General features: G+C 50.6%; 4 protein-coding genes and 1 long non-coding RNA gene across 10 annotated transcripts; 2 read left to right on the forward strand and 3 right to left on the reverse strand.

The window, feature by feature from the left end:
* Window positions 1–9,155: 9,155 nt before the first annotated feature.
* Window positions 9,156–15,203, reverse strand: LOC125629088 (uncharacterized). 4 transcript variants are annotated; one of them, XM_075122358.1, is made up of 2 exons: window positions 14,929–15,203; window positions 9,156–10,711 (listed from the first exon to the last, which is right to left on the reverse strand). In XM_075122358.1, exons 1-2 carry the CDS (start codon window positions 15,201–15,203, stop codon window positions 9,559–9,561), a joined length of 1,428 nt encoding a protein of 475 aa, XP_074978459.1. In that variant the 3' UTR covers window positions 9,156–9,558. The 4 variants fall into 4 exon arrangements, with proteins under 4 accessions (XP_074978459.1, XP_074978458.1, XP_048690322.2 ...); XM_075122357.1 differs by having other exon boundaries at window positions 9,156–10,831; XM_048834365.2 differs by having other exon boundaries at window positions 9,156–10,831; window positions 14,845–14,970.
* On the reverse strand, window positions 14,819–17,162 carry BLOC1S3 (biogenesis of lysosomal organelles complex 1 subunit 3). Its single transcript, XM_048834390.2, has 2 exons — window positions 17,032–17,162; window positions 14,819–15,852 (listed from the first exon to the last, which is right to left on the reverse strand). Exon 2 carries the CDS (start codon window positions 15,833–15,835, stop codon window positions 15,266–15,268), a length of 570 nt encoding a protein of 189 aa, XP_048690347.2. The 5' UTR covers window positions 15,836–15,852; window positions 17,032–17,162; the 3' UTR covers window positions 14,819–15,265.
* Window positions 17,116–24,133, forward strand: TRAPPC6A (trafficking protein particle complex subunit 6A). 2 transcript variants are annotated; one of them, XM_048834395.2, is made up of 6 exons: window positions 17,116–17,198; window positions 19,045–19,112; window positions 20,343–20,460; window positions 21,351–21,434; window positions 23,245–23,338; window positions 23,966–24,133. In XM_048834395.2, the coding sequence occupies exons 1-6, from the start codon at window positions 17,139–17,141 to the stop codon at window positions 23,995–23,997; spliced, it is 456 nt and encodes a 151-aa protein (XP_048690352.1). In that variant the 5' UTR covers window positions 17,116–17,138; the 3' UTR covers window positions 23,998–24,133. The 2 variants fall into 2 exon arrangements, with proteins under 2 accessions (XP_048690352.1, XP_074978464.1); XM_075122363.1 differs by lacking the exon at window positions 17,116–17,198 and adding an exon at window positions 18,211–18,255.
* Window positions 24,134–36,923: 12,790 nt separating this feature from the next.
* LOC125629100 (galectin-9-like) lies at window positions 36,924–75,510 on the reverse strand. 2 transcript variants are annotated; one of them, XM_048834388.2, is made up of 10 exons: window positions 75,109–75,510; window positions 73,359–73,447; window positions 69,088–69,286; window positions 65,296–65,415; window positions 62,362–62,409; window positions 52,969–53,013; window positions 48,152–48,181; window positions 47,448–47,536; window positions 46,717–46,882; window positions 36,924–37,552 (listed from the first exon to the last, which is right to left on the reverse strand). In XM_048834388.2, the coding sequence occupies exons 1-10, from the start codon at window positions 75,136–75,138 to the stop codon at window positions 37,409–37,411; spliced, it is 960 nt and encodes a 319-aa protein (XP_048690345.1). In that variant the 5' UTR covers window positions 75,139–75,510; the 3' UTR covers window positions 36,924–37,408. The 2 variants fall into 2 exon arrangements, with proteins under 2 accessions (XP_048690345.1, XP_074978462.1); XM_075122361.1 differs by lacking the exon at window positions 52,969–53,013.
* LOC142069841 (uncharacterized) lies at window positions 71,428–80,195 on the forward strand. Its single transcript, XR_012665808.1, has 3 exons — window positions 71,428–71,478; window positions 78,898–79,129; window positions 79,696–80,195. It is a non-coding gene; the product is annotated as an uncharacterized LOC142069841 (long non-coding RNA).
* The last annotated feature ends 61,156 nt before the right edge of the window (window positions 80,196–141,351 follow it).

Here is a 141,351-nt window from a genome sequence, read left to right on the forward strand (position 1 = left end):
GATTGAACTCACAACCCTGGGCTTAGCAGGCCAATGCTCAAACCACTGAGCTATCCCTCCTCCCTATATCTTGCAGGATATTTATCCATAAAGTGTAACGTGTAAGGTGACCTACAAAGTACTCTTTACTTGTCAAGATTCATAATAATTGGGAGTTGTATGTATAAGTAATTGTGACGGTTTCGATCACAGAAACCCCCTGGGAGCTGCCACCTGATGTGCCAAGACTCCTTCTCCTCCTGCTTTCCTGCCCTGGCAGCGTAGGTCTTCAGTGCCCTGCCTGGTTTGAACCAGACCTGCTAGCCTGCTGCAAACCCAGACCCAGGTCTGAACCACGTCCCCTAACAGCTGTAGGCTTAACTGAAAGCAACTTACAGAAGTGTTCCTGTCTTTAACACTCAGATGCCCAACTCCCAATGGGGTCCAAACCCTAAATAAATCAGTTTTATCCTGTATAAAGCTTATACGGGGTAAACTCATAAATTCTTCGCCCTCTATAACACTGATAGAGAGATATGCACAGCTGTTTGCCCTCCCAAGTATTAATACATACTCCAGGTTAATTAATAAGTAAAAAGTGATTTTATTAAATGCAGAAAGTAGGATTTAAGTGGTTCCAAGTAGTAACAGACAGAACAAAGTGAAATACCAAGCAAAAATAAAATAAAACAGGCAAGTCTAAGTCTAGTATAGTAATAAAAACTGAATACAGATAAAATCTCAGCCTTAGAGATGTTTCAATAAGTTTCTTTCACAGACTGGATGCCTTCCTAGTCTGGACACAATCCTTTCCCCGGTAAAGCCCTTGTTCCAGCTCAGGTGGTAGTTAGGGGATTTCTCATGATGGCTCCTCCCTTTGTTCTGTTCCACCCCCTTATCTAGCTTTGGCACAAGGTGGGAATCCTTTGTCTCTCTGGGTCCCCCCTGCCCCCCCAATGGAAAAGCACCAGGTTTAAGATGGATTTCAGTACCAGGTGACATGGTCATATGTCACTGTAAGACCCCAAGCCTTCATTCCTTCCAGCCTGACTCACAGGAAGGTCTGCGTGCAAACAGAGCCATCCACAGTCAATTGTCCTGGCTGATGGGAGCCATCAAGATTCCAAACCACCACACTTTGCACAATTACAATAGGCCCTCAGAGTTATATTTCATATTTCTAGTTTCAGATACAAGAGTGATACATTTATACAAATAGGATGACCACACTCAGTAGATTATAAGCTTTGTAGTGATACCTTACAAGGGACTTTTTGCATAAAACATATTTTAATTACATTATATTTACACTCATCATAAAATCATATAGAGTGCAACGTCACAGTAATATTTAAGGGATAATGTATTTATACTGGATGTGTGCTTTGTGGGCTTAGAGTAAAAAGTAAAGATTAGTCACCAGGATGTCTAAGTAATGGGCCAGTCAGGCAATGGGCAGTTGTCACTTGGCCTGTCTGGCGGATGATGCAATGCAAAGTTCAACCATTTAGCCTTGCACAATACTATGACCATGGGCAGCGTGTGAACCCATTGGGCGAGGCTAGCCCCTGGCCCTGTCTCTTCTGCCTGAGGCCTTGCCCCTCCCCCTCAGAGCCCTCCCACTGCAGCCACCAGCTCCCCTGTCCCTGTCCCCTGTCCAAAGGGAGCACTGGGCAGGCAGCACGACCCCGGAGCACCAGGTGGGTGGTACAAGCAGTGGTCTCAGCCAACCTAAATCCCAGCCACAAGCCACCCTAGCCCCAGGCGGGGCCACGCTGGGCTGTTTGGAGAGGCTTAGCCTCCCCTGGCCTATGATACTTAGAGCCCATGACTATGACCTTGAATGGGAAACCATCAGAGGCAAAGACAAACAATTGAAACCTCTTAGAGGTAAAAGAACATTAAAACAGAGCTTTGCCCTGGCTTTGAATAGAAACAAAAGACTCTTTTTCAGTATAATAGAGTGCAGGGAAAGACATTCTGTATCCATTCACTGAGGAAACCCCTTGAGGAGCCAGAGGCTTTCATAAATGCTCAGATACTGATTTGTCTGAAACCAGCCAGCTCTGCAAAAGACTGAATTTGGGGGGAAATCTACTGTATTATGTAGAAAGAAAAGGAGTACTTGTGGCACCTTAGAGACTAACCAATTTATTTGAGCATGAGCTTTTGTGAGCTACAGCTCGTTAGTCTCTAAGGTGCCACAAGTACTCCTTTTCTTTTTGCGAATACAGACTAACACGGCCGCTACTCTGAAACCTGTATTATGTAGGAAAGTTAACCACTGATAAAACACAAACGTGGGTTTACACTTATGACTTTTTGTACTGTAACAATTTGTTTCCATCACTTGCTCTTGTTTCTAGTTAAATCTTTATTCTTACTTAATAAAACAAAGTTTATCATAAGTGCTGTGTGGTTTACGGGAGCGGTGGTTTAAGATAAAACTGGTACACGGGGGCACAATGCTCCTCTGAGGTCAGAGGATCTGGAATTTCTGTGAGTAGCCAGTGTTGGGGCTGGATATCAGAGAGGAACAATTCAAAGGGTTTGAGGCACACTGATTGTTAACATGCAAGGCAAAGGAGGGGCTGGCATAGCCCAGTGAGAGTGCTTGAGTGGCCAAAGGGTTGTAGTGTCAGGGACCTGACACCAAGCGACCACTGGAGGCAGGGAGTAACAAGGTGACTCACAGTCCTGGGAACAATCATACCTTGTATCACCTGGGAGCCGCTGCATGGTTCACAACTCCTTTAGCTCACCCTTTCCTGTGTCTTTCCAAAGGCTGGATCCATAGTGGAGTGCCCTTCTTCCCCGCTTCCCCATGCAACCATATCGCCCTCCTCCAGAACCTGGACTAGGGCCCATCATTCCTGAATCGCGATATTCTTCTGCATTCAGCAAATAGCTGGGAAACTTGCCGCTAAAGCGTGTTTTATCCCTTACCTAAAGGATAATGGCCTCCTACTGCCACTAGTTACTCTGTTAGCTAAGGTAGTAGAGGTCTGCAGTGGGTCCAAAAGGACACAACCCTGCTGATGCTCCATGCAGAAGGTCAATGTGGTTCCACATGATGGAATTTTTTTTTCAATTGGCTTTTTTTAAATTTCAGGATGTTACATTTAAAATGAACACTAGACTTACAAAGTCAAGCACTCAAAATTTAGTAAATGCCGTGTGTGTGTGAGATACAATCTTTAATTGGAGGATCACATACTATATTTCCCACAAGGCCCAAAGCCACAAAGGTACTTAGGTACCTGAGCCCCAAACAGGACACAAGGCTACATTTTTTAATGGTGAGAGTAATTCACCATTGGAACAATTTACCAAGGGCTGTGGTGGATTTTCCATCACTGAACACTTTTAAGTGAAGATTGGCAGTTTTTCTAAAAGATCTGCTCTAGGAATTGTTTGGGGGACATCCTATGGGATACAGGAGGTTGGACTAGATGATCACAATGGTCACTCCTTGGCCTTGGAATCTACCATGTCCCAGTTTTGGCTCCCCTGCAATCCACAACTCCTGCTGAATCCTGTAGGCACCTGAACTCACTCAGGGTCTAAGTTTTCAGGGTCAAAGTGCCCTCTATTTCTGCCCCATGGCATGCATACTGCTGCCTCACTCTAGGCATCCCGACACCCACCTCTGCCCTAAGCCCCAGAGTGAGTCACAAACCAGGGGAAGACCAGTGTTTGGTTGTCTAAGTCACACACAGGGCCTGAGCCTGTCGGGAGGATAAGGTGGTGGTGGTGATGATGCCAGTGCCCACCTTATAATTTTTATCCCAGTGGTTAGAGCCCTCACCTGGGCTGTGGGTAGGGTTCAATTCCCCTCTCCGCCAGAGGGGTGTTACCAGATATGCCCACTACTTTGGGGTATGCTCATTTATTAGGGTTACTGTTCTGGGGGTGGGGGTTCTGTAATTCTATTAATGTGCTGCTTATGTCACTTGTCTGTTCATATGGAGCTCTACTCCTTCCTTCTGCAAGTCCCCTCCCAATGGAGCTCGCCTGCCGGACCTCGGTTCCCCAGGACTGGGTTCCTCCAGCCCTAGAACTAGAGGAGCACACATGCACACCCACGTCTGAGCGGACCAGGTCAATCAGCACTTTCAAGCTGATCCCCTTATCTGTCCCTGTACTCAATGGGCTGGGTTAAGCAGCACCTTCAAGCTGTCACCCTTATGTGCCCCTGGTCTCACTAGATTGGGCTGAGCAGCACTTTCAGCTGCCCCCCCCTTATGTGCCACAGGTTTAACACGTCCCTGTCCCACTTTCACCTCACACTTGTACCGGTCGTAACCCACTTGATGAGCAAACCCCACAGTATTTTGGGGCGCTACAGGGATCTTTAGCGGAGGTAAAAGAAGCTGCAGAGTAAATGTGGGAAGCCAAAAACACAAAAGAGTAAAGTTCAGAGGGAGAGAGAAGCAACCGGCTTAACCATAAAAGTTATTTATTGACCAATAGTGATATCTACCCAAGGACAGCCTAAACCAACATAACGTACGTTATCAAAGGTGAATACCTGAGGTAGAAAGGAAAACAGAGAGAGAAAGAAGGGGATGTCCACCACTCCCTGAAGCTTAAACTAGTCAGGGCTCCCAGGTGATGGTGGTAGCTCAGGGTCCTGAGGGCAGGAGACGGGCAGAGCCCCCAGCACGATCAGTCAGGAGATGATGGAGTCCCAGTGGAACTGATGCATAGTTTGGATCTAAGCATCAGAACCCTTATTTGGGCATAGGTAGGGGGTTTTGTAGAGAAAATACAATGGTTCAAGGGATTTGTTTATGGGTAAACTGATGATTCAAGGGTTTTCTTTAGGCTAGACAATAGGAGCTGATCACTCTTAGCTATGGGTGGTGGTTTCTTTCAGGGAGCTCACAATGCAACTAGGCTGCTTCAGTATTTTGGATATCAATCAAGGATTTATTACTAAATTGGTCTGATAATTGCTGAGCTGGGTGTGTGCAAGCATAGGTTCATTAACATCTGGAGTAGATTCCCATGATGCAGTGCATCCCTGCTTTTCTGGTCCCAGAGTTCAGTGTGGTTCTCTGTTCTTCATTCTTTATGCTAATCCCTGTCCCATCTTTCATGCAGATGAGGCTAAGGGAGTTGTCTCTGTTCTTCATTCTGTATGCTAATGGGGATGTCTTAATCTTGTCACCCTTGTCAGGAGGGGTCTAGGTATGTCTCCCATCTGCCCTTCACTGCTCTTTGCAAGTTTTTTTTTCTCTGATAGGTTATGGTTTAAGCAGAGGCTGGTGGAGGTGTGTCTTTCATGAGTCAGACAGGCTGGATACTGCACGCTGGTTCCCCAAGAACACAGAGCTGACTGGTATCGGGGGGAGAGAGGATTTGAACAGTGGTCTGCCACCTCTCAGGTGAATTTTCTAACCACTAGGGTATTCTGATGGGAAGCTGCCTCAGTCTCTCTTTTTTTGGCTCAATAACTGTTCCACAGTAATCAAAACTTAAACATTGGGCCCAAGAGACTGTTCTCTGTAGCCCAGGGGTTAGGGCATTCACCTGGGGGGAGCCAGGATTCTGTCCCTTTACTCCAGTCACTCTTTCATTTACTGAGCCACAGTGGAACAGGAGAGACTGAGGCAACCCCCCATCAAACTATCCCACAGATCAGTGGTTAGAGCTGTCTCCTGAGAGGGAAGATTTGAACAGGGCAGAAAGGGGGCTCAAACCTGAGTCTCCCACATCCCAGGGGCAGGCACTAACCCCTGGGCTAATAGAGGTAGCTCTTCTTCTGGCTGTTTTTGTGTGGAGCAAGCCAGGCCCTAACTCATTGCCACAAGAAATGCCCTGGGTACCTAAGCTGCCTGGCCAAGGTGGCAGGTTCCCATTCATGGATGGCTAAGCAGAGATAGGAGTCTCCCTGCAGACCAGACGGAGGCCCCTACCTCTCAGAGAGGAGGGGCTGAGCATACACTTGTCATCAGCATCTCCCATTGGCTAGCTTGGGTGGCTTTTGTTGTTCGTATATAGGCCTGTTTGTTAACCTGGGATAGAATTTTGGGTTTGACTTTTGATTCTCTCATAACCTTACTAATCTGTGTGTGAACAAAGACACCGGTGTGTTGCTTCTACCCAGCCAGATGGGTTTGTTAGTATAATAAGAAAAGATAAGGAATGGAGCTAAAGTGTTCCTGGACAGAGTGGGAGTAACACCAGTGGACGTTTCTTCCCCAGAGGGCCAGCAATGAACCGGTGTACATCTCACACAGGCAGGGCGGTGCCAACATCCCTCAAAGGGGTGATCTGTGCGACGTTGCCGTGATCACTCACGCCTTCCACCTTTTGACGTGCCCGGATACCACGGTGAGGAACATGACGGCATCCTGCAGAGCACTCTCTGTGAAGAACCAAATCGCCAGGACCCCCTCCAACCAAGATGTCACCACCTACCTAAGCAGCTCACTGGAAGGCGAATTTGGAAGAGAGAGGGGAGACTTTGCTTCACTCTGGACTTGTGCCCGCAACGCTACGTGACGACTGGAGAAGCATATCAGCTGCCACTGGACATGGTGCAAGGAACGCCAGGAGCTGGGAGTCCTGGTGAAGAATACAACTCACACTATCATCACTCTGAGAGCTAGAACCATGCTAAAGAAGACCCTGAAGGATGCCATCCACTGCCAATATGTGGAAAACCAAAAACAGAAACCAGACCAGGACAAGGCGTTCGAGGTGACGTGCAAGTGGGATGTCAGCAACCGCTTCCTCCCTGGGGGCAGCTTCACCCGATTTGCCAACTTGAGGTTCATCCACAGGGCCCGGATCAACTGCATCCCACTGAACGGAGCCATCCGCCACGGGAATCGGGACAAGCGACACAGGAAGTGCGGCTATGCCAACGAGACACTACCCCACCTCCTGTGTAGCTGCAAGCCCCATTCGAGAGCTTGGCAGCTGCAACACAACGCCATCCAAGATCGCCTGGCCAGAGCCATCCTGCCACCCATGGGGAAGGTTGCCATAAACTCTGCCATCCCCGGAACTGACAGCCAACTGCGACCAGACATTGTCATCACCGACGAGGACCAGAATAAGATCATGGTTCATGTCACAGTGCCATTCGAGAACAGGACCCCGGCCTTCCACGATGCCCGAGCTCGAAAGGTAGAGAAATATGCCCCTCGGGCCGAAACCTTGAGAGCTAAGGGTTACCAAGTTCAGACACACTTGCTGATCATTGGAGCCTTGGATGCATGGGACCCCAGTAATGAGTGAGTGCTGAGAGAATGCAGAATCACTCAATGCTACACTCGGCTGATGCAGCAACTCCTGGGGTTGGATGCCATCAGGTGATCGAGAGACATCTGCATAGAACACATCACTGGACATCGGCAATACCAGGTGGGATGAGCTGGAGTGCCAATGAGAAGCGTAGTCAGGAAAGTAACAAATACTTTCCTCATTGATTGTATTTTCTAAATGGACAACCAACCTAATTCTCAATTACTGAGGGACAACCTCCCCTCATTAATATATTTTGCTTTCCACAACCAAATCTCTGTACAACTTTTCATGAGTGATGTACCCATGTATTCAGATTCTAATATCTAAACTGCATTGTTAAATCTATTCACCTAAATTTGGGTTATTGCTGATTATGTACTCTATGTATCACATTACTTTAAAAAAAAACACCTAACTTTGTATTGGTGGATAATCTAAGCACTATACCCAGATGTACAGACATTCTTTTCCCAACCTATGTATTATATAATTTTTTTAACATATGAGCATACCCTGAAAGGCTGCCTGGCTCCTCTCTCAAGCCAAGGTCAAGCAACCAGTTAGGAGGGGCAAGGGGGGAGGCAAAAGAAACACTAAAAGCCAAAGAAATGCCTGTCCCTGACTGAAGCACAACCTCAGTCCCTACCCTTCCCATGGGATACAAAAGGGATGGTACCAAAGTCCCCAGATTCAGGACCCTCCGAAACGGCAACATGACCATAAATTGTAAGGGGTGGGACTAGGGGCATGCACTGACATCCTTTGTTATTGATCAGAGGATCTTTTATCTTTCTACCACCTATTTCAGATATTTTCCTTGATAGAGAATATTTTCCTCATATATTGTTGTCCCTACCTGTGACTCCAATCTTCCAGCTTTGGTGTGATCATCAGTTACCTGAAACCCATCACCAACATGTGATTAAATCCATCAAAAAGTCAATTCATTGCCTCGCTCTCTGATCCTTTGAGCCTCCTATAAATTGCATTGATTTTTTGAAAGTTGACTTGTAACTGACTTGAGTTGCAGCTGAGTTCTCAGCACTTCTGGAACTCAATCCCCAAGTGTCTCAAGATGAGCACCCTCAAAATGAACATATTAATTAGTGGCTATATGTGAAAAAGTTGGCTTTAAGTGACTTCACTCTGTGGCTGACACAAAGGTAGAAGCCAGTTCTCCAGCGTGGCATTTGATTGCTTTAGCCAGCAGACCATCCTTTCTCCTCCTGCAATCCCCAGCCTCATTCTGTACACAAATTCTACAACAAATGAAGCTTGTCATTCTCATTCACTGTGCTATTCTGATTCTTTCCCTGAGCTTTGTGCAGCCTGTGCATTTAATCTGGCAGGGATCTTGGCCTGGATCTGCAAGAGCATTTAGGTGTTGCAATGCTGAGCATCAAAGGAACACACTGTGATCCACAAAGCTTGAGTTAGGCACCCAGGCTCCACAGAGGGAGAGAGGTGCCTTGGAATGTTGTTTGAAGCTTTCCCTTCACCCCCGCTCCCCTGGTTCTTGTCACGTAGACAGAAAGCAAAAGGCCAGAACTCTGAAGTGCAGGCAATGCAATGTGTACTGGGGATAGCCATGCTTGCTGGAAACTATAACTCTGATGCCACAGAGCCTTGTTTCCCAGTGTCCCCTTCTTCCCGCTCCTTAGCGGGCATAGTTATACCTGAAATGCACACCCTCAGTCCCACCACTTACAATTTATGGTCATGTTCCGTTTTGGGGGTTGTGAGTCTGGGGTCTTTGTCCCACCTCTTTTATATCCCATGGGAGGGGTGAGGTTGTGCTATGGTCAGGGACAGGCATTTCTTTGGCCTTTTCGTGTTTTATACCTTCCCCCCCAATCCTCCCTTGCCCCTCCCGACTAGGTGCTTGACCTTGCCTTGAGATAAGAGTTGAGGCAATCTTAAAGTGTGCGCTTTTATTAAGAGAATCTTGAAATAAGAAACGGTACAGAGTTCAAGCATAGAAGTTTCTGGTTGTCAGGGGATAAGGTACAGATTATCAAGGGGTGCGAAATTCGATTTAGGAGCTGGTGGAGTAAGGATTACATAATAATCGGCAATCTCCCCAACTGGGTGTAAAAGTTTAACCGGTCAGAGTACAGATATTGAGATATGGGGGTAAGTTATCCCCATAACGGCTATGTTCAGGTGCGGAGTATAGTGAGTGCATTTGATGGTGGGGATGGGTCTCCCCTCATTTGGTGGGATTTAATGTTCAGTGGGTTTATGGTTCCAGTTCATATGGTCTAATGGGGAAAGCCTCTCAGTCTCTTTCCCACAAAAGGTGCACAATGTCGTACCGCCTCACTCCTCCTGGTACCGTCGGTGGCCGGTGATGTGCTCGATGTAGATGTCCCTGGACCATCGGATGGTGTCCGAGACCATGAGGCGCCGCATCAGCCGTGCGTAGCATCTACCGATCCCGCAGGTCCGCAGCACACGCTCGTTGCAGGGGTCCCAAGCGCCCAGGGCTCCGACGATCAGGGCGTCCAGCTGCACCTCGTAGCCCTTCGCTCTGAGGGTGTTGGCCAGAGGGGCGTATTTTTCCAGTTTCCAAGCTCGGGCTTCTCGGAAGGCCGGGGTCCTGTTCTCGAAGGGGACTGTGATGTCGACGAGGATGATCTTTTTCTGGGCCTCGTCAGTGACAACCACGTCGGGTCGCAGTGGGCTGTCAGTACCGGGGATGGCACAGTCCACAGCGACCTCCCCCACGCGCGGTGCGATGGCTTTCACCAGGCGATTCTGGATGGCATTGTGGAGCAGCTGCCAGGCTCTGGAGTGGGGCTTGCAGCTGCACAGGATGTGGGGCAGGGCCTCGTTGGAGTAGCCGCACTTCCTGCAACACTTGTCTCGGTTCCCGTGGCGGACGGCTCCATTGAGCGGGACGCAGTTGAGCCGGGCGCAGTGGATGAACCGCCAGTCGGCGAAACGGATGAAGCCACCCCCGGCGAGGAAGTGGTTGCTGGCATCCCACTTGCTGGTCAGTTCGAAGGCTTTTCCCTGTTCCGGCTTACGCTTCAGGGCTTCTATGTACAGCGAGTGGATGGCTGCCTTCAGGGTCCTCTCCAGCAGGCCCCTGGCGCTCGGGGTGACGATGGTGTTGTCCTCAGACCTGATCTGCGGCACCAGGACTCCCAGCTCCTGGCGCTCCTCGCACCACTCCCAGCAGGGGCCGATGCGCTTCCCCAGGCGGCGCGTGGCATTGCGGGCGCGGGACCACAGTGAAGCGATGTCGCCCCCGTCTCGGCCAAATTCGCCATCCAGGGAACCGCTCAGGAAGCTGGCGGTGTCTTGGTTGGAGAGGGCTCTACTGATCCGCTTTTGTGTTGCGTCATGGAAGGCTTTTGCTGTGATGCTCCTTACCATGGCGTCAGGACACATCAGCAGGCGGAAGGCGTGGGTGATCACCGCGATGTCACACAGGTCATCCATGCAGGGGACATTGGCACCGCCATGCCTGTGGGTGATATAGACCAGCTCATTGCTGGCTCTCTGGGGAAGGAATAACCACTTCTTCACCAGCTGCCGGATGATCTTGTCTGCCTTGTTGAGGGGTACCTTTGCCATGGCGGATCCCCTTAGGACGAACGAGATTCAGGGGATCAGGAAGGTGTTCAGGGCCCAGTAACACTTTAACTGTTCTAACCTGTTCCCATTATACTAACAAACCCAACTGGCTAGGCAGAAGCAACATACACAGAGTCTTTGTCCTTTGTTTGCACACATTAGTATAAGATATAAGAATATCAAAAATCAACCGGGCAAACAAGACCCAAAATTATATCTCGGGCAAAGTTACAGGCCTGAATCCTACATTGTCACTAAGACTCCTAATGCTCTCTCCCTCCTGACTTGGCTATTTCCAGGCTGCACTGTTCCCTGCCTACACTGTGAATTCCCCAGCAAAGTCAGACCGCCTAAGCACCTCTGGTCTGCTTTTCCCCTCGGAGCTATAAATGATGCAATTGCCAGAGTTATGCTACAACACAGTCCTTTCTAAGCAAGTATACCTCTTCTTAAGGTAAAAGTGTTACAGAGAAATATTAAAATCTGAACTCCACTAAGGGCTCCAGCCAGTAAACAGTGTTTCAAACCCAACCCCCACCCTCCACCAGCCTGGGGTTTTTCTGTGGTAACAAGTTCATAACAGCTGTTAGCTCAGAACAAGCAACCCCAGGAACCTGAGTCACTCTTTTATCCAGTTTGGGCTGCTGAACTTGTCCTCATGTAATGTGTGATCAGCAGACAATGCGTTTCTCCTCGGGGTGCAGTTTCAGAAGGATGGAACCAGAGGTGGGTAATTTGCATTCCCATTCTCCCACATATTTCTGAGGAAAGCCACTCACTAGAAGTTTAATCTTGTCTGGCCCATTGTTTTAAATGTGTCCCCTGAGGCTCATAACGCTTCCCACAGTTTTCTTTAGACCTGCCTCCCCCTCACAGAAGTTACACACAACGCTCAGTGGTTTGAGCATTGGCTTGCTAAACCCAGCCTTGTGAGTTCAAACCTTGAGGGGGTCATTTAGGGATCTCGGGCAAAAATTGGGGATTGGTCCTGCTTTGAACAGGGGGGTTGGACTAGATGACCTCCTGAGGTCCCTTCCAACCCTGATATTCTATGAACACAAACATTTGCATTTTTAATACAATGAATTCCTAAAATACTTAAACTTAATTCAACAAGGTTTGTCCAGCATATTGCAGGTAATTGCCTCCTCTGTCACAGTCAAGAGCAGGCTTTAACACTGCCCACACTTCTGAATGCCATATTGTAAGGCAAGTGATGCTCTTCGGATTTGACACCTTGGACCAAGTCCTTACAGAGGACCCTCGGAGAGGCGCTAATTTGTTTCTCAAACGTCATGGCCTGAGATTATTATCCCGGACAAGACAACAGCAGCATTTTGAAAAAAATCTGACTGAAAGTGTCCCAAGTTCAGCGCCCAAACAAAATGAGCGAACCCTTCGCAATTCTCTGTGTGTCAGTTCCTCACTTGTGAGTCAGGCACAGTAAATATCTCCCAGGGTCTTGTGAAGAGAAATAATTTAAAGCAGCACTCAAATGCTCAATGATGGGTACCAGAGAAGAGCCCATGAGGAAATGAGTAAGTCGATGTTTAGTGTTTGGCTAATGAGCAGTAAATACGGAAAAGACCACTCACTGAACCATATGCCTGCATAAAATACTGAACAATTACCCATTCAACTAGCACCACCCAGCCAGTCCCCTGATGGAGGGAGAAGTACTGTGGAAAAATACTATGTGAGTACATAGTTAAAGATGGGAATCAAAATACATATGTACAAGGAGACAGAAACAACCTTAATACTGGTATATCCTAACTTTTGAGTGCTTGACTTTGTCAGATGAACATTCTTTTAATGTAGTTTTTGTATGTAATCATAGACACAAAAGATACATTTTACCTCAGTACTTGCCACCTACTTAACCCTGGTGACACGTTAACTGCAATAATAACTGGAGGGTCACACCTTGTTACTTACATAGGCAGACGTGTACACCCAGCTGGGCCCCTTGGCCCCAGAAACTCATCTCCCCAGTGCAAAGGTGTCAACTTAAGTCAGGGGCGCAGCTGGCTGGAGCTGGGGGCAAGGGTCTGCTGGGTAGGGTGCTGGCCAGACTGCAGGGGCAAGAGGCTTCTGGCAGCTTGATTTCCACTAAAACCAGGCCCACAGTGTGCTCATTTGGTGCTGCAAGCAGAGGAATCCCTATGGTTCCCTAAATCTAACCTCACCTTGATGTCACTGCCTCATCCCTGTATTGAGTGATGCTCCCCTGCCACAAGCCTGGGGGAAGTAACTGCCTCACCCATGTGTCCAGAGCCTACAGAATCAAACCGTTTAGATCGGCAGAAATCAGGCTTTTCCAGTTTCCTGATTTTCATCAAAATCAACTGGATTCTGCCACTGATACTTAGAACATTCTCTGAAATTCCAGAGGGAACTGGAGGCCGTCTTCAAAAGTTATCACGCTGCAGCCAAGCTGAGTGCAAGGGCTCCCTTTACTAAGCCAATTAGCTCCTATGTAGGCAGAAGAAAAGGGAATCTTAAGAAGGGATCTAAAGGACAAGCTGGGACGGGGGTTGTTTTTAAACAGACTAGTTAAGGGAAAGTGTTCCCTGCATAAGGAGTGGTGTGGAAGATAGGGCAAAGGAGGAGAGGTGAACAGAAGGGGAAGGAGATTTGAGGCTGAGACTCCTGAGGAGACGGGGACCAAAATCAGTAAGTTACAAAAGCAGAGGAACAGGCAAGGACTAAGTGGGGGGAAGTGGGAGGCTAAAGGTGAGCACAAGAAGCTTGAATCTCATGCAGACAAGTGGTGAGAGCCAGCAGAGGGATTCAAGCGGGTTCGAGATGGTTAAAGTAATAGGCCAGGATGACTAAGGCACCTAGGCATCACACTACACTCATACAAGGAACTAATAATTCAAAACTCCGCTGCTAAGATTAAGGTTTGTGGTCTGGATGCAGAAATCAGTGGATGCAGTTCTCTGATCTGCATGACACAGGCCAGACTAGATGATCATAATGGTCACATCTTGCCTTATAATTGATGAATGAACAGCCAGGAGAACAATGTGGGTTTCAGGGATGCCATGGAGGGGATTATAGGAGCCAAGTTAGGAGATGGTGAGGGCCCAGAGGAGAGAGTGAACAGGATGGACAGAGATTAAAGTCAAGCTGTTACAGAGGAAGCTGCAGCATGATTTAGTCACTACCTGGGTGTGTGAGGTGTGGGAAAAGTTACAGATGACACCCAGGTAGCAGGCCTGATGGTGGTGTTCTGAACAGTGACAGACAAAGGGAAAGAGGAGACTTTGGTTGCTAGGGCCCAAATCCTCAAAGGTATTTAGGGTCCTAATTTCCATTGCAATCAATGGAAGTTAAGGAGTCTGAATACCACTGGGGATCTAGGCCTAGGAGAGCAGCAAGACATCCAGGAGGAAGATACACAGGACTGTAAGGCACCTCCTGGGTCATCACGTCCAGTCCTCTGGTATTGCAGGCTACCACGTCACATAATCAAGTGAAGCCTCTCTGTCAGGAAATTGAACCCTGTCTCCCGGATAACAGGCAGGGAGACTCACCACTATGCTAAAGGAAGGCATGACCAAGGAGGATACAGAGACAGATGGTGATGTAGGACTGGACAAGTAGGGCTGAGTCATCAGCGTAAAGATGGTCATTGAAGCCAGGTGAGTGGAGGAGATGACAAAGAAACGGTGTAGAGGGAAAAGACGAGAAGGCCAAGGACACCGCCCTGTGTGACCCCTCCTAGAAGTAGGCGAGAGAGAAGAAAATGGCAGAACTCGAGCTGACAGGGTATTTGTCAGCACATCTGGGTCTGTATTAGTTTCCCAAATGATAAAACACCAGGGAACAGGCTGAGAAACCTTTCATTGAGAAATCACTGCTTTAAATTCCGTACTGGGGAAGGATGACTAGAAATGACCATCTGACAACTGCTCTATGTTAGGGGACATATCCACATGACAGTTAGTCCCCTTAGTAGTTTTGCTGACCAGAAAAAAGAACCCCCAGATTCCATTTTTAGAGCTTTTTACTTACATCAGCTACAGGACAGGCACTGTCCTTGGCCTTCAGACACGTGCTGGACATACAACTCTGAAAGTGTTACCCTAAAGCACAAACCTTACAGAGCATCCACTGCACTTATTTCTTGGGATTAGCTCCAGCCACATGATAATGTTAACAGCAGTTCTATTAAGCAGCAGTTGCATGAGACCGTTGTGAATGTTGGGAGCAGTGTTTCCTGAGATCTTGGTCATTAATTCGCTTGGGACTAGCTGGGTAGTATTGTCATCATCAAAACTACAAAGACCCTTCAGGGCTAAAGCAGCTCCATTTGATATTCCACATCCCCTCATTCTGACAAGCCAGTGCCCATCAGTAACCAACCAGCCCATCACTCCAAGCTGCCAACAGAACAGAGTAGCTCAAGTCCCCTAGTTCCAAGAGAAGGGATAGGTTATGCAAGAGGCAGCTCCATCTGGATATCAGGCAGCAGGTTGCAGCTGGTGACGATGTCCATCTTGTCAGCCACAGCTTGCAAGTCATCCAGAACGAGGCGGATATTGTGCGAGGCATTGATGATGGCGCTCTGTGAGTTGCTAAGCTGTGCAGTGATGGTGCTGAGTTCCTTGGTGGCCATTTGATACACGTGCTTGATGGTGCTGCTGACATCGTAGTACAAGCGGGCATTGCTCTCAATCAGCTTCTGCTGCAGCAAGGTGCTATAGCGCCCCTCATGCTGGATACGAAGGGCAGGTTTCTCTTCTATTCCCATAGAAGCCCTTGGCTCCTCCTTCCTGATGACAATCAGGGGAGGCAGGTCCAGGTCAACTAGCTTAGACTTGACTTTGTGCTCACTTGGGCTCCCTTCTTCTTCGTCATCTGTCTCAGATGCTTCCCCGAGGACTTTCACACCAGAGAGGCTGGGGAAGGAGGCCTGAGGAACGGACGACAGATAAACTTCTTCATCTGAATCAGTCTCAGATGCTTCCCCTTGAACCACTGCTTTGTACTGGGGCGCTGCCATCCTTGGGCTTCAGCCACCTAAAGAAACAAAAGCAGCTCAGTCACAGCAACAGAGGGGAAACTGTGACAATGGAGAAGAGCCTGGGACAGCTCAGAAGGTGGATGGGTCCCAGGAGCCCGGAAGAAGCTGGCAAGTGGTTGTGAAGTTCCAGGAGGGAGCAGCTATGTGGGCCGTTAGCTGAAGTGCTACATGCCAGCAACAACCAGCCCAACAACCGCTGGATGGCAGGTACCCAGCCAGGAGAGAGGCGGTGAATGACCCCAAGTGGGGGGCAACACAGTAACAAAATAGAGACCACCAGTCCATGGCATGACGGACATCACTACAGGGCAGAATATGGCCATGGGCAAAGTCCCGGAAGCCCGTCATTCATTTCTCAGGGAGACACCCTCCCTCACTTCCCATAGACATCCCTTCCACCTCTCCCCCAAAGCCTCTTCCCCAGCCCCTCTGCCAGAAAGCACCCTGCTCCCCTACAGTGCCCTACCCCAACCCTCCAACCCACCCCCCTACTCCTCCACCCCTACTCTTAGAGCACCCCCACACTTCTCTCCACATCCAGAGCACCCCTCCCGCAAGAGCATCCCCACTCCCCCACCCCTCCCCAGAGCACCCCCACTCACCCCAACCCTCCCCCAGAGCACCCCTCACTCCCCTCCCCCCAAGCGCCCCCACTCCCCCCAACCCTCCCCCCAGAACGCCCCCACTCCCCTCCCCAGAGCGCCCCCACTCACCCCAACTCCCCTCCCCAGAGCGCCCCCCACTCACCCCAACTCTCCCCCCAGAGCGCCCCCCACTCCCCTCCCCCCGAGCGCCCCCCACTCCACCCCCCACTCCCCTCCCCCCGAGCGCCCCCACTCCACCCCCCACTCCCCTCCCCCCGAGCGCCCCCACTCACCCCAACTCTCCCCCCAAAGCACCCCCACTCCCCTCCCCAGAGCGCCCCCACTCACCCCAACCCTCCCCCCGAGCACCCTACTCCCCTCCCCCCGAGCACCCCCACTCCCCTCCCCCCGAGCGCCCCCACTCACCCCAACCCTCCCCCCAGAGCGGCCCCGACTCCCCTCCCCAGAGCGCCCCCACTGACCCCCAGGGCTCATCCCACCCATCCCGCTAGAGCGCCCGTGCTCACCCCACACTCCCCCCAAAGTCCCTCTAACAGCCCCCACACTCCGAGCCACCAGCCCAGCCCCCACCCGCTTCTCTTCGCTAGGCGCCGTCGCGGAGGCGGAACAGCGCGGACGGAGTCCAGGTCACATGATCAGTCACGTGGTGTCCAATCCCGGAAGTCGCGACTGCGGCTATGGCTGACTCGCTGCTGTTCCAGATGCTGCACATGGAGATGGCGCATGCGCTGTGTGGGGTGAGGGGAGGGAGGTGAGAGGGAACGGAGCTGGGGACGTGGCTCCGTGTCGGGCGCGAGCCGCTGCGCTGCGGGCGGGTGCGCTCCCGAGGGGCGGGGCTCCGTGCAGTGGCGGCGGGGCTCGGTGCCGGAGGCTGGGTGCAGTGGAGGGTGGGGCTGGGTGCAGTGAGGGCGGGGCTCGGTGCCGGAGGCTGGGTGCAGTGTGGGCGGGGCTCGGTGCCGGAGGCGGGGTGCAATGGAGGCGGGGCTCGGTGCCGGAGGCGGGGTGCAATGGAGGCGGGGCTCGGTGCCGGAGGCTGGGTGCAATGGAGGCGGGGCTCGGTGCCGGAGGCTGGGTGCAATGGAGGCGGGGCTCGGTGCCGGAGGCTGGGTGCAGTGGAGGCGGGGCTCGGTTCCGGAGGCTGGGTGCAGTGAGGGCGGGGCTCGGTGCCAGAGGCTGGGTGCAGTGCAGGGTGGGGCTGGGTGCAGTGAGGGCGGGGCTCGGTGCCAGAGGCTGGGTGCAGTGCAGGGTGGGGCTGGGTGCAGTGAGGGCGGGGCTCGGTGCCGGAGGCTGGGTGCAGTGCGGGCGGGGCTCGGTGCAATGGAGGCGGGGTGCAATGGAGGCGGGGCTCGGTGCCGGAGGCTGGGTGCAATGGAGGCGGGGCTCGGTGCCGGAGGCTGGGTGCAATGGAGGCGGGGCTCGGTGCCGGAGGCTGGGTGCAGTGGAGGCGGGGCTCGGTTCCGGAGGCTGGGCGCAGTGAGGGCGGGGCTCGGTGCCAGAGGCTGGGTGCAGTGCAGGGTGGGGCTGGGTGCAGTGAGGGCGGGGCTCGGTGCCAGAGGCTGGGTGCAGTGCAGGGTGGGGCTGGGTGCAGTGAGGGCGGGGCTCGGTGCCGGAGGCTGGGTGCAGTGCGGGCGGGGCTCGGTGCAATGGAGGCGGGGTGCAATGGAGGCGGGGCTCGGTGCCAGAGGCTGGGTGCAATGGAGGCGGGGCTCGGTGCCAGAGGCTGGGTGCAATGGAGGCGGGGCTCGGTGCCGGAGGCTGGGTGCAATGGAGGCGGGGCTCGGTGCCGGAGGCTGGGTGCAGTGAGGGCGGGGCTCGGTGCCAGAGGCTGGGTGCAGTGAGGGCGGGGCTCGGTGCCGGAGGCTGGGTGCAGTGCGGGCGGGGCTCGGTGCAATGGAGGCGGGGCGCAATGGAGGCGGGGCTCGGTGCTGGAGGCTGGGTGCAGTGCGGGCAGGGCTCACTGCCGGAGGCTGGGTGCAGTGAGGGTGGGGCTCTGTGCTGGAGGCTGGGTGCAGTGAGGGTGGGGCTCTGTGCCGGAGGTTGGGTGCAGTGAGGGCGGGGCTCTGTGCCAGAGGATGGGTGCAGGGCAGGGCTCTGTGCAGTGGCGGTGGGGCTCTGTGCCAGAGGTCCGGTGCAGTGCGGGGCGGGGCTCTGTGCCAGAGGCTCTGTGCCAGAGGATGGATGCAGTGAGGGGCGGGGCTCTGTGCAATGGGGCGGGGCTCTGTGCCAGGGGTGGGTGCAGTGAAGGGGGTGGGGCTCCGTGCCAAAGGCTGCGTGCAGTAGTCCGGCCTGTGCTGTATGGGAGGTCACACTACATGATCACATTCACAGTGGTCCCTTCTGGCCTTGGAATCGATGAAACTTCAGAGTGAGCAGCAGGTTCCCCCTACCCCACCCCACCATACCCCACTCTTCAGCGTCAACTTCACAGTGCTCCATCTTGCCCTGCTGCTCCCAGCTCAGAGACCTTCTCCCACACTTCTGAAGCCATGGAGGGGCTGCTAGGCCAGGCTAATCCCAGTGCCAGACGAATGGCTCACGTGCTCTGGCCTCATTCTGAGCCTTTTCATCTGTGGTGTTTGACAGGAACAGGAGAAAGGTCTCGGTGCGCTGGAGGGAGTGGGTTTCCGAGTGGGCCAAGGACTCTCGGAGAGGTGAGTGCAGAGTACCAGAGCACAGTCGGGGTGGGGTGGGAGATTCCTGGAGTGACAGTGGAGGAGGAAGCTTAACAGTTCGGCAGGAGCAACTCCCAGTACAAAGTGATGCCTGTGAACTGGGAGTGAATCAGAGTCTGAAATAGAGCCCGATGAGCACCAAGGAGGGAAGGCCTCAGGAGGGGCTGGGGACATGATAGGGGTCCTGAAGCTGGATTCATTTCTAATTTTGGCACTGTTTGCTCTGGGTTCCCCTTGCTTGTGCTGTCTGCCCTCCTGCAGTTCCTCCTGCCCACTGGGCAGCAGAGTAAGGTAGTGAGTCTGTTGGCTTAACTGATGGATGTTTTGGATGTTGGGCTAGGCTGGGGTGGCTGATTCCCTGGGGGATGTGTCCTAAAACCATGAGAGAGAGAGCACAAAGGAAGCACATATGTGATTTAAGAGCCTAAAGCTCATTGACTCAAATAGACGCAGAAAGTGAATGATATTTAGGCTCCTAAGTGACTTAGTTGTTTCTGAAAACGTTTAGCCCTTCTGTTTCCATGCTGTTGATCCGTTAAGTGGAAAGCACTTCCAAATGCAGGAGTGGCTTCAATCCCCCTTGCACGTGCTGAAGGGGCTCCCAGCTCCCTTCCTAGGCAGGGCTCCAAGCCCAGGCCTGAGTAAATCCAACTTCCCTTCCCATTTAGTGCTCAATCTCTTTTGACAAGATACAAGGAAAACAGGAAATGATGCAGCTAGAGCATCCATGGTTCTCAAATGATGGTTCTCAAAGCCGGTCCACCGCTTGTTCAGGGAAAGCCCCTGGCAGGCCGGACCGGTTTGTTTACCTGCCGCGTCCTCAGGTTCGCCTGATCGTGGCTCCCACTGGCCGCAGTTCACCGCTCCAGGCCAATGGGGGCTGCAGGAAGGGCGGCCAGCACATCCCTCCGCCCGCGCCGCTTCCCACAGCCCCCGTTGGCCTGGAGTGGCAAACCGTGATCGGTCAAACCTGCGGACGCGGCAGGTAAACAAACCGGCCCGGCCTGCCAGGGGCTTTCCCTGCACAAGCGGCAGACCGGCTTTGAGAACCACTGAGCTAGAGCCCCTGGGCAGTCTGCCAATTATCCTGTCAGCATTGCTTTGAGAGGTGACTCAGCTCCGGGTTTTCTCTAGTCCTGCTGCCTGATACTGTAGGACCCATTCAAAGAGACAATTAGCAGACTCAGCGATTTCCCCCTTCTGCTGAAGGTTGACAAAGGAGACTCCGTCATTCAAGGATGAGCTGGACGTCCTGAAATTCCTCTGCAAGGATCTGTGGATAACTGTCTTCAAGAAGCAGGTGGATAATCTGCGCACCAACCATCAGGTAAGAGCTGCGATGCTTTCCCCTGCTCCCAGGAAGACTGGATGCTCTCCCACAGTTTTGTCTTGGGCTTTGCAGGCTGCTCCCTAGGTGTCTCAGTGTCCCTGCTGCAGGATGCAGAGGGGTGAGGAGAAGCATTAATTCTCCCCAAAGTTGTTCTTGCACCTTAGCTTATTCCAAGAGGAGGGTGGAAAGAACAAGGCTGCTGCCTCAGTTAGTATCAAGAGGCCTGAGCAAACATTTGAGTCTGGCATTGTGGCTGAGGGGTGCGTGGCACACGCACAGCCTTATTTCCAGGAGAACAGAGCTCCTGAGCTGGGGACCCTGCACTAAGAATGCCCAGCCCTGGAGTTCCACCCTATTGTCCCCATTGTCCTGGGGAGAGAGGTGCTCACTGAAGTTGGCAGGTCCTAGCCCATTATAGCTCAGAGATTAATACAAGGACCATGAAGTGGATCCAGAACTGGATCAGAGTGTTCTGGAAGTCCTGTGCCTGTCCCTACTCTGGAACTGACCTGACTTAGATGCCGAGGTGCCATTTGCAGATCAGGGGTCCCTCTGAAGGCTGCCTCTGAGACAGCGAGTGCACTGATGAAGGGGCAGCTGGAGTACTCCCCCCACAGAGCAGCACTGGGATCATTTAGTGGAAGGAAGTGCTCTTCCTGCTGTGCTAGGATCGGGGGCTTGGCATTGGGTGAGCCTGTGGCAGTAGTGATGGATTTCTAGGCAATTGCTGATGGTCTCATGTGCTGTGCAGGGGGTATCCTGGTACCTGCTGTTCACACAGTCTGACTCTTGGTTTCATTTCTAATGGGCATAGTATTTGCGGCTCTGAGACCCAGCCATCTTGACTTATTTTGACTCCCAAACCCACAGAAATCTCATTCTGACAGGGAACCTACATGCTGCAAGACAATAACTTCCTCCTCCTAAGCCAGCTGTCCAATGGGAAGCAGTACCTGGAGGAGGCACCCAAGGTAAGCACAACAAGGGGACATCCTCCAGTAGAACCATCTCCTCCGGGTGCTTTAATCTCCTCCTTGTTTGTCGGGACCACAGGAAAGGTTGCACTGTGACCTCGGTCATCACGGCTAAAACCCTCTTCAGTGTTCAGATCCCCGATATAAAACCCAACAGATTACATTCCTCCAAAGCAGTCATGGACATGCTGTATGTTGGCTCTTGCCAGGCTTTGAAAGCTGTCTAGCAAGCCAAGCTGGAAGCTGAATCCGAACCAGGTAGTCCTTGTGGCTCCTTTTCTCCTGTGACTGACTGCCCCCCTCAAGCTCAGATAGCCCATATTAGGTTGTAAGATCTTTGGGGCAGGAACCAGACCTTTCTACCTCATCTGGGGGGCCTCAGCATACCTTTGATGTTCTAAAATAATAAACACAGCTGCATGGACTGTGACCTGGCCTGCTTTCCTGCGCTCTGGGTTCCAGGCCCTCTGGTGAAGTCCGTCACTCTTGTGCTTTGGACTTGGAGCTGGTGTAACTCTTGAAAGCCCATATAAGAGCTAATGGGATACTTGGATGCGTTAATGGCATGGGTGGTGTGTGAACCGCCCATGGGGCAGGCTAGCCTCCAGCCACTCTCCTTCTGCCTGAGGCCCTGCCCCTCCCCCGCCAGAGCCTAGAGCACCCCCACCACGGCCGCTGGCCCCCTAGCCCCAGGTCCCCTGAGCGCCCCCAATCCAGGAATGCTAAACAGGCAGCGCCCAGCCCCAGAGCACCAGGCGGACGGCCCCAGTGGCCCCCAGCCCTGAAGCGCCAAGCGGGCGGCCCCAGCGGCCCCCAGCTCCAGTGTGCCAGGCGGTGCAAGCACCGGCCCCAGTCGCCCCGAGTCCCAGCCATAGGCTGGCCCCCCCGAGCCACGGAGGAAGAGCGGGAACTGGAAGCAGGCAGGAGGGGGGCAAAGCATGGGCAGGGCCACGTTGGGCTGTTTGGGGAGGCTCAACCTCCTCTGGCCTGTGACACCCGCCGCCCATGATTAATGGGAGTAGTGAGTAGGAGCAGGAGGGTGATTTTCCCTCCGTAGAACGTTGATGAGACTGGTACTGAGATACTACATCCACTTCTGGGGTCCACATTTTAAAAAGGATGTTGGAAAAATTGGAGCGGGTGCAGAGAAGAGCTACCAGAATGACTGGTGAGAAACTAAAGAGTTCAGTCTCTTTAGTTTATCCAAAAGACAGTTACAGTTATGATTTACAAGTGCCTATGTGTGGAAGAGATTTCTGGCTTTTTAATCTAGCCAAGTGAGTTAGAACAAGTTCCGGTGACTGGAAGCTGAAATTAGATAAACTCAGAGTAGGAATAAGGCACAAATTTTTAACAGTCAGAGTAACCACTGGGAGAATTCTCCTAAGGGTGGTGCGGATTCTCCACCACTTGGAGTCTTTAAATTAAAATGGGACATCTTACAAAGAGACTCTGTTCTCAGCCATATGTTACGAGTTTGATGCAGGAATCAGTGGGGGAGATTATTTGGCCTGTGTTATGTAAGAGATCCGAGCAGATGATCTTAACTGTTATTTCTTGTCTTAAAACGTATGCATGAAATCCTGGGCCCGCTGAAGTCCCCCACTGAGTTGGGCAAGCCAGGATTTCACCAGAGGACTCCATGACTGTGATGATAATTCCCTATTGGTAGCCACTGGAGCAGTCTGCACGTAGAGAGAGTCACTCCCAGTGTAGCTAGTGAGTCCTAGCTCGATCCCCCTCTACCTAGGGCAAGTATTGCTGCTCCCCAAGGGGAGAACTGACCGGCTCTCTGCCTTTCCTGTAGTTTCTCGCCTTTACATGTGGCCTTGTGAAAGGAGCTCTCTCCAACCTGGGCTTTGACAGCACTGTGACGGCCGAGGTGCCGGGGATGCCCTCCAGTAAGTAGTTAGCCTCTGCGTGGGGAGAGGGAGCTGAGATCCAGTAGGCTGGGAGCAGGCTGCCAGCAAGCAGGGAACCTTAATCTATACTGGATATACCCCTCCCCCATCCCTGCTCTAGGGAAGAAGGGGGCCTGGGGAGCCTTGGGTCACAGTGTGACGTGCTGGGGCTTGCTCAGATGTTCCAGCCAGCTGATGTCTGTTCTGTGGCCCTGAATGGAACAAGGGAGACAGAAGGTTTGAGTCCAGTTCTTGGCAACGGGGTAGCCCATGACACAAAGCTGTCGTCACCATGTGGAGGAAGGTGCCCTGCTGCCACCTGTGTAGTACAGAATGGTGTGCCGGGGTGGGGGGGGAGGCCAACCTTCTCCCTGCCCAGTATTCACTTCAGAAAGGGACCCCTCCTAGCTGGCGCTCAGTGAGGGCCATGTGTCCAGGGAAAGAGAGGCCCAGGGAGTCGGATTTGGGCTCTTGGTTCAGTATTTGGTGGGGTTGCATGGATGAAGCCAGGACAGTGATTTCCCATGAGATCTCAGCCATGAGATCTCTCTAACCCAGCCCCATGCCATGGCAGCAGTTCCCTTTTTCTGTGTGTGTGGCACGCTCAGTGCTTTCTCTTTCTGCCAGGTAAATTTCAAGTGGTGATTCAGAAATCCTGACCTGGTGCTGGCAGCTGGGAATGGGTGGACGAGAGACAGTGGAGCAGCCTGCAGCCCTGTTTCAGTGGAGCTGGTTTTCTGCTTTCTGGGTACCAGGACGTCGTAGGTTTGCAATAAAGTGTTTTTGATTTCCATTCATCTATGCTGAACTCCCGTGTAACCAGCCAGCTTCCATCAGGTGTGGGGATGGCCTGACAGCCTAATGCTGGTATTCCAGTGCTACCACACAGAAGTGAATGAGCTCGAGCTGGTGGGGCGTGAAGAATATCCCTCCCTGTCGGAGGTGCAGTCGCAGAAAAGTGGTGGCAGTGACCTGAGGTTTTGGGAGTGATTCTCAGGTCTCTGGATGAGCAGGGATCCTCTTCTCTCCAGGAGGACAAATGGGTGGGCTCCGATGGGAGGTGGAACCATTTGTTCCTTTGTGATAGTGGGAGTGGCCCCATGATTGAATCATAGAATCATAGAATATAAGGGTTGGAAGGGACCCCAGAAGGTCATCTAGTCCAACCCCCTGCTCGAAGCAGGACCAATTCCCAGTTAAATCATTGGGGGTTTGGCTCTTGGGGGTTTGGCTCTTCCAGCCTGTGAGTTCTTGCTGGCCTTTGATTCTTGCTGCTTGCAGCCTGTGGAAGGGAGAGGGGCACAGAAAAATAGAGGATGCTCAGCATCCACCAGAGCTGTTTGGCGGTGCCACGGATCAGTTGTTTGGGGGAGGACGGAGAGCAGTAGGCAGGCGGGGGCCTCGGGGAAGGGATTGGAGTGGAGACAGGAAGGGCTGGAGTGGGGGCAGGGCCTCAGGGAAGGGGGCAGAGCGGGGGTGGGAAGAGGCAGAGCAAGGAGGGGGCCTAAGGGGAAGGGCCGGAGTGGGGGTGGGACCTCGGGGCAGACTGGGGGCTAAAGTAGCCCCGGGGGAAAATAAGTCAGTGCCTATGCCCCAGGCCCAGCAACCAGTGCTCCAATGCCCGTGGAGTCTGGCATGCAGGGACTGCAGCACCACCGTAGCGAGAGTGAAAGGCAGCCCTAAGTACCCTTGTCAGACGTCAGTGGCGGCCCTGGGCTCTCCCACTGCTCTTGTAGGGGAAATACCTTATGCGTGTTCTCTCTGGAGCTCTCTGCTGGGACAGCTTGTCAGCATCTGCAGGCCCTGAATGGTGGAGGTCAGTGTGGGTGCACAGTGGTCACCGGCAGACACAGGCCACTCTGGGCTACAGCCCCAGATAATTCCCTGTCCTCGTCGCTGCCTCTTGCCTGATTCCTCCACTGACACAACCTAGCCTCAGAGATGCCATGCTTCCAGTGAGGTACTGTGACGGAGTGGGGAGTATTGACCTGGGACTGTTGGGGGATATCAGGGTGTGACTTCACTTGTGGGATGATACATGAGCATGGGACCTGAGCCCAGGAGGGGGATGGGGCCAGGTGACACCTTCTGCCCTGGAAACTGGACAAAGGCTGGAGGAGGGGCCAGGGTGTGTGGCTGGAGGAGACTGCTGGAGGGGGTTTCAATTTGGAGCTGGCTGGGGAAACGGAGGGAGACCCAGGACAGGGGTCTAGGCTCCCTGCCACCCAAGATGGACCTGACTGAGGGGTCCTGTTGTCTGTACCTACAAGCTCTGTTTTGGACTGTGTTCCTGTCGTCTAATAAACCTTCTGTTTTACTGGCTGGCTGAGAGTTATGGTGAATCACGCCGGGGGGGGGGGGATGGTGCAGGGCCCTGACTCCCCCCCCACTCCGTGACAGGTACGTAGTGTGAACAGTAACGAATCCACAGAGACGCAAGAGGCAGCGGAGCAGAAGAGAGAGACTATCAGGAGCCCATGCAGGGCAGCCACACAAAGGGCTTGTTAATAGAACGGTTGTGCTGTGTAGGGCTGCTCAGAGCACAGCATTGCTCTGCGCCCCCTTTGCTGTCTCTGAGCTCCATGCTCACTCCTCCAGGCTCCTTCTCTTGCTTTCCCTACCCATCAGAATCCAGGCCGTGAGGTCTGATGAAAGCCCCAGCTTGGCACACTTTCCTAAGAGCCATTTGCACCCAGAAATGGTGATCTGAGAGGGTTTGAGCTTTCTGTAAATCCTGGATGTATTGCAGTATTGGTCTAATGAATCCCTAACAGCAATTTAAGTCCCTCACAGGACTCGGCCACTCGGAAACTTTTTGCATCTTTAGCGTGGCCCAGTAGCATCTGTCAGAGCTTCCCAAAGCAGGTTTGACCTCCAAATAATGGCAGGAAACGAAGAAGTCAGCAGTTACTTATCGTGGCTCCAAAGTGTCAAAAAGGGGCCTGAGCCCATGTGTGAGCGATTATACCCCATAACATTCCACATCTCCTGTTCACGAGCTGAAAACTTCGTTAACACAGAGCTACAGTTGCCTGTGGCTCATTCATGCCCTTCCAGAACACTGAGTCCAGCTGCACTCAAACTTCTGAAAACCAGGAAATACAAAGTAAAGATCCAACCCTAATTTGGATCTTTTTTTGGTGAGATTACAAGACTGATGGATAAAGATAACAGTGTTGCTTTAGTACACTTAGACTTCTGTAAGGCATTTGATGGGGTACCACTGTGACATTCTATACCTTGGAGGAGCTTCCTGTAACCCCATATTCCTCATTTACATATAATCATGATATTGCATATCAAGCATGCCATGTAAGGTATCAGAGGAGAGGTTATGATCTGCTGAAAATCATTTCTCTATCCATATATGTGTATCATTCATGCATATGAAGTTATGAGAATTGTGTTGTACGGTGGTCACTGAGACATGCTGGAAGTTGGGGAATCAGCCAGATATTAGCTCCCCAGAGGCAACGTCAGTTGACCTAACTACATCGCTCAGGGCTTTGAAAAATGTCACACCCTGTGTGAACTCCTACTTAGGTCAGTGGAAGAATTCTTGAAAGGCGGTAGCTATTTCGGTAGTTATAGAATTCGTCCGTGATGGAAAAAACCCTTCTATCTCTGTGATAAATGTCCACAGCTGTGCTGTTGTAATGCTTGTAGTGTAGGTACAGTATTCCCTAATTGTAAATGTGGAAACACACCCATTCCCGTGGGTTACCTCAAGGTTATGTTCTAGGCCCTACACTGTTTAACATTTTTATTAATGACTGGGAAGAAAACATAAAATCATCATTCATAAAGTTTGCAGGCAACACAAAATTGAGGGAGTGGTAAATAATGAAGAGGACAGCTCACTGAGACAGAGCGATCTGGATTGCTTGGTAAGCTGGGCGCAAGCAAACGATGTGTGTTTTAATATGGCTCAATGTAAATGTATACTGTGACGTTCCCCTCTGGTGTTATCTGGACCGGTGATCTCCTAGGCTACTCCAATCCTTGACTCTGGGAGCCAGCCTGACCCTGCTCTGCTGTGAGAACCCCCACTCCAGGGCTTTTCACACACAGCCTCTGGCATGTAAGCTGCTCCCAGCTACTTGCAACCAAATGACACTAGCCAATATCTCCGGTCCCAGACACAACCCTGGGAACCTCTGTCTTGCAGGGTCCAGTTATGCCCGCTGGACGCTGCACGTTTATTTAAGTTTGTCAATTTAACAAAGAAATTGATATGTACCGGGCTTGTTATCCCAAGGGGAGTCTCTGACACACTTCAGACCAAACGCACTGCTTCAGGTAGAATAAACAAAACCGATTTATTAGCGCTAAAGATAGATTTTAAGTGAATATAAGTCAAAGCATAACAAGTCAGATTTGGTCAAATGAAATAAAAGCAGAATGCTTTCTAAGATGATCTTAACACTTTCAGTGTCCTTAAAAACTTAGATGCTTCTCACCACAGGTTGGCTGGTTACTTTTCAGTCAGGCTCTCCCCTTTTATCCACATTTCAGGCGGTTGGTGGTGGTGGTATCTGTAGATGTAGGTGGAAGAAAGAGAGCATGATAAAATGTCTCTCCCTTTTATCATGTCCTTTCTTTCCTCTTGGCTTTTCCCCCCACCCCCTTCAGAGTCAGGTGGGCATTACCTCATCGCAGTCCCAAACTGCCCAAAGGAAGGGGGTGACTCCCTCGAGGGTCTAACACAGGGGTCTCAAACATGGGGCCTGCGGGGTTATTTCCTGCGGCCCACCAAGCTCCCTGCGCCCGCCCCCCGGAGTTATTTCCTGCGGCCTGCCAGGCTCCCCTCCCCCTGTTCCCCCTCCCCTCAGCGCGCTGTGTCCCCGCTCCTCTGCCTACCTGCAGGTGATTCCCGTCGCCAAACAGCTGTTTGGCGGTGCTTAGCACTTTCCAGGAGGGAGTGGGGAGGAGCAGGGAGCCGCGTGCTCGGGGGAGGAGGCAGGGAAGAGGTGGGGTGGGGATTTGGGGAAGGGGTTGGAATGGGGGCGGGGAAGGGGTGGGAAGAGGCGGGTCAGGGGTGGGGCCACATGGAAGGGGTGGAGTGGGGGGCGGGGGCAGCGCAGCGGGGGCGGGGGCGGGGGCAGTGATGCGGCCCTCAGGCCAACGTACTAGTTCTCATGTGGCCCTCATGGTGATTCGAGTTTGAGATCCCTGGTCTAACAGATTCTTTTCTTGCTGCCTGAGCCAGTGTCCATTGTTCCTGTGAGGCTGGGCTCCATTTGTCCCTGACGAGGTGTGAACTGCTTTCCTGTTCTTGGAGAGTTTTTGCATGGGCTTGCTTTAAGCCATGGGGATACATTTTCAGCCTCATAACTATATACATGAAATTATAACCTATAACCTCACTATAACATTACATTACTATAACACCCCCATAACAACCATGCGCAGTGTATCATGAGCCTTCCAAAGACACCCAGCATGACAAACTTTGCATTGGATCCCACACAATCATTTTATAAAGATGAACATAGGGGGTGTAGGGTGTGACCCCGAGGTACAGAGCATCACATATACATCTAGGAACAAAGAATGTCGGCCATACTTACATGATCGGGGACTCTACCCTGGGAAGCAGTGACTCTGAAAAAGATTTGTGGGTGGTGGCAGATAATCAGCTGAACATGAGCCACCAATGGGGCGCTCTGCCCAAAAGGGCTAACGCAATTCTTGGATGCATAAACCAGGGAATCTTGAGTAGGAGGAGAGAGGTAATTTTGTCTCTGTATTTCACACTGGTGCAACCGCTCCTGGAATCCTGTGTCCAGTTCTAGTGAGCACAGTTCACAAAGGACGTTGATAAATTGACAGGTTTCAGAGGAACAGCCGTGTTAGTCTGTATTCGCAAAAAGAAAAGGAGTACTTGTGGCACCTTAGAGACTAACCAATTTATTTGAGCATGAGCTTTCGTGAGCTACAGCTCACTTCATCAGATGTTTACCGTGGAAACTGCAGCAGACTTTATATACACACAGAGAATATGAAACAATACCTCCTCCCACCCCACTGTCCTGCTGGTAATAGCTTATCTAAAGTGATCAACAGGTGGGCCATTTCCAGCACAAATCCAGGTTTTCTCACCCTCCACCCCCCACACAAATTCACTCTCCTGCTGGTGCTAGCCCATCCAAAGTGACAACTCTTTACATAATCAAGTCGGGCTATTTCCTGCATAGATCAAGGTTTTCTCACATCCCCCCCACCCCCATACACACACAAACTCACTCTCCTGCTGGTAATAGCTCATCTAAACTGACCACTCTCCAAGTTTAAATCCAAGTTAAACTAGAACATCTGGGGGGGGGGGGTAGGAAAAAACAAGAAGAAACAGGCTACCTTGCATAATGACTTAGCCACTCCCAGTCTCTATTTAAGCCTAAATTAATAGTATCCAATTTGCAAATGAATTCCAATTCAGCAGTTTCTCGCTGGAGTCTGGATTTGAAGTTTTTTTGTTTTAAGATAGCGACCTTCATGTCTGTGATTGCGTGACCAGAGAGATTGAAGTGTTCTCCGACTGGTTTATGAATGTTATAATTCTTGACATCTGATTTGTGTCCATTTATTCTTTTACGTAGAGACTGTCCAGTTTGACCAATGTACATGGCAGAGGGGCATTGCTGGCACATGATGGCATATATCACATTGGTGGATGTGCAGGTGAACGAGCCTCTGATAGTGTGGCTGATGTTATTAGGCCCTGTGATGGTGTCCCCTGAATAGATATGTGGGCACAATTGGCAACGGGCTTTGTTGCAAGGATAAGTTCCTGGGTTAGTGGTTCTGTTGTGTGGTATGTGGTTGTTGGTGAGTATTTGCTTCAGGTTGCGGGGCTGTCTGTAGGCAAGGACTGGCCTGTCTCCCAAGACTTGTGAGAGTGTTGGGTCATCCTTTAGGATAGGTTGTAGATCCTTAATAATGCGTTGGAGGGGTTTTAGTTGGGGGCTGAAGGTGACCGCTAGTGGCGTTCTGTTGTTTTCTTTGTTAGGCCTGTCCTGTAGTAGGTAACTTCTGGGAACTCTTCTGGCTCTATCAGTCTGTTTCTTTACTTCTGCAGGTGGGTATTGTAGTTGTAAGAAAGCTTGACAGAGATCTTGTAGGTGTTTGTCTCTGTCTGAGGGGTTGGAGCAAATGCGGTTGTATCGCAGAGCTTGGCTGTAGACGATGGATCGTGTGGTGTGGTCAGGGTGAAAGCTGGAGGCATGCAGGTAGGAATAGCGGTCAGTAGGTTTCCGGTATAGGGTGGTGTTTATGTGACCATTGTTTATTAGCACTGTAGTGTCCAGGAAGTGGATCTCTTGTGTGGACTGGACCAGGCTGAGGTTGGTGGTGGGATGGAAATTGTTGAAATCGTGGTGGAATTCCTCAAGGGCTTCTTTTCCATGGGTCCAGATGATGAAGATGTCATCAATATAGCGCAAGTAGAGTAGGGGCTTTAGGGGACGAGAGCTGAGGAAGCGTTGTTCTAAATCAGCCATAAAAATGTTGGCATACTGTGGGGCCATGCGGGTACCCATAGCAGTGCCGCTGATCTGAAGGTATACATTGTCCCCAAATGTGAAATAGTTATGGGTAAGGACAAAGTCACAAAGTTCAGCCACCAGGTTAGCCGTGACATTATCGGGGATAGTGTTTTTGACGGCTTGTAGTCCATCTTTGTGTGGAATGTTGGTGTAGAGGGCTTCTACATCCATAGTGGCCAGGATGGTGTTATCAGGAAGATCACCGATGGATTGAAGTTTCCTCAGGAAGTCAGTGGTGTCTCGAAGGTAGCTGGGAGTGCTGGTAGCGTAGGGCCTGAGGAGGGAGTCTACATAGCCAGACAATCCTGCTGTCAGGGTGCCAATGCCTGAGATGATGGGGCGCCCAGGATTTCCAGGTTTATGGATCTTGGGTAGTAGATAGAATATCCCAGGTCGGGGTTCCAGGGGTGTGTCTGTGCGGATTTGATCTTGTGCTTTTTCAGGAAGTTTCTTGAGCAAATGCTGTAGTTGCTTTTGGTAACTCTCAGTGGGATCATAGGGTAATAGCCCTACTTGATTATGTAAAGAGTTGTCACTTTGGATGGGCTAGCACCAGCAGGAGAGTGAATTTGTATGGGGGGTGGAGGGTGAGAAAACCTGGATTTGTGCTGGAAATGGCCCACCTGTTGATCACTTTAGATAAGCTATTACCAGCAGGACAGTGGGGTGGGAGGAGGTATTGTTTCATATTCTCTGTGTGTATATAAAGTCTGCTGCAGTTTCCACGGTAAACATCTGATGAAGTGAGCTGTAGCTCACGAAAGCTCATGCTCAAATAAATTGGTTAGTCTCTAAGGTGCCACAAGTACTCCTTTTCTTTTTGTTGATAAATTGGGGAGTGACCATGCTCGTAGAGGTAACTGGAGACAGGCAGACTTTGCATAGTGCAACGGTGCTAATACTCTTGCTGTGGGGTAGGCTGGGTGTTCCTCCCCCTCCTTTTAAAGAATACTTCCAATGTTATCCGACTTCTCAGTGTGTTGGTGCTGTCAGGGTCAGGAGAGTGAACCCTGCCACGGCTTCATCCCATGGAAATTACAAGAAGTTGGAGGTTGGGGGAGAAGCCTGGTGTGTGTCTCTTCTCAAGGTTCCCTCCCATCCCCTACCGCATATAGTTCCCCCACCCACTTTGCTTGTCGTGGCTCCCGGGGCCATGGGCAGTGGGTATCAAAGGCAGGGGAAGGCTGGGTCTCCTCAAACTGCCTGCATGGCTCTGCCCACACTCCACCCCTAGGCCCCCTCCTGCTTCCCACCACAGCGCTTCTTCTTTGCCATGTGGCCAAGCCCCTGGCCAGCGGCACCAGAACCAGGGGGCAGGGGGCCATAGCCCTCCTGCTTTTTGAAAGTGGATGGGCCACTGAATGCATCCAATGATGTGAGCTGTAGCTCACGAAAGCTTATGCTCAAATAAATTGGTTAGTCTCTAAGGTGCCACAAGTCCTCCTTTTCTTTTTGCGAATACAGACTAACACACCTGCTACTCTGGGGCCTGACCCATCCACCTTTTGCTGAGGTGGACCCCACCCCCTTCCCTTCCTCTTCCCCCCAAGGCCCCACCCCCCGGACAGGCCAGCATGGAGCCCAGCTGGGAAGCCCGAGCAGCTGTGGGGAACTGCAGTGGACCCTCCGGTTGCCTGGGGTGGGGAGAGAGTTTGAGAGCAGGCCCCCCCCCCCGTGTCCCCGCCCGCCCAGAGGGTCTGTGATTCCACATCGGCTCCCCACTGCTGCCTGGCACCCGCACAGCTCTCCCCAACCTGGCTCCAGCCGGGGTGGGAGGGCCTCAGAGCCATGGAGCATGCAGGGAGCCTGGAGGCCGGGGGCTGCTCAGGCCCCTTGCACCGCAGGCAGGTGGAGGGTACGCCGCAGCTCCCTACAGCTGGCCAGCCAGCTCTTATCATGGCCAGACTGTGCTCCGTGGCTCCCTCCCACAGCCGGAGCTGGGTCGGGGAGAGCTGCGCGGGCAGCTGTGGGGAGCCTTGGTCCCTCCACCTGCCCTGAGCAGGGGATCTGGGACACGGTCAGGGGGCTGCTTTCGCCTCCACCTCAGGCGGGGGCCCCCAGCCCCCCACTTTTGGGAGGGCTCTGGTGCCCTGGTCCCAGGCTGGGGCAAGTGGGGGCCGGCCTGCAGCCAGGGACTCTGGGCGGCTGGAGCGGGTGCTCGCTCCGCCTTCCCGCCTGGTGCTCGGGGGCTGGGGTCCGTGGCACCCACCCACCTGGAGCTCCGGGCCTGGGGTCCGTGCTGGGCCCGGGGTCTGTGCTCAGCTGCCTACCTGCCCGGTGCTCTGGGCCTGGGAGGGGGCTGCACTGCCCGCCTGCCTGGTGCTCCAGGGTGGAGTGGGGGGCTCTGGGCTTTGGTGGGGTCGGGAGGGGCGAGGTCCTGGTCAGAAGGGGCGGGCCAGTCAGGGGCTAGCCTCCCCAAGCCCATGGTTCACCCGCCATCCAGGCCCCTGGCTCTTTCCGCTATTCTCTGTGCTGACTTCTGCCCCACCCAGGGTCATTCCCGGCAGCTGCCCCCTTCCCATGCTGCACCTAGAGGTGATGGGGATGACTGCAGGGGCCTCTTTCCCTTTTTTAAAGAATTCCCATCTGCATTGCATTCACATCCGCTCTCTTCTGCCCTCACAGGTTACACCCTGGGCTGGGGTAGGGCTCCGCTGGTCTCTCCGATCCCCTGTTTAGTGCTGTCACTGACTAGTTTTCACACTTCATGTCCTAGGCACCCCACCCTGTGCTGTGGTGTTGCTTTTCCACTCCCCACCCCACCACTGCCTCCCCACTGTGAGTTCAGTGTTTGTTTCCCCCACACTTCCCCTTCCTCCTAACATCTTAGCTGCTTCTCCTGCTCTTCTCCCCCCCCCCCCCCCCCCCCCAGCACTGAGATCAGTGCTGTCTGCCAGCTTCTACTGTCAAGGGCCCCGCTCTCAACCCGTTTCCATGATACAGTTGCACAATGCTTTTTGGAATCACAATGAGGTTTATCACTCTGTGGGACGCTGTGTTACCCGGCTTCTGTGTCTCCTTCCCTGTCTCAGTTTAATCAAGTCTGTGCTACGCCGGCAGTCCTCTGGAAGTGCCGGTTTTCTGCAGTTTTCCTGCCCACGCATGCCGTTTCTTTGATGAAGTGCTGTTTCTGTGCTGGTTTCCCGCCGTGGGATAACCGGTGAGTCGTGAGGCTAATCTGTGTTTGCTGGAAGGTTTGTTGGTGTATGCTGGGTGATATGCAGTCCTCTGTCTCCATTGTGACTGTCTTTTTGGGGACTGTTTAGTACAGTGGTTCTTAATCCCTGGGCAGCATCATGCCTCCCAGTGAGCACTCAGCTGCAGCTCAGCTGTGTGTTAAAAAAATTCAAAGTTTCCCGCTCCGGGGTCCAGAAGGAGGCAGGGCTGGCTGAGGGGGAGATGGTGCCATGCAGCCCAGCTGGAACGCTTTTGCCAGCAGGGAAGGTGAAGCAGCCCCCTGGGGCAGGAGACGAGCTCAGCAGTCCAACGCAGGTGGCCCTGCTGGGCAAGTGGGTCCTGAGGGAGTCCAGCCTGGGCAGGCCCTGCACCTGCTCCAGCTTAGCTGATTGTGCCGCTCCTGAGGGGCCAGAGCAATCCCTGGCCATGCTGCCAGCTCAGCCCAGCGGACACAGTCACCTCCCAGTGGGGCCGCTGAGTGTGTCCGGGGGGAAGGGTGCGGGAGAGTGGGTCTCTGAGAGGGTTTGTGGGGGGGGCTCTGGGCAGGAGGGGTTTGTGGGAGGTGCTGGGCAGTTGTGGTGGTGGGGCTGTGTGGGGGCTCTGGGCAGTCGGGGGGCTGTGGGAAGGGGGGCGCTGGGCATATGGGTCTGTGGGGACTCTTAGCGGGGGCACTGGCCATAGGGGACTGCAGTCGGGGGGGTGTCTCTAGGCAGGGGAGTACTGGACATAGGGAGTCAGGGAGCGCTGGGTGGGGGGGTCGGTGTGGTGCTTGGCATGGACCTGCCCCCGAGGAGAAGGGGCAGGCTGGCAGCGCAGGGCTGGGCAGACCAATGTGTGTCTGGCGCAGCGGTCCTCAACCTGCGTCCCACAATGGTAAACAGGTTGAGAACCACTGGTTTAGTGTCTGCGTGGCTGGAGGTACAGCTGCAAGGGATGATATTCCATATCACACTTCATTTCTCAGTGCAGAGCTGATTTAAAGACTTGTATCAGTGACCAGTTCTCTTCACTAGTTACCACTCTCCCAGTCTTTGTGTCATCTACAAGCTTCACCAGTGATGTTTTTATGTTTTCTTCCAGGTCATTGATAAAAACATAAATCACATAGGGCCAAGAACCAATCCTTGCAGGACCCCATTAGAAGCACACCCACTCGATGATTCCCCTATGACGAGACCTATATGTTAACCAGTTTTTAATCCATGTAATGTGTGCTGTGTTAATTTTATTAGAGAGACAAGATGGCTGAGGTAATATCTTTTTTTTGGATCAATTTCTGCTGGTGGGAGACAAGTTTTCAACTGTACACAGAGCTCTTCTTCAGGTCTGGGAACGGTACTCAGAGTGTCACTGTCACGGACTCACAGGACTTGTGCTCTTTCTCGGTTCCATAGGGTCCCTGGGAGGAGCCCCCCTTCAGAGTGACAGCCCTTCTCGGGGGTCCTTTAGCACACCTGTTTCTGGTTGTGGGCCACTCAGGGAGTCCACTCGCTCTGGACCCTGGGGCCTCTATGCCCAGAGGGAATAATGCAACCATGATCTCTAGCCTGCAGTGGCTCTCAGCCAGTGTAAAACAGGAGGGTTTATTGAGCATCTGAACCCAGCACAGGAAACTCTGCGGGCCCTCGGGCCTAGCTACCCTCAGCACAGTACATCTAGGTCTCTCCTGCATCCCGGGGGCCTCTGGCTGCTCTCTCTCCCCAGTCCAGCTGCTCCCTCCTTCCAGCCAACCATCCTATATTATCTCCTGCAACTGCTCCTCTGCTGTCCTTTGTCTTGGTCCCAGGTAAACAGATCACCTGGGCCTCCTCTCCTCCATCTTTTGTTTCCCCCTGGCTGGAACCAGCAAGTCAGGTCTGCAGGGTCCTCTCTCCTCAGCCCTTTGTCCTCCCAGTGGCCAGAACTGGCTGACTGCCAAGCTGGGATGGGCCACCTGGTCACTACGGTCCCCCATCTCCAGGCAGTTTTCCGGGGTCCCAACTGCCAGGCGAGGTCACACCTGGTCCCCTGCAACAAAAACTCCCTCTCCCACCACCTCATTACCCATGCAGCACACAGGGACACTGAGATCCACACAGTATTCATGCAAAACTCTTAAAAAAATTTCCCATTTTGTCATAGTCACAGCTAAATACAAGATGGAATAGATTGTTTAGCATAAGTGGGTAGCGCATATTTCAAAGGTGAAGTAGCCTCTCAGTACCTGTGCAGTCATTGGGAGGGGAACGCTTGGTGGGGAGGAGGGTTGGGGATTACACGTTGCTGTAATAAGCCATAAATTCAGTGTCTCTATTCAGTCCATGATTTTTAGTATCTAGCGAAGTTCTGAATTTAAGCTCCCAGGCTCGTCTTTTGACGGTGTTGTGCAGGTTTCCTTGGAGGAAGAGGACTGAGAGGTCAGCTGTGGCGTGATCGCTTGGTGAAAAGTGCCCACCCATGGGTGATACGGTGTTTTGTCAGGCTTTCAAACAACCCCCCACCCTCTCCAAACTCATCATCAGACAGGGTTGATTCAGGCCCTGGAACTCTAATCCAGTGGTTCTCAGCCAGGGGGGCACACACCCCTGGGGGTACGCAGAGGTCTTCCAGGGGGTACTCAAATCATCTAGATCAGCGTTTCTCAACCGGAAGGTCATGACACCAGGGGAGGTTACTGGGTGGGTGTAGGGAGTTCGCAAGTGCAGGGCTGGCATTAGGGGGTGGCAAGCAGGGTAACTGCCTGGGGCCCCATGCCATAGGGGGCCCCATGCCATAGGGGGCCCCATAAAGCTAAGTTACATGCTTTAGCCACGCCGCATGGGGCTCAGCCTTCAGACAAGGCTCACAAGTGAAAAACAGGCTCAAGTATCACAATGACATGTAAGTACGATATTGATATTCCAGTTGATTTATTTTATAATTATATGGTAAACATGAGGAAGTAAGCACCTTATCAGTAATAGTGTGCTGTGACACTTTGGTATTTTTATCTCTGATTTGTAAGCAAGTCGTTTCTAAGCGAGATAAAACTTGTGATATGCAAAGATAAATCAAACCCTGCTGAAAGGGGTATAGTAGTCTGGAAAGGTTGAGAACCACTGCTGTAATCTACAGTATCAGAAATGTATATAGACAAAAAAAGAGGCAATGAGAGAAGCCCTTCCCTCCCCCAAGCCCCGGAGTAAGACTTCCAAGTTTCTGTATGATGTGAGATTTGGTGGCTGAGATCTCCAGGCTCACCAGTGGAGCTGTTGAATGAAGATGATGAGAGGGCTGTGGAAAATGGAGGGCTGTGGAGTGGAGGGGAAGATGAGACTCAGCCCAGTGGATTGAGTCAAATAGTGAGAACTTAGTGGCCCAGGTGGGCCCATCAGTACTGCACGTAGGAGAGTGACACATCCCCCGCTATCTCTAGCTGGTCCACCTGGTTGGCAGGGATGCGGTGGACATAGTCAAACACATGCAGCCCATTCACCGAGACCTGGTAGCAGTTCCTCGTGTTCATTATCTCCATCTGGAAGAGAGAGAAGATTTACATTTGTGTGCCCTGACACCCAAGGATACAAGAACAACTGTTACACGGATAACACAAGGCCCAGGGGAGCCATCAGTTCATCATGCAGCACATTAGCCAAGAAGATAAAGTTGAAGCCAAGAAAACCTTCTCCTGACCTGCGTGTTTCAAAACCACAAATGTAACATTTTCTAACAGAGCTCCTGAAATAAACAGCAGCTGGCTTATCTCCAAGTTCACCCCTTGTATTACATGATCACAGAGTGTTTATTTCAAGCTCTTTTGATAGGGAACACAGTATGGCTAAGATAGCAACTCAAGCTCCACTTCCTCAGAAGTATCTTTAAAAGATTTGTTTTCAGCAGAAAGCTTACCTGCTTGGGAAAGGAGACGAATGGGGAGAGCAGATCAAAGTATATAAAATCATATTTTTAAAACCCACATTAAAAGAACATGAAGGTTGCAAATTCAAGCACTCAAAAATTAGGTGATGTAGGGATTAATATTGCCCAGCAACCTTAATTCATCTGCCTTGTGTGTGAGCATTATGGTACAGTCTTTAATTACATAAAATCATAGCGATGTAGGACTGGAAGGGACCTCAATAGGTCATCTAGTCCAGTCCCCTGCACTGAGATGGGATTGAGGATTATCTAGACTAGTGGTTCTCAACCCATGGCCTGCAGGCCACTTGCGGCCCAATCAGCACACAGCTGTGGCCCATGTGACATCCTCAGGACCATACATGTAGTATATATATTGCGTGGATGCAGCCCACATAACACATAGAGAGCAGCATATGTGGCCCACAATGGTAAATAGGTTGAGAATCACTGAACTAGACCTGGATAGGTGTTAGTCTCACCTGTTCTTAAAAACTTTCAATTGACACAGATTCCACAACCTCCTTAGGCAATTTATTCCAGTGCCTAACTACCCTGACAGTTAGGAAGTTTTTCCTAATATCCAACCTAAATCTTCCTTTCTGCAATTTAAGCCCATTACTTCTTATCCTGTCATCAGAGGTTAAGGGGAACAATTTACCATCATTCTCTTTATAACAACTTTTTATGTACTAGAAGACTGTTACCATGTCCCTGCTCAGTTTTCTCCAGACTAAACAAACTCAATTTTTTCAATGTTTCCTCATAGGTCATGTTTTCTAGACCTTTAATCATTTTTGTGGCTCTTCTCTGGATTTTGTTCACATCTTTCCTGAAGTGTGGTGCCCAGAACTGGACACAATACTCCAACTGAAGTTTTATCAGGGCTGAGTGGAATAATTACTTGTCATGTCTTCCTTATAACATCCCGGAATGATATTTGGCTTTTTTTTTTCCTTCCCATCAGTGTTACATTGTCGACTCATATGTAGTTTGTGATTCATTATAACCTCCAGATCCTTTTCTGCAGTACTCCTTCTTAGGCAGTTATTGCCCATTCTGTATTTGTGCAATTGATTATTTCTTCCAAAGTGCAGTACTTTGCATTTATCCGTATTGAATTTCATCCTATTTATTTCACACCATTTATCCAGATTGTCAAGAGCATTTTGAATTCTAATCCTCTCCTCCAAAGCACTTACAAACCCTCCCAGCTTGGAATCATCTGCAAACTTTATAAGTGTGTCTCTATGCCATTATCCAAATCATTTATGAAGATATTGAATAGAATCAGACCTAGGTCAGATCCTGTGGGACCCCACTTTATATGCCCTTCCAGCTTGATTGTGGACCATTGATCAGTATTCCCCGAGTACACTTTTCAAACCAGTTGTGCACCCACCTTATAATATGTTCATCTAGGCTATATTTCTCTTTGTTTATGAGGCCATGTGAGACAATATCAAAAGCCTTACTAAAATCAAGATATATCACATCTACCACTTGCCCCCATTCACAAGGCTTGTTACCCTGTCAAAGAAGGATGTTAGGTCGGTTTGACATGATTTGTTCTTGACGAATGCATGTTGACTGTTATTTATCACCTTATTATCTTCTAGGTTCTTACAAATTGATTGTTTTATTATTTGCTCCATTATCTTTCTGGGTATGGAACTTAGGCTGACTGGTCTATAATAACCTGGGTTGTCCTTATTTTCCTTTTTATAGCTAAGTACTGTATTTGTCCTTTTCCAAATCTCTGGGATCTCTCCCATCCTCCATGAGTTTTCAAAGATAATTGCTAATGGCTCAGATCTCTTCAGCCAGTTCCTAAAGTATTCTATGAATTATTTTGTCAGGCCCTGCTGACTTGAAGACATCTAACTTGACTAAGTAATTCTTAACGTGTTCTTTCCCTATTTTAGCCTCAGATCCTACCCCATTTACACTGATGTTCACTAGTCGTCCAATCACTGCTAACATTTTTGTTGAATACTGAAACAAAAAAGGCAAGTAATACTTCAGCCATTGCTGTGTTTTCTATTGTTATCTTTCCGTCCTCATTGAGTAATGGGCCTACTCTGTCCTTGGTCTTCCTCTTGCTTCTTGTGTATTTGTAAAATGTTTTCTTGTTACTCTTTATGTACCTAGCTAGTTTAATCTCATTTTGTGCCTTGGCCTTTCCAATTCTGTCCCTACATACTTGTGTTTGTTTTTGCTTGTTTGTTTATATCCATCCTTTGTAATTTGACCTAGTTTACACTTTTGTATGACTCTTTTTTGAGTTTTGGTCGTTGAAGAACTCCTGGTTAAGCCAGGGTGGCCTCTTGCCATACTTCCTATCTTTCCTATGCATTAGGATAGTTTGCTCTTGTGCCCTTGATAATGTCTCTTTTAAAAAGTGCCAACTCTTTTTCCCCTTAGAATTGCTTCCCATTGATCTTACCTACCAACTCCCTGAGTTTGCTAAAGTCTGCCTTTTTGAAGTCCATTGTCTGTATTCTGCTTTTTTCCCCTACTACCATTCCTTAGAATCAGGAACTCTTTATCATTTCATGATCACTTTCACCGATCTGCCTTCCACCTTCAAACGCTCAACCAATTCCTCCCTGTTTGTCAGAATCAAATCTAGACCAGCCTCTCCCCTAGTCACTTTCTCCATCTTCTGTAATAAAAAGTGCATTTCAAGAACTTGTTGGATGATCTGTGCCCTGCTGTATTATTTTCCCAACAAATGTCCTGTTAGTTGAGGTCTCCCATCACCACCAAGTCCTGGGCTTTGCATGATTTTGTGAGCTGTTTAAAAAAACCCTCATTCATCTCATCTTCCTGGTTAGGTGGCCTATCGTAGGCCTGTACCATGACTGCACCCTTGTTTTTTACCCCTTTTTATCCTTACCCAGCGGCTTTCAGCAGGTCTTTCTCCCACTTCTATCTCCACCTCAGTTAGAGTGTAGACATCTTTGATATGCAAGGCAACGCCTCCCCGCTTTTTTCCCTGCCTGTCATTGCTGAACAAGCTGAACTCTTCTATACCAATGTTCCAGGCATGTGAATTATCCCGCCAAGTATCTGTGATGCCAGTTATGTTGCAATTGAGATTATTCATTGGTATTTCTCGTTCTTCCTGCTTATTCCCCATACTTCTTACATTAGTATACAGACATCTAAGATGTTCATCGGGTTTCTCCTCTATATTCCCTCTTCTCTTCATTGTCCCTGCTGTGATTGCCCTTGTATAAGTAGGGGCATAGCGAGCAGATCGAGGGACGTGATCGTTCCCCTCTATTCGACATTGGTGAGGCCTCATCTGGAGTACTGTGTCCAGTTTTGGACCCCACACTTCAAGAAGGATGTGGATAAATTGGAGAGAGTCCAGCGAAGGGCAACAAAAATGATTAGGGGTCTGGAACACATGAGTTATGAGGAGAGGCTGAGGGAGCTGGGATTGTTTAACCTGCAGAAGAGAAGAATAAAGGGGGATTTGATAGCTGCTTTCAACTACCTGAAAGGGGGTTCCAAAGAGGATGGCTCTAGACTGTTCTCAATGGTAGCAGATGACAGAACGAGGAGTAATGGTCTGAAGTTGCAGTGGGGGAGGTTTAGATTGGATATTAGGAAAAACTTTTTCACTAAGAGGGTGGTGAAATACTGGAATGCATTACCTAGGGAGGTGGTAGAATCTCCTTCCTTAGAGGTTTTTAAGGTCAGGCTTGACAAAGCCCTGGCTGGGATGATTTAACTGGGATTTGGTCCTGCTTCGAGCAGGGGGTTGGACTAGATGACCTTCTGGGGTCCCTTCCAACCCTTATATTCTATGATTCTATGTCCCATAGTCTGACCCTTCACCCAAGTCTCCATGTTTTGGACTTACATGTGAGCTTTTGTCACCTGCCCCCATCAGACCTAGTTTAAAGCCGGCCTCAGTAAGTCAGCCAGTGTGTATCCGAAGATACTCTTCCCCTTCCTTGACAGATGGACCCCATCTCTGCTCAGCAGTCCTGCTCTTTGGAACAGCATCCCGTGGTCGAGGAAGTTGAAGCCCTCCTGGCAACATCATCCACGCAGCCCAGCATTCACCTCCAGAATGTGTCTGTCACTGCCTGGGCCCCTACCCTTGACTAAAAGGATCAATGAGAACATACCTGCCCCCTGCCCCAATTCCTTCTGCCTCACTTCCAGAGCCCTGTAGTCCACTGCTGACCTGCTCAGGGTCATACCTTGCAGTAAATCATTAGTGCCACATGGATGAGCAACACAGAGTAGTAGTCAGAGGGCCAGATGATCCTCGGCAATCCCTCTGTAACATCTCTGACACAGGCACCTGGCAGGCAGTACACCTCCCAGGATGCCAGGTCAAGACTGCAGATGGATGCCTCCGTCCCCCTTAAGAGGGAGTCACTGACCACCACCGCCACCCTTTGTTTCCTCTTGGGAGTGGTGGCTGTGATCCTGCTAGCCTCAGGAGTATATGGCTTCTCCTCCATCCATCATCCCTCATTGCTAGGGCAGCATACCCATTTTTTGATCTCTGTAGATGGTGTGTTGGGAGCAAGGGTGGAGCACTGCCTGCCATCAGAAGTAACCAGTAGCTGGATTCCTCCCTGTAAAGAAGCCGTTTCCTCCTCCCCTGGTGGTGCTAATGCAGTCCTCTCCAGCTGGATTGCTTCCTCAGCCTTGGAGGTCTCCATATGCATGTTTTCAATGAATTCCTTGTATGCACGGCTGCTCCTCAGCCTAGCCACCTCCTCCTGAAACTCTCCCACCTGCTTTCTGAGAGAGTCTCTCAGTAGGCATCTCTCACACTGGACGGTCCCCCAGTCTGGCTTTCTGTGATGGGCAAATGCAGGCCACAGCCTCTGAAAATCCGCACCAGGCCTGTGTAGAGGCATCTGTGGTTGGGTTCTGTCTGGACACAGGTGCGAGTGGAGGAGCCAGGGGCAGTGTGGGCATTGGTGCTATGGCCTTTCTGAATCATGCTGAGATGAATCAGGCTTGTGTAGTAAAGGTGGCTATTGTTTGCAGGACCCCGGCCTCATTCAGTGCACAGGATGGACGGTGTGTTGGGATGAATCAGGCTTGTGTAGTAAAGGTGGCTATTGTTTGCAGGACCCCGACCTCATTCAGTGCACAGGATGGACGGTGTGTTGGGATGAATCAGGTTTGTGTAGTAAAGGTGGCTATTGTTTGCAGGACCCCGGTCTCATTTGCTGCAGAAGTTAGAAGATATGTGGTGAATGAGGCAGGGTAATTGCAGGCAGAGGAAAGGATTTCCCATGGTTAGGGCAGTTGAATGCTGCCAGAGTTCCTGTGTGAGTCACTTAAATGAAAATATTCACTGGGGGGGGCAGTCATTGTGTGTTTCTCATTTTCTGGGTTCCCAACTTGAGATCATGGAGCCTGATTTGCAGAAGGGCTGAGCGTTTGTAACTGCAAGGGACATCAGTGGGAGTTACAATTGAGCATATGAGGTATTATACAAACGCTGAACACTCTGAGAAATCAGGACGCAGGTATCTCAAGTTAGGTGCCCCAAATCACTCTTGACAATACTGACTCTTTGTGCCTCGGTTCCCCATTTGTAAAAAGTGGATAATACTGTCTCACACCTGACAGAGGTGTCACTAATCTTTGTGTTGCCCTCAGATGTCACAGTAGTGAGTGTCATTGAAAAGCCCATGAGGAAATGGAATAATTCTATATGCCGTACAATGTTTAAGTGGGGTGTGGCAAATAAGGCAGGAGCCAATCGTTGAATGAGGAGGATAAAAAAGTCTTCAAATGTTGCCTCACTCCCTGAGCACAGTTCATCCTGTGCACTGAATGAGGCAGAGATCCTTTTGAAAAAATAGTCGTTAGTCGGTGTACTTGGCATTAAAGGCTGTACTGTGATGCACACCCACAAGGGGGCAGAGTTAAGGTTGCCTGGGGAATCTTACCTCTTGCATTTCTTAATTTTTGAGTGCTTGCAACTTTAACGCTCTTTTAATCTAGATACTTTTTAAATGTAACTTTTTGGTTTTTGCAAAAGCAAACAGCAAAACCTGAAACTTCATTACATGGAGCTGTATTGGTCCCCACGTGGGTCCTCAGTAGGGTTGGGACCTTTGGGCCCACAGCACAGACTGCAACTCCTCAAGCTGAGTAACTGGTAGCAAACAGTAGAAGGCTGTTATATGGACTGGTCACTAGATGGGGATGAGACACACTTTGCCTGTGCATTTCACAGCAATGTGTTGACCGTACAGGAATGGTGAGATTTTCAATCCTGATTTGTGTGCTCTGGTGCAGCAGTTCTCAACCAGCAGTCCAGGGGCCCCCAGGGTGGCTGTGAGCAGGTTTTGGGGGGGGGCTGCCAAGCAGGGCCAATGTTAGACTTGTTGCGGCCCAGGGCAGAAAGCTCAACCCCTGCTGTGTGGGGCTGAAGCCCAGGGCTTCCAGCCCTGCCACCGCTGAAGCCGAAGCCTGAGTAACTTGTTTTTGTGGGGATCCCTGTGGCATTTAGTGGGCGCTGGAACATTTTAAATAGTGGGGGTGCTGTCCACTCTCCCCCCCTCCCCAGAGCTGAGGCAAAGCCCCAGGCACGGGGAGGCAGCTGAGACACCGGGTATGTTGAGTGACAGCTGGGACCCCAGGAGTGCTGCAGCACCCCCCCCCCCGCCTTCGCACCCATTATTCCCGTACCTATGGTGGCTTGGGGCCCTGGGCAACTGCCCTACTTGCTCCCCCCTAATGCTGGCCCTGGCTTTTATATGCAGAAAACCAGTCGTTGTGGCACTGGTGGGTCGTGGAGTGTTTGTAGCATGTTGTGGCGGTGGGGTGGGGGGAGGGGACGGGTCCTCAGAAAGGAAAAGGTTGAGGACCCCTGCTCTAGAGGACACAGACACATCTGCTCTTGTGCTGCCTTTCTTGAGTCCTGTCCCTCTTGGCTTCTATCTGCCACTACACCACTTTAAAGGATGTGCTCTAGTTAAAGAGGAATTTTTGGGGGGGTAGTTCTCTAGCCCATGTTATACAGAAGGTCAGACTGGATGCTCACAGTTGTCCCTTCTGGCCTTGGAAGCTATCATAGAATCATAGGACTGGAAGGGACCTCGAGAGGTCACCTAGTCCAGAGCCCTGCACTCATGGCAGGACTATGTATTATCATCCCTGACAGGTGTTTGTCTAACTTGCTCTTAAAAATTTCCAATGATGGAGATTTCACAATCTCCCTAGGCAATTTATTCCAGTGGTTAACCACCCTGACAGTTAGGAATTTTATCTTAATGTCCAACCTAAACCTCCCTTGCTGCAATTTAAGCTCATTACTTCTTGTCCCAGCCTCAGAGATTAAGAAGAACAATTTTTCTTCCTCCTTGTAACACCCTTTTATATACTTGAAAACTGCTATCAGATCCCCTCTCAGCCTTCTCTTCTCCAGACTAAACAAACCCAATTTTTTCAATCTTCCTTCATAGGTCATGTTTTCTAGACCTTTAATCATTTTTGTTGCTCTTCTCTGGACTTTCTCCAATTTGTCCACATCTTTCCTGAAATGTGGCGCCCAAAACTGGACACAATACTCCAGTTGACACCGGCCGCTCCTTGGCATTTCCTGTTGGCTGGTTTAGGCAGCTGCCACTCAGCCCGCTGGCTTTTGTGGATCCCAGTCTTAGGCACCTAACTTTCCCCTGGCACTGTACGGGGAGCTGAATGCCCAGCTTGAGGCTGTGGATTCTTCTAGACAGCAGGGAACCTAAAAGTTGGGCTCAGCAGTGCAGTGCCTAAGTCCCCTTAGTCTCTAAGGTGCCCCTAGTATTCCTTTTCTTTTTGCGAATACAGACTAACACGGCTGCTACTCTGAAATAAGTCCCCTTTGTGGGTCTTGCCCTAGAGCTTCTCAGCAAAGTGGTCACAAGGATTCTTGAGCATGAGCAAAACAACCTATTTCTTCCAAGCTTCATTCTTGGAAATGGCTGAACTGTTTCTACTGAAACTTACCAAAAAAATCAGTCTGAAGCTCATACCTGGCTGGGGAAATTTCATCCTGAATTTCAGGCTAAGTTATAAGCAACTGAAAACAGGTTCTTGTAATGGAAAGTGTCAAGCAACCTTAATAATAAGTAAAGGAGGACTTGTGGCACCTTAGAGACTAACAAATTTATTTCAGCATAAGCTTTCATGAGTTCCAGCTCACTTCATCGGATGCTATAAAAATGAATGATCCAGAGCCAGAGCACAGGATCTTATCCCTGTCTCTTACAAGAATAGGGGGCTATTCCATGAAATTAAAGGAAATACTTTTTCACATTAGGCACAGTTAGACTGTAGGGCTCACTGCCACAGGCTTTCATTGAGGCCAAGAAATTAACAAGATTCCACACACACACAAATATAAAAATCTGGCATTCTACTAGTTAATTCTAACAGTTTTGACAGGGATAGAACACCTCATGCTGAGCCAATCTCTAATTAGTAGGCACTTGGCCATGTGAAAAACAACCAACTAATGGATCTTGACTGTTTCTGTATCTGTACAATTGCAATATGGGTGAACTTTAAATTCTCACACTCTGTCGGTGGCAAGACCCCCAAAGGGGAAAGGAAGATGGGAAAATATTTTGTTGGTCATGATGCAGTCTCAGCATGAAATGTCTCTGAAGGATTTAGTTCCACAGGGGCCTGTGGCTCTGTGGATTCCCAGTGGGCCTGATTCCCGACTGCACAGCACCCCAGCTGAAGCATGAAGCTGAGAACATGTTCCCGAGCGTGCCTCAGACAGCCGCCTTTGGGGCTCACCTGGAAAGCCTGTCCTGGCGCAAAAGGCAGGGTAGCACTGTGCCTCTCCTCTGAGCCCCACGTGCCATGCGTTTGAGTGTTCCTAACCAGCACCCTATCCTTCAGCCGTGGGTTGATGTGCAGGGCGATGTTGCCGGTCATGCTGTTTTTCAGATTGACATGAAAGCTATGAGGAGGGAGAAAGGGTTTGTTCAGAGCTTTTCACGACAAGGGCTCAGGGAGAAATGTACCAGGATGGTGCACACTGGAGAGTGGGACAGACCCATGTCCTGTAGCCAGGGCCACCTTCAACCCCCCCCCCAACCCCCCACCCCTCTCTGGGCATTGGAGCCCACACAACTTTGACCAGGAGTCCCTATGCCCAGCTCCTGGCAATTCCCCCCCCACCCCCACCCCAGACTTTCCCATCTGCCTTCAGCATCTTGTGACCAGACCACTCTGCTTGTGGAGAAGGAATATTAGGAAGGGGGATTGCATCCAGCTGGGCCTGGTGCTTAGCGTTTGCATCACAAATGAAGACAAAGGGTTTTGTTTGTCACATGCTGAGTGCAGCAACCCACCCCTTCCCCCCCATTTCTAAAGCATTCTTGCTTGGTGAGTCTCTCACCCATCCCACCTCTATCCCAGGCTGTAACCTATCAGCTGTGTTTGTGTGATGGTGGGTGAAAACCAGTCCATTCACATGGTCCCAAAGTCCCCATGTTCCCCTCCAGGCTGCATCAGAAACCTACCGGTTTGCATGGAAAGGCACGTTCCCCACAATGGTGATCTTGCGGGCCTGGGCGATATTCCCTGGGATGGCCACTTGGAATGGGACGACCTGAAAAGAATGCCCAAAATCTCATAGGCCACAGTCCTTTCCCACAGCACCCAAGTGTGGGGAGCCAGGGGAGGCTGTCATAACCACAGATTGGGGTTAAAGGCCTCGGGTAGGGGATGGAGTGGCTCAGGGGGAGGGGGCACCTCCATTCCTGCCAGGCCCTGGAAGGACAGCGCCGCTGGAGGGGGGTTGTTACTGGCTCTGTTGGTCAAGGATTGGTTGTGTCCCGACCAGCTTAGCTCTGCCACACCAGGCTCAGCGAGGTGCAGCCCCTACACAGCTGCCCTGGGGCAGAGGGCTAAGCAAGCAGCTGCCCCCACCTCGGGGCTGTGCTCCTGCTCCTGCCTTCCGTATGGAGCAGCTGATTCAGTCCCCATGTGCTTGCACAGACCCCGTTCCTCTGGTGCCACACCTGTGCAGGCCAGGCCAGCAGCACTCGCTGGGCAGCCCAGCGGCCTTTAGCTCCTATCGTCGTGAGCAACTGAGATGGGGGTTGAGGCTCTGGGCCAAGGCAGGAGTGATTCTGGGGGGCGGCTCCTGCTGAGATAAGCCGAAAAATCCTGACCCCGACCCGGCTCTCACTAGTTCCTTCTCGCTGTTTGGCTGGGTACTCACAGGGTTGGTCACAGTCACAGGAGTGTTGTGCTGAGGAGAGAAGTCACGAAGGCAGTCAGAACAGTCCCTCATACATCACCGTGTAACACCCCCCCAGTGCTGACTGGGGAGCGCCAGTGGCTAAGCCCCTGGCAGGAGGCTCTGGTGTGGGGACTGCACCAGGCCTTCCCTGTTCTTTGACAGGCCGTTGGCAAGGGCACTAGGCACAAACCTACCCGGCCTGTGTTTCCTCCTATCTCTCTGCAGGGCGCAGGGAATGCCATGTGGGTTCCTCCTTAAAATAAAGGCCACAGAGCTCTTTTCTCCCCAGAAGGGAGTCAGTGTCTGCTGCTCAGGACTCATGAGCACCCCTACAATAACAACCCAGCGCTCTTGTCCTGAGCAGCCCGGGCATTCCCGCTGCCAGTGGGCATGGGAGTCAGGGCAAGGCAGACCAGTGACCCACGAGGACTACATCAGGCAGCTGTGAATGCCAGCTGCCATCTCCGTGGAGCTGGCCACAGCTGGCTCCCAGTATGTGCCTCTGGGCCCTTGGGTGAACCCCCGCCCAGCTCTCAGCATTGTCACCATTCCCAGAAATGCTCTCAGTAGCATTCAGCTTGTGAACTTTACAGTCGGGCACACTTCTCGCCTATGCTCGCTGCATCCAGTCTGCACTCTAGGTCATCTCCTGAGCATAGCTTCCCCTGGGCCCTGAACTCACCTTTGACAGGAGCTTCCCCAGCCTCTGTAGCAGCTTTGACTAAGAACAACCCATAAAACCTGCCACCTTCCTTGCCAGCAATAATGCCTTGAAGGAGCCCAAAATCAGGAAAGCAAGGAAACAAACAGCAATTTACAGGCACGTTTGTGAGAGATCAAATGCAATGGAGAAGATGGATAAAAAAGAAACCTTAGAAGAGCCCAGCTTCTCCTGCTCCCCAGGGACTGAAACTGCCCCCAGATCTGCTGGGAATCATAGTGCCTCCAGGACGGGGCATCCCAGGCAGCCAACATGCCCTTTCTCCTGCCAGTATGACCCACCTCTGCCAGGGAGGGGTCATCACTCCTGATCAGAGAGGCGTTCAGCATCTGTGGCCCATTTGAGTCTTTGACTCTCTGTCAAGGGACTGTGGTGAGGGGGCACCTGCCACCAGGAACTGAACTGAGACCCATCAAACTCATTGCACTGCTGGGAGCTTGAGGAGGAGCTATTCTTCTTTCAAGAGGTTTGGAATGGAGCAAGATGCCGGGCCGTGGGTTTGGCATGAACAATAAAAGGGAAAGAGCAGACCTGAAGGTCAAGGGGTGATGGAATGGCAGGTAAGGGCAGCCTGGGGAAGGGAAGGAGTGTGCTTGGTGCCCTGGAGCTAGCTGGGGGCAGATGCAGCCAGGCAGGGGGCTGAGACATCCCAGGAAGGAAGCCTGGTGACCCCACTGCAATAAAAGCCAGGAGAGGAAACCCACTGCGGATAAAAGAAAGCACAAGACCAATAATGGAAGTGGTGGGCAGGAAGCGCGTTAAATAACTAGCAGCTCCTCCTCCTCTGTGTACCCAAGAGGAAAGTGTGCCTTGTGGGGAGTTGCACAGAAATAACAACTGGGCTGATCCACCGCAAAGTATCAACTAATCAGTGGAGCTGTGACAGCTGGGGATTTCACCGACAGACCAGGCAGCAGGGAACATCAGGAATACCAATGCCACCATCCCAGCACTGGGCTAAAACAGACCCACAGAACAAGTTACAGGTTGGGAGTGAATAAAAACTGCCTGGCAGAGAACAGGCAGCAAAGAGAAGACAGGGATCAGTATTCCATGAGCTTAATACTGATGTGTAGGAGAGGCAAATTCCCTCTGGATTCACAGGCACAGATAAGCACAAATGAGAGATCCAGCGTGAACTGTGCAGCATAGATGGGGCTCAGTGAATCTAGATCTCCCACCTGAGGGACAGAATAATCACAGTGCTTATAATTTGGGAGAGGGCAGCCGTGCAGAGAGAGAGAGAGAGACCTGGGGTTTAAACTGAGACACCTACTAAAATGCAACCGTGACACCTTTACAATGGATCGAAGGAAGCACACTTTTACCCAGCAGCTAATCAGTGTGTGGAATTCACCGCTGCAGGACAGCACAGAAATCAGAGAGGAAAGAGTTGCATGCTGGGTCCTTCTGGACGGTCTAGGAACACAGGGCTGGAAGCGGCTGCCTGGGTCATGGAGTCCAGTCCCTGCTTTCACAGGCAACCCCATCATCTAATCCCACTTATGTATTTATCAAGCTCCATCTTAAAACCAGCTAGGTTTCTTGCCCCCATGACTACTTTGGAGGGCTGGTCCAGAACCTCCCTCCTCTGATGGGTAGCCGATTCAAGGGCTTAGGCTGGTCCTGTTTTAATTAGCTCAGACAATGGCCCTTTCCCTGGGAAACTTTCACAGTTTAGTAAAATTCATTATTCCAAAACACTTCCTGCTATTTACCCCACTTTCATTTGCTCAGTTTCATTCCCTTACTCCTGAGTCTACCCCCTTTGCGCCCCCCTAAACTAGTCCTCTTTCTCCCTGGTGTCTGTACCCTTCACACCTGTCCTATGACTCACCATGCGATCCATCTACGTGGACTGTTCACTCCAGGCTAGAGCCACAAAGGACAGTACTGCCTAACTGCTTCTTTAAGTGCTCAACCCTTACAGAAAGGTGCAGTGGGTGAGTGGTTAAGGTGCTTGGCTACACCCCTGAAGGGAACGGTGCCCTCCTGTTCACCCACCTGTTCAAGGGGTACCTGATCCATCAGGTTAGGGCAGTCAAAGGTGGTCAGATGTGATCTGGCCACATCACTCCTTTGTGTATCATTGGCCACGAAACTGCCCTGTCATTGGAGTGGGTAATGCTCGCTCAGGTAGAGGTACCCGCACTAGCTCTGAGCGAGCTTGGTGTCACCCAGCCTGTATCACCTGTGGGCTTGCTTCAGTAGGAGTGCGCGGAGCGTGCCTAGCCCCCCCAAAAGATGGCCGGGACTGTGCTCCAGTCCTAAAAAACGGTGCTGGAAGGGAGGGTGCGGCAGGTGGTGGCAGCGGCCGCAGCAGGGGGACCCCTCGCTGCTCAGCTCAGCTGCTATCAACAGGGAAGGAGTGATGCTAGGGTGATGGAATACCCTGCCCAGCAGTCCCTTGCAGGAGAGGGCTGAGCACCACCCAGTCTGCTAGGCTGCCAGGGCAGGGCAGAGGCCAGGTGCCAGGAACAAGCAGGTTCCAGGCTTGGTTCCTTGCTACTGGGGGTCAGTGCTGCTCAGGGGCTCCTGGCGGGCTTGGGGGTGTCTCTCCGAGGCAGCTGGCTCCAGGCTGGGGAAGGGCAAGTCAATCACATGCTCTGGTGCCCGCCCCAGTGCCAAGACCAGCCACTTCAATGATAAATCCCCATCGCCCCATATAAGCTTGGCAAAACAAGTGGGTCCCGCTGGCAGCTGAGGGGTTGGCTCTGCACAGGTATTGCCCGTCTGGCTGAATGACTGTGAGAGAGAACAATAGGCTCACAGACTGACGGACAACCAGTCCTCCCGGCCTCTGTGGGTCAAGTGACAGGACTGGAACGCTGGGCCAGCTCCCCAGAAGAGCACGGGACCAGCGTTCCTGTACGACTTGAGCGCTGGCTGGACGGTGTGTCCTGTTATGCTCCAGCGGGGAGCTGCGTGTGTCAGTGGAACTCGAGTTAGGGGCACCGCTGGCGTGATATCCTGATTTTGCAGTGGAGACAAGCCCTTCGTCTCTAGCTATCTTTACACCTTGCCTGTGTTTGGGGCAGAGGCAGAGAGTAGAACAGAAGCAGGTGATGGGACTAAATGATACTGATGTCTCTCCTGTCATGGAACAGTCTGGAAAATAAATGCCATGTGATCTCCCACAGCAACATCTCAACAAAAAAAGAACTGACTTTACGACTACCTAAAGTGCTGGACGGACATCAGCAGCCGGGGACCTAACTGCAGGAGGGATGGGATGAAACTGAGCAAAGGAGCGTTCCGGTTGAATAGCAGCCAATCTTTGCTAGCCTACTGAACCGCTCCCAAGGAAAGGAGGCCCGATTCAATGGTAGCTTGCTTTTGTGACTTATAAAAGAGGCTCAGGACACCCCTCCGCTACGGTAGAACCCCAGTGCCACTCGTGGCAATCTTTCTTCTGCCAGAGGAATGACAAGACAGTGCAGCCTTCCAGCCACTTACCAGCCAGAACATTATTTCCCTTGCCCCAATTACCTTCAATGTGCAACCTCTTAAAAATCCTGTTCTTCTCCTCTCCATTGAATTCCCCCTTTCACACACTGGCAGAGTGGGCAGACTTAGGGTCTGGCTACACGGCAGCTGGAGGTGTAATTTCCAGCTTGGATGGATGCGCACGCAGGCTAGCTGGCGTTAGCATGCTAAAAATAGCAGTGTAGCTAGCTGCAGCCATGCAGGGGTCAGCATGAGCTAACTACCAGAGTACAGTCCTATCTGAGACCCCGGGCTACCCCATGACACCACCTGTGCCACCATGGCTCCATGGCTGCGTTTAGCATGTTAGCATGAGTTTGTCCACCCAAACCAGAAAGTACACCACCAGCTGCTGTGTCAATGTCCCCTGTGACACACATTTGCTGGATTTGCTCAAGCCAGGCATTGCTTCCCCCAGACACCCACTGAGAACGAGGGACATTGCTGGGTCTTTGGATAGCTGGCTCCTAAGAGAACTCACTGCCCTTCCACTGACTTTCAAACGGCCCTGGAGAGAGCTGCTCTCAGCGTTTCACTAGAGAGCAGAGAATGAGGTCACAGACACACTGCATTGGGCTGTGCCCCATACCAAGGCAGCTGACACCTGTCCTGGGAAGTTCTTCCCTTTCTTCCCCTGCAAAGACAGAAGACAGATTTCACAATTCAGTCTCTCAGGCACTTCAGCTTGTTATTTTATTCCCACTCTCACCTTTACCTGAGTGTGGGCCCTGCTCCATGAACACACTCGGGGGAACCTGGGACCCTTATTGGTTCAGCTGTCTCTGTAGCCGTGAGGCTGATGCTTCCAGCTGTTTCTTCTCCAGAATCAAACAGGTCTTTTCCATCTTTAATTTCTGAGATCCCACCACTCTTGATTTTGACCCAATAGAGTCAGAGAGGTTCTCAGCACCTCTTGGTTTGTGTTTCTTTGCTCTTTCACAATGCCTTTTATCTTACTCCGAGCATATTGCCTCCTGCACATCCAACCCCTGAGTAACAAATGGGGATAGATCTAAGGTCATTTCCTTATCTTTCTTTTCCATTCATTGCTTTATCCTGTTCTGTTCCGCCCAGTGTTCTTCCCTGGGTTGCATTCTCTAGTCTGTGCTATACAGGAGATCAGACTAGATAATACTCGTAATGGTCCCTTATGGCCTTAAAAATTTGTGAAACTATGAATCTTCCCAATTTTGCTCTGCAGAAATGCAGAGTTTGTCTTCCCTTCAGCTGTCCTCCCTCAGGGCTGAAATGGAATTCAGCCTAACCAGAGTTTGATACAGGTTAAGCAAAATGTTTTTGAAAAACAAGAACTGGCCCAGATCTTTAGAAAAATAATGAACCATCCTGGAGGCTCCATTAATGAATGTTCCCCTATGAAGGTGTCCCTGGTGTCACCTAAATCACTCCCTGCCTGATTCTCTTTGATAGGTCTTGATGTATATAGCAGCTTATCATCTTGGATTGGACTGTTGGGCCATCTAGTCTGACATCCTGCCCCTAGCCAGGGGCCAGTACATGTTGCTACAGAGCAAGGCAAAAATCCTCAACTATGCACTTAGCCAAGTGTAAAATGCTCCACATGGACCTTCCTGATGCCTGCAAATAATCAGATCAACCTTTGCTCTGAAACATGAGATGTACTTATCCCCAGCAGATGCAATCAACATTGTTAGTACAAGAAGACAATAATGTCTAATGGTTAAAGCAGGGCTGGGCGGAGTAGAGGCATAGCACGCAGAAGTAGCTAGCTCCAGAAATGGCTTACATGTGAAATCCATGTAGCATGCTGCACTGTTTGAACCAATGGGGCTCCAGCCAAATTGAACCCTGAGCAATGTTGTACAGAAAGGAGCCCAGAAATGACCAGTGCACTGTGGGATATGAGTGGGAGGACTGAAGGAATATAGGTAATGCAAGATGGCACTTAATAGAAAAATAATAAGTTAGTTAGGTTAGTAACTAGTTATAATTAGCTTTGCTGTTGTTAGGCCAATTCAAGTTGTTTTTGTGAGGTTAAAGAAGGTTGCTTTTGTGTTCGTTTAAACCATACAAAACCAGTTTAAGCTGGCTAAAACCACTAGAAGGAAGTCAACGAATGGCTACGCAGGTGGTGTCGGAGAGAAGGCTTTGGATTCTTTGACCATGGGATGGTGTTCCAATAAGGAGGAGTGCTGGGCAGAGACGGGCTCCACCTAACGAAGAGAGGGAAGAGCATCTTCGCAAGCAGGCTGGCTAACCTAGTGAGGAGGGCTTTAAACTAGGTTCACCGGGGGAAGGAGACCAAAGCCCTGAGGTAAGTAGGGAAGTGGGATACCGGGAGGAAGCACGAGCAGGAGCGCGTGAGAGGGGAGGGCTCCTGCCTCATACTGAGAAAGAGTATGGGGATCAGCGGGTTATCTCAAGTGCCTATTCACAAATGCATGAAGCCTGGGAAACAAGCAGGGAGAACTGGAAGTCCTGGCAAAGACAAGGAATTATGATGTGATTGGAATAACAGAGACTTGGTGGGATAACTCACATGACTAGAGTACTGTTATGGATGGATATAAGCTGTTCAGAAAGGACAGGCAGGGCAGAAAAGGTGGGGGAGTTGCACTGTATGTAAGGGAGCAGTATGACTGCTCAGAGCTCAAGTATGAAACTGCAGAAAAACCTGAGAGTCTCTGGATTAAGTTTAGAAGTGTGAGCAACAAGGGTGATGTCATGGTGGGAGTCTACTATAGACCACTGGACCAGGGGGATGAGGTGGACGAGGCTTTCTTCCGGCAACTCACAGAAGTTACTAGATCGCAGGCCCTGGTTCTCATGGGAGACTTCAATCACCCTGATATCTGCTGGGAGAGCAATACAGCGGTGCACAGACAATCCAGGAAGTTTTTGGAAAATGTAGGGGACAATTTCCTGCTGCAAGTGCTGGAGGAACCAACTAGGGGCAGAGCTGCTCTTGACCTGCTGCTCACAAACCGGGAAGAATTAGTAAGGGAAGCAAAAGTGGATGGGAACCTGGGAGGCAGTGACCATGAGATGGTCGAGTTCAGGATCCTAACACAAGGACGAAAGGAGAGCAGCAGAATACAGACCCTGGACTTCAGAAAAGCAGACTTTGACTCCCTCAGGGAACTGATGGGCAGGATCCCCTGGGAGGATAACATGAGGGGGAAAGGAGTCCAGGAGAGCTGGCTGTATTTTAAAGAATCCTTATTGGGGTTACAGGGACAAACCATCCTGATGTGTAGAAAGAATAGTAAATATGGCAGGCGACCAGCTTGGCTTAACAGTGAAATCCTTGCTGATCTTAAATACAAAAAAGAAGCTTACAAGAAGTGGAAGATTGGACAAATGACCAGGGATGAGTATAAAAATATTGCTCGGGCATCCAGGAGTGAAATCAGGAAGGCCAAATCACACCTGGAGGTGCATCTAGCAAGAGATGTTAAGAGTAACAAGAAGGGTTTCTTCAGGTATGTTAGCAACAAGAAGAAAGTCAAGGAAAGTGTGGGCCCCTTACTGAATGAGGGAGGCAACCGAGTGACAGAGGATGTGGAAAAAGCTAAAGTACTCAATGCTTTTTTTGCCTCTGTCTTCACGAACAAGGTCAGCTCCCAGACTACTGCACTGGGCAGCACAGCATGGGGAGGAGGTGACCAGCCCTCTGTGGAGAAAGAAGTAGTTCGGGACTATTTAGAAAAGTTGGACGAGCACAAGTCCATGGGGCCGAATGCGTTGCACCAAGAGTGCTAAAGGAGTTGGCGGATGTGATTGCAGAGCCATTGGTCAGTATCTTTGAAAACTCATGGCGATTGGGGAAAGTCCTGGACAACTGGACAGCGGAGGGCAACAAAAATGATTAGGGGACTGGAACACATGACTTTTGAGGAGAGGCTGAGGGAACTTGGGATGTTTAGTTGTAGCCAGCCAGCCAGCCCCCCCCCCCCTCCCCTCAGACCAGCATTGCTGGAAACACAGGAGGAAGCCGGAACAGGGCACTTAACATATATTCCAGCACAGCCTTTGAAGCTGTGAAAAGCACAGGTGTGCTGCTACAATGTGCCTCTGGGAACATATACAACGATTAAGCTCACAGCAGGCAGAGGCCCTGTGACAGACATGGCTCTTAGCCCCGATTAAGTAGCGTGATGCACACACACCAACATCCTAGGTGGGAAAATATTTACCCTGATAAAAGAAATGTCCAGTAGTCGAAACTTATTGTTTCTCTCCCTTGCAAGTGTAAACTACTCTTGCGAGAGCTGGCGTCACCCAGACAGACCAGCCTCAATTTGGCATAAGAAAGGAGAAAGAGAATAAAGGAGTACAGAGGTATAAGTAGGGGACCTACAGCACCATGATTTTTGAGTGCTTTTCACTATCTATCTGCTGGTCAGATAAGTGACAGCCTCCCAAGGCTTCTGCAGCTAAGAGGGTCCCTAAGCCTTGTCCCTTATTCGTCTTTCCGCGGAATTGAGTGACCGATCCTGGCTTGGCACCGCTGGAATCGAGAGATCCAAGGAGGGTAAGAAGCACCCACACCTGATCTCCTATCTTTAGTGAACACATATTTTGAAATAGAGCTCTATACTTTTCTTTCTTTGGGATTGTGGCTTCAGTTTTGTAACTTGTTTGTGTGTGTAACATCTCTACATTTAAATAAGTAGGCACTAGCAATTTTGTAACCACATGATTAGAATCTAGCTTAATAAATTTTGGTAACCATTTGTGCATAAGCCTGACTTGTTTTCTCTGGTTTACTGTAAAGCAGCCAACACAATTAAAGAACCTCAGCCGTTTTGGCTCTAAAGCCTGGCCATTAGGTGAGAGTACTAAGAGCCTAGCGTTGAGTTGTGCCGCCTCCACGGGGCAAACTCTTGGGGCACCTGTCAGTCAATCCTGGCTGCCCGCTGCGAAGGAGCTCTGAGCTCTAGCAGTTAAAGTCACGGGTGTGGAGAGGCTCTTAGTGCTGCCATTGGGGCACCTGTCAGTCAGTATTGACTGCCCGCTGCGAAGGAGCTCTGAGCTCTAGCAGTTAAAGTCACGGGTGGTTAGGACCTTGGGGCATCCGTCAGCCTAGCCCGGGCTGCCCGCTGCGAAGGGACAGTGCGTCCTAGCGGTTAAAGTCACGGATGGTATAAACAGGCATAGCTGGCACCTCACCAAACATCCTTGGCCGTTGGCTAACATTAGTCTACGAAAGAGAAGAATGAGGGGGGATTTGATAGCTGCTTTCAACTATCTGAAAGGGGGTTCCAGAGAGGATGGTTCTAGACTGTTCTCAGTGGTAGCAGATGACAGAACAAGGAGTAATGGTCTCAAGTTGCAGTGGGGGAGGTTTAGATTGGATATTAGGAAAAACTTTTTCACTAGGAGGGTGGTGAAACACTGGAATGTGTTACCTAGGGAGGTGGTGGAATCTCCTTCCTTAGAAGTTTTTAAGGTCAGGCTTGACAAAGCCCTGGCTGGGATGATTTAATTGGGGATTGGTCCTGCTTTGAGCAGGGGGTTGGACTAGATGACCTCCTGAGGTCCCTTCCAACCCTGATATTCTATGATTCTAAGGCTTGTAACCACTGCAAGAGAATGTGTCTGAGACAAGTGGAACATTGACTGATGCAAGCAAGTGCAGCAAGCATGTAGGTATAGAACATAAAGGGGGGATTTAGATAAGTTTTAGCTTAGAAGACCCGTCGGACACCCAAGACCATGGGATGCCTGGATGATGCAGTGGTCCCCCTTCTAGCTCTCCTGTAAGTAACAGGTGTGGTAAACCCAGGACAAACAGCTACAAAAGGGGGGTAGTAATTAGTCCCAGGGGTTTAAAAGGCCCTTCCCTATCCATTGAGGAGAGAGAACCAGGGGGCAATAAGGCTCAGCTGGAAAAGGGGTTGCTAGGGAACCAATTAGGTTCAGCTGACTCCAACTACTTGGGACCTTTTTAAACCCTCCCCTGGGTGGTAGGAGGGGCAGAGTGAAGGAGTGAGAGGAGTGGGGAAGCTGCCAGTAGGCTGCTTGCAGCAAGACACCAAACCTTCCCAATAGAGAGGCTGCACTCGCTCCCCAGGGGGAAGGAAAACAAGCACAAGGGACTGACTGAGGAGAGGAGTAGCCGGACCCTGGGCCACCTCTAAGGATTCGCCTTGCCCCAAACCTGAGTCTCCAAGGCTAAAAAGGACTGAGCCTACTGAGTATTTTGCCACACGGGCCATTGTTTATAGGATCAGGGAAGCATCATTGTAGTGGGGGTTTCCGGTTACACTGGGTACAGGGTATGGGAAATATTCTTAAAACCAAAAATTAGATCCAAAAATGTCAAGAAGGATCATGAGCAATGACCGTACCTCTCCAGCACGGGATGCGTGCACCCTGCCACACAACCCATGGCACTAACACCAATAGACACGTAGCCGATTACACGTCAAAGCAACTTGTTTAGTCAGAGAAACATCACTTGGGGTCCACTGGTGAGGGGGCAAGAAGTGATTTTCCCTGCAGGACACACCCTCTCTGCTGTAGACAGAGCCTAACAAACCAAACCAGCTCAGCCTGTGTCTACGCTCTGGACCTTACAGCGGCACTGCTGTGAGGCCTCCCATGTAGCGGCTCTGTGCAGGTGAGAGAGAGCTCTCCCACCGGCATAATTAACCCACCCCTAACGAGCAGCGATCGCTATGTTGGCAGGAGACTCTCTCCCGCTGACATAGCCCTGTGCACCCTGGCACTTCTGTCAGTGAAACTTTTGTGGGTCGGGGCAGAGGTGAAAGTAAGCCGGTCCGGTCCAGTCTGGCGTACCGGTAAGAAAGTGGCCGCCAGTACACAGCCAACCCATACCAGCAGGGCCGCTGATGGTGGGGAGGTCACAAAAGGTACAGCTGCCCTGGGGCCCGGCGATTTAAAGGGGCCCGGGAATCCCAGCAGCAGCCGGAGCCCCGGGCCCTTTAAATCGCCACTTGGAGCTGCAGGGTTCCTGGCTGCCGCTATCCTGGGGCTCCGGCAGCAATTTAAAGGGCCCGGGGCTCCGGGCTGCTGCTGCTGCTATCATGCCAGCAGCTGGAGCCCTTGGCCCTTTAAATTGCCAGCGCAGCCCCGGGCAGCGTGGTCCGGGCTGCGCTGAAGGGCCCCCAGCCCTGCCCCTTCTGCCTGAGGCCCCGCCCCTTCCTGGGGCCCAGAGCCGCCCCCCCCACCCCCCACCTTGTCCAGGACCCCGGCCACCCTGCAAGTCCTTTAAATTACTTTCACCCCTGGTCAGGGGTGTGTTTCTTTTCACACCCCTGACCCACAAAATTTTTACGGACAACAGCGCTAGTGTAGACATAGCCTTAGTATCCTCAACAGACCTCACCAGCTTGCTGTCAGCTTCTTCCTCCAGCCATTAACTTGTTGATTTACCCAAAACAAGAACAGAAGTGGGCAAGAGCTCCAGGACATTTATGGAAACAGCATATTTGAAGCATATGCTAGAGAATATTTGCAAAAGCAAATTCGGTATTTGCATTTACAAGTGATCACAACACAACCCTAATTCTAGGGGTTACATTCATCCAGACAGGGAACAGAAACAAGAGCATGTGACTGATGTATCCTGAATTCCAAATGAAAAAACAGGGCTGTCCCTACCCATACGCAAAGTACGCAGCTGCGTAGGGCACCAGGAAATTTAGGGCACCAAATTTCCTGGTGCGCTACGCAGCTGCATGCTGCTCCAACCCCTGCTCCGCCTCTTCCCCCGGCCCCTGCCCCTGCCCCTGCTCTGCCCCAGCCCCACCTCTTCCTGCCCCTACTCCACCCTAGCCCAGTCCGCTAAGGACTGCAGCAGGTCAGGCCTGCACTCATTGGCGGCGGGAAGTGCAGCCACCCAGTCCCAGCTGCACCACCGGTGAGTTCTGTTCCTCCCTGCCCCCCAAGCCTCCCCCGTGGAGGCCTGGGGTCCCATCCCCACCCCCCTTTGGGGGGGGGGGGCTGTGTAGGGCCCCAGAATGGCTAGGGATGGCCCTGGAAACAAACAGCTCACATATGAGCTGTAGACCAAGGATTACTCAGTGAATCATTTCAAAATTAAATGAGAGAAAAAAATCTCAGGATGATCATAAACAAAGAGGGGCAAAATTCAGTGAATAAAGTCACAGTCAGCCCAGCATGTATCCAGAGCTCGGACACATTAACTGAAGCATGTTGAATGTTTGTTTAAGGTGCATCCTTTTTCCAAAATACTCATAAGCCACTGGAGCTATGTGTGTGTCAACCAAAGCAGAGGTACCGAGTATTAAACGGTCTGATCAAAACCCCTTTCTTCTCTCGAATGCTCCGCTCTCATTCTCTTGGCTCTAATGCAGCCAATATTTCACTCATGTTCCAGGCATCACAGAGTCTTTCAGCCTGGACAGGTCCTGACTTTCTAATGGGAAAAACAAGTGAATTCTCTCTGATCCCCCCAGCCTTCCTTATTCATCAGACGGATGCACCAAAGCACACATGTTCAGTGCCTCTTCCCTTTGCTGGGCATTTTAGCCTCTCTCCTCTTTGAGGAGCAGCCGATCACTGTGACTGTGACAACTTCTGTCTCACATGACTAGATTCAAATCCCAACAAGACTTTGCCCTTCAGTGAGTATCAAATTTCAAATTTCCTTCATCTCCTATCGTGCATTTTAGCCAAAGCCCTTGGGAGCCACCAGGTCACCTGGCTCACTTTTTCCAGTGGACGTTAGCATGCCAGAGACAGATTATTTTCCCTCATGGAAGACAGACTGGTTTCATGCCATTGATCATAGATATCCAGATCCAAGGTAGAACTATTCTCTCCTTGTTCATCTGTTTCTATTTCTTCACAGGCCAGATCCACAGCTCTACAGGGTCTGCTTCAGAATTGTGACAGACAAGGAACATCAGCAACTCAGTCATTCTCCCTTGTACAAGGAGGAGGCTCACAACTCCGCAGTTCCTTTGCTTCTGTCTGAAGCACAGCAACCCTGCAACTCCCAGCCGCTAGGACCCAGATAGGAACATACCTGTAGGAATACAGGGACTGCAATGCCAGAGCAGACCTGTGGCCATCTAGTCTGTATCCTAACCCTACCAGTTAGTGGTTAGCTTATGCCCCAAAGCAGGAGGGTTTGCGTCTCATATTTTTTATTCTCTCTAACACGGTGTTGGGGTGAAATGCTAGTTCCATTTAAGTCACTGGGATTTTTGCCACAGACTTCAGTCCAACCAGAATTTAATCCTGAATGTTCTCATCATCCATATAAGTGTCCCGTCTTTGTCTAAATCTCTTGGTGATATCATGTGGCAATGAGTTCCACAAGTCAATTGTATTGTATAAAAAGTATTATGAGATACGTCTGACACAGTCTTAGAGTGAAGAAGACTAAAAGAATGTGACTGCATTAACAGTATAATTTTTATGCCCTCAGTCAGCTGAAATGAAACACCAAGTTTGTGTGGGACACAGGGAAATTTGAGACTAAGCTCAGTGGCATATAACAGTAGGCAGGTGCAAATGAGCGGAAGGAGAGAGAGTTCTATGATAGCAGCTGTCCAACCTCAGGAGCAGCTGCTCTTTATATGGTCACAGTGCCTGTAGACCCTGGTCAGTGTCTCTGCTCTTGCACACAGGACCCTCTGATAGCTCCATCTGTTCCCAGTGATTTGCTGAACTCGGATTTCACAAATTGCTCCCAAGTTTAAATCTGCAAGCCCATGACTGCTCGAGCCACAGGCCACTGGCTACTACACCACCCAGGCATTGGGATTCTTCAGATCTGGGATTTGGAACCATGCAGGGTTTTCTTCATGGCCCCCTCCATGCAGGAGTCCTTGAAGCATAGTGTGAATACCCCAAACCTCTGCCGCCTCACCTGGCACTTTTGTATAATATGCCAGGAATTATATTACCCTACTGGGTCTTCCTTCCTACCCTGCCCCCTCACATCTCAGGGTCTTGTCAAAGTCTCTGAATGATCGATGTGTATCATCTGTAGCAAAATACTCACTCTGGGAGCTGGAGCCCTGAAGACTGGCTGGGCAAACACATTGGGGATCTGCAAGGACAGAGAGGCCAGGTAAGCACAGCAACTGTGATGTGAGCTTCAGCAGCTAAAACTCCCCTGCCTGCATGATGTCACCAGAATTAAACAGCCCCTTCGCTTCGTGACAAAGCAGAAGCTGGACCGCTCGCCCCACCAAGGCCCAGACAAAGCCCCAAAATGAGGGGCCCGGACAAATGATTCCTGCAAGGAACTGGACCTTCAGGTGTCTACCCTTCAGAAAGGATGTTGAAAAGCGAGGTCTTAGGGTGTCACTCTGATGAGCTGTGTAGCTGCTCCATTCTGATAGGGTTGAGGGGTCTCAGCAGCAAGATGCTTCCCAACCAGGTGACTGGGGCATTCGTAGAGCACCCAAAAGTGTGCTTAGTTCAGGTATAAAGCAAGGCCCTGCCCTAAGGAGCCTGCAGCCTACACAGAGGCAGTGCAGCAGGGGTGGAGGAAGACAAAACACTCCTCACTTTTCTGGCTTCTTTAGTCTGGTAGCCCTTGCCCAGGAGAGGAAGTCTTGGGCAGTGGGAGGCAAACCCTGTTTGAATGTCATACGCAGGGGGACCGTTGGACCCAGTCCACTACTCCCATGCTGATTCAAGCAGGGGGACATGTCGGGTATTGCGCAGGCTACCATGGCCAGAGACAGAAGCATTTTGACCCCTGATGTCTGCTGGAGCTTTTCCAGCTCACTTTTCTAGGATGATTGAGCATCTCCTCTTTAGATCCACACCCCCCCCCCCAAGTTAGCTGAACATGGGACTGTGAGAGTTGTACTCACACTGCTGCAGTGAATTCCACAAGCAGGGGCTGCCTGCCCTTGCAGCCCCTAAACCCAAAGAAGTATGTTAAGGTAAACCATAGAATCATAGAAGATTAGGGTTAGAACAAACGTCAGGAGGTCATCTAGTCCAACCCCCTGCTCAAAGCAGGACCAACCCCAATTAAATCATCCCAGCCAGGGCTTTGTCAAGCCCGGCCTTAAAAACCTCTACGGATGGAGATTCCACCACCCCAGATTTCTCCATAGGTAACCCATTCCAGTGCTTCACCACCCTCCTAGTGAAATTGATTTCCTAATATCCAACCTAGACCTCCCCCACTCCAACTTGTGACCATTGCTCCTTGTTCTGTCATCTGCCTCCACTGAGAACAGCCGAGCTCCATCTTCTTTGGAACCCCCCTTCAGGTAGTTGAAGGCTGCTATCAAATCCCCCCTCACTCTTCTCTTCTGCAGACTAAATAACTCAGTTCCCTCAGCCTCTCCTCATAAGTCATGTGTCCCAGCCCCCTAATAATTTTCGCTGCCTTCCACTGGACTCTCTCCAATTTCTCTACATCCTTTCTATAGTGGGGGCCCAAAACTGGACGCAATATTCCAGATGTGACCTCATCAGTGCCGAATAGAGGGGAATAATCACTTCCCTCGATCTGCTGGCAATGCTCCTACTAATGCAGCCCAATATGCCGTTAGCCTTCTTGGCAACAAGGGCACACTGCTGACTCATATACAACTTCTCATCCACTGTAATCCCCAGGTCCTTTTCTGCAGAACTGTTGCCTAGCCAGTCGGCCCCCAGCCTGTAGCGGTGCATTGGATTCTTCCGTCCTAAGTGCAGGACTCTGCACTTGTCCTTGTTGAACCTCATCAGATTTCTTTTGGCCCAATCCTCCAATTTGTCTAGGTCACTCTGGACCCTATCCCTACCCTCCAGCCTGTCTACCTCTCCCCCCAGCTTAGTGTCATCCGCAAACTTGCTGAGGGTGAAATCCATCCCATCATCCAGATCATTAAGGAAGATGTTGAACAAAACCAGCCCCAGAACTGATCCCTGGGGCACTCCACTTGATACTGGCTGCCAAGTAGGGATTGCACGTGGGGTTTAATGGTACTAGAGACAGGGCAGGGCAGTAACGGGGAGTCAAGGCAGGCAAAGAGCTGCAGGCCTAGATACTGAGAATCTGTGATGTAGCAGTAGTTGGCACAACACCTGAACAGATCCTTCTCCCCAGCTGGACCTTCCCTTCTGGCTTCCCAATCTTGAGTACCACTCCACACTGCAGGGAGCTTTTTCCCAGCATGCCTTTCTGGGGCTCGCCCTTTTAAATTTGACGGCTGCTGCTCTAAAGTGGCCATCTTGCAACTGGCAGTTGCTGGCTCCGTCTCCCTCTCCCTCTCTCCTCCAGCTGTTAAATCTATGATTGCTGAGGAGCTGGGATACTCGCCTTGCATGCAGCGCAGGCAACTCCCTGCCCCGTTGGGCACTGGCCCCCCGAGTGGCCAGTCACTGTGGGCCTGGACATGGGAGGCACCATTGGAGGACAAGACATTAGTCACACCCAAGTTCCTGAATGGTGTCTCCTGCTGGGTGCAGTAGTGGGGGGTCCCATGGAACAACACCCCCAGTTCCTCTGGCTTTCCTTGCCCTGCATCAACACATGCCTCCCTATATTTCAAGTGCTAAAGTGAGACACAGCGCCGCTCTGGCCCGTCTGCCCCTCTGGAGATGGAGATGCCAGGTTTGATTGGTGTTGTGACCTAATGCACGGGTCACTCAGGTATGGCCTGGCCAGCCATAGACAGAGAGGCGGCCAGGCCAAACCTGAGTGGGCTGTGACCCTGTGCATTGAGAATCAATGCCGCTCTGTTTGGGGGCCCCTCTCAAACAAGGGACCTGTGGCAAACTGCCCCTTTCTCCCCTCTCCTCTCACAGGTGGCCCTGAATGTGAAAAATGTTCTCCTTTAACCAGGATGGAGGTTTGGGGGGTCAAGCAGGACAGTCCAGCGAAACTCGGGGCAGTTGAGAGGTCCGTTAATACAATGTCCCTTGCCACTGGGCAGCCGGCCTGAGCAGTGGAACTGGTGTTAACAAGGCCAGAGCAGATACTCACGCTGGGATTTGTGAAGTTGATGCAGTTCACAGTCACGTTCCCTTTGATCTCCAGGGTCTGGACAGTATGAAGGGAAAGGCGGTGTCTGTACTCCAGGAAGTGCTGACCATTCACAGAGACCTAGGGAAAGGGCAGAGGGAGGGATGGGTGAGGGCTGTGCTAGGAGGAGTGAGAAGATGAGGGTATCCGCAGTGGGAGAGTCTTTACTCTAGCTAAGATCACGTCAGGGCTGCAGTATCGCCAACCCCAGTGTTCACAAATTATGAGTTACACCTCATCAAATCTTGAGATTGTCTTAAATATAAAGAATTATGGACTCTGTCTATTTGCCTTCTGGGTTTCTGGTCTTTTGGGATCACATTTTCAACTTTTCTCCACAGCCATGAGAGCTGGAAACTTGCTGGGTTTTGTTGTTTTTTTTAATGAAAGCTGAGAATCTGATGTAATCACATGACTCCAGGAGTAGGGGCTTTAAGAAAAACACCCAATATTGCAAGAATGTGGGGCTTCCCTGCTCTCACTTGCTCACAGCTTCTTGAAAATGTCTCCTCTGGGGCTGAAACCTCCTCGGCTGCACTCAGCCCAAGGGGGAATGTCTCTTCTGGGGCTGAAATCTCCCCTGCTACACCCAGCCCAAGGGGAAACATTTTGGAAAATTTCAGCAAAGTCTATTCAATGACTTTTAGTTTGGCTGAAAAAATGTCCAGCACCATAAAAGCTGAACTCTGCTGTCCACTGGTGTCTGGGCCTGTCTGAGCAGGAGCCTCCAAGTGACTGCAGTCTCTGCATGAAAGTTAACCAGGCTCTGTGCATCCCCATTTGACACAAGCGGAAACATCCTTTGCTGACACTGAGCCAGATTCTGTTGCCCACTTAGTGATACCAGGGTAATCTGAGGTAACTCCACTGACTCGTAGAGCTTGACTCCACTTTCCACCACCTCGGTGTAAACTGGAAGTAACACCAAAGAGGCTGCAGAGATTACACTAGTGCAAAAGGAGAATGAGGCCATGGATGTAGGTCTTGTCTACACAAGGAAATTATACCAATTGAACTACATCGGTTTAGAAACTGATTTAGATCAACCAGTGCAATCCCCAGTGTCAGTTCAAAAGTGCCTTGTCATGGAAGTGTTGGTCCTGACTCCACAGTTCAGCTGGAATTGCATTTTGCACTTAAATCAGGGATTTGTTTTATATGAAAAATACAGCACATGCTCCTCAAACTTACAGCACTCCCTCACGGGGCACTGAATGGATTGCCTGAAGATTTACAAGTACATCTCTATTAATTAGTTTGTGAGTTAAAATTAATTAAAAATTGGATCCTTTAAGAAATTTAGTACCCAGTGTCTCTTTGTCCAGAATGATCTCGATAACCTCCCAGATCAATGAAACTTCAAACTTTACATATAGTTAACATTACTAGACCTCTTGTACATAGGCTATATTTGAAGAAATTACATTGTTCTTTAGCTAAGTGATATTTTTTTTATTTAATCGTTATGGTTATATAGGCTGCAAATAGGCTCAAATCAACAATTCAGGTAACTCAGGTAGGGTCATTATGACCTTAGCAGTAACTCAATCTATCCCCTCCCTTCCTCTGATTTGCCTACAACAATTCGATTGGCACATGTGCCATGAGTTCTCATGGGTAGATTACTGGGCCCAGCTGCCACAGGCTCCCCTTTTTAAAGGCTCTGGGCTGCTCCTAGTTTGGGAATCAGGGTGTAAAAGGCTCCCCATGGTGCTGCTGCCTCAGATCCACTGCGCACTGAGGCCTGGTCTGCACTTAACATTTAGCTGGACGTAGCTTCGGCCCTCAGGGGTATGCAAAACCCATCCCCCAAGCACTGTAGCCCCAGTGCCACCCACCCGTCCCAGCAGAAGCCGCTGTGTGTCAGGGGAAGCCCCAGCACCCAGACCCCCGCTGTGGCGCTGGGACTGGAGGAGCTCTCACTCCCCGCTGCGCCCCGGGGCCGTGGCATGGGGACAGAGCTTCTCTGGTCTTGGGGCTGCAGTGGGGAGGGGGGAGGGCAGGGGTTTGCAGTGGGGTGGGTGGATCCTGGGGGAACAAGGGTGGGCCTCAGGAAAGGGGCAGAAAGGGATGGGGCAGTGGGCGGGGCTGCAGGCGAAAGGGGTGCGGAGGGGCCACCCGACTAGCTCCGGCTCAAGGTCCCAGGCAATCTTAATTTGCCTCTGCTTCTGGAGCACCTCCCTAAGCCCCCCGGTTCTTCCAGCATGCTCAGAGTCAGCCAGTGCCCCTGGAAGCCCCCATCCCCCCGCAGGTAACGTGGGGTGGGAAGGGGGCATAGGGAGGAGACATGAGGGGAGGTCATGTGTCCTCCCCATTAGTTGGTGCCCCCCCTCTGGGGTGAGGAGGCTGAGCTGGGACAGGCCTCAGGGCGGAGTGGAGTGGGGGGCCGGGGTCCAGGCACTGGTACCCTCCCTACTTCTAGGGAGCTTCCAGTGCTCACACCCAGCTTCTCCAAATGCAGGAGTCGCGCGCGGCCCATGTGGAGCTGGGACCCTCCCCTAAGAGGCCAGCCACCTTGTGACAGTGCCTTTGGAAATCTCCCCCTTGTAACAGAGGAAGACTTAGCCGCACCCTCTGCAAGGCTGCGGAGACAGACCTCAGTGAGAGCCCTTCCTGCAAGTCTCTCCCCTCCCTGCCAAACACGGTATCAGCTGAACTCCATCAATGCTTAGGGCCTGATCCTGTCTCCCTTTCACATCCCTCTGCGGCATCTCGAGGCCAGTCACAAAGCAGTGTGAACCCAGGGGCGGTGAGGTGTATGGGCCCATGGTGCCCGTGCTCCACCAATATGAGAGCATAGAGGCCTGGCTCCCCCGAAGTTTGGATCCGGGTCTCTCCCCCTGCCCCACCTGCCGCCCCCACGCACCTCCCCCGAAGCATCCCGCCCTGGCCCCGCCTGCCGCCCCTGGGCAATTTAAAAGGGCCTGGGGCCCCCACCGCCACCGCCAGCAGCGCAATGGGGCTAAGGTGGCTTCCTGCCCACCCGCTCCGCTTCCGGAAGTGCTCGGAAGTGGCCGGCACAACCCTGCAGCCCCTGGGGGGCTGGGGTGTCTCCGAGCACGGCCACCATCCCAAGCTACAGCCAATGGGAGCTGCAGGGGTGGTGCCTGCAGGCACCGGTGCATGGAGACCCCGCCTGGGAGCTGCTGCTGGAGGAGAGTGCAGGTCGCTTCCGGGAGCCGCCTGAGGTAAGCGCTGCACCCCTCACCCTCTCCCGCAACCCGACCCCGTGCCCCAGAACTCAAACTCCCTCCCAGAGCTCGACCCCCGAAGCCCCCTTCCTGTACCCCAACTCCCTGCCCAACCCAGATCCCGCACTCAAACTCCCTCCCAGAACTAGCCCCCAGCACCCCCTCCTGTACACCACCCCCTGCCCCAGCCCGCACCCCGCACCCAAACTCCTCCCAGAGTCCGATCCCCGCACCCCCTCCTTCACCCCTGCCCCAGCCCAGAGCCCACACCCAAACTCCCTCCCAGAGCCTTAGGCACCACCAAAAATGATACAAACTTGCCTCCCCTGCAAGTACAGGCACCAGCAAGGCACCCCAGAAGCACAGACTGGTCTGTACTGGCCTCCCCTCAAGGCCACAGACTGGTACTCGCCGATGTGTCCTGTCCCAGCAAGGGGACCTGCTTCCCCTCCATCACCCCTGCAGAGCTAGTGGCCCTTGATGGGCTGTGGTGCAGTGCCTGGCAGCTGCCAGCAGCAGAGTATCCACCCCGGCTGCCGTCCTGCCAGGGCCGTGTGCTCACCTGATAGCAGTGGCCCTTGACGTTGATGATCACTTCGAAGTAGATGCCTGCCTGGAAGGGCATGTGGTAGGTCCTTTCCTCTGGCCCCCAGCAGCCGTTCTGCTCGGTGTTGCACACAACCACTGGGCGGCCCTCGTTGAAACGCGGATTAAAATGGAAGGCGATGTCCCCGTTCCCGCACCGCAGGTTCACCACAAAACTGAAACAGAACAAGATGGTGTGACCGGGGCTGCCTGTGCCAGGACGGGGGGTGACATTGCACCCCATATTCTTCACAGTGATATGATTGTGATATGATTATGACATAATCATAATGTATTTTATGCAAGATAATCATGTCTGATGTCATTGAAAAGGTTATGATTTGCTGAATAGGATTATCCTATTTGTATGCATGTGTATCACTTTTGTACCTGAAGTGATGAATATTGACTATGTATCTGTACTTCAAATGTAGTTACACCTGGGTAACTCCCACTAGCCAAGATGCTTTCATTCTAGATAGTGAGTGGGGAAGGGCCCATTCAGGGCAACACGCCATTAGGATAAAACAGTAGGCCTTAGGGGAAGCTTTTCTCCCACCTCGGGAGCCTTCCTGAGAACTACAGACAGCCTCTGAATAATGGCTGCTATGACTCTACAAGGACATGTGATGAGACCACATGTCTCTAGACTCCATCTCCAGATGCCAGTGTTTTTCCATAGACTAGTCTGGGAACCAAGCTTTGGGAACAAAGAATTCCGTCCATACGCAAAAGCTATATAAGGCAGGGAGTGACATCATCAGGTGTTCTTCACTCCCCACACAAGAAGACTCCTGGAAACACTTCAGGAACAAAGACTGAATTGGGGGAAGTGCTGGACCCAGGCTAGTGGGATTTTTAGCCTGTGACTGAAATACCTGGAGGTTCCAATCTGTAAAGCAAGTGCAGCTTGCCCCTTAAGAATCTGCAGCCTGCTTGTATCATCTCTTAGGATGAGAATCTGCTAATTTATATCCAATCTATTCAGTATATTAAGTTTCGTTTGCTTTTTTTACTTATTTGCTAGGTAACCTGCTTTCATCAGTTTGCTATCACTTATAATAACTACAAAAGAAATATTTTAAGTGAATACGTTTATTTTTGCTTTATTTAAACCACTGTGTGGAAATCATAACTGAGGGGCAAAAGGCTTTTGCATATTTCTCTCCACATTGAGGAAGGGGGAGAATTTTATGAGCTTATGCTGTACAGTTCCATGTGCAGTGCAAGATGATATAATTTTGGGTCTATACTCCAGAGGGGGGGTGTGCTGAAGGAGCTGGGAGTAGCTTTCCCAGACAGGGGCCAGTCAGAGAGCCTGCATGTAACTGCAGCTGGGTGTATCCCTACCTGTGTGTATGATGGTGAAAGTGCAGGCTGGAAGGCTTTGTAGCTTGTCACTGTAGTTCAGTGTAAAAGGGAGCCCAGGCTGGTGGGTCAGGGGGCTCAGTGGTACCCCAGTTCCAGGTGGCACCCTGGGGGGAACCCATCATAGGGGGAATGGGGAGAATAGGCACTGACTGTGGAGGTGGGCTGCCCCTGGCAGGGAGGGAGCATAGGGGCTTCCCATACCAGGGGGCAGGGAAGGGGCTTCCTGAGCCAGGTGTGGGGGGCTGCTCTTGACAGGGAGTGGGCATGGGGGCTGTCCACACCAGAAATGGGGGGCTGCCTGCGCAAAGGGTAGGGGGTAGGGGGGCTGCCCTCCATTGTTGGGGACGGGACTATGGTGGGACAGAGGGATCATGGGGCAATGCGGGTGGGGTAGAGAAGGGGCCATGTGGGGCAGGTAGGCTTGGGATAGGGCTATGGACAGAGGGACAATGGGGGCAATGGATGGGGCCTTTCTTCAGGGAAGTGTGCAGAGGAAAGTGTCACAGGGGCAGCCCTCGCCTTGTGGGGGGAGCAACTGAGGGTGTGGATGGCACCACATTGTGGAGGGGGCAGGGTGGATGGGGCTGTGGGAGAGGCACTGCCTCGGGTGAGGCGAGGGAGGAAGGATGGCAGTCATGGGACAGCCCTACCTAGAGGGGAGGGGGAATAAGGCCTGTGGGGGCAGCCCTGCCTCGAGGAGGGAGAAAGGGGCAAGGAGCCCTTGGGGGCAGCCCTGTCTCAATGGGGAGAGGGAATGTCATAAATATAAAGGGAAAGGTAAACACCTTTAAAATCCCTCCTGGCCAGAGGGAAAACCCTTTCACCTGTAAAGGGTTAAGAAGCTAAGATAACCTCGCTGGCACCTGACCAAAATGACCAATGAGGAGACAAGATACTTTCAAAAGCTTGGGGGAGGGAGAAACAAAGCCTCTCTCTCTCTGTCTGTCGGTGTGATGCTTTTGCCGGGGACAGAACAGGAATGGAGTCTTAGAACTTAGTAAGTAATCTAACTCAATATGCGTTAGATTCTGATTCCTTTAAATGGCTGAGAAAATAAGCTGAATGGAATGTAAATTCCTGTTTTTGTGTCTTTTTGTAACTGAAGGTTTTGCCTAGAGGGATTCTGTATGTTTTGAATCTAATTACCCTGTAAGGTATTTACCATCCTGATTTTACAGAGGTGATTCTTTTTACTTTTTCTTCTATTAAAATTCTTCTTTTAAGAACCTGATCACTATTAAAAATTAGTTCCTTATTTCTAGCCTGGATTTGTCTCACTTCACCTTGCAACCACTGGACCTCATTCTGCCTCGGTGAGATTAAAGATATCTTTGCCCTCTGTGCGCCGTGATCGTCACCTGTTTGCTTTCTCTGGGAGAAACTCAATAGACTGAGCTCCTTTAGTCCTGCCCTGTGCGGCAGCTTGTCCAGCCCTTGGAGCGTTATTCTCATTCTTTTCTGAACTTTCCCTTTCTGTCAACATTGGCACTGGTGAGAGGAATACTGGAGACTGCGCCTCGTTCAGATTGCCACATAGTAAAAAGGATGGTGTAAATAGGAGAAAGTGCAGAAAAGAGACACAAAAATGATTTAAGGGCTGGAGAAAATGCCTGTCAAGAAGAGACTTAAGGAGCTCAATCTCTCTGTCTTATCATAAAGAGGATCAAAAGGTGACTTGGTGACAGTGCACAAGTGTAACCCACACGCCTTGTGTGTGGTGTTCTGTCCCATCTAGTGGCACTGAGAGAGAGAGAGAGAGAGAGAGTTTGCTCTACAGCCTTAGCTAACAGCCAGTTGGCTTTTGGCTCCAGAGGTTCCCGGTTCAATTCTGCCCACTGACGAACAGGGTCTGTTGGCGTTGCACAAGCACCTTCACAAGGAGAAAATACTGGCTACTAGAGGGCTCTTTGACCTAGTGGAGAAAGGCCAAACAAGAACCAGTGGCTGGAAGCTGAAGCCAGACTAATGTAAAATTAGAAATTACAGTCAAATGTTTACCAGGGAGGCTGATTAACCATCGGAACAAACTCCCGGGAAGTGGTGGATTCTCATCTCTTGATGTCTTCAGACCCAGACTGGCTGCCTTTCAGGAATGTGCTTTAGCAAATGCAAATGATTGGGCTCAATGCAGGGGTAACTGGGTGAAATGTGATGGCCTGTACTACACATGAGGTCAGACTAGATGATCTAATGGTCCCTTCTGGCCTTAAAGTCCTGAAACTGTGAGTCAACCTGTTTGAAGTGTGGACACCAAGCTTGTCGTGGTACCCAGTGATGGTCTCATCAATGCCATATAGGGGTGACAGCACCTCCTTACTTCATCTTCCCCTATTCATACCTCCAAGGAACACCTTCACCCTCTCAGCTGCTGCATTGCTCTGGAAGCTGGGTTTCACAGTTACCTGTAGTCCTTTTCAGAGAGCTGGGGCAGTGGGAGTAGAAACCATGGTGGAGGAGTGAGAGGTGAGGAGTTTGTTGAGAGGCAGGTGATTCAGGGGAGGCGGTTTAGTATGGGGAATAGAGTCATGGTCTGTGCAGCTAAGCGGCAGGGAAAGGAGCCAGGAAGAGAGAGGAGAACAGGGAGAGAGAGGGGCCAGTGGAGGGGGTGAACTTAACAGCAGCCAGGAGGAGCCTGGTGGAGAAGCCGTGCTGGTGAAGGATGACAGTAAGGACAGCTCAGAGTTAGTGGCGCGGTGAAGGAGGGGAGGGGGACTTGGTGAGTGAGGGGGGGAGGGGGACTTGGTGAGTGAGGAGGGAGGGGTAGTAGAGAGCTGTTGAGTGCTGATTGCACAAGGGCCTGGTTGAGCTGAGTCCAGATGGAGTGCTGGTGGGGGAAGCGGGTGAAATGCAGCACAGGATGGGGTAAATAGCACCAACCTTTTCACGAAGGTTTGGACTATTCCTTGGATTAACACCATCTTCCCTTCACACAGGCCTCCAAAGATGGGTCCAGAATAGGGGACGCTCTGGAAGAAACCACCCCACAGTTTTAAGGGCAGCAGAGGAACCATACACTGCCCTGCACATACACTGCACATACACGTACACCTACACTGCCCAGTGGGGTAGTAATTTTCACAGGGCCCTACTGCAGGTGTTCTGCTGTGTCTCCCAGTATTGGGACATTGTGGCTGGGGAGCTTCTCTCTATCAGGGCCCTTACTGGGTGACCAGATCATAGAATCATAGAAGATTAGGGTTGGAAGAGACCTCAGGAGGTCATCTAGTCCAACCCCCTGCTCAAAGCTGGACCAACACCAAGTAAATTATCCCAGCCAGGGCTCTGTCAAGCCTGACCTTAAAAACCTCTACGGATGGAGATTCCACTACCTCCCTAGAAAGGAAAGGATTACTTGCGGCACCTTGGAGACTAACAAATTTATTTGAGCATAAGCTTTCGTGAGCTACAGCTCACTTCATTGGATGCATTCAGTGGTTACCTCCCCAGGTAACCCCTTCCAGTGCTTCACCACCCTCCTAGTGAAATAGTGTTTCCTAGTATCCAACCTGGACCTCCCCCACTGCAACTTGAGACCACTGCTCCTTGTTCTGTCATCTGCCACCACTGAGAATAGCCAAGCTCCATCCTCTTTGGAAACCCCCTTCAGGTAGTTGAAGGCTGCTATCAAATCCCCCCTCACTCTTCTCTTCTGCAAACTATATAACCCCAGTTCCCTCAGCTTCTCCTTGTAAGTCACGTGCTCCAGCCCCATAATCATTTTTATTGCCCTCCGCTGGACTCTCTCCAAGTTGTCCACATCCCTTCTCTAGTGGGGGGACCAAAACTGGACACAACACTCCAAGTGTGGCCTCACCAGTGCCGAATAGAGGGGAACGATCACGTCCCTCGATCTGCTCACTATGCCCCTACTTATACATCCCAAAATGCCATTGGCCTTCTTGGCAACGAGGGCACACTGCTGACTCATATCCAGCTTCTCGTCCACTGTCACCCCCAGGTCCTTTTCTGCAGAACTGCTGCTTCGCCAGTCGGTCCCCAGCCTGTACGGTGCCTGGGATTCTTCCTTCCTAAGTTCAGGACTCTGCACTTGTCCTTGTTGAACCTCATCAGATTTCTTTTGGCCCAATCCTCCAATTTGTCTAGGTCACTCTGGACCCTATCCCTACCCTCCAGCGTATCTACCTCTCCCCCCAGCTTAGCGTCAGCTGCGAACTTGCCGAGGGTGAAATCCATCCCATCATCCAGATCATTAATAAAGATGTTGAACAAAACCAGCCCCAGGACTGACCCCTGTGGCACTCTGCTTGATACCGGCTGCCAACTAGACGTTGAGCTGTTGATCGCTACCCGTTGAGCCCAACAATCTAGCCAGTTTTCCGTCTACCTGATAGAAATATATCCCGATATTATCTGGCCCATCCCGATATTATGTCCAGATAATATGTCCAGAAATATGTCCAGATATTTTCTGGACCATCCCGATATTAGGGGCTTTGTCTTATATACGACCCAATTATCCCCCCCGCCCAGGACCCTATTGCCCCTTCCCCGTCCGTCCCGATTTTTCACACTTGCTGTCTGGTCACCTTAGCCCTGACAGATGTCTCCTGAAGAGAGAAGACAGTGTGCATCTCCAGGTGTTCAGCTCCCACCCAGCCTGACTCACCGGGTTGAGAATAGGCTGCTGGAAAGCCATGCTGAGCTTTTCCAATGCTGCTGCTGCTGCTCGTGGTAGCCCCCGGTGGCTCTCTGTGACTCTTTAGGTTTCGTTTCCGAGCTGCAAGCACAGACTGTGGGCGGGTTATCTTTCTCCTGCCACCAGGTGTGCTTTGATTAAGGGTTTCAGAGTAGCAGGCGTGTTAGTCTGTATCCGCAAAAAGAAAAGGAGGACTTGTGGCACCTTAGAGACTAACCAATTTATTTGATCCTAAGCTTTCGTGAGCTACAGCTCACTTCATCGGATGCATCATGGTTCTCTATGGCAGGGTCTCTGGCGTTGCCATCCCAGGGCCACAATCAGTGCCGATGACTTGAGGAACTGGCAAGAAAGGGGAAGTAAAATGCAGCTGCCATGGGGTGAGAGTCCAGGAGCATTGCCACCTGCTCGCACACCCTGCTTCCTGTCTCTGCCACCAGTTCCCCTTTCAAGTGCAGCTGTTGTCAGTTCCCACCAGGCTCTCAGACAGTTACTTGGCTGCTTTTGAGCTGGGTAAGAGACTTTCCACTTTTAAAGACACCAGTGTCTTTCGCGCCTGTTGAATCCAGACCTACCTGGCTAACCCTGATCCACGGACACCACTCTGTGCTCTCTGGTTGGCGTGACTCCAGTGCTCAGGGACATGGCAGTGGTGTCTTGACACAACCCTGGCAGTAGCCTGTGGACTGTAAGGCCTGCTCACCCAGACGGGGTTTGTTCGGGGAATGAGATTGGAAGGATGGAAAGAGTTAATGCCCTTTGGCCTGACCCGTCTCTTCCTTTAGCGTGGAGCTGGGGCTCAGCCTGGCTCTGGACCTGCAGAGATTCTCTCTTGTGGCCACAATCCTGAGGCTAGGTTTCAGGACTTTCTGAGACCTTCTCTGCAGCTGAGAAGTGTTGTGTGCTGGCCCCATGGTCCCCTAGCCAGCAATGAACACATGCTTCTAAGGGCACACCTCCCAACGTATCAAGTGGCGAATGCAGGATGCAGTGGAGTCACCCACTGAAAGTCAAGTGCTTCCTAGGCAGGGTGGCCACTGACCTCAGCACAGGGGAAACCGGGGAGATCCCTGTGGAGCTGCCCATCTCTGTGCAGCCATCCCTGCTGCAGCCGCTGGCCCCAGGACCTTACCCACCCAGCCCATGCCACACTCTGCCCCAGCCTTCCAGCCTAGTCCACCCAGGGGCAGTGTCACTCCCCCACCCCCCTGAGTGCCCCACGCTGGCCCCTGCCAGCCCTGTGCAATGTATGGTTCCCCGGTGACCTTGAACATTGTGGGGTGGGTTCTCCCAGAATGTCCTTGAGCTCAGCAATGCAACTGAGCATGCCCAAGGGCATTGAGATTGCCCAAGAGGGGCTAAGTCCAAGCTCTACCCTGCCAATGGTACCTACTGGGTGCAATGTGCATACAGCTGTAGGGTTTTGGGGGGGCTCTCAGGAGGACAGGTCCACAAGACTCCAAGGACCATCAGATAAGCTTAAAATCAGGAGATGTGATCTATAATTCATTGGGGTTCTGATTTCTGAGCCTTGGGCATCATGGTTTCAAGTTACCTAGGCAAACAGGAGAGCTAAAACTTTTACTCTTTGGAATGAAAGCTGAGATTCTCAGGTGTTAACATGACTCTAGGAGCTGGAGCTTTTGGAAAAACTAAACATTGTCCCCCCAAATATCCCCACCTCCCCTAGGGGTTCTACTCACACGTCTCCCACTCCCACCAAGTTCCCCACTCCAGTCCCCCCTCCCCAAGTTCCCCTCTCCCAGTCACCCCCAAGACTCTCCTCTCACGTCCCTCCTCCCCCCAACTTTCCCTGTCTTGTCCCTTCTCCCCCTTCACTATGGGTTCTCATCTCATCCCCCCTTATCCCCTATCTTCCAACATCTTCCCCCTACCCGCACAGGTCCCTCTCTAGGATTTTTCCTCCAGCCCATAGCTGAGGACAGTACAGCACTGCATCTCCCTTCTTGTGACCCCCCCAGCTCAGCGATGCAGCACCCCAGACAGCTGTCAATCTGTGATGTCATGTTCCTCAGGGAGCTATCACCTGGTCATCAGCTGTAGACCTGGGCCAAGTATTATATGTTCTGCTTGAGACTGTCTCCCAGGAGCCTGGGGCAGCCTGGGGCAGGGTCCCAAACTGGCTGCTCAGATTGGTTTTGAATAAATCCATCGCCAGCCGTGCCCCAACCTCACCTGTGTTACCGAGACCCAGCTGGATACGTGGGCTGGCCCTGCACTGGCTCAGCTCTGGGTGGCAGGCTACCTGGAACAGCAGGCACCCTAGCAAGGGAGGGACTGTGCTTTGACCTCAGGTGCAGGGAATGGTGGAGTCAGGTCAGTGTGTCCACCTCCCTTGTGAGACCTGGGATAAAATGACTCTGGGGATCTACTGATGTGCAGGGTGCTCCCCCACCCCTGCTCCCCTGCCTGAGCTGACTGAGCCATGGTCAGTCCTGGCACTGGAGTTGCCAAGATGAGTTGTGTGGGTTAAGTCTGAGAGCTGTGCAGTTGATGATGCTCACGTTGGCTTGGGGCCCTCTGATATCAGCAGTATTATTCCAGGGCAGTGGTTCCCAAACTGGAGTTCGTGAACCCTTGGGGGTTCGCGAAATGTATCAGGGGGTTCTCAGAAAAAAATTCTGTAATGGCGGACAGAGCTATCCCTAGGGACCCCAGGCGCCGGGGCTGGTAGCCCAAGCCCCGGGGCTGGTAGCCCAAGCCCCTTGGGGACTGGGGGCCGGCAGCTTGAGCCACGTGACCATTACTTCCTGGCAGAACAAGTTTAAGCTTTGTTGTAGTCGTGCGCTGTTTGCCTGGACTGCTCAAGACCCGAATGCTTGTGGGAGGAACTCTTTATTTGAGTTGGATTCTTAAATACCTTCATACTGTTTCACGTCTGGTACTCCTTGACGAAACATGTAGGAGGCTTAATCAAAGTGATATGAGCTACAAAAGTGAAATCTTGGAAGAGTGTTGCTGTTTTCATAATGTAATAAAATTAATAATGTAATGATAAATAATAATGTAATAATAAATAGTGTGTAATAAGCATGTCATAAATTAACAAATTATTTCCAAGATCACTGTCTCTATAATTTACACTCAGGTAAGGGAGAAAATCCCTGGAAATATTCATTTTCAGGACGGGGTTGGCAAGATTTGATATTTTTATGAAAGGGGTTCACGAGTTGTTAAAGTTTGGGAACCACTGTTCCAGGGAGTTTCTGGCTTGGCTCACGCCACCTTGTATCTGATCTTCAGTGCTGGGTACAGAAGGCTTAGCAACCACACATCTCTTCACTGCAAGCCTGTTTCAATGGTCACCCCTGGGAGCCCGCTGGTGGACAAAGTATCCAAATCTTACTCCATGCATCAGTGGCTTAGGCCTTGGCTACACTTACAGATGTACAGCGCCGTGAGTTAAACCCGCCTTCGTACAGCTGAGTAGGGAAAGCGCTGCAGTCTGTCCACACTGACAGCTGACAGCGCACTGTGGTGGCCACATTTGCAGCATTTGCAGCTGCATTTGGAGCGGTGCATTGTGGGCAGCTAGCCCAGCATTCAAGTGGCTGCAACGTGCTTTTCAAATGAGGGTGGGGTGGAGCGTGACAGAGAGCGTGTGGGGGGGAGAGAGTGGGTTTTTGGGGTGCTGAGAATGTGTCAGCACGCTGTCTTGTAAGTACAGACCCCCCTCACTCCCCCACCTCTCTCTCACTCACTGAAAGCAAATGGCAGCTGTTTCTTTTTTCCTCATAGATGAGTTAAGCAGCCGCTCGCTAAACGGACCTCAACCGCCTTCCCCGCTGCCTCTCTCTTCAAGCAAACATTAGCTGTCGGCACTCCAAACGGACCCCCCCTGCCTGCCTCTCGCTCATTCAAAGCCAGCAGTGGCTGTGTTTGGTTTTTTGATAAGCAGCCCCCGAAACGGAGCTTTGAAATGGCACTTCCGCGTCCGGAGTTCACAACAAAACAAGAGAGGACGCTTCAGGTAAAAGGCTTATGGGGTGTTTCCGGAGGTCAGTCAGTGCGTAATCACGTTACTCCCCGTTTACACTGGAGCTGGAGCGTCTCAGCCAATGCGCAGCAGCTGTTGATCCTCTGGGGGAGGTGGAGTCCAGCAGCGCCGTAGCCGCGGAGACACAGCGCTGTACATGCCTTGCCAGTGTGGACGGGGAGTGAGGTACAGCGCTCTGGGTGGCTTTATTGCGCTGTAACTCGCAAGTGTAGCCTCTTCCCCTGACAGTCCCCTCCCGCACCCCTGGTCAACTTGGTACCTGTAGCAGATAAGAGCAGGAGGCTGGGACACTAGGGGAAAGTGCCCTAGGGAACTCCCCAGTGCTGGATTAGAGAGAGATGGGGAGGGGGCGGAATGAAGAGGTAACAAAGACACATCTTTAATGAGAAGTAAACAAGAGCAGAGGATGCAGGAATTCCAGCTCAGTAACAGGAATTGTCAGGTGCTGACACACCCAAGCAGGGATCAGTGGTAGGAGGGGCATATGGGGTGTGCTACAATCCCATGACTTCCTCTAACTTGGATTACCTTTGCCTCAGGCCCCATCACCAGACTTTCGAGGAGACAAGGCAAGATGCCTGTCCCTTCTCCACTGTGAACCTGTTGGCAAGGGATCAAGAGCTACACCCAGCAGTTGGGGACTTCCGGGAGTGACACATATTTCTCCTAAGCTGCCCACGCCCATCTTCTGCTGAACAACTATACACTCGGGCCCCCGTGCCAGTGAGCGCTAGGTGGCAAGTGGGTGGTGGTGTTTGAAGGGGCAGCCTATCATGAATCCAATTCACTGCAGTGTTGATCCCTGGGCCGTGTCTGGGCTGCAGTTTAATACAGCTAAATGCAGATGTATACAACTAGGAACAAAGAATGCAGGCCACACGTACAGGATTGGGGACTCTCTCCTGGGAAGCAGCGACTCTGAAAAAAATTTGGGGGTCATGGTGGAGAATCAGCCGAACATGAGCTTCCCAGTGCGACACTGTGGCCAAAATGGCTATTGTGATCCTTGGCTGAATAAACAGGGGACTCTCGAGTAGGAGCAGAGAGGTGATTTTACTTTTGTATTTGGCACTGGTGCGACTGCTACTGTGATTCTGTATCCAGTTCTGGTGCCCACAGTTCACAAGGGATGTTGATAAACTGGAGAGGGTTCAGAGAAGAGCAACAAGAATGATTAAATGATTAGAAAATCTGCCTTATGGTGATAGACTCAAGGTGATCAACCTATTTAGTTCAACAAAGAGATGGGTAAGGGGTGATTGGTAAGGGGTGACTTGATCACAGTCTGTAAGTACCTACCAGGGGAACAAATGTTTAATAACAGGCTCTTCAAGCTAGCAGAGAAAGGTCTAAAATTATCCAATAGCTGGAAGTTGAAGGAAGACAAGTTCAGACTGGAAATAAGGTGTGAACGTTTAACAGTGAGAATAATTAACCATTGCGACAATTCCCAGGTTATAGTGGATTCTCCATCACAGGCCATTTTTCAACAAAGATGGGATGTTTTTTCTAAAAGATCTGCCCTAGGAATGATTTTGGTCAGTTCTCTGGCCTGTGCTAGTCAGGGCAGTCTAGAGTAGCACAATGGTCCCTTCTGGCCTTGCAGTTTATGAATCTCCTCGGTTGCGAATACTCCCAGGGTGAGCTCAGCAGGTTTCAGCTGGAAATCCAGCTTGGCATTTCTGACCGTGACAAGCTCTCCGTCTGCTCTGTGGCTACACTAGCAGGGCCTGTGGCAGCCTGCTCACCCTGTGGGCACCGGCTGAGAGCAGGAAGGGCAACCATCATTACCCTTCTACTCCAGATTCACCCACTCTCCCTCCGGGAGCATCCGGATGTGCACGGAGTTAGCTTCACTCAGCCACCTGAAGAACAGCCCCTCCGGGCTGCGGAAAGTCAGGGGGGAGAGCTTGGATCCGCTACTGGTGGGAATTGCTAGTGCACCCCTCTGCGCCCCCCCACCCCAATCCTCTCGCCAAGGCTCACTCCTGCTTTAAGGTGGAAGGCTGCTTTAAGGTGGAAGGTCTAGGTGCTACCATACTACACCTCATAAATAATAATAATAAGAAGAATGGAGACACTGGTATGGGGGGATGGGCAGCATACAGAACCCCGGCAGGAGTTTGGAGAGGGGGCCCCTGGAATGGAGCCAAAAAGGGGAATGGGGGCCATGGAGAGTAAGGGGGGAATGAGGGGACACATGGAGCCTCTGTCCCCAGAGAGGGAGAATAAGGGAGAAGGAGGGGCCAGTGGAGGGGGTGAGAATGCGGGACAGTGGTATGGGAGAAGGATATGGGGGACACAGAGCCCATGGCATAGTGAGGAAAGGAAGAAGAGGGGACCCAAGCATGGGGGGGTGAGGAACAGGGGGACACAGAGCCCCTGGCGTGGTGGGGAAGTGGAGACCTTGGGATGAGGATGAGGGAGGGGAAACCCAGAGCCCCTGGCATGGTGGGAAAGGGGAGACCGTGGGATGAGGAAGGGGGGCACACAGAGCCCCTCCCATAAGAGGGGGGCCTGGGGAGCTCAGGGAGTCCCTAGAATCATAGGTGCTGGAACTAAGAGTGTTGGGGGTGCTGCAGCACCCCCTGTCTTGAAGTGGTTTCCCTTATATTCTGGGGTTACAGTTTGGTTTAGTGGCTCTCTGGACCCCCACTACAAAAATAGTTCCAGCCCCCCTGCCTAGAGAAAGACAAATGGGAGGGTAACACACAGAGCTTGTGGCGAGGAAAGGGAGGAACGCAACAAGCCCCGGTGAGTGCAATGCATTTGGCCTGCAGATGTACCAGTGTGTGCAGCCCTCTGATACCGATAGAACTTTCACAGTATAATTATAGGAGTATAGTTTTGCCTCTGAATTTCCCAGTGTAGACAAGCCCTAAGTCTCACTGGAAGTCAATGGGATTTAGGTGCCTCCGTCACATAAGCAGTTCTGAAATCGTTATCCAGCGTCATGTAAGCACCCCTCCCATTGCTCTTCATTTCAGGGACTCCCTGTTATAGAGGCCACAGGGCAGATCCTCCTCAATCTTTCCATCCCTGTCCCTGCGCACATGACACATCCCAGCACAGGGAGGCTGGCTAGCCACTTTGAAACACACAGGGGGAGAGGTTTTAGAATCATCCTCACATAGTATAAATTGATGCTTTCAGAACAGCTGAGGTAGTTAATGTCCCTGTCTTTGGATGCTGGTGTTGTCCTCGTCTCCTGTATAGTTAGGCAGAATTCAATACTAAAATGCACTTGTCACTAAAGGCTCAGTCCTGCACCCACTGAAGCCAGTGGCAAAATTCCCATTGACTTCTAAGGGGCGGGATTAGAGTTGCCAACTTTGTAATGCTGTATTTAAAAACTGGACACTCTGGAAACTCTGGCCACTGCCCCCGAAGCCCTGCCCCTGCCCTGCCTCTTTCCCTCAGGCTTTGCCCCCGTCCACTCCTCTTCCCCCTTCCCATCGCTCACTGCTTTTCCCCTCCCGGGTCACGAGGGACTTGCCTGCTGGGAGTTGTAGCCCCCCCCGACGCAGGTAGGAGGCAGTCCCGGCTGAGTAGGGGCTGAAGCAGGTGATGACCCGGTGCCTCCTTTGCCTGCAGTAACCGAATTTTGAGTGTCTGGTCAGTAGATCTGACCAGACGCTGTCAGGTCCCCTTTTCGACCTGACTTTCAGGTCGAAAACTGGGCACCCGGTCACCCAGGATCAGGCTTTAAGGTAAGACAGTTACTCACCTTTGTAACTGTTGTTCTTCGAGATGTGTTGCTCATGTCCATTCCAATTAGGTGTGTGCGCGCTGCGTGCACAATCGTCGGAAGATTTTTACCCCAGCAACACTCGGTGGGTCAGCTGAGGTTCCCCCCAGAGTGGCGCCTTCAAGGCACCGGATATATGCCCCAGCCGACCCAGCGCCCCCTCAATTCCTTCTTGCTGGCTACTCCGACAGAGGGGAAGGAGGGCGGGTTTGGAATGGATATGAGCAACACATCTCGAAGAACAACAGTTACAAAGGTGAGTAACCGTCTTTTCTTCTTCGAGTGCTTGCTCATATCGATTCCAATTAGGTGACTCCCAAGTCTTACCTAGGTGGTGGGGTCGGAGTGAGATGTCGCGGAGTGAAGGACCACGGAACCAAATGCAGCATCACCCCTGGACTCCTGAATTATTGCATAGTGGGCGGCGAAGGTATGCACCGATGACCAAGTCGCTGCCCTACATATCTCCTGTATGGGTACGTGTGCCAGGAAAGCAGAAGATGAAGCCTGAGCCCACGTGGAGTGGGCAGTAAGGTGCATAGTTGGGACACCAGCCAAGTCATAGCATGCACAGATGCATGATATGATCCAGGACGTGATGTGCTGGGAGGAGACTGGAAGGTCCTTCATCAGGTCTGCCACAGCAACAAACACCTGCGACGTTTTCCTGAAAGTTTTCGTTCGCTCGATGTAGAAGGCGAGGGCCCTGTGAATGTCCAGGGAGTGCAGCTGTTGTTCCCATTGAGAGGCATGTTGCTTCGGGTAGAAGACGGGGAGGAAGATGTCCTGGTTGAGATGGAAGGCAGACACCACCTTAGGAAGGAAGGCCGGGTGGGGTTGCAGCTGTACCTTGTCATTATGGAACACCGTATACGGCGGTTCCGATGTGAGTGCCCTGAGCTCAGACACGCCTCGCCGAAGTGATAGCTACGAGGAAGGCTGTCTTCCAAGAAAGGTACAGGAGCGAGCAGGTGGTCATCGGAAAGTGTGGGCCCTTTACTGAAAGAGGGAGGCAACCTAGTGACAGAGGATGTGGAAAAAGCTAATGTACTCAATGCTTTTTTTGCCTCAGTCTTCATGAACAAGGTCAGCTCCCAGACTACTGCACTGGGCAGCACAGCATGGGGAGGAGGTGACCTGCTCTCTGTGGAGAAAGAAGTGGTTCGGGACTATTTAGAAAAGCTGGACAAGCACAAGTCCATGGGGCTGGATGCGCTGCATCCGAGAGTGCTAAAGGAGTTGGCGGATGTGATTGCAGAGCCATTGGTCAGTATCTTTGAAAACTCATGGTGATTGGGGGAAGTCCTGGACAACTGGAAAAAGGCTAATGTGGTGCCCATCTTTAAAAAAGGGAAGAAGGAGGGTCCTGGGAACTACAGGCCAGTCAGCCTCACCTCAGTCCCTGGAAAAATCGTGGAGCAGGTCCTCAAGGAATCAATTCTGAAGCACTTAGAGGAGAGGAAAGTGATCCGCAAAGTCAGCATGGATTCACCAAGGGCAAGTCATGGCTGACTAATCTAATTGCCTTCTCTGACGAGATAACTGGCTCTGTGGATGAGGGGAAAGCAGTGGATGTGTTGTTCCTTGACTTTAGCGAAGCTTTTGACACTGTCTCCCACAGTATTCTTGCCAGCAAGTTAAAGAAGTATGGGCTGGATGAATGGACTATAAGGTGGATAGAAAGTTGGGCTAGATTGTCGGGCTCAACGGGTAGGGCTCAATGGCTCCATGTCTGAAATTCTATGATTCTATGATATAAGGTCTCCAGCATGGAGGGCAGCCTTAGCTCGACTGCAGTGTGCACCTGGGAGCTAACATGCACCGGACTTGACGGCCCTTGTGACACCGGAGTCGACGGTGCAGGAGCCGTTACTTGTCCTGTGCGCTCCAGCAATGGACGCGGCTCCAGCTGTGGTGCGGGAAGCGTCAGTGGCTGTCGAACCGACAAAGAAGGAGGAGTCGGCACCTGCTTGGGCTGCTTCTTCTTCTGGCCCAGACACAGGGACCAGCGCCGGGGTGGTGGAGGTGCCGGGGGGGCCTGACGCTGCGAGTCTTTAGCAGAGTCCGAACGCGGTGCTGGTCCAGTTGGTGCCGCAGGGGCACTCTGCACTGAAGACAATGCCGAGTCCCGGTGCGTGGAGGAAGGGCCCGGGCTAAGTGCCGCCTCCATAAGGAGCTGCTTGAGTCTAAAGTCCCGCTACTTTTTGGTCCTGGGCTTGAGGGCTTTGCAAATGCGGCACTTGTCGGGATTCCCCCAGACACCTTAGGCAAGAGTCGTGGGGGTCTCCCGTTGGCATCGGCTTCAGGCAAGCCGAGCAAGGTTTGAAGCCCGGAAACCCTGGCATAGGCCCCTGTACCAGCATGGGGGAGAGGGGAGAAGACCCCACTCCACCCTACTAATTACACTAATCTAACTACACTAAATATTAACAACTACTAACAACTATAAACAACTAATTACAACTATTAACAGGTACTAAGAGAGAAAGCTAGGGAGAGTGGAGATCAGCTACGCTGTGCTCCACAGTTCCAACGACCGTCACGGATGGTAAGAAGGAACTGAGGGGGCACTGGGTCAGCTGGGGCATATATCCGACACCATGAAGGCGCCACTCCAGGGGGCTCCTCAGCCGACCCACCGAGTGTTGTTGGGGTAAAATTCTTCCGACAATCATTCACGCGGCACGCACACACCTAATTGGAATCGATATGAGCAAGCACTCAAAGAAGAACTGTAATAGTTTTACCTGTGCCTATGAATTTTTAAATTCTGCAGTTATAACATTGGGCTCGTCAGTCTGCTGTGCACTAGAACAGAGAACAAAGTCATAGGGTTCATTCATAGGTTTAGGGAAAGCGTGGCACACACGGGCCTGCAGGAACTAATTGTCTCTCCAGTCAACCACAAGAATGACAATTACATTTAAGAGGCTTGTTTCCTCAGGACTTGGAGAAGCAGTCATATCAAATATCTAGGTGTAGCCCTAGAAAAGCTGACTTCCTGAGAGCAGATCCAGAACATAAACAAAGCTGTCAAGAACAATCAGAGAGCATTAAAGATAACAGGAGGCAAGTTTGTCCTCTCTTTTGAGCAATCAAGGATGTTCTAGGCCCTGTCCACCTGGGCAAAGATGTTAGTCTTTTCAATGGCGTTAACTCAGCGGAGTGAGCTGAACTCAACTGAAACACCCCCTTTAGGACCTCATCTTCACTAGGAAAATGATGTCTTTTCAACACGTTTTAAAACTCAGGTATTTTAAAACCCAGGTGTCACTAGTCAGGGCTGGTTGAACCTCTGTCCCTCTTTGCAAAAAGAATGAGGAGAACTTGTGGCACCTTAGAGACTAACAAATTTATTTGGGCATAAGCTTTTGTGGGCTAAAACCACTTCATCAGATGCATGGAGTGGAAGATACAGTAGCGAACATGGTAGAGTTCTGTGGTGACCTAGAATCCTACTTTTGACATCTCCAACTCAAGGAATATTTCCAACACACCTCTGACCCCACAGAATCCTTCCTACCAACACTACAAAAAGAAGGATTGCGCGTGGACTCCTTCGGAAGGTCAAAACAACAGACTGGACTTCTACATAGATTGCTTCCATCGACGTGCACAGGCTGAAATTGTGGAAAAGCAGCATCACTTGCCCCATAACCTCAACCGTGCAGACCACAACGCCATCCACAGCCTCAGGAACAACTCTGACATCATAATCAAAAAGGCTGACAAAGGAGGTGCTGTCATCATCATGAATAGGTCGGAATATGAACGAGAGGCTGCTAGACATCTCTCTAACACCACATTCTACAAGCCATTACCCTCTGATCCCACTGAGGGTTACCAAAAGAAGCTACACCATCAAGAAACTCCCTGAAAAAGCACAGGAACAAATCCACACAGACACACCCCTGGAACCCCGACCTGGGGTATTCTATCTGCTACTCAAGATCCATAAACCTGGAAATCCTTGACGCCCCATCATCTCAGGTATTGGCACCCTGACAGCAGGATTGTCTGGCTACGTAGACTCTCTCCTCAGGCCCTACGCTACCAGCACTCCTAGCTATCTTCAAGACACCACTGACTTCCTGAGGAAACTACAATCCATTGGTGATCTTCCAGAAAACACCATCCTAGCCACTATGTATGTAGAAGCTCTCTATGCAGACTCCAATGAGAAACTGCAGAACTGGAATTAATTTGCAAACTGGACACCTGGACAAATTAGGCTTGAATAAAGACTGGGAGTGGCTGGGTCATTACACAAACTGAAAACTATTTCCCCATGTTAAGTTTTCTCCTACTGTTACTCACACCTTCTTGTCAACTAGTTGAAATGGGCCATCCTGATTATCACTACAAAAGTTTTTTTTCTCCCGCTGATAATAGCCCACCTTAAGTGATTAGTCTCTTACCCGCATGACCCTACAGTATGCCAACATTTTTATGGCTGACTTAGAACAATGCTTCCTTAGCTCTCGTCCCCTAACGCCCCTACTCTACTTGCGCTACATTGATGAGATCTTCATCATGTGGACCCATGGAAAAGAAGCCCTTGAGGAATTCCACCATGATTTCAACAATTTCCATCCCACTATCAACCTCTGCCTGGACCAATGCACACAAGCGGTCCACTTCCTGGACACTGCAGTGCTAATAAGCGATGGTCACATAAACACCACCCTATACCGGAAACCTACTGACCGCTATACTTACCTACATGCCTCCAGCTTCCATCCAGGACGCATCACATGATCCATTGTCTACAGCCAAGCTCTAAGATACAACCGCATTTGCTCCAATCCCTCAAACAGAGACAAACACCTACAGGATCTCTACCAAGCGTTCTTAAAATTACAGTACCCACCTGCTGAAGTGAAGAAACAGATTGACAGAGCCAAAAGAGTACCCAGAAGTCACCTACTACAGGACAGGTCCAACAAAGAAAGTAACAGAATGCCACTAGCCATCACCTTCGACCCCCAACTAAAACCTCTCCAACGCATCATCAAGGATCTACAACCTATCCTGAAGGACGACCCATCAGTCTCACAGATCTTGGAAGACAGGCCAATCCTTGCTTACAGACAGCCCCCCCAACCTGAAGCAAATACTCATCAGCAACCATACACCACACAACAAAAACACCAATCCAGGAACCTATCCTTGCAACAAAGCCTGTTGCCAACTCTGTCCACATATCTATTCAGGGGACACCGTCATAGGACCTAATCACATCAGCCATGCCATCAGGGGCTCATTCACCTGCACATCTACCAATGTGATATATGCCATCATATGCTAGCAATGCCCCTCTGCTAGCACATGATGGCATATATCACACTGGTAGTGATAATCAGGATCACTACAAACTTTTGTAGTGATAATCAGGATGGCCCATTTCAAACCGTTGACAAGAAGGTGTGAGTAACAGTAGGGGAAAACTTAGCATGGGGAAATAGTTTTCAGTTTGTGTAATGACCCAGCCACTCCCAGTGTCTATTCAAGCCTAATTTAATGGTATCCAGTTTGCAAATTAATTCCAGTTCAGCAGTTTCTCCTTGGAGTCTGTTTTTGAAGTGTTTTTTTGAAGAATTGCCACTTTTAGGTCTGTTACTGAGTGACCAGAGAGATTGAAGTGTTCTCCTACTGGTTTTTGAATGTTATAATACCTGATGTCAGATTTGTGTCCATTTATTCTTTTGCGTAGAGACTGTCCGGTTTGGCTAATGTACATGGCAGAGGGCATTGCTGGCACATGATGGCATATATCATATTGGGAGATGTGCAGGTGAATGAGCCCCTGATGGCATGGCTGATGTGGTTAGGTACTATGAGAGTGTCCCTTGGATAGATATGCGGACAGAGTTGGCACTGGGGTTTGTTGCAGGGTTTGGTTCCTGGGTTAGTGTTTTTGTTGTGTGGTGTGTAGTTGCTGGTGAGTATTTGCTTCAGGTTGGGGGGCTGTCTGTAAATGAGGACTGGCCTGTCTCCCAAGGTCTGTGAGAGTGAGGGATCGTAGGGCCATGCGGGTACCCATAGCAGTCCTGCTGACTTGAAGATATAAATTGTCCCCAAATCTGAAACAGTTTTGGGTGAGGACAAAGTCATGAAGTTCAGCCACCAGATTTGCCGTGACATTATCTGGTACTGTTCCTGATGGCTTGTAGTCCATCTTTATGTGGAATGTTGGTGTAGAGAGCTTCTACATCCATAGTGGCTAGGATGGTGTTTTCTGGAAGATCACCAAAGAAAGTAACAGAACGTCACTAGCCGTCACTTACAGCCCCCAACTAAAACCTCTCCAGCACATCATCAAGGATCTACGCCCTATCCTGAAGGACGATCCCTCACTCTCACAGACCTTGGGAGACAGGCCAATCCTCGCTTACAGACAGCCCCCCCAACCTGAAGCAAATAATTTCCCCCTGCTGATACTCACACCTTCTTGTCAACTGTTTGAAATGGGCCACCTTGTTTCCATTGGCATCATTATCACTACAAAAGTGATTTCCACCCCTTCTTGTCAACTGTTGAGAATAGCCCACTTCCACCTTAATTGAATTGGCTCATTAGCACTGACCCCGCCCCCCCTGCCACTCCCCATCTTTTCATATGCTGAAAAGATCCTTCATCTTTTTCATATTTATACCTTCCTACTGTATGTTCCACTCCATTCATCTGATGAAGTGGGGTTTTAGCCCATGAAAGCTTGTGCCCAAATAAATTTGTTGGTCTCTAAGGTGCCACAAGGACTCCTCATTGTTTTTATTGATACAGACTAACACGGCTACCACTCTGAAACCTGTCAATACATATAGGCAGTAACCTCGCAATGGCCAGACCAGCACATCATTTTCATAAATCATTACAGGCAGTCAGGAGTGCTGGAACAATTTGTATAGTGGGGGTGATGAGAGCCATTGAACCAGACTGTTAACCTTGTGTACAATGAAGTCCAATTCACGCCAGGGGGTCCTGCAGCACGCCCAGCACCCGTAGTTCCAGCACCTATGCAGGCAATGCAAATCCACACCGCGACAATTTGTATTTTCACTAGTGTTAGCAGGCAGGGATCAACTCCAGGGTTGGCCCTTCACTTCTTTCTTCCTCGTGAAGACAAGGCCAGACCTACCATGAAATGACTAAAGGTGTGAATTCAAAATGATTTAAGTTATTTTGATTCCAGTTTGCATGTAGACAAGCCCAAGCCCTTAGAAAAAGTTTTAATTAACACACTGTCACCACTTAGCACACCTAGTGTAGACAAAGAGTCATATGTACAAATGTGTTAAGGCACCTAAGGCCAGCTTACGTTTTTAAATGCTACTCTCTTTGTCTATGCCTGGTGCTTAGTGGAATTGAGCAACAGGTTCCTTGTGTGGCTGTCCTTCAATACCATGATGACAAGGTGTTCATTAACTCATTTTCCAACACCTCATTTTCCCAGCATAGACAGCGCCAGTGAGGGCAGTGACCAGCCTTGTCCTGGAGGAAATCAGCTTTGATTTGACTGAATTATTGGCCTATACAAATCACATGTAGAGCATACAGACTAGATGCTTTTGCTAAATTTGTAACGTGCACCCTGGAAGAGCTGTGCTGTGTTTGTGTCCCTGCTAAGGAGCTGATCCTGCAAAACACCCGCTACTGTCTGTTGCACTCACTAACATAAGTAGTCCCCGTGAAGTTGGTGGAGTTACTCACAGTAGATAGCACTGGGCCCTAAAGGCTAGATCCACAAAGTGATTCAGGTCTTGTCTACAGTGGGAATTAATTCAGATTAAGATAGGATGTGAATTTAAAGAGGAACAGCTATTCCTGATTAATTCTTTCTGTGGATGTTCTTATTCCTGCATAAGAGTGCCTTACAACAAATTAGTTTAATCCACTTCCACTTCTTATGCTGGAGTAAGAAAGTCCACAGAGGAGGATGGGTTTCAGAGTGGTAACCGTGTTAGTCTGTATCCGCAAAAAGAACGAGGAGTACTTGTGGCACCTTAGAGACTAACAAATTTATTTGGGCATAAGATTTCGTGGGCTAAAACCCACTTCATCAGATTCATAGAGTGGAACATACAGTAGGAAGATATGTGTGTGTATATATATATATACACACACACACAGAGAACATGAAAAGATGGGGGTTACCATACCAACTCTAAGAGACCAATCAATTACGGTGAGCTATTATCAGCAGGGAAAAAAAACTTTTGTAGTGATAATCCGGATGGCCCATTTCAAACCGTTGACAAGAAGGTGTGAGTAATAGTAGGGGAAAACTTAGCATGGGGAAATAGTTTTCAGTTTGTGTAATGACCCAGCCACTCCCAGTGTCTATTCAAGCCTAATTTAATGGTATCCAGTTTGCAAATTAATTCCAGTTCAGCAGTTTCTCCCTGGAGTCTGTTTTTGAAGTGTTTTTTTTTGAAGAATTGCCACTTTTAGGTCTGTTACTGAGTGAACAGAGAGATTGAAGTGTTCTCCTACTGGTTTTTGAATGTTATGATTCCTGATGTCAGATTTGTGTCCATTTATTTTTTTGCGTAGAGACTGTTCGGTATGCCAATGTACATGGCAGAGAGGCATTGCTGGCACATGATGGCATATATCACATTGGTAGATGTGAAGGTGAACGAGCCCCTGATGGCGTGGCTGATGTGATTAGGTCCTATGATGGTGTCCCTTGAATAGATATGCAGACAGAGTTGGCACTGGGGTTTGTTGCAGGGTTCCTGGGTTGGTGTTTTTGTTGTGTGATGTGTGATTGCTGGTGAGTATTAGCTTCAGGTTGGGGGACTGTCTGTAAGCAAGGACTGGCCTGTCTTCCAAGATCTGTGAGAGTGAGGGATCGTCCTTCAGGATAGGTTGTAGATCCTTGATGATGCATTGGAGAGGTTTTAGTTGGGGGCTGAAAGTGATGGCTAGTGGCGTTCTGTTACTTTTTTTTGTTGGGCCTGTCCTGTAGTAGGGGACTTCTGGGTACTCTTCAGGCTCTATCAATCTGTTTCTTCACTTCAGCAGCTGGGTATTGTAGTTTTAAGAGCACTTGATGGAGATCTTGTAGGTGTTTGTTCTGTCTGAGGGATTGGAGCAAATGCGGTTGTATCTTAGAGCTTGGCTGTAGACAATGGATCGTGTGATGTGTCCTGGATGGAAGCTGGAGGCATGTAGGCAAGTATAGCCGTCAGTAGGTTTAGGAGGAGTTAATCAGAAAACAGCTATTTTGGAATAATTCTTCACGTAGGCAAGCCCTCCTGCCTAGTGGAATCTTCAGTTCTGAGTTCAGCACGAAGGCTTGAGCCACTAAGGCATTTAGGCACCTAAATCCAACATGTAGGTTTACCACTAACATTCTCAAGACCACTACTCAGCTGCCACTGAACCCTGCAGATGCCCGAGATTCCCTTAGGCAAAGCAGCCTACGTCCTTTTGTCTCCTCCCAGCTAACAAGCTCCTCAGAGCCCTAGCTTATACCTACACCTCAGAGGGATTCTCGTACGAGGTGTTGTTCCACATCTCTCTCCAGTGGAGCTTGATCCGGTAGATGTTGTCAGAGCATAGCTACTGGATTGGGCCTCACAAGTCGGGAACTTTTGGGGTGCAGGAGAGGGGCTGTGTAAAAAGCCTGGTGATTGGGACACTCAGCTGGGATGTGGGAGACTCAGAGTCAAACCCTGCTCCAATGAATATTTTATTTATACAAAGCAGAACAGCTCCCACAGGAGATGGAGTGAGATACACCCCAGGGCCCAGAGGACTCAGCTGTGATCAGGCTGTCATCTCCCAGGTGAGTGCCTTAATCCCTGGGCTATTGGGTATTCTAGGGACAAGCACACACACAAGCCAAAGCCTGAAAAATTTCTAGCCTGCTTCCCTTTGGTTGTCTTTTGTGTGGGCCTTCATCCAGTAGCCATTCTCACAGCTCACCTACCAGACTGGGCCCCCAGGCAAGACAGGCGGGGGAATGGCTCGTTGGACAATCCCACAGGGGCTTTGGCTTGTGCTAGGGCTTCAAGCAGCTTGTTGGCTGTGCAGCCCTGTCAGGGCTTGAGGGGTTCAGCGCGTGCCCACCAGCGAGAACTCCAGCACCTTCGGGGCGAGGCAGCAATTGAGCAATGGTTTTGTCAGCAGCAAAGATGCCACCATTCTGAGTTGCTGCGGGGTGCTCGACTCCTGCTCTGGCCCCCACCCTGCCTCTTCCCACCCCCTTTCGCCCCCTCCCCGAGCGCGCCCCCTCCTCTCTGTCCCACAACTCCCCCCCCCCCGCCCATCACCTCCTGCACACCGCTGAACAGCGGCAGGTGGGAGATGCAGGGGTTGGGGGTAGAGGGAGGAGCTGATTGGGGGCTCTGCCCCTAAAGAGGCAGTTAGGTGGCGAAGTTCCTTTGTGCATCTTGCCTTCAGCGTTTCACCCCTTGCAGTCTGTCTGTTTCTCTAGCACCGCGGCACTAGCTCAGTGCTGCGTGAGCACACACACAGATCTGTTCTTCTCTTTGGCCCCCCTGCATGCAGGAATTATTTGGTGTTGTCAGGTGCGGTTAGCATAGAAGTGAGTTCTGCATGTTGTTTTGTAGGCACTGAGAGTTGTGGTCATTCGGATCGCCTCTGGGATCAGAGGCTGAGCAAACTCTTTGTCCTGCACACCTGAGCCTCACTCATGAGGATGGCAGTCCCATTGTTTCAGTGGCATGCAGCTGTCGTGGGAGACCCTGGTCATCCATGGCAAAGTGGTACTCCAACTTGTGTGGGAAAATCCCCTGCAGGGCTTTGAAGATGAGACCCTTGAAATGGGTTTGGTATTGGGGTGGTGTTCCCAGCTGTGGAAATCCTATGTTCCTTCTGCCACGCCTTCAGACCTCTGAGTCCTGGAAACTGAAGGTCCTTATTATGGTCCCCTCTCTCCTTTTTTAATATGTCTAAGAAATTAAATGATAAATATTCTGTTCCAGCAATGTCAAGGATGCATGGTTAAGCACCCAAAATGCTGCAGAGGTGGGTACAAGTGCAACCTTAACTCTGCCCCCTTCTGGATCTGTAGCATTATAATTCAGTCTTTATACATGATTCCAAGCTGTTTCTCAAATACTATAACTGCCCAAAACAAATCAACCAGCCTTCCCCAGCCCCTCTGAGCCCACCTGGCCTACACCAGACAGCTCTCAGCTTGCTCTGCTGGCCCATACCCCTCTTGCTCCACCCTTGCCCCTCTCAGCTCATCCAACCCTGCCCCTCTTGGGTTTGCCATTGTGCACCTTCTAATCTCTGGAGTCAGACACACTCATCCCTTGCTGGGGCTTTCTATCAAACATGTTATGTAGAGCTCTCCCAGTTGAATAATATTAATACATGAATTTACAAGCTACCTACTACCCTTGCCAAAGCCCCAAGGCTCCTTACCAACGAAAACATGTTAAATACATTGAAAAATATGGAAATGCTCTCTAAAAGCTTAGCAAATAAAATTAATTGAAGGCTGAGAGGCCTAGAAAATGGGAGGAGGGATGGGAGAGTGGGAGAGGAAGGGAATGATAATAAATAGCTCGCATGGATAATAATTATACCATGCAAAGCTGGAGGCAAGGTGACAGCTCATGCAGAGGCTACACTGAACCCTTGCAACTGACAGCTGGAAAACAGTCTGGCTCACCTGTGTGTAAGTATTGTTAAAATAGATATTAGCTTTCTATAAAATGTATTAAGTGCTTAGACTTTATGAAATGCTTGTAGGATGCTGCATGTATTGAGCTCACTTACAGAAGCTGTAGCCCATGATATGAAGTTATATTGAGTGTTTGCATTGTAATCCTCTGTACCTGAGGAACTCACCAAACAGGAAAGAAGAATTAACAAGGGTAAAGTGCTGATCCTGCACACCAGAAGGCCAACTGAAACCAAATAAGCCTTTGTGAAACAGAGGACAAAGACGTTGTTGATTGCCGTCCCACACACACACACACACAGGGGCAGCAGGTTTGCAGAATTTTGGTGGTGCTTAAGGCTCTGGGAGGGAATTTGGGTGCGGGGAGGAGGTCTGGGGTGCAGGCCCTGGGCTGGGGCAGGGGATTGGGGTGAAGGGTGGTTGGGGTCTGGGAGGGGATGAGGGGTGCAGGCTCTGGGACTGAGTTTGGGTGTGGGGTGGGGGTGCAGGCTCTGGGAGGGAGCTTGGGGATGAGAGGGGGTGCAGGCTCTGGGAGGGAGCTTGGTGGCCAAAGGCGGGGGCTGCAGGTTCTGGGAGGGAGCTTGGGTGCCAGAGGGCAGTGCTTACCTGAAGCTCCTACGCAGGGCTGGCCGGGAGTCTCCATGTGCTGCTACCCCCAGGCACTGCCCCTGCAGCTTCCCATTGGCCACAGGGGCGCTTGGAGGCGGGACACAGACCCACCCCACCCAGGGGCTGCAGGGAGGGGCCAGCAGCCACGTGGAGCAAGCGCGCAGGAAGCCGCTCAGCTCCGCTGTCGGTGGTGAATGGGGGCCCTGGGCTGTTTTAAATGGCTCGGGGGACACACAGGGTGGAAGGCGGGGCCAAGGGAGAGACCTGTGCTGGAGCCGGGCACCACGGGCCCATAGAGCACACCGCCCATGCACACACCCCTCACCGTGAAGAGGAGGCAGGCACCAATGCTTGTTCCATCAGTTTGAAGGGAATATGAATGCCTGACCAGGAGGAACTGTATCACTATGCTGTTTATAATTCAGAGAGGGCAATATTTCTAAGCATAAGCAAGGGATCCCCAATCTGCTTAAAAAGACCTATACAGCTTTCATATACAGCAGCTACTATCTTAAGCCAGTGTATCTTAAGCCAGTAACTCATTTGTGCATGTACGTTTCCCTGCTTTAAACTTGTAAATAACTCCCATTTTTTTTTCCTAGTTAATAAATCTTTACTTCATTTAATATAAGATTCGTGACAAGTGTTGGTTTGAGATCTACACTTGACCCGGGGTAAGTGACTGGTCCTTTGGGACTGGGAATAACCTGAATGTTGTTAAGCAGAGGGGTAGCCATGTTTGCCGCTTTTACAGATCCAGACTAAGAGTCCTGTGGCACCTTACAGACTAACAGACGTATTGGAGCATAAGCTTTTGTGGGTGAATAGCTCTCTGATTGATCCAAATGTAACTTCTATTGCTGGACAAAGATCTACTACTGTTAAACAATGCCATCCAGGCATCTGCTACAATGACCCAAGTGGTTTCAACAGTAGACTTAGAGAGAGAGAATGGCAATAGTCTTCTCTGGATGTAGTAGCAAAAGTAATCCACCAGCCTCGCTACTTAGATCCACCCCATCTTGGTAGATACTTTCCAAAGCCAGTAATAACGGCTGGAGTAATTTTAAGACAACAGCCAAGGATTGCTCATGAGAAAGTCAGCGGGTTTTCCCGGGTTGGACTAATTTGAACTTCAGTCCCAGTGTATCTTCTATATTTTCCAAGATACTCAGCCTTTTTGGACTCTTGCTGAAAAAATATAAAGACGACATTAAATTTGTAGCTTTTTAAATGTCTTTTGAAGATTCTGCAGCTCATACTAGTGCTAGTTGGAGTAGATGGCCTCTGCAGTGTGTATAGGAGAAATTAGGGTTGCACTTTTCTCTGAGCAAAGCTTGTACTCCACCATGTCTTCCAGAGAAGTTTGCAGCTCCATCAAATGCACAAGCAGCCATCTGTTTGGGGGTCCAATTGACAAGCATTTAACTCTTCTAAGATATGGGTTGTCACAGATGCATCGGATGTGTCTTCTATAACTTGAACATCTAGAAATGCATCTACCGGCCTACCACCGACATCAAGATAACGTATACAATGACTTAATACTTGATGCCCATTTGCTCGGTGCATTCATCAGCCATGTATGCAAATGTTTTGAATGTGGTGAGAGCATTCTTCACTTTTTCAACTGTTGAACCGCATGCTTCTAGCCAGTCAGTTGAGTTTCTTGCAGAAAGATAGTGAGCATTTGCTGGTCTTGTTCGAAACCAGTGTTCAACTTCAGGATGATCAAGTGACCATGCACTTAACATTGGCCTCCAGTTTGTAGTATCTCTTGCTTAAATAGAAAGTAGGATGCCACAGCCACGTTTGTTCACATGAACTATATTGTGTCTCCAGCATTCTTAACAGCCTCACTAAGTACTTATAAAATTGGCTTTGAAAGGGGACTTATAAGGCTTTCTGCATGTTGATGCACTCCAGAGGCATGGTGTTTTGCTGCCTTTTCACGTAGTTTGTCAGCATTGACTTTGCTGATCGGTCTGACAAACCAAACTTCTCCACCTTTACCAATTATAGCATTGGAAAGCTTTCCTTCTTCATAAGCTTTTTAGCAAGCAGTGCACCAGTAGCCATCTTTTGTAACTTCAATAAATGGGAACACTTTGACCGACAAACATCGGGAACTGCCTTTAGGTTTTGGAGACACTGTTTCTTCAGTAGGTAGCTGTATTTGAGCTCGGGCTGGCTGGATGTAGATACACCACTTGACCCGTCAGATGACATGTTGATATGTTCTTCACCTTGTTTAGTTTTTGGGGTCTTTGAGTGGAAAAATTGTTGTATTATTTTTTGTCTTTTCATTTTCACTTTGACCTGCAACATATAAAAGAGATATGAATAAATTAAATGTTTTGTTAGTATAATGCAAATTTAACATAAGGATAATGCAAAATACACCAAAACACATAACAGGTCTAGATTTCTAAAAAAATATAATTTTAAAAAAAGTGTATTTAATTTAAATTGACTTTTGAAAAGTAAGCCATCATGGGATAAGAGGGAAGTCCTCTCGTGGATCAGTAACTGGTTAAAAGATGGGAAACAAAGGGTAGGAATAAATTATCAGTTTTCAGAATTGAGAGAGAGAAATTGTGGTATCCCTGAGGGGTCGGTACTGGGACCATTACTGTTCAACATATTCATAAATGATCTGGAAAAATGGGTAAACAGTGAGGTGGCAAAATCTGCAGATGATACAAAATTACTCAAGATAGTTAAGTCCAAAGCAGACTGCGAAGAGTTACAAAGGGATCTCACAAAACCAGGTGACTGGGCAACAAAATGGCAGATGAAATTCAATGTTGATAAATGCAAAGTAATGCACATTGGAAAACAATCTCAACTGATGGGGTCTAAATTAGCCGTTAACACTCTAGAAAGAGATGTTGGAGTCATTGTGGATGGTTCCCTGAAAATATCCACTCAATGTGCAGTGGCAGTCAACAAAGCAAACAGAATGTTGGGAATCATTAAGACAGGCATAGATAATAAGACGGAAAATATCATATTGCCTCTATATAAATCCATGGTACATGCACACCTTGAATACTCTGTGCAGATCTGGTCACCTCATCCCAAAAAAGATATTTTGGAATTGGAAAAGGTACAGAGATGGGCAACTAAAATGATTAGGGGTCTGTAACAGGAGGAGAGATTAAAATGGGAATTTTCATCTTAGAAAAGAAATGACTAAGGGGGGGGGATATGATAGAGGTCTATAAAATCTTGACTGGTGTGAAGAAAGTGAATAAGGAAATGTTATTTAATCCTTCACATAACACAAGAACTAGCAGTCACCCAATGACATTAATAGGCAGCAGGTTTTAAAAAAAACAAAAGGAAGTACTGCTTCACACAACATAAAGTCAATCCGTGGAACTCTTTGCCAGGAGGTGCTGTGAAGACCAAAACTATAACAGGATTAAAAAAAGAACTCGATAAATTCCTGGAGAATAGGTCCATCAATGGCTATTAGCTAGGATGGGGAGGGATGCAATACCATGCTCGGAGTGTCCCTAGCCTGTTTGCCAAAAGGTGGGAATGGGCAACAGGGGATGGATCGCTTGATGATTACCTGTTCTGTCATACCCTCTGAAGCACCTGGCCTTGACCTCTCACAGATCTTGGGAGACAGGCCAGTCCTCGCTTACAGACAGCCCATGAACCTGAAGCAAATACTCACCAGCAACCACATGCCACACAACAAAGACACCAACCCAGCAACCTATCCTTGCAACAAAGCGCTCTGCCAACTCTGTCCACATTTCTATTCAAGGGACACCATCATAGGACCTAATCACATCAGCCATGCCATCAGGGGCTTGTTCACCTGCACATCTACCAGTGTGATATATGCCATCATGTGCCAGCAATGCCCCTCTGCCATGTACATTGGCAAACCAGACCGTCTCTATGCAAAAGAATAAATGGACACAAATTTGACATCAGGAATCATAACATTCAAAAACCTGTAGGAGAACACTTCAGTCTCTCTGGTCACTCAGAAACAGACCTAAAAGTGGCAATTCTTCAACAAAAAAACATCAAAAAACAGACTCCAACGAGAAACTGCTGAACAGGAACTAATTTGCATATTGGATACCATTAAATTAGGCTTGAATAAAGACTGGGACAGGCTGGGTCATTACACAAACTGAAGTCTATTTCCCCATGTTAATTTTCCCCTACTGTTCCTCACACCTTCTTGTCCAACTGTTTGAAATAGGCCATCCTGATTATCACTACAAAATTTTTTTTCCTCTTGCTGATAATAGCTCACCTTAATTAATTAATTAGCCTCTTAGAGTTGGTATGGCAACCCCATCTTTTCATGTTCTCTGTATATCTCTCAATCTACCTAATGTATGTTCCACTCCATGCATCCAATGAAGTGGGTTTTAGCCCACAAAAGCTTATGCCCAAATAAATTTATTAGTCTCTAAGGTGCCCCAAGGACTCCTTGTTCTTTTTACATTTATGTAAGTTTCCATTCCCAGTCACAAATCTAGCATTCTGGAGCAAACTCACTAAAATATAGTCCAATAAACTCATGTTTATTTAACGTGCCCCTCACTTTTCCCTCCATGTCACTCCACTCACCAGTGTTGTCCTTAGTCAGTGGAGACTCAGAGTTCAGAGGTACTTTCGCATGAGTACACCTCCCAGGTGGGGGGCAAGAAGGCACATTGCTCATTCCTCCAGCTGCTCATGGTTCACTCTGGCCACTGTTGTTCATTGTGCCACCGTTCACTCCATCGCTCTGTTGCCAGTGGCTCTGCACCATCACCTTCTGCTGCCCCCTACCCCTGTGACCTCTGCGAGTTGGTCTCTTCAGGTTCCACCCAGCTCTCAGTGATTTCAGCTGAGCTCTCAGTGGGGGAACCTCGCAGCTAGTGCAGTCTGGGCCGTCTCTTCCACAGCAACACTCTCCCCACAGCAGGACTAAGTGCTTAGACCTGATTATCAGTGATTTCAGTTGTAGTGAAAAGAATGAGGAGTACTTGTGGCACCTTAGAGACTAACAAATATATTTGAGCATAAGCTTTCCGTGGGCTAAAACCCACTTCATCGGATGCATGGAGTGGTCACTTAACAAAACAAAAGACTCTCTATGGATCCTAATCAGCTCTGTCTTTAAACAGTAGAGAGGGGCAGGTCAAATAGTACTTGTGTCTCAGACAGATTATGAAGCAAAACACCTGTCCCCACCCTTTCTCTTGATGCCCTCAATTAGCACAGGCTAAGTACAGTTCTACTGCCCTTTACTCATACAATAAGAACAACAACATTTCATTCCCCACCCCCCACCTCCGCATTCAAGAGATTTGTAACCCAACCCCAGCCAAAATCTATCACTTGAGCAACACAGCTCTGTTTGCTGGATACCTGGGTAGATTAGGTGTGAATGTAAATACAATCTGGTCCTGAAGCTTTTCCCCCCCTGCCTCTAGCTCATCACTAGCTGTCAGGGACAGCTCATTTTGACTTTGCTTACAAATCATCATTTGAAATGATTAGGTTGGCCAACATCACCGAAATGAATGCACTGACATTGTCATAAAAAACAACAGCTGTATAAGGAAGCTGGTCTATGGTCATACTTGTCAAATCTATTATACTTTTTCAGATACATGTATTTTATCATACACTTTATAGGCTTTTAAAGTGTGTATTAATATTTCAATTTCATTTCAAATTTCCAAACAGTCACTAAATTGGCATGTAACTAGTTCACAAAACTGGGTGGGGGGTGTTGGGGAAATTCGGGGGTGTGTGTAGGGAAATCACTGCTCCCAGGACATACTTCTCAGGCAGGAAATGGAATGACAGCCTCAAAACATAGCAGGACTTTTGTGGTTGTTTGAATCTTTTTCCCTGCTAGCGTGTTTCTGGACAAGCTCCCACAGGCACAGCTACCATGACCAATGATTTGGGAGAGAAATTGGGAATTAGGAAGCAGAAAGAGTCCTGTAACAAAGGATGCCTCCCCCTCCACTCCTGTGAGCAGCGGGAGGGCTCCTCTGCTCCTCCTCTCTCCCTCTCTGCAACACCTTCCCTGGGCAGGGAGCAAGGGCACTAGAATGCAGCTGCCCTCCCAGCCTGAGAGAGGGGGGTGAAGAACCCCAGGAGGAGCAGAGGTAAGGTTGGGGATGGGGGCAACAGAACTGATATAGGGGCAGGATTGATCTGGGGGCAGGATGGATCCTAGGGGGACAGAACTGATTTGGAGATTGGCAGGGCAGAATTAATTGAGGCAGGGGTAGGATTGCCAGGTGTTGGGTTTTCGACCGGAACACCCAGTTGAAAAGGGACCCTGGCGGCTCCGGTCAGCATAGGGTTGCCAACTTTGTAGTCGCACAAAACCAAACACCCTAGCCTCTCCCCTTCCCTTCCCTAAGGCCCTGCCCGCACTCACTACATTCCCCTCCCTTGGTGGCTCGCTCTCCCCCACCCTCATTCACCTTCACTGGGCTAGGGGAGGGGTTGGGGTGCAGAAGGGGGTAAGGACTCCAGCTGGGGATGAGGGGTTTGGGGTGCAGGAGGGGGCTCCAGGCTGAGGGGTGGGGCTGAGGGATTTGGAGTGTGGGAGGAGGCTGCGGGTTGAGACAGGCGATTGGGGTGTGGGAGGGGGTGAGGGCTCTGGGGTGGGGCCCAGGATGAGGGGTTCAGGGTGTGGGAGAGAGCTCTGGACTGGAGCAGTGGGTTGGGGTGCAGGGCGGGTGAAGGCTCTGGGTTGGGGCTGGAGATGAGGAGTTTGGGGTGCAGAAGGGTGCTGTGGGTTTTGGAGGTGCTCAGGGCTGGGGCAGGGTGTTGGGGCTCAGGGTTGGGGCGTGGGCTTACTTTGGGCGGCTCCTGGTCAGTGGCACAGTGCGAGGGCTAAGGCAGGCTGGCTGCCTGTCCTGGCACTGCGCTGTACACGCCCCAGAAACAACCAGCAGGTCTGGGTCCTAGGCGGGGGGCCAAGAGGCTCCAGGTGCCGTTCTTGCCTGCAGGCACTGCCCTTCCGGCTCCCATTGGCTGGTTCCTGGCCAATGGAAGTGCGGAGCAGGTGCTCGGTGTGGGGGCAGCGCACGGAGCCTCGTGGCCCCCACACCTAGGAGCTGGACCTGCTGGCCTTTTCCGGGGTGCAGCATGGTGCCAGCCAGGACAGGTAGGGACTAGCCTGCCTTAGCACTAAAGCACTGCTGACTGGACTTTTAACGGCCTGGTCGGTGGTACTGACCGGAGCCACCAGGGTCCCTTTTCGACTAGGTGTTCTGGTTGAAAACCGGACACCTGGTCACCCTATGTCAGCACCACTGACTGGGCTGCTAAAAATCTGGTTGGCTGTGACGGGGCTAAGGCAGACTCTGTGCCCGGCTCTGCATGGCTCCTGGGAAGCAGTGTCATGTCTGGCTCCTAGGCAGAGGGCTAGCCAGGGGGGCTCCATATGCTGCTCCCACCTGCAGGCACTGCCCCGAGTGCCGGCTCCGCAGCTCCCGTTGGCCAGGAATCCACAGTGGGTGTGAATTGGGGGTGCTGCAGCCAATAGGAGCTGCGGAGCTGGCATTTGGGGTGGTGCCTGTGGGCAGGGGCAGCATGCGGAGCCCCTCTGGCTGCAGCTCCGCTTAGGAGCTGGACATGCCGCAGCTTCCCGGGAGCTGTGCAGACTTCCTCCATCCCTGGGAAGTGCCAGGTCAGTCCTGGTGGAGCTGCTGAGGGGCCACCTGAGGTCAGCACCTCCTGGAGTCCCCGCGAACTGCACCAGCCAGGGCTGCCCAGAGCCCGCATCCTGCCCCCCCCCCTGCACCCCAACCCCCTGCTCCAGCCCAGAGCCCCCTCCCCCACTCCCTCAGCCCTGCCCCCCCAGCCTGGAGCCCCCTCCTGCATCCCAAACCCCTCATCCCCGGCCCCACCCCAGAGCCCACGTCCCCAGCTGGAGCCCTCTCCCCCTCCCACACCCAAACCCTCTGCCCCAGCCTGGAGCCCCCTCCCTCACCCTGAACCTCTCATTTCTGGCCCCATCCTGGAGCCCACACCCCCAGCCCGGAGCCTGTACCTCCTCCCACACTCCAACCCCCTGCACCCCAGCCTGCACCCCTAACCCCCTACCATACTCACAGCCCCAAACACCCTCCTGCTCTTCCTAGCAGCCACCCCAGCTAAGTGGCCCTGCTCCCCACAAGTGGCCGGCAGCTGCTTGGGAAGGAGGGGTCAGGTGGAGATGCTCCGAATTTGTGGCTCCCTTCCCCAGTCGTCCTTACCTGGGAGCCTCCACTTCAGCCCCTCTGAGCTCTCTGGCATATATCTACACTGCAATTAAACACCCTGCTGGCCTGGCTTAGCAGACTGGGGCTGTAACATTACTGTGCAGACATTTGGAGTCTCTGAGTCCCTCCCCCCACCAGGGGTCTCAGAGCTTGGGGTTCAGCTAACTCATGCACAGCCCCACAGTGAGCAGCAGACAGGGGCCAGCCAGCTTTAATTGCTGTGTAGATACACCCCCCCACCCAGCAAGTGGGACACAGCAGCTGCTAGCCTCGGTGGCTGTGCAGGCCAGTCCCTCCCTGCAGGAGGTGCATGTAGCTTAGTGTGGTTTTGGGGTGTGTCTCTGTCAATGCATCAAGGGGCAGTGCACTGGGGCTGGTCCAGTGCACTGGCCACGGCAACCCACCCAGTCAGTGGGGCACATCAGGAGCCACGCCAGCAGCCAGACATCGCTGCGTGCAGAGCCTGGCGCTTCACACTGGTGGGTGCCCACCGGGGTCTGCAAAAAGTACGAGGGTCATATGGTGTGGTGGTGTCTATACACAGGCAACACAAAGGGGGCCTGGCAACAGGGAATGCATCGCTTCACTAGGACTGATGTTCCTGAAACAGAAGAGCTAGTCCCACCCTGGCTACGGTAATTGCCTTCACACCCCTATACAGACCCTTTATGTTTCAAATGAAGGACAACTTGGAAATTATAGGTTTCAGAGGAACAGCCGTGTTAGTCTGTATTCGCAAAAAGAAAAGGAGTACTTGTGGCACCTTAGAGACTAACCAATTTATTTGAGCATGAGCTTTCGTGAGCTACAGCTGATGAAGTGAGCTGTAGCTCACGAAAGCTCATGCTCAAATAAATTGGTTAGTCTCTAAGGTGCCACAAGTACTCCTTTTCTTTTTGGAAATTATAGTTTATTTTTAAGGGCACCACCCCAATGTTTTATTTGTGACACATATTCATATACAAATGACACCTTGCATTACAGTGTACAATCCTTTGCACGATTAGTGGTGTATACAAGACAATATTTATTGATTGGATGTGGAACCGAATTGGGCACCGAATGACGGACAGGTGGTCAGGCTGTGTGTGGCATTGTAACATATTTCCTCTCCACCTGCTTTGGGACAAATCTGGGACACAATACAGGTGAAAAAACTTACAACAAAGAACACTAGCAAATCTATTGGTTAGCAGGATAGTAAAATAGGGAGGGGTCAGTTTCTGCAGCATGAATTACATTTTATGCAATGTCATCTTCTTAACATTGAAGAGCTATAATGAATTCATACATAACATCAATGCAATATTAAGGTTATAATTTAGCGTAAGTGTCAGGAAATGTTAACATTAAGATTCCATAACATTAATTTGTCCACATTGCATATATTGTCTATTAAAGCATACATTTAAACAATTTAGTCATAAAACATGGAACAGCATAATGTTTTCCCTCTGCTATCCAGGTCATTGTCAGGTAGGGAAGGAATCAATCAGTGGCTGCAGCACGACTGGATCCCCTACCTGGACAGTTGAGTGAAGGCAAGAAAAATCACACTCCTGCAATAGTCTCTTTAGTCTCGCTCACTGCGAGTGAGTGGAACTCTTTTGGGAGGCAATTCATTTAACAGTAGTGTCTAAAATCTCTCCCTTGTGAGGTGAAGGGCATTTGAATCACACATTCCATCTCCCACATTCAAACTGTTGCAGCTCCTGGCACCCGTTTGGGCCTTGCAATGAAAATGAGCAAGTGAGTGAGGGTGGGGGAGAGCGAGCGAGGGACAGAGGGGGGATGGAGTGAGTGGAGGCGGGGCCTCGGGGAACAGGTGGGGAAGGAGGCAGGGCAAAGGTGTTCAGTATTCTGCAATTAGAAAGTTGGCAACCCTAGGCTGATGTGGGGTGAGGGGTAACTGAAGTGGGGGCCAAAATCACCTACCAAATACTTTTGGGAGTGTGGGCAACACTGAGTGTCTCACACATACTGGGGGAGTGTCTCTCACACACTGGGGGGAGTTCAACAATCAAAAGACAGACCAAAAAACACAATGTAATCTTTCCATAAAAAAGCTCATGATTCAGGGGTAAATCTTGTGATTTTGGGGGGGTCTGACTCATGATTTTTGAACCTTTGCTTTGGCCAACCGGTTATATGAACTAGGATTTATCTATTCAACACAGGCAGCTTGCTTCCAAGTGCATGATTTGTCCTAAGGCAATAGCTTGATCTTGTTGGTGTCTCCTAAGAACATAAGAATAGCCATACTGGGTCAGACCAATGGTACAGCTAGCCCAGTATCCCATCTTCCAACAGTGGCCGGTGGCAGATGCTTAAGAGGGAATGTACAGAACAGGACAATTTATCGAGTGATCCATCCCTTGTCATCCAGTCCCAGCTTCTGGCAGTCAGAGGTTTAGGGATACCTGGAGCTTGAGGTTGCATCCCTGACTATCTTGTCTAATAGCCATTGATGGATTCTGTCTTCCAGGAACATATCTGATTCTTTTTTAACCCAGTTATACTTTTGGCCTTCACAACGTTCCCCTGGCAACAACTTTCACAGGTTGACTGAGTGGTGTGTTAAGAAGTACTTCCTTCTGTTTGTTTTAAACCTGCTGTCCATTCATTTCATTGGGTGACTCCGGTTCTTGTGTTATATGAAGGAATAGATAACACTTCCTTATTCACTTTCTCCACACCAGTCATGATTTTACAGATCTCTATCATATCTCCTCTTAGTCACCTCTTTTCTAAGACAAACAGTCCCTGTCTTTTTAATCTCTCCTTCTATGGAAGCTGTTCCATACACCGAATCATTTTTGTTGCCCTTTTCCAAGTCAAATATACCTTTTTTGAGATGGGGCAACCAGAACTGCACTCAGTATTCAAGGTCTGGGTGTACCATTGATTTATACGGTGGCATGATGATATTTTCTGTCCAATTATCTAACCCTTTCTTAATTATTCCCAGCATTTAGTTTGCTTTTTTGACTGCTGCTGCACACTGAACAGATGTTTTCAGAGAACTATCCATGATGACTCCAAGATCACTTTCTTGAGTGGTAACAGCTAACTGAAACCCCATCATCTTGTATGTATAGTTGGGATGTTTTCCAATGTGCATCATTTTGCACTTATCAACATTGAATTTCATCTGCCATTTTGTTGCCCAGTCACCCTGTTTTGTGAGATCCCTTTGTAACTCTTCACAGTCTGCTTTGGACTTAACTACCTTGAGTAGTTTTATATCATCTACAGATGTTGCCACCTAACTCTTTATCCCCCTTTCCAGATTGTTTATGAATATGTTGAATAGCACTGGTCCCAGTATAGATCCTTGGGGGATCTCACTATTTGCACTTTAGTCTCCCATAGTCCAGGTGAGGGTCCAGCTATCACACTGTAGAGTCATGTTCACTCTCTTGCCCTGCTCCAATGACTATCCATTGCTGTTCAGAATGGCAATTCACATTAATTTGGACTAGACTTTTTTTTTTTTTTTTTGACTTTTCAATTCACCAAAATATTTCAAACTATGTTGGTTTTGGTTCAACCTACAACAATTTATTTTTCTTGACTTTTTGGAATTAACAGTGGACTGAAAAAGCCTGCAGTATCTTTGGGAAACCATAGTATATAAAGTTTACAAATGGTTTATGTGTATCACTGTGGGCCAAAGAGTGTATGCAATTCCAGTGTGGGAGGGTTACCACATCTCCTCCAGGAACTCAGAACAATGGGTTGATTAAGGCCAGCTGCTGAAACTGTAAACAATCCTATTGCAGTCCTGCCTTCCTGGGTGATTTGCATATATTGGGTCAATTTAGGTGTTCAGAGACCAACAGACAAAGGAAGTACTTTCAGGATGAAAAGGCTGAGTTTAAACTGACACAAGGTCTTCTTTTGATTCAGCAAAGGGGCAGAACTTTCTGTCCAAGAGTGGGGCCCAGCCCCTCAAGGAGGGTTGGAAAAACTTTGGCTTACTATGGCCCCATAAGACTGATGGGAATATTTATTGTTTTTTGTATGTTTTTGCTGTAATGGTTTTACCCTAAGGATAACTGTATTTTGCTTTGTGAAGGCTGGTTGGTAACTGGTGTACACTGTTGTAGCCCTTGGAGAAAGGTTACTCACAGGTGCTGGGCCCCAGTCAGACCTGTTGGGAAAATCACAGTGAGATGAAGAGGGGCCTCCAAGCCTAAACCCATGCTCCTGCGGGAGAGAGATGCAGGTCTCTGCCCAAGAGAGGTGAGGTCTGGGAAGCCCAAAACCTTTAAGTGGGTGCCCTCAAGGAAGATCCCAGCACTGGTAGTCCCTCCATGGGTAGCGGCTCTCTGTCCCCTTCGGTCTCCATAGTCAACTAGGGTCCCACAGCGTATTCAGGGCACTTGCCCTGAGCGGTTTGGAGCTCCAGAGGCTTTCTGGGAGGAGCCTGCAGCATATGTCTGCTTGGTTGCCTGAACAATTTGTATGGCGGGGGGGGGGGGGGGTGCTGAGAGCCATTGAACCAAACTGTAAACCTTGGATATGACGGAAACCTCTTCAACCCGGGGGGTGTTGGAGCACCCCTAGTTCCAGCACCTGTGATGTCTGCGGTCCTCCTCAGCCAGCCGAGACTGAGTGGAGCTGCTTCCTTTTATATGCTCCCTCCACCTGGAACATGCCCAGCAAGGGTGAGGGAGGGTGGCCTCTTGGGCCTAAAGAAATTGGTTAACCCCCACCTGACCAGTGCGGGGTTGGTACACCTGAACACACCATGTTATAAGGTAATATTTAAGTGTTTGCTCTGTAACTATAAAAATATTCGCTCGGACTGTAAACCCCCACAGTCAGGGGAGAAACATTAGCAAATGTGAAATACTTGTTCACCACAAGAGGTGTCATCTCCTGCCTAAACAGACCCCAATGGGAGACTGCTGAATTGGAATTAACTTAGGCTTGAATAAAGACTGGGAGTGGGTGGGTTATTACACAAAGTAAAACTATTTCCCCATGTTTATCCCCCCCCACTGTTCCTCAGACGTTCTTGTCAACTGCTGGAAATGGCCCACCTTGATCATCAGTACAAAAGTCCCCCCCCCCCCGCCCCTCGGCTCTCCTGCTGGTAATAGCTCACCTTACCTGATCACTCTCGTTACAGTGTGTATGGTAATACCCATTGTTTCACATTCTTTGTGTATATAAATCTCCCCATTGTATTTTCCACTGAATGCATCCGATGACGTGAGCTGTAGCTCACGAAAGCTTATGCTCAAATAAATTGGTTAGTCTCTAAGGTGCCACAAGTCCTCCTTTTCTTTTTGCAGATGCAGACTAACACAGCTGCTACTCTGAAACCTGTGGAAGATCAGTGGACAAAAGACATGTCGATTGCTTCCCCCACGCCCATGGAAGAGATATGTACAAGCCCTCACACTGTCACAACTTGAACACTGGGAGAAGGGAATAAAAATCCCTGTCAAGAAAATGCTGCTTTGAATTTGGAAAGGGCAATATTCCTGAGCATAAGTGATCCCCAAGCTGCTTGGCTTGGCTTAGCCCAGCCCAAAAGGACATATAGAGCTTGATTATTATTGCAGCAGCTATTGCCTTTTGGAACCGAAGACGCTCTCATTTGTGTGTGTCTGTTGACCGGCTTTAACCTCGTGAATAGCTCTCATATCTTTTTCTTAGTTAATCAATCAATCTTGAGTTAGTGTTATCAGATTGGCTATAAAAAGCATGGTCTTTGGTTTGAGATCTGAGGTACACTTTGACCTGGGGTAAGTGACTTGCCCTTTGGGACTGGGAGTGTAAGCATTCAGACTCACCCAGCAGCACCTCCTGCTGGTCATCCTTCGGAATTAGGTCTTTTCCAGCATCGAGCACCCTCTGCAGGCCAGGGATCCACCACACCTCTGGCCTCCCTGTCCCTCACAGACCCTGATGCCCCCTTCTCTGGGGTTCTGCCCCCTTGGCAGTACCCCCACCCTCTGGGTCTCCCCTTCCTGGGGAACCCCCCAACCCACTATCCCAACCTTGCCTCAGTCTGGGCTACTACCAGTCATCACCAAGCCTCTGCTCCCTGGGGCAGACTGCAGTGTAAAGGCCACTCATCATAAGCAAGGGGGTTCGGACCTGCTGCCGACCAGGCCCTACAACCTGGGGAGTTGCCACCCTGGAGCTCCCCGCTCAGCCTGCTCCTTCCCCAGCACAGCATCACCTTAGTACCCTGTCAGGCAGGCAGACCCTGCTGGCTCACAGCCTTCTTATACAGAACTTTATACAAAACTTCTTATACAGCCTTCTTATTCACCCCTTCTATTTTAGGAGCAGGGTAGCCACCCCGCTACAGGGAGTAACCTGAATGTTGTTATCATTTTTGGTGTAAAGGAGCATCTATCATAGAATCATAGAATATCAGGGTTGGAAGGGACCTCAGGAGGTCATCTAGTCCAATCCCCTGCTCAAAGCAGGACCGATCCCGGACTAAATCATCCCAGCCAGGGCTTTGTCAAGCCTGACCTTAAAAACTTCTAAGGAAGGAGATTCCACCACCTCCCTAGGTAACGCATTCCAGTGTTTCACCACCCTCCTAGTGAAAAAGTTTTTCCTAATATCCAACCTAAACCTCCCCCACTGCAACTTGAGACCATTACTCCTTGTTCTGTCATCTGCTACCACTGAGAACAGTCTAGAGCCATCCTCTTTGGAACCCCTATCACAAAGGCAGCCTTGCCTGGGTGGCAAGATAGACCAGAGTGCCCAAGGGGGCTGTCTGTGACTCCCGGGTAAGGCTGTTATAGTGCTTTGGGAGTTCATGCTTGTTACTTGGTTAGTGAAATCTAATTCTACACCATACCACCAGTTTGAGGTTTGTGCCCTGTTCCTTGTCAGTCTGCCCTGAGGTTATCACTCACACTCATGAGCTACTCTAGACAACTGAAAAACAATCAGCTGGTTGAGATATGCAGAGAAAGGCAGCTCAGCACTGAGGAACAGATAAAGGCTCAGATAGTGACCTGCCATACTCTGAGGAACAGAAAAGGAATGAAGGTCCAGGATCACAGGGAACATCCAGCCCAGAGTTCAGAGAGCACAGCAGGTGGGGGAAATCGTGGAGACACCCCCATAGACGGGTGCAGGGGAGAGGCTGACAGACACAGCAACTGTGCTCCATTCAGCTCACATGCACCACTGCAGCAGAGGTCTGGACAAATCTCCAGCCAGAGCAAGAGAAGCTACATCTGGAGAGGGACAAATTGATTGCAGACTGGGAGAAGCAGCACCAACATGAGCAGGTAGAAAAGAACCAGGTGCATCAGTGTCAGCTTGAGAGTGCCCCAGCAGAACCTACTCCAGTAGGTAGAATCAGACCTCATATACCTGTCCTGGAGGGTGGCGTAGACTCCAAAGAGTTTCCTCACTTTAGGGAAGGGGATGGCATGAGTGTGTTTCGAAATGCTTTTCAAATGGGATGTCAATTGAACAAAGTGGGGCAGCAAGACATACACAGTCCGAGGGGATCTAGAGGGAAGCACCCAGGCCATGGCCTGGCCACTTTTATGCAGCTACAAGTTGCCTTAGGGCTTGTTCAAATACTATCCTACCGAGAACAGTGACCAGAAGTTGCCCCAGCACTGCATCTAATATTGTCATGATACGACTACTGTTCCCATGGTGCTGTGGGCCCTGCAGTAACAGACGTTACTAGATCACAGGCCCTGGTTCTCACGGGAGACTTCAATCACCCTGATATCTGCTGGGAGAGCAATATAGCGGTGCACAGACAATCCAGGAAGTTTTTGGAAAATGTAGGGGACAATTTCCTGGTGCAAGTGCTGGAGGAACCAACTAGGGGCAGAGCTCTTCTTGACCTGCTGCTCACAAACTGGGAAGAATTAGCAGGGGAAGCAAAAGTGGATGGAAACCTGGGAGGCAGTGACCATGAGATGGTCGAGTTCAGGATCCTGACACAGGGAAGAAAGGAGAGCAGCAGAATACAGACCCTGGACTTCAGAAAAGCAGACTTTGACAATCTCAGGGATCTGATGGGCAGGATCCCCTGGGAGAATAACATGAGGGGGAAACCTCCTTATTGAGGTTACAGGGACAAACCATCCCGATGTGTAGAAAGGATAGTAAATATGGCAGGCGACCAGCTTGGCTTAACAGTGAAATCCTTGCTGATCTTAAACAGAAAAAAGAAGCTTACAAGAAGTGGAAGATTGGACAAATGACCAGAGAAGAGTATAAAAATGTTGCTTGGGCATGCAGAAGTGAAATCAGGAAGGCCAAATCACACCTGGAGGTGCAGCTAGCAAGAGATGTTAAGAGTAACAAGAAGGGTTTCTTCAGGTATGTTAGCAACAAGAAGAAAGCCAAGGAAAGTGTGGGCCCCTTACTAAATGAGGGAGGCAATCTAGTGACAGAAGATGTGGAAAAAGCTGATGTACTCAATGCTTTTTTTGCCTCTGTCTTCACGAACAAGGTCAGCTCCCGGACTCCTGCACTGGCAGCACAGCATGGGGAGGAGGTGACCAGCCCTCTGTGAAGAAAGAAGTGGTTTGGGACTATTTAGAAAAGCTGGACGTGCACAAGTCCATGGGGCCGGATGCGCAGCATCCGAGAGTGCTAAAGGAGTTGGCGGATGTGATTGCAGAGCCATTGGCCAGTATCTTTGAAAACTCATAGCGATCGGGGGAAGTCCTGGTCGACTGGAAAAAGGCTAATGTAGTGCCCATCTTTAAAAAGGGGAAGAAGGAGGATCCTGGGAACTACAGGCCAGTCAGCCTCACCTCAGACCCTGGAAAAATCATGGAGCAGGTCCTCAAGGAATCAATTCTGAAGCACTTAGAGGAGAGGAAAGTGATCCGCAAAGTCAGCATGGATTCACCAAGGGCAAGTCATACCTGACTAATCTAATTGCCTTCTCTGATGAGATGACTGGCTCTGTGGATGAGGGGAAAGCAGTGGACATGTTGTTCCTTGACTTTAGCAAAGCTTTTGACACGGTCTCCCACAGTATTCTTGCCAGGAAGTTAAAGTATGGGCTGGATGAATAGATGAAAAGGTAGATAGAAAGTTGGCTAGATTTTCGGGCTCAAAGGGTAGTGATCAATGGCTCCATGTCTGGTTGGCAGCCGGTATCAAGTGGAGTGCCCCAAGGGTCGGTCCTGGGGCCGGTTTTCTTCAATATCTCCATTAATGATCTGGAGGATGGTGTGGATTGCACCCTCAGCAAGTTTGCAGATGACACTAAACTGGGAGGAGAGGTAGATATGCTGGAGGGTAGGGATAGGATACAGACGGCCCTAGACAAATTACAGGATTGGGCCAAAAGAAATCTGATGATGTTCAACAAGGACAAGTGTGGAATCCTGCACTTAGGATGGAAGAATCCCATGCACCACTACAGACTAGGGACCAAATGGCTCGGCAGCAGTTCTGCGGAAAAGGACCTAGGGGTTACAGTGGACAAGAAGCTGGATATGAGTCAACAGCGTGCCGTTGTTGCCAAGAAGGCCAATGGCATTTTGGGATGTATAAGTAGGGGCATTGCCAGCAGATGGAGGGACGTGATCATTCCCCTCTATTTGACATTGTTGAGGCCTCATCTGGAGTACTGTGTCCAGTTTTGGGCCCCACCCTACAAGAAGGATGTGGAAAAATTGGAAAGAGTCCAGCAGAGGTCAACAAAAGTGATGAGGGGACTGGAACACATGACTTATGAGGAGAGGCTGAGGGAAATGGGATTGTTTAGTCTACGGAAGAGAAGAATGAGGGGGGATTTGATAGCTGCTTTCAACTACCTGAAAGGGGGTTCCAAAGAAGATGGATCTAGACCATTCTCAGTGGTAGCTGATGACAGAACAAGGAGTAATGGTCTCAAGTTGCTGTGGGGGAGGTTTAGGTTGGATATTAGGAGAAACTTTTTCACTAGGAAGGTGGTGAAACACTGGAATGCATTACCTAGGGAGGTGGTGGAATCTCCTTCCTTAGAAGTTTTTAAGGTCAGGCTTGACAAACCCTGGCTGGGATGATTTAGTTGGGGATTGGTCTTGCTTTGAGCAGGGGGTTGGACTAGATGACCTCCTGAAGTCCCTTCCAACCCTGATATTCTATGATTCTATGATTCTATGGTCCCAGTGACTTGTTACAGTTAATTTTCTCAATTAATTCCAAAACCTCCTCTAGTGACACTTCAATCTGTGACAATTCCTCAGATTTGTCACCTACAAAAGACAGCTCAGGTTTGGGAATCTCCCTAACATCCTCAGCCATGAAGACTGAAACAAAGAATTCATTTAGTTTCTCTGCAATGACTTTATCGTCTTTAAGTGCTCCTTTTGTATCTCGATCGTCCAGGGGCCCCACTGGTTGTTTAGCAGGCTTCCTGCTTCTGATGTACTTAAAAAACATTTTGTTATTACCTTTTGAGTTTTTGGCTAGCTGTTCTTCAAACTCCTTTTTGGCTTTTCTGATTACATGTTTACATTAATTAGGCAGTGTTTATGCTCCTTTATGTCCCCATGCCACAGAAGGGGGGGTGACATGTTTTCCTTTAACCTTTCCCATTTTTTCCTTATTTTTTTAAATTAGTTGCTCTTTAATAAATTGTATTTGCTTTGAACTGTATGTAATGATCAGTGGGTCAGGGAAGCATCCAGTGCAGAGAGAGCACCCCCGAGTGGGGACACCCTAGCCCCTGCCCTAAGTAACCACAACAAGGTTGGGGGTCGAGCCCCCCAAGGATCCTGGGCCCAGCCTTGTGGGGATTACGAGGACTCTGCCACACAGGAGAGTGGAAGGGGAGCCCTTGAGGTCAGGCAGGCCTCTGAGTAAAGGAAGTGGGAGTTAGGACGCAGATCCTTTCGCTTGCCCACTTCACCGTGGTAGTGTATAAACCAGGAAAGTTCCCCATAATAGCGGAACCATTCCCCCGCTTTCACCTCACCCATCTTGTCTCTCTAAGGGCCCTTGAGATACAACCGTAGCTGGGAAATGCATAGGCTCCCACTTCCTCTCTATCTGGGAGGTGCTCGACCCCCTCTCCCCCCACCTCAGGCCCTCCCCCACTCCGCCTCTTCCCCCAAACCCCTATCCCCGCCCCGTCTCTTTCCGCCCCTGCCTCTTCCCACCCTGTCCTCCAAGCGTGCCCCATCCCCGCTCCACCCCCTCCCTCCCAGTGCCTCCTGCACGCTGTGGAACAGCTGTTCCGTGGAGTGCAGGAGGCCCTGGAAGGGAAGGGGAGGAGTTGATCAGAGTGGCCAATGGCAGATGGGAGGTGCTTGGGGGGAGCTGGTAGCTGGCTGCCGGTGGGTGCTAAGCACCCACTAATTTTTTTCCGTGGGTGCTCCAGGCCTGGAGCACCCATGGAGTCAGCACCCATGGGGAAATAGACTGACAATTCTGTGGATAGTTGGCCTGGGTTTGATAAAAAATTCAAGGAGAGTGGCACAAAGGTAACCTCCAACCAGGACCTCCCCAGGACAGAGAATGGGCTAAACTTAGACCTGTGTGAGGAGCCAAACCCCAATCGGTGCCCAAAAAAGGAACCTGAGGATATGAAATGCTCTGATTTCCACAAGAATGGTCATAAGGTGAAACACTGTCCAGTGCTGTGGACAGCAGAATGAGTGGTAACCTCCAGCAGTTCCATATGGCAGTGAGCCCACTGATAATGGAACCAGATCCAGCCCTGATGGTCCAATTAGTAACCTGACCATGTCAGACCCAAAAGGGAAATTAACAAAACTTTGTTTCCTGATGGAGGTGGATGGGGTAAGGTTCAGGGTTGGAGGGACACTGGGGACCAAGCAAGTCTGGTGTGCCCAGAGGTGGTGGACCCCTTGAGAATGATCTGTGATAGAGTCCTTTCCAAATCCCGGTGGCTCAGATCCATCTGAAATGGGGTGAAAATCAAGGGCCTAAGGATGTGGCAGTGTACAGCTACCGGTAGAGTGCTGTGGGGGAATGATTTAATTCTGGCCCCAGGCTCCTGGTGTGGTTACTTGGAGCCGAAAGCAGCAGCCCTGGGGGCTGCCAGACAATGTGGGTGCATGCCCTGGGGCTGAGCAGAGTCCTGCTGATGAACTGACCTGGGAGTGGATCCAAAACAACGGTGCTGGAACTGGGGGGGGGGGGGGCGCATGGCTCCCCACTTTCTAACATGGCTCCCCACAAACCTCCGGCAGGAGTGGAGCGACGCCAGCAGGGACTGCGCTTTGAGGCAGCAGAGCTGACAATAATGATCCGCTCCCCTGCCACGAAGCGGAGCCGGCGCTGCTCTGTGCCTGCCCAAGGCTTGCAGTTGGGGGTAGCAATGCCACCCCCTGCCCCCGAAACTACACCCATGTTAAAGAGGGGGGAGCATGGCCCCCTGCCCTCCCCCTGGTTCCCGTGCCAGTGGCCCTCCCACTTCTACAAAGGCTCCAGCACCCTTGGTCCTAGGGAGAAGCCTGAGCCTAGCCTCCAGCTCCTTGTGTGCAACTGAAGCAGGAACAATTGAATGACCCCCTCCAGAGAAAAAACTAGGGCAAGAGCTGTCTCCTCTGGCAGCCTCCAGACAGCCCCCTGACAGCAGGGCGCCTGGAAGTGTTTCTCTGGAGTCCAGGGCTACTTTACAGACAGTGGATGCCCCCCCAGCAATGTTGAGCCATGGGGAATATGGAGACAGTTGCGGGGTCTATAAAAGTACCATCCTAGGCCACTCAGCCTGGCCTATGATATACCCGTCTCAGGACACATGGAAATACAGTTCACTAAACAGCACTTACTCCAGAATTTCTACTGGGCTAGGGTTTTTGAGGAAGTGCAAAAATATTGCAAGTCCTGTGACCCCTGCCAGAGGTTGTGGATTGGCTTGGGCAAGGGTCAAGCTGCCTTGATCTTCCTTCTCATCATAGAGGAACCCTTTCAGAGGGTTGCTGTGGACCTTGTGGGGCTCCTTAGCAAATTTACTTGTATGGGGAAAACGTATATTCTGGTGGTAGTAGATTATACCACCCACTAGCCAGAAACAGCAGCTCTGTTCTCCATACAGACAAATAAGGTGGCTGATGCCTTGCTAGAATTATTCAGCTGTGTGGGTTTCCCCTGTGAACTTTTGATTGATCAGGGGGCAAATTTAAGTCTGCCCTGCATGAAGATTTATAGAAATGTGAGGTTCACCGCTTCCAATCGTCTCCCTACAACTCCCAGTCTAACAAGCTGTTTGAGAGATTTAACAAAACCCTTAGAATTATGTTGAAAACTTTTTTTGACCAACACCCTGGTGACTGGGATAAATGCTTCCCTCACCTGCTGTTCCCCCGGACTCCACAGGCTTTTCCCATTTGGAAGTGCTCTCTGGGAGGAGGGTACAGAGGCCCCCTAGACTTAATGAGGGTGGGTTAGAAAGGTATGGCCTCTCACAAGTGGGAGTCCGTGGTGGAGTATGTGTTGGCCTTCCCAGAATAACTCACTGAGCTCTTGCGCGTTGCCCAGGAGAATCTAGTTAAAGGTCAGGAGAGACAGAAAGTCGGGTATGACCGAACCATGCATACTCAGACACATGGGAGAGGGGACCAAGTTATGGTGCTTATTCCAGTATGGCAAAATAAACTCCAGGCTGCCTGGGAAGGGCCCTTTAATATCTTTAAGTGGCTCAATGAGGTAAACTGTGTGACTGAGCTGTCTAATCACTCCCACTGGCACCAAGTGTATCATGGGAATGTGATGAAACCATATTATGACAGAGAGTCTGGTTCCTGGCTGTGTGTTCGCACTGGGAGGAAGAGGAGCGAGAAGATCATAGAACCATAGGGTTAGAAGGGACGGCAATGGTCATCTAGTCTAACCCCTTGCTAAGATGCAGGATTTGTTGTGTCTAAACCATCTGAGACAGATAGCTGTCCAGCCTCCTTTTGAAAACCTACAGTGAAGAAGCTTCCACAACCTCCAGAGGTTGTCCTACAGTTAGGAAGTTTTTCCTGAGATTTAATCTAAATCTGCTATGTCCTGGTATAGAAAGAAGATATTTGTATCTTCAGTCAGACTTGGGAAGAGTACATGACCCATGGAAGGAGGGTGCTTCACAGCATTCGGGCAGCAGGCCTGATTCTCAAGATGGAGCAATGCAAGGCTGAGATGGCAGAAGTAGGCTATTTTGCTATAGGGTGGGAAGGCTGCATAAACAAGAGCCTGAAAAAGTTGATGGTCTTAAGAACCAGCCAGCTCCCTACATAAGAAAACAGGTTCAAGCCTTTATTCCCGGAGATCCATCCTGACCACCCCTATTACTGATCTATGTAAAAAGGGTGAGCCAGACACGGTCATCTGGTCTGAGCAGTGTCAATGGGCCTTCTGCAAACTGAAGAAAGCCCTAAGTACTGACCCAGTTCTGGTAAGCCCCGACTTTGACAAGCCACTTAACATGGGACTTGGGGCTGTGCTGAAGCAAAGTGATGAAAATTGCTTCCCTGAGAGAAAAATGATGCAACTATTGAAAAGAGACTGTTTAACCATGATGTGGGCCCTCCGCACATTACAGCCCTATCTATTTGTATAATATTTCGCTGTCTATACTGCCCACTTACCACTTTCCTGACTGCATCAAATGAAAGGACTAATGCCAAGTTGCTAAAATGGAACATGGTACTCCAAGATTACGATATGGAAGTGATTCATGTAAAAGGGAATGCAAAGTTGTTTGCTGATGCTCTGTCCAGGAAATAAATCACCCCTGGGGTTCCAGACAGCCAGACAGTTTGAGTCATGGTGGCTCATCCCTATGGGGAGGGGAGGATACATGGGGCAGGGGTGGCTAGTCCCTATGCGGGGCGGGGGGGTTTCTGTGGGGAAGAGGCAGACACTGAGAGCAGGAGTGATTTATTTTTCTTTATGGGTGAGACGTGACAGGTATAGCAGCTGCCTGTAGTATCTTTGGGGAACCAGATTGCATTGGGTTTATGAATGGTTTAGGTATATCACTGTTGGTCAGGGTTTGTATGCAATTCCAGGGTGGAAGAGTTACCACAGCCCCTTCAGGAACTACAAACAAGAGGGAGTTGATTAAGGCTAGTTGCTGAAACTGTAAACAACCCCAGAGATGTACCACGCTGTGGGATGGTTTACAAATACTGGTTTCTACTGGGTTCTCAGAGACTAACCGACAAAGGAAGTGCTTTTGGTATGAAAAAGCTGAGTTTAAATTGACACAAGGCCTTATTCTGATTCAGCAAACAGGCATGACCTTCTGTCCAAGGGGGGCGCAACCCTCGCAGAAGTGTTGGAAAGACTTTGGATTACTAGGGCCCATAAGACTGATGGGTGACCTGTGGTAAGGTTTTAGCAGGTGTATAGGAATGTTTATATGTTTTTTCTGTGATGCTTTTGCCCTAAGAATAAATGTATTTTGCTTTCTAAAGGCTAGTTGGTATAGCCCCTGGAGAAAGGTTAGCCACAGGTGCTGGACCTCGGTCAGACCTGTTCGGAAAATTACAGTGAGGTGAAGAGGGGTTCCAAGCCTAAAACCCATTCTGGAGGGACAGACCACGTGAGGGCCTCCACCCAAGGGAGGTGATGACTGGGAAGCCTGAATCCTTTAAATGGGTGCCCTGCAGGAAGACCAGGAGGAGAGTCAATGGTCCAGTTAACTCGGAAGCTCTGACAGAGTTCATAGAATCATAGAATATCAGGGTTGGAAGGGACCTCAGGAGGTCATCTAGTCCAACCCCCTACTCAAAGCAGGACCAATCCCCAACTAAATCATCCCAGCCAGGGCTTTGTCAAGCCTGACCTTAAAAATATCTAAGGAAGGAGATTCCACCACCTCCCTAGGTAACGTATTCCAGTGTTTCACTACCCTTCTAGTGAAAATGTTTTTCCTAATATCCAACCTAAACCTCCCCCACTGCAACTTGAGACCATTAGTCCTTGTTCTGTCATCTGCCACCACTGAGAACAGTCTAGATCCATCCTCTTTGGAACCCCCTTTCAGGTAGTTGAAAGCAGCTATCAAATCCCCCCTCATTCTTCTCTTCTGCAGACTAAACAATCCCAACACTGTTCATGTGTTTGTGTTGAGTTAGCCAAATAGTTTTGACCAAACTGAGACAGGAAGAGAAGGAGGCGGCGGTGGTGGTGCCACCATGCCTATAGGTTTTAGTCACATGGTTAGGGCACTTGCCTAGGATGTGGGAGACCCAGGTTCAATTCTCCCTCTCTGCCAGATGTGGAAAAGCAGATAATGGCCGAAAAGCAGGCATATTTCCATACTGTGATATAAATAAGTAGGTGGATCCATTCAAGCAAGGACCTGCTGCAAGAAAGGAAAGCTGGAAGGTTATTCATGCAAGGAAATTAACTATGGCAGCTCAAACAAGAGAGTACAGTTACAGTGGAGTTTGGCCACCAGCTTTTGGAGGAAACCATGATAAAGCCCCATGGCAGCACCTCTAAGGATCATGGTTTAGCAGACACCAGAAAAGGAGATACCAGTCATGATACCTCTCTGCCTTACCCTCTCTCTTCTGCCTAAGGCCTCATCCACATTGAATAAATGTGCATTGGTGTCACTTCATCAAAATAGGTACCCTGGTACAAAGTCCTAGAGGTGCTGCACCAGTGCAAAATGAGCTTATGCCCAATGTACCGTAATTCGGTGAATTACGCCGCCATGAGCCCCACCTTGCACCAGTGCAGTCTGTCTAAATTAGGGGATTGCAGCATGTCAGGGCCAAATTTCTTAATATAAACAAGCCCGAAACTGTGTCTGCGATGGTAGCTGCTGCCTACAAGCGACACCTACACCGGGAAATCAAATATTACACAGTGCCAAACCATGACAGGCAACCGTGACGCTAGACAATTGACACAGCCTCCAATTCTTTTCTTCATTTGGCTGAGTGCAATGATTCAGACACAAAGAAATACAAAAGATCAGACTAGGCAATGTAATGGTCCCATGTGGCCTTAAACACTATAAATGTATGAAATAAAACATCATTATTACTTAGATGGGAGTAATTCTGGAAAGTGAAACTTGATAAAGCAAAAGCTACATGACAGCACATTTCTTGTCTCTTAGTTAAGTGACACTGGATTTTTATACACTATCACCAAGCCCAGGTGTTCAAATATTATGAATTGGGCCTAAAATCATGAGTTTAGCTTAATATTTATCATGATATTTGAAAAATAATAATACATTTTGGGCTTCTGTTTTTTTCTCAAATACAGAACAGAAATCTTTATTGAACACTTCTGCCTCTTCTGCATTATTTTTGATAATTCCACCATTTCTATCTGTGTTGCTTCTCAAGGGTATCCAGGATTGCGGGGCACCTCATCACTACCTGCCCTTAGTATGAGGCGGTCTTGTCTGTCCCTGCTGTGTATGGATCAGCTCCCTGAAACCAATAGCCTCTGGCAACACAAGCACTGCCTCCAGGCCTCCTCAAAACTCGCTCTCTCTGTACAGGTGGTGACAGGCACACACCAACCCCCGAATACTCAGCGCTTTCCCGCAGTGTCCAGCCCCTTATTGACCGAATACTCAGAAAAGTACCAGCTCTACTATTTCTAAAAGAATAGTACACTGTGATACAGCATGGCCAGAGGGCAGCAGGAGAGTGTTTTGTTTTGTTTTTTTTGAAGCAGAAAAGAATTTTATTTGTGTAACACTTACAAAGAATCACCAAAAAGGATAAAACAAAACTATGCAACAAAACAAAAGCAAACACAAGGTATAACACAGCAGACTTCAGGAGGAAGGAGTGTTCAGGCTAGCCTGGGCCCAGAGCAGGGGGGCTTCCTCGACACTCGTGGTCTTCCACCCTCCTGAGTTACCTGGTGGCCTAGAGCGGAGGGGCTTCCTCGACACTCATGGTCTTCCACCCCCTTGAGTTACCTAGTGCCACGCCCAGTGTCACCGATTATTCCTCTCCTGAGAGTGCCCGACAAGATGGGCACGGCTGCGGGGTGGGCGGTTTGGGGGTGGGGGGGACGTACACCCACGTGTGATAGGACCCCTCCTAGGTGACAGTGATGATGGTATCCACAGCGGCAACGGCTGGGGCTGGGGTCTCTCACTCTTCCCCTCAATCAAAGGGTCAGACAGAGGGAACTGGACAGGGTCACCGAGCAGAGAACCCCGGACAGCGCCCACCGCTCCTCGAAGGCGTCAAGGGAGTCGGTGGACGCCGCCCAGAGGAACTCCGCCCAAATACGTGAATGTACTGAGGATCGGAAAACGGCCCTACAATCGCAGGACACTTCATTAGCCAACCTCCCCTCTCTGGTTTTATAAATGGCTGTTTTAGCTAGGGCTAGGAGGAGGTTAACCAGGAGATCTCGCGATTTTGTGGGGCCATGGATGGGGAGTGTGTAGATAAAAAGGTGAGGGGAAAATTGTAGCCAAAAGTGTAATAAAATATTCGTGAGGAGCCGAAAAAGGGGCTGCAGCCTGGCACACTCTAAATATACGTGCGCCAGGGCTTCCCTCACATTGCAAAAAGGGCAAGTATCCGGGATGGGGGTGAACCGTGTCAAAAACACGCCCATGCTCACAGCTCCATGAAGGAGCCACCAACTAATGTCCCCGACGGGCCTCAGGACCAAGGTGGAATAGAGGCTGGCCCACCGGGGCTGCTCACCCTCCAAAGGTGGCAGGAGGTCCCGCCACTTTGTATCGGGGCGGGACACCAGGGTGTGGGCGTGAAGGATGTGAAGCATGAGTGTGTATAGATATTTCCGTGGCGCGATTTGGAAGCTGACCGGCTGCAGTTCATGCAGCCAGCTCGCAGTGAAAGGGTGAGGGGTTTGTTGGGATCTACGGGGTAGGGACCCAATTGAAAGGTCCGGTGGGCCTGGAGTAGAGGGTGGGCGGGGTGCGCCCTCGTGCAGGGCTCGGTTGAGATAAGCCCGAGCAGCAGGCGTCAAGGCGGCCTTCACCTCCTGAAGTACGCGCCGGGGGGTACGAGGTCTGGAGAGTCCCATGCGCCGAGCGAGCGTCAGGGGATCCAGCCAGTCTCCCCAGTCGTAGTCCAGGAGGTCTCCAACTCTCGTGACTTTCGCCAGGACCAAACTCTGGCGCACCGAGCGGGACTCCGCCGTCTGCACACGGAGCTGGGGGTTGTGTAGCAGGGGTCCGCGAGGAGATCTGCTCCCACGGTGGCCGCCACGGACCTGGTCGTTGAAAACAGTTTCCAGGTCCGGAGGAGGTCCTGGTAGAAGACCGGCAGCCCGGAGGGGTCTCGCGGAAAACCTCTCGGACAGAGATAAAAGAGCTGCTGGTCGTATCGGAGCCCTTGGAAGCGGCGCAGGAAGGCGTGCGCCAGTATGCTCCACGCCAAACTACCTGCACTATAAAGGAGCCTCTGCAGGGCCTGGAGGCAGAAGACATGGACCTGAGTGTGCAGACACTTCAGGCCCTGCCCTCCTTCCTTCAGGGGTAGATGAAGAACCCCAACAGGGGCCCAGTGCATTCCTGACCAAAAGAACTCTAGAATCAATGTCCGGAGGTTGGTCAGGAAACCCGGGGCCGGGACCAGGGTGTTGAGCCGGTACCAGAGCGTGGACAGGACTAGTTGGTTAAGCACCAGTGCTCTCCCTCGGAGGGAGAGACATCGGAGTAGCCTCGTCCATTTCCGGAGTCGCTCTATCACCCCGCCTTCTAAATTCCACCAGTTCTCTGGCGGAGAAGGGTGCGTGGCAGAAAGGTAAACGCCTAGGTAGAGCAGTGGACCCGCGCTCCACTGGATGGTCTGAAGCGCGGGTGGGAGGGAGCTCACCTGCCGCCAGTCCTCCACCACCAAGCCAGAGCTCTTGACCCAGTTGACTCGGGCGGAGGAGGCTGCTGAACAGATGGCCTGGCAAGCCTCCACCCGCGCCAAGTCACCCGGGTCCTGGGCCACGAGGAGCACGTCATCCGCGTACGCCAACAGGACCAGCCGCAGCTCCGCCTCCCGCAGCACCAACCCCGTCAACCTCCTGCGGAGGAGACAGAGGAAGCACTCGATCGCCAGAGCGTACAGCTGGCCCGAGAGGGGGCACCGCTGCCGTACTCCTCGCCCGAAGCTGACCGGTTTGGTCAGGGTCCAGTTGAGCCTAACCAGACACTCCACGGAAGCGTACAGCACCTGGAGAAAACTCACAAACTGAGGTCCGAATCCAAACGCCTGCAGAGTGTTCAGGAGGTATCCATGGTCCACTCTATCGAACGCCTTCTCCTGATCAAGAGACAGGAGGGCGAACGACAGACCATCTCTATGCCCGAGTTCCAAAATATCTCAGACTAGAAATAGGTCATCAAAAATGCTGCGACCCGGGACAGTATAGTTCTGGTCTGGGTAGATCATGTCCGCCACCACGGACCCTAGCCGCAGCGAGATTGCTTTCACTACGATTTTGTAGTCCGTGCTAAGAAGTGAGACGGGATGCCAGTTTCGTAAATCGCGGAGGTCTCCCTTCTTTGGCAACAAGGTGAGCACTGCTCACCTGCACGAAAGAGGGAGGACCCCGCCCTGCAAAGACTCGGCCCAGACAGCGGCTAGGTCTGGGCCAAGGATGTCCCAGAATGCGCGGTAGAACTCCACGGTCAGCCCGTCCATGCCCGGAGATTTATTGGTGGGCATGCGATGGAGGGCTTCTGAGAACTCGGCCAGGGTGAGAGGCAGCTCTAGTCGGTCTCGGTCGCCCATGCAGACCGTGGGGAGTTCTTCCCAGAGCACCCTGCAACCTCCAGGATCGGTCGGATCCGGGGAGAAAAGGCTTGTGTAGAAGTCACGGGCCCTCCCACACATCTCCACCGGATCCATGAGGGGGGCGCCGTCTTCTGCTAGAAGGCTGTTTCTTGGCCCCCCTCGTTTTCTCTAGGGCATAGAAGAAACGGGAGCCGCGATCCATCTCCCGAAGGAGGTGGATGCGGGATCTAACAAAGGCATCTCGGGCCCGATGGTCCTCGAGGGCCCGGAGCTCCTCCCGCTTCTCCTGGCACGCTCCGCAGAGGAACGGGTCCTCGGGGCTGGTGGCCAGACGCCTCTTCATCTCTAAGACCTCCCGTTCCAACTGCTCTATCGCTGCATTTCTCTGTCGGCTGGTGCCCCGGGTGTAGTCATGGCAGAAGAGCTTGGCGCGCACCTTCCCTAGATCCCACCATCGCCGCCCGAGGGAAAGGCACGCTGCTGCTCTCGCCAGGCCAGCCAAAACTCCTGGAAGGACATCACGAAGCCCTCATCCTCCAACAGGCTGTTGTTAAAGTGCCAATAGGTCGGCCCCGGCCTCTCTGCACGGAGGGAGGCTGTTATGGTGGCTAGATGATGGTCAGAAAATGGGGCCGGCCAAAAGTTGGAGGAGTGGGCCTGTGAAAGATGGAAACAGGATAAATAAATACGGTCCAACCGAGAGTGGTGTGACCGATGGGCCTCCACTCGGACACAGGTGAACGTGGAAGTGTCATCTGGGTGATGGTCACACCAGACGTCTACTAGGGAGTGATGTTCGACTATTTCTCGGAGAATGTTGGCCGCGGCCAGGCTCAGCTCGACCCCTGAGCGGTCCTGTTCCTCGAGGGTGGTGTTAAAGTCCCGTCCCAGGACTAAGCACTCGTGAGAATCTAGGGTGCTGAGGAAGTCAGACACCCTCTGATAGAATTGCGGCCGCTTCGGGCTCGTTGTCGGGGCATAGATGTTAATGAGGTTGACCACGAGTCCCTCCATACGGACTCGGAGATGCAGCAGGTGGCCCGGCATGGCCTCAATGACCCCTAGCACCTCAGGCCATAGGTTGGGGGAGAACAGGGTCGCCACTCCAGCTTGTCGAATCGTGAAGTGGCTGAAGTAGACCCCATCCCCCCACTCCAGCCGCCAGCTGTCCTTGGCGGTCGGATCCGTATGGGTCTCCTGCAGGAAAACCACAGAGTACCCCCCTTCCCGAAGGTAAGAGAGCACCTGGGACCTGCGGAGAGCCATCCTACAGCCCCTGGTGTTCAAAGTTGCAATAATGAGGGGCATCATGCAGAGGGCTGGGGGGGTGGGGGTTCCTTGTTGGCGGGGGTGTTCGCAGCCCCCGGCAGGTCGTGCAACAATCCGTGACCCATCCCGTAAGTGAGTAAATCGCCACGGAAGCGGCGGGCCCGCCCGTAGGCCACAGCACCGTGCCTTCCTTTCCCTTTACCCTCCTTTATAAGGACCCTTGTGGCCTGGAGGATTTGATCAAAGTCCCCCCATAGCTGGAGAGCTAGCTGTACCCTGTTGCAGGAGCCACAGATGTCTTCTAAAAACTCTCGCAACGCTTTTCGCAGCTCATGGGGGGGTGGGGCTGCGATTTCCGGGTTATTCCCTGGTGGGGCTCTTGGTGCAGCCTCGTGGTCTGCTGAGGCGGGCAGACAGGGTGCAGACCACCGACGGGGCGTCTGACAGGCTAACGTTATTAGGTCTGTCTCAAGCCTTGGGGTAGAAGGGGACGGCAGAGGGAAAATTGCAGCTCCTAATGGGTGCGGCAGGAAAACGCAAAGGCTTCTCCCTGGGGGGGATCTGCAAAAAATGGGAAAGAAATAACCCCAGGGGTGTCAATAGCATTGCAGAAGGAGGTGGATTGGGCAGGGACGGGATGGGAGTGCGGGGGGGGGCGGGGGCAGAGGCGAGGCCCTGGGCTTCAGGAGGCAAGCAGCTGAGAGGTGGTGCCTCCCGAACAGATTCGATGGTTAAGGGGGTGGGGAGGGAGCTCCCAGTGATGCTAGGCGCAGGCTCTGTGGTGGATTTGGCAGCCATGGCATCAGGTGGTGGACCACCTTCTGTAGGGTCCCTGCGCAGGAAGGCGGTTAGGGGGAGAGAGCATGGGGAAAGGGGGACTGGGGTGAGGTTGCCCAGATCGAGGTCAGCCAGCAGTAGGTCATTCTCTCCCTGGGTGACCGGGGTCAAACCTAGGGCCTCGATCTCCTCATACATGGAGGAGAGGTCATCTTCTGCCACCCCGGGGGGTCTCCCCTCTGGCGCCCGCTACGACGGTTGCTTCGGGGTTCGTGGGGGGTTCAGGTCATATTCGGGCAGAAGGGGCTTCCTCAGGGGTCTCAGAGGGGAGGGTCTCCCGTGGAGGGGAGATTCTACCTTCCAGTGCTGTTTTGTCTTCCCCTCCTGACACCGGCGGATGGATCTCACTCGTGGGCATAGCGGAAGGCTCAGTATCAGTGCCTCCCTTCCTGGTCTTCCGGCGGGCCTCCGCATCGGATGGGTGCAGCAGAGCTCGAGCCTTCCGCTTGCCTCGCTTCCCCTGGACTAAGGTCCAGCCCTCCATAGCATCGTCTGGGAGTTGAAGCAGAGTGGGTTGGCGGTGGAGCAGAGAGCAGTTTGGAGGACTTGAAGCAGAGTGGGTTGGTGTTGGAGCAGAGGGCAGTTTGGAGGAGTTGAAGCGGAGTGGATTGGCGGTGGAGCAGAGGGCAGTTTGGAGGAGTTGAAGCGGAGTGGATTGGCGGTGGAGCAGAGGGCAGTTTGCAGGAGTAAAAGCAGAGTGGATTGGCGTTGGTGCAGAGGGCAGTTTGGAGGAGTTAAAGCAGAGTGGGTTGGCGGTGGAGCAGAGGGCAGTTTGGAGGAGTTGAAGCAGAGTGGATTGGCGGTGGAGCAGAGGGCAGTTTGCAGGAGTTGAAGCAGAGTGGATTGGCGTTGGTGCAGAGGGCAGTTTGGAGGAGTTGAAGCAGAGTGGATTGGCGTTGGAGCAGAGAGCAGTTTGGAGGAGTTGAAGCAGATTGGATTGGCGTTGGAGCAGAGAGCAGTTTGGAGGAGTTGAAGCAGAGTGGCTTGGCGGTGGAGCAGAGGGCAGTTTGGAGGAGTTGAAGCAGAGTGGATTGGCGTTGGAGCAGAGGGCAGTTTTGAGGAGTTGAAGCAGAGGGGATGGGCGGTGGAGCAGAGAGCAGTTTGGAGGAGTTGAAGCAGAGTGGGTTGGCGGTGGAGCAGAGGGCAGTTTGGAGGAGTTGAAGCAGAGTGGATTGGCGGTGGAGCAGAGAGCAGTTTGGAGGAGTTGAAGCAGAGTGGATTGGCGGTGGAGCAGAGAGCAGTTTGGAGGAGTTGAAGCAGAGTGGATTGGCGGTGGAGCAGAGGGCAGTTTGGAGGAGTTGAAGCAGAGTGGATTGGCGTTGGAGTAGAGGGCAGTTTGGAGGAGTTGAAGCAGAGTGGATTGGCGGTGGAGCAGAGAGCAGTTTGGAGGAGTTGAAGCAGAGTGGATTGGCGGTGGAGCAGAGAGCAGTTTGGAGGAGTTGAAGCAGAGTGGGTTGGCGTTGGAGCAGAGGGCAGTTTGGAGGAGTTGAAGCAGAGTGGATTGGCGTTGGTGCAGAGGGCAGTTTGGAGGAGTTGAAGCAGAGTGGGTTGGTGGTGGAGCAGAGAGCAGTTTGGAGGAGTTGAAGCAGAGTGGGTTGGCGGTGGAGCAGAGGGCAGTTTGGAGGAGTTGAAGCAGAGTGGGTTGGCGTTGGAGTAGAGGGAGGTTTGGAGGAGTAGAAGCAGAGTGGATTGGCGGTGGAGCAGAGGGCAGTTTGGAGGAGTTGAAGCAGAGTGGGTTGGCGGTGGAGCAGAGGGCAGTTTGGAGGAGTTGAAGCAGAGTGGATTGGCGGTGGAGCAGAGGGCAGTTTGGAGGAGTTGAAGCAGAGTGGATTGGCGGTGGAGCAGAGAGCAGTTTGGAGGAGTTGAAGCAGAGTGGATTGGCGGTGGAGCAGAGAGCAGTTTGGAGGAGTTGAAGCAGAGTGGATTGGCGGTGAAGCAGAGGGCAGTTTGGAGGAGTTGAAGCAGAGTGGATTGGCGTTGGAGTAGAGGGAAGTTTGGAGGAGTTGAAGCAGAGTGGATTGGCGTTGGAGCAGAGAGCAGTTTGGAGGAGTTGAAGCAGAGTGGATTGGCGGTGGAGCAGAGAGCAGTTTGGAGGAGTTGAAGCAGAGTGGATTGGCGGTGAAGCAGAGAGCAGTTTGGAGGAGTTGAAGCAGAGCGGATTGGCGGTGGAGCAGAGGGCAGTTTGGAGGAGTTGAAGCAGAGCGGGTTGGCGGTGGAGCAGAGGGCAGTTTGGAGGAGTTGAAGCAGAGTGGATTGGCGGTGGAGCAGAGAGCAGTTTGGAGGAGTTGAAGCAGAGTGGGTTGGCGTTGGAGCAGAGAGCAGTTTGGAGGAGTTGAAGCAGAGTGGATTGGCGGTGGAGCAGAGAGCAGTTTGGAGGAGTTGAAGCAGAGTGGATTGGCGGTGGAGCAGAGGGCAGTTTGGAGGAGTTGAACCAGAGTGGATTGGCGGTGGAGCAGAGAGCAGTTTGGAGGAGTTGAAGCAGAGTGGGTTGGCGGTGGAGCAGAGAGCAGTTTGGAGGAGTTGAAGCAGAGTGGATTGGCGGTGGAGCAGAGAGCAGTTTGGAGGAGTTGAAGCAGAGTGGGTTGGCGGTGGAGCAGAGGGCAGTTTGGAGGAGTTGAAGCAGAGTGGATTGGCGTTGGAGCAGAGAGCAGTTTGGAGGAGTTGAAGCAGAGTGGATTGGCGGTGGAGCAGAGAGCAGTTTGGAGGAGTTGAAGCAGAGTGGATTGGCATTGGAGCAGAGGGCAGTTTGGAGGAGTTGAAGCAGAGGGCATTGGCGGTGGAGCAGAGAGCAGTTTGGAGGAGTTGAAGCAGAGTGGGTTGGCGGTGGAGCAGAGAGCAGTTTGTAGGAGTTGAAGCAGAGTGGATTGGCGGTGGAGCAGAGGGCAGTTTGGAGGAGTTGAAGCAGAGTGGGTTGGCGGTGGAGCAGAGAGCAGTTTGGAGGAGTTGAAGTAGAGTTAATTGGCGGTGGAGCAGAGAGCAGTTTGGAGGAGTTGAAGCAGAGTGGATTGGCGGTGGAGCAGAGGGCAGTTTGGAGGAGTTGAAGCAGAGTGGGTTGGCGGTGGAGCAGAGAGCAGTTTGGAGGAGTTGAAGTAGAGTTAATTGGCGGTGGAGCAGAGAGCAGTTTGGAGGAGTTGAAGCAGAGTGGATTGGCGGTGGAGCAGAGAGCAGTTTGGAGGAGTTGAAGCAGATTGGATTGGCGTTGGCGTAGAGGGAAGTTTGGAGGAGTTGAAGCAGAGGGCATTGGCGGTGAAGCAGAGAGCAGTTTGGAGGAGTTGAAGCAGAGTGGATTGGCGGTGGAGAAGAGGGCAGTTTGGAGGAGTTGAAGCAGAGTGGATTGGCGGTGGAGCAGAGAGCAGTTTGGAGGAGTTGAAGCAGAGTGGGTTGGCGGTGGAGCAGAGAGCAGTTTGGAGGAGTTGAAGCAGAGTGGGTTGGCGGTGGAGCAGAGAGCAGTTTGGAGGAGTTGAAGCAGAGTGGGTTGGCGGTGGAGCAGAGAGCAGTTTGGAGGAGTTGAAGCAGAGGGCATTGGCGGTGAAGCAGAGGGCAGTTTGGAGGAGTTGAAGCAGAGTGGATTGGCGGTGGAGCAGAGGGCAGTTTGGAGGAGTTGAAGCAGAGGGCATTGGCGGTGAAGCAGAGGGCAGTTTGGAGGAGTTGAAGCAGAGTGGATTGGCGGTGGAGAAGAGGGCAGTTTGGAGGAGTTGAAGCAGAGTGGATTGGCGGTGGAGCAGAGAGCAGTTTGGAGGAGTTGAAGCAGAGTGGATTGGCGTTGGTGCAGAGGGCAGTTTGGAGGAGTTGAAGCAGAGTGGATTGGCGTTGGTGCAGAGGGCAGTTTGGAGGAGTTGAAGCAGAGTGGGTTGGCGGTGGAGCAGAGAGCAGTTTGGAGGAGTTGAAGCAGAGTGGATTGGCGGTGGAGCAGAGGGCAGTTTGGAGGAGTTGAAGCAGAGTGGATTGGCGTTGGAGCAGAGGGCAGTTTGGAGGAGTTGAAGCAGAGTGGATTGGCGTTGGAGTAGAGGGCAGTTTGGAGGAGTTGAAGCAGAGTGGGTTGGCGGTGGAGCAGAGAGCAGTTTGGAGGAGTTGAAGCAGAGTGGGTTGGCGGTGGAGCAGAGAGCAGTTTGGAGGGAAGCAGAGGACAGTTTGGAGAAGTGCTGCGGTGGGCTAAGAAGACCAAGACCCTCGGTAAAGGGACACCTGGTTTGTGCAGAGAGAGGGCAGGAAGCCCCACAAGCTGAAGGACAGGAGAAGGAAGTAGCCCAGGGGAAGGAACCGCTAGTTCAAGCGGTTTACCGCTATCCCTAGGGCCCCTGGGCTGGGACCCAGAGTAGGGGGCGGGTCCGGGTCCCACCCTCTCCACTCCCCTCCTCCAATACCCCAGGTGAGGGGTAAGAAATGGTGCCTTGAACCCCCCCCCCCGCAAGAAGAGAAAGAGCGAGACCCATCGTAGTAGTGCCGGCAATTTGCCACACAACACCAGAGTCAGCTGAGGACCAGCACTTCGATACATTTATAGTGAAAACAAGGGTAAGTTTACTATCAAAGACCAGAGATGTAAGTGACACTGAGTACGAATATTGGAAACAAATGGTGATACGTAAAACAAAATCATAACATGCTTTCTAGAGACTATATTTAACTAATACATTACTCTTTTGTCCAAAAACATGTATCTCACCCAAAGTTCTCTTCAGAGTTTTCAGCCAAGCCTGGCTAAGACCCCTTTTCCATGAAGCAAAAGCACTGTCCTGTTATTCCCCCAATGAAGGTGCGAGGGTGTTTTCTTTCTTTCCAGTAAATCTTTGATGTATACCTACAGATAGGGTGTCCGTCACCATAACTGTCTCCGTCTCCACATCCACCCCGCTGTTACCCTTCCTGTAAGCCGTAGATAATAACATAAGAACGGCCCTACTGGGTCAGACCAAAGGTCCATCTAGCCCAGTATCCTGTCTTCTGACAGTGGCCAATGCGAGGTGCCCCAGAGGGAATGAACAGAACAGGTGATCAACAAGTGACGCATCCCATGTCACCCATTCCCAGCTTCTGGCAAACAGAGGCTAGGGACATCATTCCTACCCATCCTGGCTAATAGCCATTGATGGACCTATCCTCTATGAATTTATAGGAACATAAGATTCATAAGAACATAAGAAATGTATAAGAACATAAGATATATACCTACAGATGTGTCTGTCATCATCTCCGTCTCTCCCCAACACACACACACACTCACTGCTTATCCTTCCTGTAAACCCTTTCATAAACCACCTACAGCTAGGGTGTCAGTCTCCACACACTCACCCCACAGCTGCTTTTTTCTTCCCATTTAGTTTCTTCTTAAAAATTCATACAATCCTTCAATTGCATTCAATCCAGACTGGTGATAGGGGGCTTACCATGAAACATACAATACTTAATTTACATTTCTTGTCTGAAGCCTGGTCTACACTACAAAGTTAGGTCAACGTAAGCCACTTTGCATCAACCTAATTGTACGCCTGTCAACACTTTAAGTTGTCTCCCACCAATGTAAGTGTCCCATTAAACTGACACAGTAATACCACCTCCCCAAGTGGTGTTGAGACATGGCTGATGTGCAGACGTTGACGCAGCATAAGTGTGGACAATGTGTTATCTGTGTTGACCCTAACAGTCCTCCACCCACTGTTCCACAATGCCCAACACTGACTGCTCTGGTCACAATCGTGACCTCCACTGCGCAGGGGTAACGTAAACTGGAAAGCACCCCCACCCCTTTAAAACCCCTGCAAATTTGTGAAATGTCTTTTTCTGATTGTCCAGCTTGGCAAGCACCTAGCAGCTCTCCACTGTGTGCAACTGCCCAGCTGCCCATGCCAGCTATATGCTGCAGGGGGTCTCCTGCCTGGAGTAGACAGGAGATATTGGATCTCCTGGCCTGTGGGGAGAAGAGGCGGTGCTGGTCCATCTCTGAACCAACTGTAGAAACGTCAACGTCTATGAGCAGATTGCTTGGGAGATGCAGGAAAAGGGGAAGGACAGGGACCAGCCACTTTTACAAGAGCTGCATGGTGGTGGGCGAGACCCCAACACCCCCGCACACACAGCACCGTGGATACCTCCAAGAAGCCTGAGGCACAGGCCCCTGCTGTGAACAGCAAGGAGGAGAAGGTGGATGAAGAAGGGTATGGGGCACAGGCAATTGAGGGGATCCTGCTGTGCAGCGAGCCAGGACCTGTTTTTGACGGCACTGCAGTCCAGCCCATCAAATACAAGTGAGACTGAACCAGGGGAAGGAACCTTGGGTAAGTGTGTAAATAAATTTCTTATTACAGGGATGGTACCCCCAGCTTCGCAGGACACTGATAGCCAATTTTCATTAATTAACTCGTACTAGAAGAAGTAGTGGTACAACAAAGAAAGGTAAAGTTCTTATCTGCTTTTCATTCCCCTCTAGAGTTAGGTGTAGGTGGGCAGAGGAATGCAGAGCAGTTTGTTTATGGATACAGGGATGTCCCTTGAATCCTCCTGAGAGATCTCAATGAAACTTCCATGCAGGTACCTGCAATATTCTCCCAAATGTTTCTAGGGATGGCAGCCTATTTCTTCCTCCGCAGTAGAACACTTTCCTACTACAGGTTTCAGAGTGGTAGCTGTGTTAGTCTGTATCAGCAAAAACAACGAGGAGTCCTTGTGGCACCTTAGAGACTAACAAATTTATTTGGGCATAAGCTTTCCTGGGCTAGAACCCACTTCATCAGATGCATGGAGTGGAAAGTACAGGAGCAGATATAAATACATGAAAGGATGGGAGTTGCCTTACCAAGTGTGAGGTCAGTCTAATGAGACAATTAAATTAACAGCAGGATACCAAGGGAGGAAAAATAATTTTTGAAGTGGTAATGAGAGTGGCCCATTTCAGACAGTTGACAAGAAGGTGTGAGTAACAGTAGGGGGAAATTAGTATTGGGGAAATTAGGTTTAGGTTTTGTAATCACCCAACCACTCCCAGTCTTTATTCAGGCCTAATCTGATGGTGTCCAGTTTGCAAATTACTTCCAGTTCTGCAGTTTCACACTGGAGTCTGTCTGTCCTCACCCACAACTATTTCAGATTTGGGGACAATGTATACCTTCAAGCCAGCGGGACTGCTATCGGTACCTGCATGGCCCCACAGTATGCCAAATTTTTTATGGCTGACTTAGAACAACTCAGCTCTCATCCCCTTATGCCCCTACTCTACTTGCGCTGCATTGATGACATCATCATCTGGACCCATGGGAAGGAGGTCCTTGAGGAATTCCACCAAGATTTCCACAGTTTCCATCCCACCATCAACCTCAGCCGGGGACAGTCCACACAAGAGGTCCACTTCCTAGACACTACAGTGCTAATAAGCGATGGTCACATAAACACCACCCTATACCAGAAACTTACTGACTGCTATACTTACCTACATGCCTCCAGCTTTCATCCAGACCACATCACACGATCCTGGGGCCAGTTTTGTTCAATATCTTCATAAATGATCTGGAGGATGGTGTGGATTGCACTCTCAGCAAATTTGCGGATGATACTAAACTGGGAGGAGTGGTAGATACGCTGGAGGGGAGGGATAGGATACAGAAGGACCTAGACAAATTGGAGGATTGGGCCAAAAGAAATCTGATGAGGTTCAATAAGGATAAGTGCAGGGTCCTGCACTTAGGACGGAAGAACCCAATGCACAGCTACAGACTAGGGACCGAATGGCTAGGTAGCAGTTCTGCGGAAAAGGACCTAGGGGTGACAGTGGACGAGAAGCTGGATATGAGTCAGCAGTGTGCCCTTGTTGCCAAGAAGGCCAATGGCATTTTGGGATGTATAAGTAGGGGCATAGCGAGCAGATCGAGGGACGTGATCGTTCCCCTCTATTCGACATTGGTGAGGCCTCATCTGGAGTACTGTGTCCAGTTTTGGGCCCCACACTTCAAGAAGGATGTGGATAAATTGGAGAGAGTCCAGGCAACAAAAATGATTAGGGGTCTGGAACACATGAGTTATGAGGAGAGGCTGAGGGAGCTGGGATTGTTTAGCCTGCAGAAGAGAAGGATGAGGGGGGATTTGATAGCTGCTTTCAACTACCTGAAAGGGGGTTCCAAAGAGGATGGTTCTAGACTGTTCTCAATGTTAGCAGATGACAGAACGAGGAGTAATGGTCTCAAGCTGCAGTGGGGGAGGTTTAGATTGGATATTAGGAAAAACTTTTTCACTAAGAGGGTGGTGAAACACTTGAATGCGTTACCTAGGGAGGTGGTAGAATCTCCTTCCTTAGAGGTTTTTAAGGTCAGGCTTGACAAAGCCCTGGCTGGGATGATTTAACTGGGAATTGGTCCTGCTTCGAGCAGGGGGTTGGACTAGATGACCTTCTGGGGTCCCTTCCAACCCTGATATTCTATGATTCTATGATAATTGTCTACAGCCAAGCTCTAAGATACAACCGCATTTGCTCCAATCCCTCATACAGAGACAAACACCTACAGGATCTCTATCAAGCGTTCTTAAAACTACAATACCCACCTGCTGAAGTGAAGAAACAGATTGACAGAGCCAGAAGGGTACCCAGAAGTCACCTACTACAAGATAGGCCCCAGAAAGAAAGTAACAGAACGCCACTAGCCGTCACCTTCAGCCCTCAACTAAAACCTCTCCAGCGCATCATCAAGGATCTACAACCTATCCTGAAGGATGATCCCTCACTCTCACAGACCTTGGGAGACAGGCCAGTGCTTGCTTACAGACAGCCCCCCCAACCTGAAGAAAATACTCACCAGCAACTACACACCACACAACAAAAACACCAGCCCAGGAATCAAACCCTGCAATAAACCCCGGTGCCAACTCTGTCCACATATCTATTCAAGGGATACCATGATAGGACCTAACCACATCAGCCACCCCATGAGGGCCTTGTTCACCTGCACATCTACCAATGTGATATATGCCATCATGTGCCAGCAATGCCCCTCTGCCATGTACACTGGCCAAACGAGACAGTCTCGAGACAAAAGAATAAATGGACACAAATCTGACATCAGGAATCATAACATTCAAAAACCAGTAGGAGAACACTTCAGTCTCTCTGGTCACTCAGTAACAGACCTAAAAGTGGTGATTCTTCAAAAAGAAACCTTCAAAAACAGATTCCAACATGAAACTGCAGAACTGGAATTAATTTGCAAACTGGACACCGTCAGATTAGGCCGGAATAAAGCCTGGGAGTGGTTGGGATTACAAAACCTAAACCTAATTTCCCCAATACTAATTTCCCCCTACTGTTACTCACACCTTGTTGTCAACTGTCTGAAATGAGCCACTCTCATCACCACTTCATAAGTTATTTTTCTTCCCTTGGTATCCTGCTGTTAATTTAATTGTCTCGTTAGACTGACCTCACACTTGGTAAGGCAATTCCCATCCTTTCATGTATTTATACCTGCTCCTGTATTTTCCACTCCATGCATCTGATGAAGTGGGTTCTATGAAAGCTTATGCCCAAATAAATTTGTTAGTCTCTAAAGTGCCACAAGGACTCCTCGTTGTTTTTCCCACTACAGTCAGCGATAACTTCAGCAGTCACCATCACAGGCTAGCAGCACACAGGGCCGGGTGGCCTCGGTACACCAGCAGCAGCTATGCTTTCTCTGCCTGTGTTACCCTCAGGAGGGAGGTGACAGCTGCCACCTCCATTCCCACCTGTGGAAAATGGTGCCAATGTCCTATACTCCATTGTGTGCATCCCTGCAATTCCCTCACCATTTTCTCACCACTGGTGGCAGGTCATATTCACCATGTCTAGAGCTGTGAGTAGTGTCATGATCAAGCACTCCAAAGCAGCAATACCAATAAGCATGTCTTATTTAACACTTTAGGGGAGCAAGAGAAGGGGGGATTTATGAATCTTAAGTTTTGCTTTCTGTACATACTATGCTGAATATAAATCTGTGTGATTTATCTGCAGTTGTGGCATTGAGGGGTTCCTCCTCCACATCAGCAGAACGACTCACCTGGATAAGGAGGAGAAAAAAGGGGACTTAGGAGGACATGTTCTTTGAGATCCTGCAAGAGGGAGCTGCATCAGCCCTTGAACAGAGGGCCTGGAGGGTGAACATTGCAGAAAGTCTGGAGAAGGAAAGAGCAGAGAGGAGAGGGGCCCAGGAGAAGGAGATGCACCAGGACATAATGGGGCTTCTCCGACAGCAAATGCAATGCAGCAGACCCTTGTGGACCTCCAGGTTCAAAAATCGTGGGCCCGACTTCCATCACACTTGGTAGAGAACGGCAGCTTAGCCCTTCCCTACACACACACACTCAGCATTCTACATGGTCTCAGGGTCAGCATGCCTCCGCCTACCACTCCACCGTGGGAGAAAGCATGGACAACCGCAGCTGCACATACTCTGACCTGCGAGAGCCATGGTTGATGGATGTGTACCTACACTGTTCCTTTCCCTTGTTTATTTATTAAGGTGCTGTGACAGGGTGAACTCACCCTGCACTGGATGGGGAAGAGTTAACTCCTCGCTGTGGGTGGAAGAAGTCATGCCCTCATGTCCCTGTTGGGCATGCTCCAGATGTAATACCAGTATAAGAGTGAGCAGCCCAGCTCAGTCTGGGCTAACCACTGGAGAGGAAGGATGTTCCTTGTAGGCTCCCACCTGGGAGCAGTTGGAACCCCGGACCGAGGAAGCCAGACGCACTGAGACCCAAGCAGATGCTCAGCTGCCTGTGGACGCCCCAGGGAGGTCTGAGTTACAGGGAGTTGCGCTGGCTGAGGAACTAGAGACCCCGAAGTTGCACAGACCACTACCACAGATATCACAGTGGGAAGCAGCCGGGGGAATAGCCATTGTCCCAATGCTAGTCAGCGTATTGCAGACGGATCCCTGCTGACTCAATGGCAGGCACCCTCCCCACTGACAGGGCCCTGGGCTGGGACCTGGTGGAGCAGGCAGGGCCCAGGTTCCCCTACTCTGGCTGCCACCCCTCCCCCCTGATTGTGATCCACATACCCCAATGGGTCACCAGGCCTTACTGCCCTGAGGACCTGGGGAATCTCTATGGACTCTGGCTGCCAGCCAGGCCTTACTGCCCTGAGGACCCAGGATATCTCTGCTAGCCCTTGCTGCCCTACAGAGAAGGGCATTGACGTAGGTCACGAGACCCTAACACCCTATGGATCAGGGCGATTACATAGACTCCAGCCATTGTAACATAGACTCCATCAAGTTGCAGTGGGGGAGGTTTAGATTGGATATTAGGAAAAACTTTTTCACTAAGAGGGTGGTGAAACACTGGAATGCATTACCTAGGGAGGTGGTAGAATCTCCTTCCTTAGAGGTTTTTAAGGTCAGGCTTGACAAAGCCCTGGCTGGGATGATTTAACTGGGAATTGGTCCTGCTTCGAGCAGGGGGTTGGACTAGATGACCTTCTGGGGTCCCTTCCAACCCTGATATTCTATGATTCTATGATTCTATGATTCATTGGGCCTTACAGTCTTGCAGATCAGGGCAACTCTATTGACTTTACCCCTTAGGTCTCACTGCCTAGAGACAGAGGGCAGGTCGAAGGACGGGGTGAACTCATCCCGTACTGGATGGGATCTCCCCACCCCATCACAGGTGCCAAAAAAAATTAAGTTAAAATGTATTTACTAGTATGTTCTTTGGACTGTTTGTCAGGTGCTGTTTTCATAACTGAATAAAACCCTTTTATTTCTGAATGAGATTCATCTTTATTAGTTTACAACACATGGTGTACAGTGCCTGCTGGTGTTGTCAGTTAGCTTGCATGTGTGTATGTCCTTTCCACGGGCTGTCCAGCTCTGCGCAGAGAGCTGATTCAGCCGACCTCAATAGTCTTACCCAGCCCAACGCTGTTCAGGCTGCTCAGTGCTTCTGTCCCTCAAGCTTCGATGTTATTAGTAGATAGTACAGCATGTTAATTCAGCAGACCTTGATGTTACTCATAAAGAAAGACCACAGGCACAGTTCAGTGGCAAGGGTGCTCGACCAAGTTGATTGTAAACAGAGCATGGTCCTAGTGCCCTGGCTCCGTGGTTACAGATACAGTAACACAAGTATGACCGGTTTCAGAGTAACAGCCGTGTTAGTCTGTATTCGCAAAAAGAAAAGGAGGACTTGTGGCACCTTAGAGACTAACCAATTTATTTGAGCATGAGCTTTCGTGAGCTACAGCTCACTTCATCGGATGCATACCGTGGAAACTGCAGCAGACTTTATATACACACAGAGAATATGAAACAATACCTCCTCCCACCCCACTGTCCTGCTGGTAATAGCTTATCTAAAGTGATCATCAAGTTGGGCCATTTCCAGCAGGACAGTGGGGTGGGAGGAGGTATTGTTTCATGATCTCTGTGTGTATATAAAGTCTGCTGCAGTTTCCACGGTATGCATCCGATGAAGTGAGCTGTAGCTCACGAAAGCTCATGCTCAAATAAATTGGTTAGTCTCTAAGGTGCCACCAGTACTCCTTTTCTTTTTACAAGTATGACCATTACAGTGGACTCAGCTCAGACAGCAGCGGGACATTTCGCTGCCCCCTCGGCTGGACAAAGGGTTAAGGCCAAGTACCCTGCCATTTACAGGCTGAGGCAAACAACTGGAATACACAACACACACACAACCTTACGTATTTCATGACCTCTGTTTGTTACCTCCCCTTGTTCCTGATATCTCGGACAAAACATCCCGATTCATTGGTCTGTCAAACCACCTCCTCTTGTACTAGTTTGGGATGTAGCTGTACTAGCTGGAATATATTTACGTAAACAGCAAGTGCTTAGTGCACAAGCACAAACTTTGCCAAGTTCATGTACTGGACAGAGAACTTGTCAGCATCCGCTTTCCTACATGGTCTGAAGTTGTTTCATGGCCTCTGATCCTGCACCAGGCCCGGTGCTCCAGGCTCTCTCTCTCTTCCTACTACGGTTGGCAGTGAAAGTAATGGTCTTGTACGCTCACAGCCCATAGGACGGACCAGTGTCATAAATATACAGCAGGTATGTGATGGTGCACCCCTCTCATGAGTGCCTCTTGTCGGTCGGTGCAACCTGCACTCTCTGCTCATGGTGTCCCATGCTAGCTGTTGCCCTCGTCAGGTGAGGCCTCAGCCCTCCAGCTGAGTCACACACAGTCTAAACACATGAAGGAATCCCTTCCAGGGTAATAGGTCCAACAGGGCCTGTCTCTGTGCCCTTGAGGGCTCTGTCCTCAGCTCCTTCTGGGCTAGCTTTAAGTTCGCGTCTGCCCTGGTATAGAGCCGTGCCCCCAGGGCTTCCTCGCTGGAGACTGTTTAAGTCCCGCCCTTCATTTGGGCTTCTAAACAAGCCTTATCTCTTTCCTGGGGCTTAGGCCACCCTGCCAGTGGCCAGGGGGTGGGGGAACTTGGGCCCACCCACTAATCCACTAATCCAGGACCCAGGGTCCTATAATTAGCAGCCAAGTGCTGCTTCCTGTAATAGCTGCTGCTGCTATTCCCTGGGCCACTTCCTGTGTAGCCCCTTCCTCTTCACCCTTACTCAGGGCTGAAGATCTCGACTCCTCTCTTTCCTCACCCTTCTGGTCCCAGCCGGCAACTGACCTGCTCAGGCCCAGCAGCTCCTTTAAACAGAGCCTGCTGTGCTCTGGCTGCTTCCCTGAAGCCTTTCTAGGCAAGTCTGGAGAACCCGCCTTCACTGCCTCTTTCCTGGAGTGGGGTGTGGTAGCTGTACTATCATTGATATATGCACAGAAGTGCTGGAAGCACCAAAACTGTTCCCAGTAGGTTCCCAAATTGCAGCACCAGGTTGAGCACAGTAGCCACAGCACGTTACTGTGGCTTGCCGTCAAAGTGCTCTTTCAAAGCCTCCCCAAGCCATATACCTCCTCGTTCAGCTCCGTCCAATAGCCCTTATGTCTGTCTGTTCAAACTCAGCAGACAGCCGCCCCACCTCCACCCTTGTGGCAAGTTCTCCCCCTTTGCCTCACAAATATTATGCAGGATGCAGCAGGCAATTATAACCATTGGCATGTTTTGACATTCTTTGGTGAACCAGCATGTACATACCAGAATCAGGAGATTCCTGTAATCCCTCTGTACCCCCTTGTCAGTCGGTATTATGAGGTTCTTGGGTCTGCCATCTAGTAACGGATCAGTACCATTGTTAGGATGCTTTTGGTTCCTAATATACTTTAAAAAAACCTCTTTCATATGGTCCTTAAGGACTCTGCTGACCGTAGATTTCTCCTTGTGTCCCTTTGCTTCCCTTATCAAATTTCTACAATTCTTAGCTTCTGATTTTTTTTTTACTATCAACTTCTCCATTCTTGCATTTGTTATTTTTAATTTTTTATAGCTGGTTTCACTTCCCTCTAAACCAGGTCAAAATTTTAACCAATATGGCCTTCTCCCTCAATTGTGGCTTTTAGGGTCTCTAGTTAAGTGTTCTTAAACAATTACCAATTATCATTCACATTTTTCTGGTTAAATTGTTCCTCCCAGCTGATTTGGCTCATAACTGTTTTCAGCTTTGTGAAACTGGCCCTCTTAAAGCACCTAGTATCTATATCACTGTTCTGGTCTTTATTCCGTTTGCACGTTCTAAATGTGATCCAGTCATGATCACTTATAACTCAATTACCATTAATTTTTAGCTCTATAATCAGTTCCTCTTTATCTGTCAAGAGAAGATCTAACAGAATCCCCCATGCTGGAAGCAATACTTCTTGTATTAGGAAATTGTCATCTATAATATTTAGAAATTCTAAAGATGTTTTAGTATTGGCAGCATGAGACATCCAGCATGTGTCACTCAAATTGAAGTCCCCTATGATCACTCAACATTTTTTCCCTACACATTACTGATAGGCATGCAAGGAGCTGGTCATCCTGTTGCCTAGTGTGATTTGGTGCTCTGTAGAAGACAGCAACTAATACCCCATCTTGTGCTTTATCTGTTAGGACATGGATCCATAAGCATTCAAGGTCATTTTCTTGGGAGTTTCAGTGACTTGGAAACAAGTAATACCATTTTTGATATACAGTGCCCCCCCTTGCCCATTTTATCTTTTCTAAATACGTTATAACCATTGATTTTAACATTCCAGTCACGGGACTCATCTCAGCCGGTTTCAGT

This window comes from Caretta caretta, chromosome 23, assembly GCF_965140235.1.
Source record: "Caretta caretta isolate rCarCar2 chromosome 23, rCarCar1.hap1, whole genome shotgun sequence".
NCBI classification, from domain to species: Eukaryota; Metazoa; Chordata; order Testudines; family Cheloniidae; genus Caretta; species Caretta caretta.

Coding starts and splice junctions, on each gene's coding strand:
- LOC125629088 (XM_075122357.1), bottom strand. CDS start 15,203: ATGGGCTGGTTGGTTACTGATGGGCACTGGCTTGTCAGAATGAGGGGA. Junction 10,832..14,928: donor TGCAGTGGATGCTCTGTAAG/GTTTGTGCTTTA, acceptor GTTCGTCCTAAG/GGGATCCGCCATGGCAAAGG.
- BLOC1S3 (XM_048834390.2), bottom strand. CDS start 15,835: ATGGCAGCGCCCCAGTACAAAGCAGTGGTTCAAGGGGAAGCATCTGAG.
- LOC125629100 (XM_048834388.2), bottom strand. CDS start 75,138: ATGGCTTTCCAGCAGCCTATTCTCAACCCG. Junction 73,448..75,108: donor AGCAGCCTATTCTCAACCCG/GTGAGTCAGGCT, acceptor GGTTTCTTCCAG/AGCGTCCCCTATTCTGGACC. Junction 37,553..46,716: donor CGCCAGGACAGGCTTTCCAG/GTGAGCCCCAAA, acceptor TCTCTCTTCCAG/ATGGAGATAATGAACACGAG.
- TRAPPC6A (XM_048834395.2), top strand. CDS start 17,139: ATGGCTGACTCGCTGCTGTTCCAGATGCTGCACATGGAGATGGCGCAT. Junction 19,113..20,342: donor GGCCAAGGACTCTCGGAGAG/GTGAGTGCAGAG, acceptor CTTCTGCTGAAG/GTTGACAAAGGAGACTCCGT. Junction 23,339..23,965: donor GGTGCCGGGGATGCCCTCCA/GTAAGTAGTTAG, acceptor TCTTTCTGCCAG/GTAAATTTCAAGTGGTGATT.